Source organism: Labeo rohita, chromosome 12 (genome assembly GCF_022985175.1).
Source record: "Labeo rohita strain BAU-BD-2019 chromosome 12, IGBB_LRoh.1.0, whole genome shotgun sequence".
In the NCBI taxonomy this organism is placed as follows: domain Eukaryota; kingdom Metazoa; phylum Chordata; class Actinopteri; order Cypriniformes; family Cyprinidae; genus Labeo; species Labeo rohita.
Window position 1 is genome coordinate 8,137,153 of NC_066880.1, and position 121,896 is coordinate 8,259,048.

Below are 121,896 nucleotides of genomic sequence, written 5' to 3' on the forward strand. Positions count from 1 at the left end.
TAAATGAATAATAAATTACAAAATAGTTATTTTAAATTGTATTAATATTTCACAATACTGCTGATTTTTCTGTATTTTTTTATCAAATAAATGGAGATTTGGTGAGCTTAAGAGACTTAGAAAGCAAAAAATATATATATATATATATATGTATTTTCTTAATATTGTTGAACTATCTAGTAATTTTGATTGCTTTACTTTGGTTTGCCATTTTGATAATACTTAAATATGCATGTGAGTTTAATAAAATCTCTTTTATTATTTTTTAATAAACACTAATCTACCAGTGCAGGCGTGATATTTTAAGAGGCAGTAAATGAAACTAGCAGCTGCAGTCTGTCTCTCACTTTTGTCTCTCTCGTTCTGTTTATGTCTTGTGGACTTGATTAAAAAGGATCTGCTGAGGCACATCAGCTTGAGGGGTATTTTGTTTTCATGTCTCTAACGCTCCTGACATGTGTACTGTCTTTCTCTGCCAGAGTTACATATCAAGGCCATCTAAATTCTTGTGCATGCCTATAAGAATACATTTTCGCAGACAAATATAAGAAACAAAAATATTGGTAACTCCAGATGTTTGTATCTCTAGAAGAACAAACCCTCCCCCAATACTACCTGCCTCTGATTAACATAAGCATGCAGCTGCAAATCATTGTTTGTGGCTGTGCCATAAGCTAAAGGCTATTAGCTGTCCCGTCCATCAAATACATCAAGACTACATCAAGAGATATATGTGTGATTTATTTGATATGAAGTGGAAACTGCTTTCTTTCACCATTCTTTTTTCAGCATCACTTCTGTACTTTTGTTCATTAAAAGATTTTCTTGAACTTCCTGTGTAATAAATCAATATCTGTCAGTGAGTAGTATTATTAGAAAGGGCAGAACAGTCATAGAATGACCTGCAGTATACAGTATATTACATGTGAAAAGTATATTACACTGAAGTTGACTACATGAAGGCGATCAAATAAGAGGCTTACATTATTGTTCATGTTATTAAATTTTCTTGGAATACCATTCATAAAATATCCCTCCTGCCTAACAGATGTCACGCAAATTTGTCCTGACAAATCGCACTGGATTTGGAAATAATAAATAAAATATGTATTTAAAAAAATCTAATATAAAATGTATTAAAACATATGGGTCAATGACGTGACAACTAAATTTTCTGTCCGATTGCATTTTTTTAGTTAAAAGCTGTTTTAAATGCATAAAAAAGATGGCATATATATGAAGTACCTCTGTTATCTGTATTTTTTTGTTATTCAAAGTGTCAAAATGTCATGTGGTGCGACCATCCGGCCATTTAATTTTCATGTTTGATTTCCAAAGTCTTTTGTAATCCTGTATAAAATTGCAAAGCATTTGTATTTATATTTCCTTCATAATATACAAACAAACTTTGTCCGATGATTTCCATTTTATGAAATATCATGTGGTGCGACCATCAAGAAACTACCATTTTGGGACTTTTATGTTGAAATCCATTCAAAGATAGGACTTTGCATGATATACCAATTTGCCAATGACCCATGGAAGCATCAAGCAGGTTTGTAACTCTCTTTCAATTTTGGAAAGAAATAACCTTTTTAACAGCTGGTATGTACTTACCAAATTTAGATATCATGTGGTATAACCTCAAAAAAAAACAAAAAAAAACAAAAAACACTATGAATATTAAGCATTTATTTTGACCTTTTGTGGGAAGCTGTCTTGTTTTGTTTAGTTGACCAATTCTGTGCTTATAAATTTGGACTGAATCATGTGGTGCGACCAAATATCATGTGGTGTGACCAATAATAAGTATAACCGTATTAAATGAAAGATAAAATATCTCATTTCTGTGGCTGAAATGTGAATCACTGCTACAGTATGCTTAAGTGAATGGTATTTTAAAAACATTTTTATCAGTTTTATGCAATTTACAGGAAAAATAAATCTGCTAACTACATTTAAAATTGTAAAACAAAAACAAGAGATTGCTATTTACAAATAATCAAAATAAATGCAAATACTTTGTTTCTAAACACTAATTACTGAGAACATCTAAAAAATGTTAAGCATGTTAAAGAAATGAATTAATTTTAATATAAATTATGGTCGCACCACATGACATTTTGTAAGGTGATGGTCAATAAAAAATGAAAAAACACTAGTCACTTCATTTTGAATTTGAATATGAATTTATGTGTAAAAAGCATTCTTAATGTTTGAACAATTACAACATATATATATATATATATATATATATATATATATATTTTTTTTTTTAAATAGGCCTGTCGAAAATCCTTATATGTCAATGACCCATTTATATGTATATTATATTATTATAATTTCTATATAATTTCTAATTTTATACATTTTGTGTACAAAAAAAAATTGTTTGGAATACAACCACTTTTTATGTATCACGCATATATCACATGCACAACTTGTGGGTTGTATATTGTATGTTCTGTCCAGTGATGTGCTGCTGCCTCTGTGACGTAATGGAGAGTGAACCCATGGAGACTGGGGCTCATGGAGACTTCCCTGTTTGTGTGCAGCAAATCAGGCCTTTGACACCTGCTGTGAGATCAGTCGCAACCCACATCAGACATTTAGCATTAACAAGGCCCCTGCCACCCTCATCTCTCTCTCACACACACTCACCTCACGTTCTGCTTTGAAGCCTGCCTCTCTAAGTCCGAAGCAGAAGTGATTAGCTCCTGTCCCAGGGGACTGATGTTTAGCTGGCCTGCTGAAGGGACTGTGTGACTGCTGTATTATCTCAGCTATCTGCTCATTGATCCTGCTACTAATGCTGCAACCAATCCTGAACAGCTCTTCCTCAGGTTTTAATACATATGTAGCCTATTTACAACCCTAAATATTAAAATGATATCTTAAATCATATGGCTTGCTGGGAAGAGATATGCTCGTACAGTTTTAATTAAATAAACAGTGTTATGACAGAACCCAATTCTGGTATGATTTTGTGTGGTGAAAAAATAAAATATACAAACTCTGTATTTTCATACAATTTATATATTTTTATATAAATAAATAAAATAATAATTAAAATTACAAAAGTACTGACATAATAATTTTCAATTGTCATTTTCAATTTTAACATGCAGTAAAAATGATATAGTCTATATATAGTCTAATAAAATTATTGTGTAAACATTATATATAGCATAAACAAAAGTACACACACACACACACACACACACACACATATATATATATAAAAGATTTGTATTTTGTTTACACTATATATATATATATTTTTTTATAATAATTTTATTTGATTTTTATTTTTTGTTTTATTTTTTATAAAAGTTTGGGATCAGTATGATTTCTGAAGTTTTTTAAATGAGTCTTTTCTGCTAATCAAGGCTGCATTTATTTGATTAAAAATACAGAAACAGTAATACTGTAAAATATTATTGCAATTTAAAATAGTGGTTTTCTAATTTAATATAGTCTTTTCTGATTTTCAATTCATAGATTAGTAATTGTTATCTTTTTATATATATATATATATATATATATATATTTTATTGTATTTTACGATTGTTTTGTACAGCGCTTTCATCATTTTAAATGTGCTAAATAAAATTTACTTACTTTCCTACTACATACTTTAAATTATAATTTATTCCTGTGATGCAAAGCTGAATTTTCAGCATCAGACTGGTGTAATTGCTGATGAAAATTCAGCTTTGCATCACAAAAATAAATTATATTATAAAGTATTTTAAAATAGAAAACCACTATTTAAATTGCAATAATATTTCAAAATATATTCACAATATTACTGTTTCTGTATATTTAATCAAATAAAAGCAGCCTTGATGAGCAGAAAAGACTTCTTTAAAAACATTACTAATCTTACTGATTTTTAAAAAACTTTTAAACTTTATATATCAAACAAAAGTAATTTCATAATTTAAAACTGACAGTACAGGCCTGGAAAGACGGCTAAATAAAAAAGAAAAAAAAAACATTTTAAAAGTAACAAAAATAAATGAAGAATGAAATAAGTAAATGATGTTTCAAAACAGGAAATAAATTCTGAGATTTAATTAAAATCACAGGGTCATAAAAACACCCAAAACGAAAAAGAAAAAAACCCTACAAAACAAAATGCAAAGACTGACTAAAAAAATCAAGAAACTGTATGAATATAAGCCTACGCCTTAATAAAAACAAGCCTGTTTTTCCTATAAGAAAAAATTTGCACAGTTTGTCCAGCAGGTGTTGCTGCTGGTGTCGGTGTGTGTTTAAGGACAGTAAACACACACAAGCTCTTGTTCTGTCCTCCTGTAGCCTCTTTCTGTCATAACACATTCAAATAAGTGAGCGTTCACACGGAAGCGTCAGATCTGCGTGTCCTCGATTAAGACCTGCAGATGAACTTTAAGTTTCTTCTTAAGGAGACAGAATGAAGGCAGAGTTCCCACGCCATCTGCACGTGTCCGCCTGTCAGGACAGCTTTCTCCACCCACCAAGATGACCACCTGCCTACCCGAGCATCATCACCTGTCAGCTATATGGGTCACAGCTGTGCATATGCTATCCAAAATAAGCCAGAATATATAGTTCCGCGTCTATTTTCATTTCCAACTAGAGAAAGAAACGAAGCTCCGTTTCAGCGGTTCTCAACCTTTTTGATTCGAAGTTATAGTTACTAAACTTTCACTGACAAAATAGGACTGTGGTTATTAAATATTTGTTTGGTTATGACTAAACCTCATTTAAATTTGTTTTAGATGATTATAATGTTATGCTTACCTGATGCTTCGAGTTTCTTACGACGCGTCATTGGTCGGCCATATTGGCGGCACTGAATGTAAACAATGCCACTGAACCAAACTAAACTCGCATATTTTGCTGATTATTGCTGGTGATGATGATCAGTTATGGTCAGTTTTTTTGGGCTGTACTAATTGGTCAGACCAGGAAAAACATTTGGAGTTCTTTAGACTGACGAAAGTAATAACAAATCAAAGAGAAGAGTTCAAAAAACTGTCTAAGGAACAAAAGGCGTTTGTGGTTGGCCAAACTGAACCAGGACATCCAGGGTAGGAATCTTGACAGGATTCACGTATATGAGTACGTATCTCTACAACGTATTAACTGCACCCTTTCCTGCTTGCTAAGTCCTTCTCTATATGATTTAGCAGCTTCCACACATTTTTTCCATGGTTTAGACAGCATAAATTAGCACAACATATTCAGTACTACATTAACCATGCAAATACTGTTGTTTACATACTAATATCTCCAGTATGGCCGTACATCTGGGTAACTGACCAAGTCGTGACGTAAGTCCAAACCCTCTATACCTGCATACGCAACATGCATGAACACAACCATTGGCTCATTGCTAATTTGGGGCGGGATCATCAACAGACGGTCTGAAAACCGCACTAGTACTATTCACAATTGTTGATGCTGATGGAGCAGAAATAACCCACTTCCCCTGCTTATTTTAGTTTGGGAACAGACAAAGGAGTAAGTTTGTGATCCTGCAAAAACAATACAGATGCAGTTTGTTGCTGAGGCATTGCAGGTGTGTGCATTTCAAACCGGTAAGGTCAGAGAGCTGCGATATAGATAGTTAACAACAGAGGAGGAGAGAAAGGGAAAGAAACGAAGGAGTGAGGAAAGAAGGCAGGCATGCTGCACTCCTCTGCACTCCCTCGGTCCCTTGGCTCGTCTATCACTGCGTTCAGCCCCCGCCGAGGACTTGCCAAGGAGAACCCTGGAGCGAGCCTCCCAGCACCTGACCTCAGATCAGTCCTAATGCGCTGGCTGCAATAAGCCACAGTGTGGAAGCGAAAACAAGAAACTAATCCGGAGTCAGCTATTAAAGGGACGTTTCTGCCCTAGAGCAGACGTGCTCGGGCTTGACCCACATTGTCATCAGGCCGTTCGTGTTGCCACTCCGGATGCTGGCTTTGCTCTCAGCCGCTCCCTATCAAGGGCACCAAACAGCTCACGGTTTCACACTTTGCTTCGTAATCTGCGTGCATTTTTAACATGTGAGACTGTGTTTCTCACGTAGTATGGTAGAATGGTATCCATAACAAAACTCTGGAACAGATCCATTAGTATGACTTACTTTCATGCTTCTTTAAAATAACAATGTCAGTAATTACAATAAATTGTGGCAATTCAGGGAACAAACTATTTTAAAATGGTGTTAGGACACAATAAAAATTCTGTCATTAATTACTCACCCTCATGTCGTTCCAAACCCGTAAGACCTTTGTTCATCTTCAGAACACAAATGAAGATATTTTGGATGAAATCCAAGAGCTTTCTGACCCTGCCTTGATTGCAGACTATTAATGACAGAATCTAATTAATAACAGAATTTAATTTTTGGGTGAACTATCCCTTTAATGTAACTCACATAGCATTAAATACACTACTGTTCAAATGTTTGGGGTAAGTAAGGTTTGTTTGTGAAAGAAATTTATATTTTTATTCGGCTAGGTTGAATTAAATTGATCAAAAATGACAGTAAATCTTTTGAACAGGATGAAAATGTCCACATTTTTGAAATTTTGTTGAAATATTTTTTTTCTCCATTTAGTACTGCCCTTCAGAAGCAACAGAAGATACTTGCATGCTTCCCTGAAGACAAATTAAGTACAATTTACCTTGATCTTCGAATTTAAAAAGTTTTCACCCCCCAGCTCTTAATGCATCGTGTTTCCATCTGGAGCATCAGTGAATGTTTGAACCTTTTTTTTTGTTGTGTCCCTCAGTTGTCCTCAGTGTGAAAAGATGGATCTCAAAAACATAGTCACTGCTGGAAAGGGTTCAAATATGCAAAAGATGCTGGAAAACTGAAGAATCTGCAGGAGCCGGAGGATTTTTCTGAAGAACAGTGCTCAGTTTAACTGTTCAGAACAAACAAGGGGCTCATGAACAACCATCATAAAAAAAAAAAAAAAAAAAAAAAAAAAAAAAACAGTCATAGATCATCTAATTAACCACACACAGTTTTAAGAACCAAGGGTTCCCAAAATTTTGAAGGGGGTTATTTTAATAATTTCAGCTATTTTTCTGTCTTGCGGACTATATGTAAACATCTTTTATGTAAAATATCTACCTTAGGACAGTATTAAATCAAAAAAATAACATGCATTTTGTATGATCTCTCTTATTTTGTTAAAATTATTCACATTTTCACAGATTCTGCAAGGGGTTCCCAAACTTTTGCATAACTTTTGCATACATTTACTCTATTACGGTATTGCAGCCTTGGTGAACTTCTTAAAAAATGTTAAAAATTTGTTTATTTATGACACTGGACAGATGCAGCAGATGTGCTCTTTATTCATCTCACTTTCAAAACAGAAACCGACATCTCAGTTAATGAAGTTATAACTTGTGAAAGACAAAAAAACTGAAGATGGAGGAAGCTTGGTGAGTCAGTTTTGCACCCACGGTTGTTTTTAGTTTGAAAGTGAGTCATTATAAAAATGAATAACTTTTTTGGTTAGTCATAATAGTGATAAATGATATCCAGTGTAATACGAGCTAAGAATCAGGTTTAATGTCAATAAAGCAGTGCTTTAAAGGGTTAGCTCATCCAGACCTGTTGTTCCAAACCTGTAAGACCTTTGTTCATATTCGGAACAGAAATTAAGATATTTTTGATGAAATTAAGGTTGAACCACTGATCCCTTGGAGTATTTTAGCAATGTCCTTACTGCCTTTCTGGGCCTTGAATGTGTTAGTTGCATTGCTGTCTATGCAAGGTCAGAAAGCTCTCAGATTTTATTAGAAATATCTAAATTTGTGTTCTGAAGATGAACGAAGTGCATAGAAATTTGGAACGACTTAAGGGTGAGTAGTTAATGACAGGATTTTCATTTTTGGGTGAACTATCCTAACTGTAACAATGGTGCTTTTGGGATACATCAGACAAAAAAAGGTTGGGAAACACTTACTTGATGATATCATGTGTTGTGTCCTTGATCCAGATGGTTATTCCTGAGATGTCATCATCAGCCACCTTCCCCCAGAACAAACACAAGCTCCACCTGAGTCATCCATCTAGTGACGTCTGCTGGTGTACGGCATGGACTACAGCTGTAGGATAACTTCATATTGGGTCTGTATTTCCCTCTCAGCATGGGTGCAAATTAAAAAAAAAAGTGTCCTCTGTGGTTTTGTTCTATGTGTTGATCAGTCCAATGTGTCTTTCTGTCAGTCTATTCTGATGCTCTAATAGTCCGTCTGTCTGTTTCACAGCCTGTCATGTCAGAGTGGATGAGAAGTCGACTTCACACTGTTACTCAAGGTGACTTTCCTGGGGTTTTTTTGTTCCTCAGGTTGTTTTTTGTGGTTTAATCATGAAACTGATGGCTAAATAAAGAGTCTGCTATTCACTAGAAGACTCTCGCCTCTTAGTTCCATTATGATTATGCGAGGATTCTGAATATAAAAGCATCATCTCATCAAAACATACAATAGAGGATCCACAAATATAAATCCGTTGCCTATGAGGATGGCAGTTTCATAGAAACAGAATATTTTGCTGCTTTTTGCTCAGTTACAAGTTTTAAGTATTTTGAACTTAAGATGCAGAATGTTGTTTTCCTGTGGTTACAGAGCAATTAGTCCCATGGAATTTACAGCTCAAGTGGCCATTAGCAATAATGGCAGTATGTAGGTCACGTACTTGAACCAGCCGAGATCTTGCAATTAAGATGAATTTGATTAGTTATTTGTATTAATATTATTGGCCTGACCTTGGTTATAAAAGCAGAAAATGTGTTTTAGAGATGGAGAAAATTACAGTTTATTAAAAGACTGAAACCAAACATTTTATATTTCTTCAGAAAAACTCAAACTGAATTGTACTCTATTAGACCAGGGATACTTATTAAGAATATATTAAGAAAGGTAGTAGAGTTGATTTTGAGTTCATGTTTACTTTAAAACAAGTGAATTGCAATTGCGAGTTATAAAGTCAGAATTGTGTGATATAAACTCACAATTGCGAGTTATAAAGTCAGAACTGTGAGATATGAACTGGTCATTTTGAGAGTCACAATTCTGCGAAATAAAATTAGAATTGCAGGATATAATCTTTTTTGTGACTTTTTTTCTCACAGTTGTGATTTATTAATTCATAAACATAACATAAACTCACTATTCTTAGAACATATCAGTCTATCACATCTCACAATTTTGAGAAAACAAGTTTGAGTTTTTCTCGCAATTCTGACTTTGTAACTTGCATTTGTGAGTTTATAGCATGCAATTCTGACAAATTAAGTTAAGAATTGCAAGATATAAACTTTGTTGTGACTTCTTTCTCACAATTGTTATTTATTAAGTCAGAAATGTGAGCTGTAAACTCACAGTTCTCAGAACAAAAAAAGTCAGAATTACGAGGTTCAAACTCGTATTTTGAGTTTATATCTTGCAATTCTGACTTTATTTCTTGCCATTCTGAGAGAAAAAAACAGAATTGCAAGAAAAAGTCAGAATTACGAGGTACAAACTTATATTTGTGAGAAAAAACAACAGAATTTTGAGTCATATCTTGCAATTCCGACTTTATTTCATGCAATTCTGAGGAAAAAAAAGTCAGAATTGTATGTTTATATCTCGCAATTCTGACTTTATAACTCACAACTGCGAGTTTATATCACATAATTCTGACTTTATTTCTCACAGTTGTGAGTTTATAGCACACAGTCCTGAGAAATAAAATCTTAATTGTGAGATAAAAAGTCGCAATAACCTTTATTTATTTTCAGTCGTGGAAACAGGCTTCCATAGTCTTTAGTGTCTTATGATCCTTCAGAAATCATTCTTATATGGCAATTTACTGCTAAAAAAAAATAAAAGTAAAACCTTTTGCTGCTTTCTGGGGAAGTTGATACATTTTTCTTTAATATTTAAAAAAAAAGTTTAGAGAAATCTTTTGCAACAATATAAATATCTTTCTGACCCCACATTTTTGAACTGTAGTGTACACTATGTGCACATACTTTTTCAAAAAATTTAAAAAATCCGAAATACCTTCTTAGTTCAAAATGTTAGTGAAAACATGACTCCGAAATCTGTCTTTTTGATATCATACGGGTGAATATATGAAGACATTGACCCGGCAACTACTTGGTATTCAGAAGCTTGGCTCGCCCACTCATAAAATAAGAAGGATGAAGTAGATTCATGCAATACAGCCAAAGAAGAACTGTTATTCAGGTGGGTATATAACTGTAAGTAAGTGCTAGATGTTCACAAGATGTTTGTGTCAGCATAAGATGCCTTCGAAGTCAACGTGAAAATCAAAATGCACCCTGTTTGCTTCCTTAATTAGACGTTTCTGATTCGGATTTTGGATTTATAAAGGCCCATTCATGTGGTCACACTACAGTTCTGCCTCGTGAAGATTCGTCACATTGCAGAAGTAAACGTGTTTGAATGTCATTTCAGTTTTAAAGGTACATTAATAAAAATACAGCCTGTTTAATTCTAAGAGCCAGAAAGAGGATGTAAAACACTCATGTAAAACTAAATTATGACTGTTGTTAACCTTACAAATGGCTTCCAGGTGGAAAAAAAATGATAAAAAGATTATGATGTGACCTGTTTAATATCTCCATTCAAAGGTAGATCCAAAGGTAGATAGGAGTATTAACAGGATGCTCAGTTGTTCAAGCCACTGGATTTTCCTCTAAACTCCTCGGTGAAGCAGCGAGAGGAGAGAAGATATGCTGACTGGGTCTGATCTCCAAAGCACTTCGGAGTCTGATTAGACTGCAGGATTACAACATGGAAGAGCTGATGTGAGAGAACACATTGTGTGCACCATCACAGTTATAGTGTGCGTTTCATTTAGTATGTACCATGGGCTCCAAACGTCAGGTACAATGAGTGAAAACAGTTTGATTTGACATTTTATATGATAAATACAAATTTTTGATGCCAGATGTAAGCTTGTTTGATTTAAAATGCCAAAACTTTATTTCCAGATCTAAATTAAATTTTGAATACGAGTGCAGGCTGAAGGACCAATCCATCACATCTAAAAGTAAATTAAAAATATTTAAGCTCACTGGTGAAATTTCATTATATAAAAAGTTCCACAACCTTTTCCAACAATGATAATAATGAGAAATATTTCTTGAGCACCAAATCAGCATATCATAATGATTTCCGAAGGATCATGTGACACTGAACGCTGGAGTAATAGCTGCTGAAAATTCAGCTTTGCATTACAGGAATAAATTAATTTTGAAATATGTTCAGATAGAAAACGATTGTTTTAAATTAAATAATTTGTTAATAATATTACTGTATTTTGATTACATAAACGCAGACTTGGTCTTCTTTCAAAAAATTTAAAAATCTTACCAAACCCAGACTTTTGATAGTGTAGGCCTATACACAATGTATAAAATATGAAATGTAAATCAAATAAACAGTTAATTTGAGCCTGACCAATTAATCTATGATTAATTTTCAAGTTTAACTATTTACCTTAATTTTCAACGTGGAAGTACGCCTATGGGTGAGACTTCCGGTTCATTAGCCGCTATAGGGAAATAACCAAAAGAATAACAACAGTAAAACAGTTTGCACTACAAACTAGTGTGTTCATAATTAAGATAATATATATTAAAATAATATGGTAAGACATACCAATTTGCAATATCAAGCACTGAAACGAGCTGTTTTGTTAGTTAAAAACCGCTGGACGCGGATCAGACTGGAAGCCAGACCAATAAATGCTACAAATGGCTGCTCACACTCTTACGGGAAAAATAAGGTGAATACAAAAAATGATTAAACTAATTTGTGTAATATTGTTGATTTGTGCATGTATAATATATTAGAATTTGCTATGGATGTGCAGAGAGATGGGGAATGTCTCTTTGGTTTCTCTGTGGGTGTAAGGAAGAAATTTGAACTGTCATGTACCATCAGTACTGCAGCCTATCTCAGAGCAATGCAGCGACCCACGCAGCTCACACACACACACACACAACAAATAACACAACCGACTTTTTCTTTGTGCCGCTGATGACCTCTCTCTGTCTGCATTCATGCAAAAAGCACAAACACGCACACAATGAGTAATGAGGACGCCGGAGATGCAGTTAAGTGTACATCACTGTTTATGTCTTCATGCATTATTCACATGTACAGTCAAAACGTCTGTCAACGTCTGTTCTACTCATTTGCACGGCCTTCTTCAATCTACTTAAAAAACATGCTGTTAGCCTTTTACATTTCCATTCATTTGCACACACACTTATACTGTATACTGTTGCTTCAAAAGCCTCCTCAAAGGAAAAAATTGAGAGAGATTGATATCGACAATCAGAAGAGAGAACAATGTCAAATTTACCCTCCCTCCCATAGACGCGACATTAGAAACACCCTCGCATAGCGTTAACTAGATTTTTGGTAATTTGATGAAAAGGTGGTATAATACAAAATACAGTGTTGTAAATGTACATACATATTTTTAAAAATCAAAATATAAAAAGTTTAAAGGATTTATGATGATGATGACCGTTAAAACGCGTCATCACAGGCTTGTGAAAAGGGTCCATTAAGATAACACATTGAAGTAATATGGTAAGACACACCAGTTCGCAATATCAAGCAGCAAAACAAGCAGTTTTTTACACGGTAAAAATAGCCGGAAGCGGAGGAGAAGATTTTACAAATCTACAGGCCCGCTCTTATGGCAAAAAAGGTGGATACGTTTACTATTCTGTTGATGTTACATAGGCTGCTCCGGTAGGAAAATAATGTTAATAACTAGTTAAATATGTTTTTATACATTAATGTGGGCTTCTGTTTGTTAATTTAGCTTTTCTATGTGACCCTGGACCACAAAACCAGTTATAAGGGTAAATTTTTCAGATTTATACATTATCTGAAAGCTGTATAAATAATATTTTATTGATGTATGATTTGTTAGGACAATATTTAGGCAAGATACAACTATTTGAAAATCTGGAATCTAAGGATGCAAAAAAATCAAAATATTGAGAAAATCGCCTTTTAAAGCTGTTCAAATGAAGCAGTGCATATTACTAATCAAAAATTAGGTTTTGATATATTCACGGTAGGAAATTTACAACATATCTTGGAACATGATCTTTAATATAACATCCTATTGATTTTTGGCATAATAGAAAAATCGATTATTTTGACCCATACAGTGTATTTTTGGTTATTGCTACAAATATACCCGTGCTACTTATGACTGGTTTTGTGGTCCAGGGTCACATACTGTGAGAAAAAGAGACTTCTTTTTTAAAAAATGTTACAAAATCTGACCCCAAATATTTGAACATTAATATACATGTAAATACTGGTCAATTAAACTGTATAGCAATAGATTATAAGTGTTAGCACTGGGTTACCATATGTCAAGTTGGTACACCAATGGTCTTATTTAATATTATATTCTTTGAACAACATGATTTCTGGTAATGTAACTATTGCTTTGCTTGTTGTTTTGACTCCAGTTTACATCAAAATACCTTCTTTTGTGTTCCACAGAAGAAAGAAATGCATGCGGGCTTGGAACTACATGAGGGTGAGTAAATGATAACAGGATTTCCATTTTTGGATAAAACTCCCTCTAAGACTCACATTACCAAATGAAGATGCACAGTCTGTGTCAGAGAAGCACTGTACACTCACATCTCATCACACCAACCAAAACGGTGAAATAACAATACAGGAATCACAGCCCAGTATGCACTGCAACAGAGGGAAAGCTCTCCAGAGAGAACATAAAAAATGGCATTCATTTTGTTTTTCAGCATCTATCCACTTATATCTGGTTTCATCTCTCCACCCAGCATGTCTTTCTCCTTCCATCTCATATAATATCTCAACACATTTTCCTTCTGTCCAGCAAGGCTCTTTCCATTTCTCTTTAATAATTCAGAGCATGGTGCTACAGTGGCCATATCTTCATCAGAGAGCATGATCCCACCCGTTTACTCCTCTAGCCACTGAGTGTGGTCAAAATAGTACCGCCACACTTTATTCAAAAAATATTTTTTTGAATAAAGTCGTTATTTTTGTTTTCTTTGTGCATAAAATGTATTCTAATAGCTTCATAAAATTAAGGTTGAACCACTGATGTCACACTGACTATTTTAACAATGTCCTTTCTACCCTTTTGGGTGTTCAACATAGTAGTTGCGTTGCGGTCTATGCAGGGTCAGAAAGCTCTCAGATTTCATCAAAAATATCCTAATTTGTGTCCTAAAGATGAACGAAGGTCTTATTTGGGGTTTGGAACAACATGAGAGATTTTTCATTTTGAGTGAACTGTCCCTTTAACCCAATGTAGTGTAAAATGTCATATTTCTTGGCTGTTTAATGAAGTAATGAGTCAAGAAAGATATTTAAAATTACAGTGGATTTTTCAGTGCATTTGTCACATGGAAATAGAAGGTAAAGTCAAGCGCATTGCATTGTGGGATAGAGTATTCCACACAGTGCCTGAATTCAAGATAGTGTCCCAATTAGCATACTATTCATCCTAAATAGTATTCGAAAATAGAATTAGCATGTCCCAAATCTGTTAGATTTCGAAGCACACTTTAACACTGTTGCCTAAAATGCTAATTTACCAGAGGAACCCTGACAAAAAACGTGTATTTTATCTCCCAGAATGCAATTTTTAATGGGAACCCCCCACCCAGAAATGCGATTGGGCTAGTTTTGAGTAGCAATTGGGAAGGATTTGTTGTGAAAACTTGGCAACCCTGGGACGAGGAGTTGATTAGAACTACAAACACACGAAAAAAGTGTTTAAAAACTACAAACATGGCGGATATGTGCGAATGATAAATAGTCAATGTCAAACCTGATGAAAAAAATATTTATTTAATGTTATCCATGTTATATCTCATTTGCAGCAACATTGTTGACTTTTATAATGATACGTTTGGTCATTAACTTTTAAATGCGTCATTATGCAAACACATGAGCAGAGTTCTCGGCATAAAAGACCTGTGACTGACAGATCAACATGCCTCTTTATTTCTCTTCTGTACGCTTGTCTACTATTCGGCTACATATTCAAAAGTATGTACTTTTTCTTCAAAAAAAGACTACATACTTTTAGGGCATAGTATAAGTAGGCGAGCTGGCATGTTTTGATACTGCAGTTATATACTATCTGCCATTTTCTTTGCGTTCAAGCAGCTGTAGCGACAACAATGTCTGGTAAGCGATGGCAGGTGTTTTGTATTTGGATGTACACAAGAGTCTTCATTTTCTCCCAACATCAGAGCCACTGAGGATGCAGTGGATTAGTTTTGTTTTTGATGGTAAAGCGCCACCGAATACACAGAAAACAGAAGAAGGGGGCGGAGTGAGCAGCAGCTCATTAGCATTTAAAGAGACATGCACGTAAATGTGTCACTGTGAACAGAGCTGTTTTTGACAAGGTAAAAAGGTGTTGTTTTACACGACCACTGAGGAATTTTAAACAAAGTATTTTGCAGACATTTCATGAAGACCCTAAAGAATCATACCATCTTGTGAAAAATGGTTATCCAATGTACTTGATCTTCCATTTGAAGACTGATGAATGAATTAGAAGTTATATAATTTTTGATTTCTAACACCTTTCTTGACTCATCATTCAGTTAGATGGTTACAGTTTAATTAGTAGTAGTAGTAGTAGCAGCAGTATATGCTAGTAAACTTCATCAGACCGGCATCCATAATATCCCTGTTCATTGCATTCTTCTCTTCTCACTCTCTCGTTCTCTCTGTTTGTAGCTAGTCTTATCTCTGCTGAGTTCAGGCTCGGTATACAGCGTAATCTTTCTCGCCCCCCTCCACCGCTCGCTTTATTTCACCTCTCTCATCGTCTCTCGGCGGTTCGCTGTGTAAAGCAGGTCAGTTGAGAACGGGCGTTGAGGGGGAAGATGCTAACACAAGCTGAAGTGTGCTGCACTCTGTTACATAAACACTGTGGGAGAACCTCCGGACACCTTCCCACAGGCCTCTGCTCACTAGCGCTGAAGCTAACATTATCATGTAGCGCTCTGTCCTCATACAGCCCCTCCACGGCCCGTCGGCCCGCTTAATTCAACTGATACACACAAGCCCTGTCACTCAAGGGCTCCGCTCAATAACATGTGAAAGAACACCACTTACAGCACATTGAGTCACTTTAAGTCACTTCTGGGGCATGTCTGAACTATAAAGAAAGCTTAAGAAATGATAGCAAAGAATAAAACGCATTCATGCAAGCAAATCCAAACACAAACTCCTCGAAGGGGCTGTTCTGGGGTAACACATGAATTATACTGAGAGAATTTAGGATACAGGAAAGGAAAATAGAAACATAATACATAGATGTCTCTACTAAAGATCAATGACATTAATTGGAGAGGAAATAGACTTCAGCTTTTTCTAGAAAAATAAATATATATGATTTCTTATTTATTATTATATTATATTAAAGGGTAAATTTAGGTCAATTGGGATATTTTCTGGAAACTGGGAAAAATGTCCCAATTATCCAAAATTAACCCTATATTATATTATATTATATTATATTATAAAAATAACAAGAAAAATATTAGGTGCATATATGTAATTATTGAAAAATACCATGAAAATAGTAATATTACAAAGTTTTGCTTCAGTTTAAAATATAATTCAATATGTCTGACACTTATCAGATTTTCTTTTTCATAAAAAAGACTATGTATGAATAGAAAAATATATTTCAAATGTATTATATTAGGGTGAATTTAGGTAAATTGGGAAAATTTTTCCATTAAGATGACTGGGAAAAGTGTCCCAGTTATCCAAAATTAACCCTGTATATTATATCATATTATATTATATTATATTTTAAACAAGAAAAATATATAATAGACAATATTTTTTTAGTTTCTTGAAAAAACATTTATGAATAGAAAAATATTATATTATATTATATTATATTATATTATATTAGGTCCATTTGGGTGGATTTTTTTCCATTTGGATGACTTTTCCTTTGGGATGAAACTGGGAAAATGGTATTTATTATTGTAAAAAATAAAAAAATGATAATAAATATAAAATGTATAAATGTTATAATAAATGCTATTCTTTGAACATTCGACTTGATATAGAAAGAAATAATAAGAAATGTTTCTTGAGCAGCAAATTAGCATATGGTAACACTTTAGTTTAGAGACCAATTCTTCCTTTTAACTAGTTGCTTATTAGCATGCATATTGGTATATTGGCTGTATATACCAATATTGTAGCATGCATGGCTGTTTGTTAGTACTTAGAAAGCACATATTAATACCTAATTTTGCATGACCATATACTAAATCCCTTAATCCCACCCATACCTAAACTTAACCACTACCTTACTAATTTTAATAGTTTATCGGGACAAAAGTCGTAGCTAATAGCATTGCAGTGTAGTTGATAGCTACTGATAGAAGATCAGTCACAACAGTTGGGACTTGTGACACACTGAGCATATGATAAGGGCCAGCACTTCATGCTACATGTGATAATGTGCTGCACTTGTGAGCGAAGGTGCAAGAGTGACAGTGAATCTGCAGGGAGCATATGGAGACTCAGAATGACTGATGAGTTGAGCGTCTGCCCCAGTGGCATGTCAGAAAATTAGAGACAGTGACATTAACAGCTGAGAAAAGCTCACTCTTCTGTTGTTGCAACCTGTTAGCATCTCTTTCTCTCTTACTGTCACTTTCAATCTCTTTTACACTCTTTCTCTCTCACTCACTTGGCTCTCACGCTGACAACATGTAGAAGTCACATACTAAGTATCCTTGACATTTAGGTTAAGAAGAAGCTACATGTGCCAACATGTTTGCAACACTACCTGATGCAGTGTTAAAATGCTTAGGCCTGAGCGACTGCTCACGTGACCTTAATTCAGGCACTCTAGTGTGAATATAATATATATATATATATATATATATATATATATCATAATTTTATGTAAAGAAAATTATAAAAATTAATTCAAATAATACAATAATTCCAATAAAAAAATATATATAAATAAATATATATAGACTTAAAATTGTTTATTTAATTGTAAATAATGAAAATTTTGTTTAATGTGTACTTTAAAACCATGTTTTACCAAGAATTTTAAAAAATAACAGAAATCAAGAATACAGAGAATCAAGAATTTTGAAGATTTAGAGAAACATTATGACATTAAATGAATAAGAAATATTAAATATTTCTAAAGCTGTTTCAGAAACATTTCTCAAATTGTTGTCATATATATATATATATATATATATATATTTAGTTGGCTGCATTTTAGATTTAGTTATTTTAATAATTAAAAAATAAAAAAGTAAATAAATAAATTTTCAAAACTGAAAATATTGTGATTAATCGCATCCAAAATAAATGTTTGTGTTTACATAATAAATATGCATGTATTGTGTGTGTATATATATATATATATATATATATATGTGATGCGATTTAGGAAAACCCAACAACCCAACTCTTTTAGGTTTTAAAATTGAAAATACTTTACTATTTGCAGTTATTTATTTAATTCATATTTAAAATGCAATTAAATATAATAAATAAAATACAGTAAAAACCCATGAAGAATTCAGTTTTTAGTAGCGTTGTCGAATCGCTTATTTGCGATTAATCACATCCAAAATAAAAGTTTGTGTTCACATAGTATATGTGTGTGTATTGTTTATATGTATATATAAATGCACACATACATATATTTAAGTTATATATGAAGAGTTAATTTGAAAAAAGAGATAACTCCTTTTTTATTAATTTTCATAAATCATGTTTTTATTGTATTGTCTTTTATTGTGTTTTACTGTGTTTGTCAACTGTTGAATGCTTCATAGAGTTTATAAATGAATGTATGGAATGGCATGTGTGTTTCTGAGTGTTTCAAGCTCTTTCTCCATCTCCCAGGGAAGAGCTGAACTCTGTGCTCCTAATTCCAGCCTGGTGAAAATAAGCCCATTGATCTCTATTGATTGATGACTAATTTATGTTCCTCCATCCAGAGTGTTATGTCTTGCAGCATGAGTTGCAATGTGGGGAGTTTACTTCATTTGGCTGCCATTGTAGAGTCTCTGCAAACAAGTCAACTGCAGTGAATTCAGATCAACATCAGAACCGCAAACACTTGCTGTAAATCTCTCTGAATATAGAGTGTGGTTATTTCATCAAGATGGCATATGGATGGTGGTTAATTCTTGATAAAACCTCATTTCATGTGTTCATTCATCTGATTTGCTACTGAGTTCTGCCTCAGATATCATTGGCTAAATGTCCTCAATGATGTCTTTTGCATACCTGAACATGTATAAAGATATTAGATAATCAAATGATTTGCATGTTTAGGATGTTCAGTTCAAGCTTGTCATTTTATTGGTTGGATGTTTTCCGTGTGTGATATCTCTGCATATATTTTAATAAGGCAATGTGGGTAGGTGTCAACAGAGAGGTAGAGAAGGAGGAGACAGACCACATACAGTTTAGTTCAGATTTGAGGGAAAAATAGCTATAATAGAACAGGTGGTAGAAAAAAACCACATGCTGCAATAAACATTCATTTAAAGGGATAGTTCACCCAAAACTAAAACATTATGTCATTAAGTACTCACCCTCATGTTGTTCCAAACCCGAAAGACCTTCGTCCTTCTTCAAAACACAAATTAAGATATTTTTATCCGAGAGCTTTCTGATTCTTCAAAGCAAACCGACACATTCAAGGCCCAGAAAGGTAGTAAAGACATTGATAAAATAGTCCATGTGACATCAGTGGTTCAACCGTAATGTTATAAAGCTATGAGAATACTTTTTATGTGCAAAGAAAACCAAAATAATGATTTTATTCAACCATTTCTTCACTGATATCACATGGACTATTTAAACCATGTCCTTACTATCTTTTTGGGCCTTGAACGTGTCAGATGCATTGCTGTCTAATTTGTGTCCTGAAGATGATCGAAGGTTTAATAGGTTTGCAACGACATGAGGATGAGTAACTAATAAGAAAATTTTCATTTTTTGTTATCCCGTTGGAAGATGTAATTGTAGTCATTGTAGTTTTTGCTAATATTTTGAATCAGCATTTATTTATTTATATATTTTAGTTTTAAGTTTTAGTAATTTTGCTGTGTTTTTGTAATTATTTAGTAGTTTTTGTCTATATATAGTTTTTATTATTTTATTTCAGTTTTAGTTTTTGTTGTTTTAGTACATCAAACTAAATTAAAATGAAAAATGTTGCTTTGGCATCTAGCTGAAGTTAATTTTATTTTATTTCAGTTAACATCAATTTAATTTAAATGAATGTAATGAAGTAATGAAATAGTTTTGTCTTTTTTATGGTTTTAGTTTTAGTTTCAGTTTTAGTTTTAGTTATCTATAATAACCATGTCTTGGAGAAACAGTTAGTTAAATGAAAAAACATCGATTTACACTTTTTCATTGTAAATTATAAGATAACATTCTTTTTACTTCCAAAAACTGTGCATTAAACAATACTGTAAAATTACATTAAACATCCTAATTAACATAAAAAATAACATTTTTTTTAATATGCTGTTTTTATGATCCAGCATGAAGTACAATATATGATAGTATTGTTGTCAGATTTTATTGTTGATTTGAAATATATTATTGATATAAAATCATAACCAACAGTTTTGGAATTGAATGAGCTGAAGGCATTCTTATGGACCACGTCGGATTTATGTTTATGACGGACTAATGGATGAAAGTGCTGAATATTTCAGATGAACAGTAAAACTCCATCAATTATGAATGCCGCTTGTATTTAGTGATTACACAGGCCAATAATTGTGAGCTCACTGAGGAACATCGACAATATAACGACACATTTCTCATAGAACTGTTTTTGGAAAATAATCTTCATTTAGAAAGCTGTAACTACTCAATGTACTATGCAAACTGCTAAATGCTAATCATGACACGGGCTCAATGAAGTGACTTCATCATTGTGGGAATCAATCACAAGAACGGATATTCGTCAGCAATAACAAACTTTATTACTTAGATGTAATGGTCTTCTCTCATTTGTTTTCATGATGAAACTCCAAACCTGACGCTTTAAATGGAGAGCAGACTTCATCTTTGCAATCTGGCTTGAGAGTGAGAGAACACACCGTCCCCTGAGCAAAGGAATTGAAGCACTTATAAGGTGAGATAACCTGACAAGCAAAGTCTTTTTGAAAGTGAGTTTGGAGCGTGCAGTGGGGTTTATAAGAGCATTATGGCCAGATGATGATGTGAAGTATTCTGATGTTTAAATGGAAGCTAAAGCAATGCATACTGAGAGACCTGTGCTCTGATATTATTCATCTAAAATTGTTTAAACAAAATCTTTCTGATTGCAATATGCTGTTTTTATGGCCTCGTGTTCATTGACAGACCAATAGGAAAGAAGCAAAAGGCAAAAAGCTGATTCAAATAATAAATTAAAAAACGTAATAATGAAAAAATAAGAATTCACCATTACCAGTTACAAGACTTGTGTACATTTTTAATATCTGTATGCATGTTCTTATGATGCCAAAATGATTGGTGAACTATTAAACTTTTTTATGAGATCCAGCGGGATAACACGACAGAAAGTCCTGCCAGAAAGAAGTGAAATGAAAGTCATTTCTGTCATGATATCCAAAGGACACACATCTCTTTAGAAATACATTAAAGCTGAAACTAGCTAAATGTTTTTAGATTGATAATAAAAAATAAACACAACAAAGTGCATAACCAAAAATAGAAAATAAACTTCAGAGAGAGAGAAAAAGAGAGCAGGGACTTTGCATACTTCCAGCTATTTTAACTCTCATACGTAATTCAGTCTGTTGGTCTTTTGTTATCATAATGCAAAACTACAGATGCTCTGTTACAAAATTTCTAAGCATTCAGGAATTTGTGAATTGTAATGGAAAAAATACCAAATGATGATTTAATATCATTTTTTCTATACTATCATTTTTGGATCAATTTGTTGAATAAAAGTATTCATTTCATTCAAGGAAAGAAAGAAAAAAACATTCTGACTGCCAAACTGTTGTATATATGGTTACAAAAGAATTCCATTTGAAATAAATGCTGTTCTTTTTTGACATTTTATTAACCAAAGTATCACAGGTTCAAAAAAATTACGCAGCAGAACTGTTTTTAAAATTGATAATATATCAGCATAATAGAATGATTTATGAAGGATCATGTGACATTGAAGACTGGAGTAATGATACTGAAAATTAAGCTTTGCCATCACAGGAATAAATTACTTTTTGAAATATATTAAAATAGACAACCTTTATTTTGTTCATAATATTTCACAGTATTCCTGTTTTTACTGAATGCAGCCTCAATGAGCATAAGAGACTTACTAAAAAAAAAAAAACCATTAAAAATGTTTATGATCCCAAATGTTTAAAGAGTAATATAGATAGCCAATATTTTTCTGTTTTAGATCGTTTTAATGTTTTATAATGACCATACTGTAATGTAATACAAAAAAAAAAAAAAAAAAAAAAAACTGCGGCTGTTTTTTTGTATTATTATTAAATATATTACAGATAGAAAAGTGAATTGAAATTATTTATTTAATATTGTGTTGTGTTGCTTTATTGTACTCTATAGTACTACTTAGTATTATATTCTGGTACGTTTTTATTTGTTCCTGTACCGTTTACAGAACTGAATGCTTTTCGTTGTAGTTTCTGAATGAAAATGAGTCTTGCCATCGTTAATATGCATACGTGACCCTGGACCACAAAACCAGTCTTAAGTCGCTGGGGTATATTTGTAGCAATAGCCAAAAATACATTGTATGGGTCAAAATGATAGATTTTTCTTTTGTGCCAAAAATCATTAGGATATTAAGTAAAGATCATGTTCCATGAAGATACTTTGTAAATTTCCTACTGTAAATATATCAAAACTTAATTTTTGATTAGTAATATGCATTGCAAAGAACTTAATTTGGACAACTTTAAAGGTGATTTTTTTGCACCCTCAGATTGCATATACTGAAATATTTGTATCTCGGCCAAACATTGCCCTATCCTAACAAACCATACATCGATGGAAAGCTTATGTATTCCGCTTTCAGATGATGTATATAGCTCAATTTTGAAAAACTGACACTTATGACTGGTTTTGTGGTCCAGGGTCACATCACAAAACCAGTCTTAATTCGCTGGGGTATATTTGTAGCAATAGCCAAAAATACATTGTATGGGTCAAAATTATAGATTTTTCTTTTGTGCCAAAAATCATTAGGAAATTTAGTAAAGATCATGTTCCATGAAGATACTTTGTAAATTTCCTACTGTAAATATATCAAAACTTAATTTTTGATTAGTAATATGCATTGCAAAGAACTTAATTTGGACAACTTTAAAGGTGATTTTTTTGCACCCTCAGATTGCATATACTGAAATATTTGTATCTCGGCCAAATATTGCCCTATCCTAACAAACCATACATCGATGGAAAGCTTATGTATTCCGCTTTCAGATGATGTATATAGCTCAATTTTGGAAAAACTGACACTTATGACTGGTTTTGTGGTCCAGGGTCACATCTATTAATGAAAAAGATCAGTCAGTCTGTCACCCTACCCGTGACTTTGCTGATTGCAGGGAAGTCTCGCGTCGTCTCGCGTGATTTTCTCTCCACCCCCACCACCATCCAGCCCCTCCCCTCCGCTCTTTCCGTCTGTATCTCCCTTCTTTCTCTCTCTGGAACACATGAGATTCTCCTCCCGAAACCTGAACCGCAGCAGCAGAGGCATCGACCCCCCTCCCCACACGCACGCACAACATGGCTACAATTGTAACCTCGACCAGGTTTACGGACGAGTATCAGCTTTACGAAGAGCTGGGAAAGTAAGTGCGCGCAACATTGTAGCGGTGTGACGTCATCGGCGCAAGTTACTCTTGTTTGTTTCGTTCCATTCTTTTATTTGGATGTTGACAGCAGGGGAAATGACTTGCAAAGAGACTCGTAAACCTCTCCGAGAGCCACGCACAGGGGGGCTTGATCGGATCAAGACCAGAACTGAGTACAGCACTCAGTTCTGGACTTGATCCGATCAAGCCCCCTGTGCGGATCTAAGCTTGAAACGTTTTTAACATCAGGTTTAAAGGGCTGTAGTGGCTTCGAGTAACGTATCTGTAGTGTAGAATGTTGCATAGGGTACACACTGTGTTTTGTGTTCACGCCTTGTTTTATTTTAAGGGCTTGCTGATGGCCAGGAAGGTTTTCTCGGTTACTTTGGCTATTTGGCTGCCACTTTTCCTGACATGAACAACGTGCTTTGTTTTATGCTCGTAAGCAGAGGTTAAATCATATCGTTCTGCAGCTGCTTGAAATTATTGCAGCGTAGTGCACTATGTAGCGCACTAAAGAATATGTAGCCGTGTACTTGATATTACAATGAAATATTGAGTGTGTCGCACACACAGTTAATCACACTTTAATATCTTAGGAGGGGAGCGATAAAGAGGGATTATAAAATCAATAAATGAGCAGTGACGCCTTTCTGAGAATTCAATCTCACTTTTGGGAAGAGCATTACAGCCTTCTGACATGCAGATGCGAAGTGCTGTGCAGCCGCCCATTTTTTGAGGCAAATGTCAGAATTGTAGTAGACTGTGTTGAGTCTCATTTTGTGATTCACACTTCTTTTTGTCATGCTTAAACGTTTAGTCACGAAACGTTTTGTCTTTGTGTCGAATCTCGCCAATGAATCGGTTGAACCAGTTCGCAAAATTGCTCGGAATGATTCGTTCACAAATCGGACTGAATCGGTCCATTGATTCCTGAATTATTGTTGATGTAGAAACATGTAAACGTGACACGTATTCGAGTTGTAGGCAATGAAATTGCAATACACATCTTTACTTATAACTCTAAATAAACAGCGTTTTAAAACATGAAAATGAATCATTTTTGAAATGGTTCTTTGAAGCAAACTGCTCATTGCTAATTTATAGTGGAACTGCTGTTACGTCACTAATGACTGACAGCTCTTTCCAGTTTGTGAGAGTCAGGTGCATCTTTTACTTTTGTGGGGAATTAAGCTCTGTGTGTCCTTCGTTCGCAGGGGTGCCTTCTCCGTGGTGCGGAGATGTGTGAAAAAATCCACTGGCCAGGAATATGCTGCTAAAATTATTAACACAAAGAAACTGTCAGCAAGAGGTAAGGCGTTTGATTCAGCACTCTTTCAGAAGCGCACAATGCAGTGGGATAAAGGTGCTTTGTGTTTTATTTCGCTCAGCGTTTGCTGAAAAGACATTGTCTCCTGAAATTGTTCAGTTTTGTTGTTTTTGGACCTTGTCTGTCTGTATGGTTGCATACTTGTAAAAGTTAAGTGACTAACTTATAGCAGATGAACTCATTTAAGTCATTTGGGGAAACAGACCAAAACTATTGATGATTCATCTTGCACTTACAGGCGTATTTATATATTTGTCCAATAAAATGGTCTCTAGAATGAGAAAATCCCCTCCCCATAATTCCACCTAATTGTGAATATCACTAGACACATATAGTGATTAGGCCAATTAATCAGCTTATATTAATAAATTTTTTAATTATCAAATGGTCAACAGAAGTAGTTATTTTACCAAGTGTCAGGTCCAGCATCTACTGTCAGTGGACAGTTTTTGAGTAAATATTTAGTAAAATATAAAATTTTGTGTATATTTTTTTTGCTTTGTGTTATATATGTGTTATATTTCACTCCATTAAATTGTTCATCAGGTGTCAGTATCATCGTCGATCACTACTTCTGACTAGCAACACAGTATTTTAGTGTGTGTGCGTATATGTATGTGTGTGTGTGTATAAATATATATATATATATATATATATATATATAATCAGATTTATTATCTAGTATCATATATATATTCATATTTTTATATTTTCTCTTTATTTTAGTATTTTAGTATCTTTTTTATTTTTTTTAAGTTTTCATTTAATATTTATATTTTATTAATATTTTTACTTTTTTATTTGTATATTTTCTCTTTTTATTTTAGTATTTTATATTTTAATTTTATGTGCTTTTTATTTATTTATTTTTTTACATTTTTTGTTATATTTTGTATGTAGGTTAATTTTATTTTTTTTAAGCTTTAGCTTCAGTAATTTTTGTACTTTAACACAAACTTATTAGTGAACTTATTAGCATTTTATTTTATTTATTTGTTTATTTGTTTTTTAAGTTTTCATGTTTCATGTTTATATTTTATTTGTGACCCTGGACCACAAAACTAGTCATAAGGGTCGATTTTTTTTTGGAAATTGAGATTTATACATTACCTAAAAGCTGAGTAAATAAGCTTTCCATTGATGTATGGTTTGTTAGATTATATATCAGATTTATTATCTAGTTTCATATATTTATTAATATTTTTACATTTTCTTTCTTTATTTTAGTTTTTTATATGTTCATTTTGTGTGCTTTTTCATTTTTTTTTATTCATATATATATATATGGCTTTAGTTTCTGAAATTTCAGTAATTTTAATACTTTAAGGCAAAATCATTCCAGTTAGTTACCATAGCATTTAATTACAATTTTTTAAGGTTTTATGTAATATTTATATTTTATTTGTGACCCTGGACCACAAAACCAGTCATAAGGGTCATTTTTTTTTTTATTGAGATTTGTACATTACCTGAAAGCTGAATAAATAAGCTTTCCATTTATGTATGGTTTGTTAGGATAGGACAATATTGGCCTAGATACAACTGTTTGAAAATCTGGAATCTGAAAAAAAAAATCTTTAAAGTTGTCCAAATGAAGTTCTTAGAAATGCATATCACTAATCAAAAAATATATCAAGTTTTAATATATTTACGGTAGGAAATTTACAGAATATCTTAATGAAACATGATCTTTACCTAATACCCTAATGATTTTTTTTAAAAAATAAATAATTTTGATCCATACAATGTATTGTTGGCTACTGTTACAAATATACTTGTGCTACTTACTGCTTTTGTGGTCCAGGCTCACATTTCAGCTTTATTTCAGTTATCAAAAATGATTTTGAATAGTTTTGGTTTTAGCAATAACTACACAGTCACAAATCCAAGGAGTAAACCAGAATTCATAGCTGTGACTTGGACTAAAAGCTGTTGCCTATTAAATATAAAGGCACAAGTCCTTTGATGCGCATGTCTCCAGCTTCCTTTTTCAATAGGAAATGCATCAACCTGGGAAAGGAAACTGAACTCCCCCTTATGGCCGTTCTGTACAAACCTGTTTAGCTCGGTAGCTGTGTGTCATAACCTGGCCTGCTGGGATGGTTGCGGTCCTTCAGATAGAGCCCAGTACGTTCATGCTCTTCTAGAGGGAAAATCGTGCAAATCTGTTTGCCTCTGCCTCTGTCCAGCCCTGTTTTTCCTCAGAACTTGAAGAGACGCATGAGAATACGTGCCGTGCCCTGCAGCCCAAATCTGGCAAATAGTCCCACCTGCAGTTTTGCAATAATTGTGTGAACCTTTTTGCGCAAGCATGTGTTTATCAGTACCATGTGGTGTCGCAGAACTTACATGCTTTGTTGTGCAGCTCCTGAAGACGAAAGCTGCTTTTGATTAGAGAAAAAAAAAAGAGATGGTGCTTAAAAAGGGAAAAAAAGGAGCTTTTTTTGAGTCATTTCAGTTGAAGAATGAAAAATGGATTTTCCAGGAACAGACAGATTTTTAAGGTGTGTTCAGAGGCCCTGCGGTGCTTGCTGTAGGTTGGACGTATTCTTTGGCATGTGTTCATTTCTCTCATATTTGAATGTTCAGTTGCTGCTCCGATAAACGGGAAAATATGCGGTATTGTGGGAATGTCAGAAAGGCCTTTAAGCTGAGTCACACACCGAGGAGGCTTCTGGGTCAATTGAGTTGATAGTAAACTTTTTTTATTGCCAGGTGAAAACTGTTCTGAGCCACTGATGATCGGTTGACTTGGAAGTGAATCATGTTGATAAGATGAAATGAGCGTTATTCTGCTGTAGCTTGTTGTAGTTTTGGTCTTCTGCGTTATATATCTAATTGTACCTGCCTCAGCAGGTTGGAGAAGCTCGTTTGTCATAACGGCAGAAGGTTAGCAAGTGATGTGTCTGGTGCAGTACGTCTTTCTGCCTTCCTCGATTTGCTGATTTGCAGTTTTCCATGCAGCTAATGTGAAATTAAGTGGGGCGCATGGACAGTGAGGGTCTTGTTTATGGCACAGCCATTTTCTTTGTTGAGTGCTCGTCTCCAGCAGCCCGGCCAATTAAGAGACTGGACAGCGCTTCAGCCGTCCTGTTAGCGGAGCAAGAGGGGCGTGACGGAGACCCTTTAAGTGCTAATACGGAGATTCTGGAAGGAAAGGTGTGGTTCTTGTCATCCCGGTGTAACTCTATATTCAATTCATCCATGTCTTGTTTGAGATGGATGTTCGGTTTAATGTTCCCTCAACTTTCGCTGATGTGCGGCCATTTAATTCTACTTCAACTCAAATAGATTAGTTCGCAGGGGATGAGATCTAGCGATTCAATTTAATGCAATGATTTAGATTCCGCTTAATGAATTTTGTTCCTTAATGATTCTGTTAATGATTCTTAGTGCTTCTGAGGATGTAATTGATCCTAAATAAATTATACCAGTTACCATATTTTGTTTATACGTTTATGGACAAAAATATAAAGTATACAGTGTCTTTATTTATTCCTGGTTTGCCATCACTGGAATAAATATATATAAATATTATAATATAATATAATATAATATAATATCAATTTTTCCTTTATTTATAGCTTCCATCTATAATACTAATAAAGAGACATCATATTTGGGGAAAAAATAAAGAGACATCTTATTTTATTAAAAACTTTGTATATTAAGATAAATACTGTTCAAAGGTATATTTGATCCAGAAATCAAATATACCTTTTTAAAATTATAAATGTCACTTCTAATCAATTTAATTCATCCTTGCTAAAAAAAAAAAAAAGTATTAATTTCTTTAAAATAAAATGACACCTTTTTAACTTCAAACCTCAACTTTTGAATATAATGATGTATATTATTTATATGAATTATGGAAAATAAATTAATTTTCCAATAACCAGGTAAAGTTGTATGTATTTCCCCTAGCATTTATGAAAATACAGTATAAAATACAGTAAAAACTGTACTACTATTTTTTTCAAGAAGTAAAAAAATCAAATATACATTTTTAAAATTATAAATAAAAATATTTACAATTTTTTTAATTGTAAATTTATTTTCTGTCACTTTTAGTCAATTTAATGCATCCTTGCTGAGAAAAAGTATTAATTAAAATTATTATTATTATTATTATTTAAATGAATTATGGAAAATAAAATTAATTTAGCAGGTTCAAAATTACCATAAATCAGGTGAAGATCAGTGTATTTCCCCTAGCATTTCTGAAAATACTAAATACTATAAATATTATATATATATATATATATATATATATATATATATATATATATATTACAACAACTCTATTAAATATTAATAATAAAATATATTAGTAATATTAAATCATGGCGGTTTTTACTCTATTTTCGATCAAATAAATGCAGCCTTGATGAGAAAAAGTATAAATTTTTTTTTAAATAAATTTTTACAGACTTTTGAATGGTTGTGTATATTATTTATATAAATTATGGAGAATAAAATTAATTTAGCAGGTTCAAAATAACCATAAATCAGGTGAAGATCAATGATTTTTTCTAAAGTCAAATGGTTAAAGTATTTGATTAATAAAATTATAAAAATACAAAAATGTATAGCGTTTATAAAGTTTTATATATATATATATATATATATATATATATATATATATATATATATATATATATATATAAAATATATATAAAATATATATATATATATATATATATATATATATTTTAAACCAAAAAATTCCTATATCCATAGGCTGGCCTAATTACCATAACATTATAAAGCAGTTTTATTTATTTGCTTGCAGCCAGTCTGTCTTTCTCAACACGTTTCATTCAGACTGTAAGCTTACAACTACAGTTTCATTCACATTGATAAAAGAATACAATGTGTACCAAACATCATTAAATTATTTGACTCATTTTTTAAGCCTTTTGTTTAAAAATGAAATGGGTAGATTAAAGTGGTGTTGCTGAAATGCTTCATCATTGGTGGTTTTGACCAAGAGCTTGTTGCAGTAGCTAGGCAACCGCTTTACTTGGGCTGCATTTGATTGGTTGCCGCAAACGAGGAGACTTGAGTTGATAGACTGAGTTGTGGATGAGAACGGACAAAAATCTCCCATAATCCCTTACTGCCTGGTGCCCTGACGTGCACCACACGTCTGCAGAGAAGCAACACGTGAGTCTGACAGGGGCTTAGAGTAGATGAGTCTCACTCCGCACACCTACTGCCCAGATCTGTCAAACAACCCCAAAATCTGGGGTCATTTCATTGATAGCAACCTTAGAGCACACAGAGCCTGCGCCATATGCAGGAATCCCTTTATGTATTCACCCAGATAAATATTTGTGTGATTAGAGGTCTGGCCAGGTCACATGACGGCCTTATTAGCGGGTGGGGGAGGGGTTTTCTGAGCCAAGGAAATGTATGGCGTAATGACAGCAGCTGTGTGCATAACGCTTGGAGCTTGGCTTATATTCTGTCGTTTGGAAACACAAAGGTTGAATGGTTGTAGAAATAGCAGCAGAAGTCTGGTAGACACGTGTCCCCCCCACTGGGGTGCAAAAGCTTTCCAAAGGGTCTTCGCTGACTCATGTTCTATAAAGAGGCGGCGTCACAGTGCACAAATTAATAAGGCCAAATTACATGTGTTCATTTGAGAGTCGTGGGGGAAAATGTGGGCTTTTCTGCTGTTTTTTTTTTTTTCTGGTTTTGTTTGTGAAATGCATTTATTTAAAAAAAACTATTTTATACATAAGTATTAAATTATTTATTTAGAATAATAATAATAAGAAGAATAATAATAATAATAGTAGTAGTTATTATCATTATTATAGATGAAACAAATATAAGTGACCCTTGGAAAGAGACATCTTTATATATTTTATTAAAATCTTTATATTAAGATAAATGCCATTCAAAGGTTTATTTGATCAAAAAAATACAAAAATAACATCTGTTCATTGGGGAAAAAAATGTGGGAATTTCTGCTGTTTTTTTTTTTTCTTGTTGTCTAAGAAAAAAAATAATAAATGTTTCTTTTTTTATAAATTATTATTTATTATTATTATAGATAAAACATGTAAATAAAATGTCCCTTGGGGAAAAAATAAAGAGACATCTTTATATACTGTATCAAAAACTTTCAAATATATCAAGATAAATACTATTCAAAGGTTTATTGGATTAAAAAAAAAAAAGTAAAATAACCCCCCCCATTTGATTATATTTTAAAATGTAATTTATTCCTGTAACAGCCACATGATACTTTGAAGATTATTCTAATGTGCTGATTTAAAACAGAAATTGTGAAACTTGATTCATTTTTAATTAATAAAATGTTTTTAAAAATGTTAAAGGTATCAAAAATTAGATTGAAATGAAAATCTTTAATTATATTTTTTCCTGTCACTCAGAATTAATTTTTTCTTTTTCTTTTTTAACTGACAGGAGCAGGTTCAAAATAATTTCCCTAGAATTTATGAAATTATACTAAGTGCTTTAGGGATTTTAAGTTTGTTTTCAATTTTCCATAATAAGAAATCCTGAGAAATTTCCTGAGAAAAAAAAACAAAAAACAAAGAGAAGAAATAAAAAGAGAAAAAATGTACTATATATATATATTTTTTTTTTTATATACATTTTGTTTTTGCATATTCAGAAGTATTTCTCAAAAACATTTCTAATTATCATAATCATTTAAAACACAAATTGTGGAAATAGATTAATTTTTGATAAATTAATTTTAAAAAATGTAAAAAAAAAAATCGTCACTTCTAATCAATTTAATGCGTCCTTGCTGATAAAAAGTGTTAATCTCTATAAAAAAACTTTTGAAAGGTAGTGTAAATTATTTGTATGATTAAAATTAAAATAAAATTAATTTAGGAGGTTCAAAATAGCCATAAATTGGATGAAGATCAATGTAGCTTTTATGAAAGTATACAAAGTGCTTTAGGGATTTCAGTTTGTGGTGTTATAGCCTGTGTGCTTTCTGTTGCTGAATTTCATTGAAACATAATAGAAATATTGTTTTAAAAAAAATTCTTTTTGTTCCCCTGTTGCAGTGTTTGGCTTTCGCATCTATGTATCTGTCCTCTTCTCTCTTACCTTGCGAGGGGGGATTGCTTTTGTATTGAGGTTAATCCACTTATTTAATTGCATTTCACAAGCTCAGACCAGAGGGGGATGCCATAACCATCTCTTACACTGCACTTGTTTTTTTGGCCATGTGGTCATAATTTCTCTGTCTTTGCAGACATATGTTGTTTAAACTTCACCTTAAACGGTTACGAAAGCAGCACAGAAGATTCAGACGGCTCCTCGAGTGGATTCAGTTTAAGCCGCTATTGAGAGGACTTAACCTCCCTAAGGCCGACTTGAGCTCCAGTCCCCTAAATGACTAGATGCTTGTTTTGTTTGACAAAAACCAGCGCGGAGACTGAATTACCTCAGAATTTTGTTGTGATACTCTGGGATCGTAAGTTGGCAGATGTCCAAAGAGTTGTACGATTCTTACGCTGCTGTTTGAACACACAAACATACACCCACAATGCATATATGTTGTGTGTGCACTTGCATTATTCCTTTGGAATGGTCTAAAAGGGTGTGACCCCTGCAGTAAAATGATCAAATAGTGCTGTCTGAAGACTTGTCCTCTACTATGCGAATTGCTTTGCCTGCCCTACAACATCATACTCTCCCTCTGACTGATTTGACCAGAAGCGTTATAACGCATTTTCATGTCGTGGGCCATTAAGATCACTGTCAGTTATCCGGCATGCATCTTCCCGACTGCTCGCTCCCCAGCGCTTCATCATTGGCGTAGTCATTTCCAGCTGCCCTGTTCACATTTTTGCCATGCCGCTAGTTCCCCTGGATGAGATTGCAAAAAACACAAAGGAAGCTTGTGATGCCACATGTGCATTGCAGATAAAGTGTCTTTGTCAACATGTAATTCTCAAGTGTTTTTGGTGTCAATTTCAATAATTAGTAAAAACATACCAGTGACAATTCTCACTATTAACTAGTTGCTTATTAGCATGACTGTTCATAACATACTGGCTATTTATTAGTACTTCTAAAGCATATATTCTGCATCACCATATTCTACATTTCTAATCCTACCCAATACTTAAACTTAACAACTACCTTACTAACTACTTGTAATAAGCAGCAAATTGGTAGTTTATTGAGGCAAAAGTCATAGTTAATGGTTTGTTAACAGTGAGAATTGGACCTTGGTTGATGTTTTTGACATTTTGTTAAACCATTTTTAATTATAATGTGAAAAAAATTATTTCAGTGCTTTAGTCATTGTATTTTTGTTGGATTAGGAACCAAGAACTTTTCTTTTTTACAAAAGATTGCAATTAAAAAAAAAATACTGTTTAAAATCTTATGAGCCAGTCTTTTCAGCGAATCAGAAACCTGAAGTTTTTAATGGCTTAGTTCTTTTTAGTGAATCACTAGTTGTTTATACAACTTGTAGTTAAAGGAGAAGTCCACTTCTAAAACAAAGATTCACATATAATGTAATCACCCCCTTGTCATCCAAGATGTTCATGTCTTTCTTTCTTCAGTCATAAAGAAATAGTTTTTTGAGGAAAACATTTCAGCATTTTTCTCCATATAATGGACTGATATGGTGCCCCGAGATTGAACTTCCAAAATGCAGTTTAAATGCAGCTTCAAACGATCCCAGCCAAGGAAGAAGGGTCTTATCTAGCTAAACGATTGGTTGTTTTAATAAAAATAATACAATTTATATACTTTTTAATGCCAAATGCTCGTCTTGTCTTACCCCATCATGAACTGGAAAAAAACGTCCAGGCAGTTAGGGAATGTCAGAAAACTCCCATCTCATGTTCTCCTTCAACTTTGAAATCATCCTGTATCGCTGTTTTACCTTTTTTGTTAAGCGTGTTTGATCTTCTTTGCATGTTCATTTTACAAAGACTGTGTCGGTACTTCTGCAGCGATGTAAGATGATTTTGAAATGATTTTTGAAGTTGAGGCAGAAAATATTTTTGGAGTTTTTCGACATACCCTAACTGTCTTGAGTCAGTATACGCAGAGTTCAGGGAGAGAAAGGCAAGACGAGCGTTTGAGATTAAAATTTTTATTTTTATTTTTTTTTTTTAATGAAAATAACCGAAATTTTTATTTTTTTTTTTTTTTTTAATGAAAATAACCGAACGCTTCACTAGATAAGACCCTTCTTTCTCGGCTGGGATCGTTTACAACCACATTTGGGATCGTTTGAAGCCGCATTTAAACTGCATTTTGAAAGTTCAAACTCGGGGCACCATATCAGTCCATTATAAGGAGAAAAATGATGAAATGTTTTTCTCAAAAAACATAATTTCTTTATGACTGAAGAAAAAAAGTCATGAACATCTTGGATAACAAGGGGGTGAGTACATTATATGTGAATCTTTGTTTTAGAAGTGGACTTCTCCTTTAAAACAATTTCATAAATATTTGTAAAATTAAATGCACTACTGTTCAAAAAAGTTTGGGGTCAGTTAGCATTGATAAACAATTTTTTTTTTTTTATATATATAATTCTACTGACCCCAAACTTTCAAACTTTTGAATTATGGTATATGTTACTTTTTTGTTAGTTTACTATTTTTAATAGGTGATTTATTGGATCGTATGGATGTTGTGTTTAGAAAATCTGTGTAAATGCATTTTTGCAATAATTGTTTTAAATGTGTTAATTTTTAAATCACATTTGACAATGAAATTGCATTTAATTTTTTTCAGGTATTGAATCCTTAAAGGTATAGTTCACCCAAAAATGAAAATTACCCCATGATTTACTCACCCTCAAGCTATTCTAGGTGAATATGACTGTGAATTCACCGGAGCTTAAGTTATGCATACGTCCTACATCTTACATCAGCCGCTGGAATGCCACATTCTCAGGAATGCTCGTATGACAGTTAGTGGAAGCTAGAGATTCAGGTTTTTGCATCAGTTCACTTCAAAAGGTCTTTATTAACCCCCTAGAGCTGTTTGGATTACTTTTTATGATGGATCGATGCACTTTATTGGACTTCAAATTCTCAACACCCATTCACTGCCATTATAAAGCATGGAAGAGCCAGGACATTTTGTAATGTAACTCCAATTGTATTTGAGGCTTGAGGGTGAGTAAATTGTCCCTTTAAGAGCACTATCAGAATCAATAATGGAACTGGAATTGGAATGACACCCAGAAATAAATTCTTTATGAAACCCATCCCTTATTGTTTATACTAACATTATATCAGCCATCTGCCTCGCTGCTCTCTAGATATCGGCATCAGCCATAGAAAAACCCATGTTGGTGCTCTCCACTAGTGCAAGAAGCACACAAAGCATATTCAACAATTGGTTGTTATCAGGCAGTGTAGTACATGATAGCAGTGATTCAGAGAAACACACCACGTGTTTGAATTCAATTTTCCTAGTGTGTCGAGCATGTATAGGACAGCCCAAATCTTAATCCTCCTTCCTCTGGGATCATCCACCCCTTTGTTCTGCCTCATTCTGAACTCCATTGTGAAAGTAGAGGTGCTAGAAGGACTGATAGAAAGACGTCCTCGCTACAGGGAACGGAGTGGCATTGTTCAACTCTTCTCTTCCATCCCTCTCTCTCTGTAATGGGAGCCGCGAGTGTTCCAGCCGCACTCGTTTTGCACTCTTTGTTCTGAGCTGCTGCGTACTGTGTGCCTTTAGTAGAACTTCCATCGATTGCTCCCCCTCACGCTCCTTTCTGCTTTCTTTCCCATTTTGCTTCGCTCTGCATCCCTTCTGTTCCTCATTTCTTCAGCTGTGATGGCCTTATTAAAATCAGGTTATTGTGCAATCGCTTCACTGTTTTCCAGACAAAATGAGGTCTGCTCAGTTTTCACGCACTTCGTTTATGAAAAAGATGCGAGTCTTTAGGAGGTAGAGCTGGAAAAATGTGATTACTCACCTGTTGGATGTGGAATGGTTCTTTCTGGTTCCTAGTTGTGTTAGAAATTAACTTTATTAAGGAGCACTTTGCACTTCCTGGAATTGATTTCCAGAGTCATTTTTTACTTTTTATGAGGGTACTTTTCATTTAATAACCATATTAAAATGTACAATCCATTTATATCAGTGTTTTTCAACCCTTTTGAATCCAAGGCCCCACTTTGTCCAAAACAATATTGAATGGACCTTTTTAAATGTATAATTTTTTTTTTTTGTGCTGTCAAATCGATTAATCTGCATCCAAAATAAAAGTTTTTGTTTACATAATATATGTGTGTGTGCTGTGTATATTTATATAAATATACACAATAAATTTATATATAAATTGATGTGTGTGTGTATATATATATATATATATATATATATATATATATATATATATATATATATATATATAAAAAATACATATGTAAAACTTGTATATAACATATTTCTCAAGTGTATATATATATATATATATATATATATATATATTATATATATTATATTATATTATATTATATTATATTATATTATATTATATTATATTATACACAGCACACACACATTATGTAAACAAATCTTTTATTTTGGATGTGATTAATCACAATTAATCAATTTGACAGCACTAGTTATTTAAACTAATAATCGATAAGTAATTTATTATTATTTAATTTTTAATGTAACATTTTTTAAACTAAGTATTTATTATTTTAAAACTTGTACCCCACTTAAAATTTCCTGGTTGAGAACCACTGATTTTAATCATAGCTCTGTTGAATTGTTTAAATAAGTAAATTAATTAATTACATTTCTCAGTCTGAATGTTTGTGGTTGCTGCTTGCTAATTATTCTAATTAAATAATTATTTTAAATATTTATTTATAATTTTACTTATTGTGTTTCATTTTTATTTATTGTATTTATTTTTTATTAAATAGCAGCTTTGATCATAATGCACAAGATATCCTGAGGAGAGTGTTTAGGAATTTTGTCATTATTTTTGCACTTTGCATTATTGCACGTTGCACTTTTAAGCATTAAAAACAACCAGGTTGTTTTTCGCTTTCAGAGTGCAAATATTTTAGGGCATTTTTGTTGTTTTTGGTAGTGTTTGTGCCCTGGGCGCTAGTTAACCCTCGTCTGGTACCTACTGCATAAATCCTTTTAGGGAGAGAGACAGGAAAGGGGGAACGAGACGGAAAGAGCAAGGGAGTGATTACAGGCCGAAACCTTTGCCAAGTTGTGCTGAAAGTGAATGGAACCTGCTAGAATGACTCAGGAAACTAAAAGTGAGTCAATTTATCTTTTGAAATGTTGACTGCCATGCAAATGGCCCTTTCTAATCAGGTGAAGATGTGGGCTGTAATAAAATGTTAATGGACGGTGTAGCTGCCAAGCTGATTGCATGCGATTGTTGCTAAGTGTGATATGATTCCGCTCTAATGAGAAGTGTTCAATTCACAATTAATGGATGACGTGCTCTCACCCACAGCCATGAGGAACCAAAACCGAGAAGGTTACTTCCTGTCCAGATAGTGGTCGGAATAGTTAAATTACCTAAAGATGATCACGTACACACTAGCGTATTGTGTGTTCTTTTACGTTTCTTACAGTTTGGGAAATGTGTGCGAGCCTGCATTCAGAGGTGAGGCTGGGATAGGAGTGGGTGGCATGGCAGAATATTACATCACCGTATTAGTAATGTTACATTCCAGTGTTGGTATTTATGATACAAGTTGTTTTTGATGAAAGTTCAACCCTCAGATGTGCTACATAACTATGTCTATATTTCGTTAATGTAATAAAAAATACTTTTAAATTGTTGTGGTTTTTTGGATCCAAAATATAAAATTAAGGAAATGTCTAATGTCTTTGGACTTGTTAAATAACCACATATCAGTTGGATTATCATAGTAATTTTATATTATTATGCTGTTTGTCACGATATAGTTATTTTTGCCGAAAGCCCAACACCAAGATACTTTATGTGCTACATAACTATATCTATTTCTTAATAATTTAATGAAAAATACTTTAAAAATAGGTTCGGTTTTTGTAAATTTTGGAATCAAAATGTAAGATTATTTATAAGTAAGAAACAATATGTTCGTAAAACATTACAAATATGACTATGAACACTTAACTATGACGCATATCAGTAATGTTATATTATAATGTTATTTATCTCAATATAGTTATTTTTGCTGAAAACTCAACACCACGATATTTCATATGCTACATAACTATATTTATTTTTCTATAATTGAATGGTAAATATTTTTAAAATATTTTTGGTTTTTGTAACTTTCAGAACCAAAATGGAAGAGTAATTATTTATAATTAATTAACAATATATTTCTAAAACATTACCGATATGACTATTTATGGAAAATTACTGCTGTACGTACAGACCACATATCAGTTTTATATTATAATGTTATTTATCATGATATAGTTATATTTGCTGAAGACTTAACACCAAGAAATTGTACATGCTACACCAATATGTCTACTTTTTAATAAATGAATGAAAAATACTTTAAAAATATGTTTAGTTTTTGTAACTTTGGAAATAAAATGTAAGATTTGTAATGAATAGTATGTAAAATGTTTGGTATGTTTGGTTTTTGTAACTTTTGAAATGAAAATGTAAAATTTTATTTATAAGTACTGAACAATATGTTTGTAAAACATTACACATATGACTAGATATGTAGCTTCTGTATATGCAGTGACCACATATCAGTTGAATTATCATGTCAGTAATTTTATATTAGGATGATGTTTATCACAATGTAGTTATTTTTGCTGAAAACCTAACACCAAGATTATATTTTATATGCTACATACCTATATATCTTTTTCAATAACTGAATGAAAAATACTTTAAAATTATGTTTGGTTTTTGTAACACTTGGAAACCAAAATGTACGATTATTTATAAGAAATGAACAATATGTTTATAAAACAGCAAAAATGGCTAGATATATAAAATAACCTCTATATGTGCAGTGACCACATAACAGTTGAATGAAGTTTATATTATGATGTTGTTTATCATGATAGTCATTCTTCTATAAAAAAAAACAAAAACAAAAATACTTAAAGGAGAAGTCCACTTTGAAAAGAAAGATTCACATATAATGTACTCACCCCCTTGTCATCCAAGATGTTCATGTCTTTCTTTCTTCAGTTGTAAAGAAATTATGTTTTTGGAAGAAAACATTTCAGCATTTTTTTCCATATAATGGACTGATATGGTCCCCCGATTTTGAACTTCCAAAATGCGGCTTCAAACAACCTCAAATGCGGTTGTAAATGATCCCAGTCAAGAAAGAAGAGTCTTATCTAGCGAAACGATTGGTAATTTTCATAAAAATAATAGTTTATATACTTGTTAATGTCAAACGCTCATCTTGTCTTGCTCTGCCTGGACTGGACTTTTTTTTTTGTTTTTTTTTCCGGTTTCATGGCAGTTAGGGTATGTCGAAACAATCCATCTCATGTCCTCCCTCAACTTCAAAATTGTCCTATGTTGCTGTTTTACCTTTTTTGTTAAGGTTGTTTGATCTTCTTTGCATGTTCACGTTGCAAAGACTGGGTTGGTACTTCTGCAGCGATGTAGGATGATTTACAATTTTTACAATTTTTACAATTTTTGAAGTTGAGGGAGAAAATACGATTGGAGTTTTTCGACATACCCTAACTGTCTTGAGTCAGAATACACAGAGTTTAGGGAGAGAAAGACATGACGGGCGTTTGAGATTAAAAAGTATTTAAATTGTATTTTTTTAATGAAAAATAACCGATCGATTCGCTAGATAAGACCCTTCTTCCTCAACTGGGATCGTTTACAACTGCATTTGGGATTGTTTGAAGCCGCATTTAAACTGCATTTTGGAAGTTCAAAACTGGGGCACCATATCAGTCCATTATATGGAGAAAAATGCTGAATGTTTTCCTCAAAAAACATAATTTCTTTACGACTGAAGAAAGAAAAAACATGAACATCTTGGATAACAAGGGGGTGAGTACATTATATGTGAATCTTTGTTTTGGGAGTGGACTTCTTTAAATATGTTTAGTTTTTATAAATTTTGTAATCAAAATGTAAGATTATTATAAGAAATGAACAATATGTTTGTAAAATATTAAGCCTAGATATGTAAAATAACCTCTGTATATGCAGTAACCACATTATCATATTAGTAATTTTATTTTCCCATCATGATGTAATTTATTTTTGCTGAAAATTCAACCTTCAGATATTTTACATTACATAACTGTGTCTATTTTCAATGTTGTAATCAAAAAACATACTTGGTTTTGGACGTTTTGGAACCAAAATGTTTATTAGAAGATTATTCATAACAAATGAACTATGTGTCTATAAAACATTACAAATATGATTAGTTCTGTAAAAATATATCCGCAGTGACCACAAATCAGTTGAATTCCATATGAATGTAATTCCATCAAATCTCGCTTGCTTTATAAGCAGTATATTGTTTTGCAATTTGCTGATAGTTGCGTTCAAGACCTTGGCTGCGTTTCACGTTATCCGGCTAAAACTGTAGCTAGTGAGTTGGCGCTCTGGGTGGCATTGAGTCATTGATCTTTTCTTACAGCGTGGTTGAGTTAAGCCAGGGTCCTCTGAGATCTGCACAGGCCCTGGCACGCCGCATCGGAGAGCTCTGCCTACCCACACACTCAGACGCAATGGAAATGCTAAATTAGTCAGCTTGCTAGTTCAGCAGAGAGTGATGGACCCAGCAGAGAATGACTTGTGACACTTTTTAGCTGTTTGAAACCAACTTGGAATAACACAGATGACACCGACGCTGAGGGAATTTGTGAATCCATCTTATAAAGTTGAATCTGGAGTGTGATCCACTGCCTCCAGCCTTTCGGGACTGTGAAGTAAAGACAGTTGTTGCACTGTCCCAGACTTATGTTAGGTTTATTTCTCACTCTCAAGTGTTTGTAAAGTAATCCTCACATACTCCTCTGACACTCCAACCTCCTGTGGATAAATATTTGCCTACTGCTCTGTTGTATTTACTTGTAATGGGGCCCTTACTTTTTACTGTGTGTGTACTGAAGTGTGTGTCATGTGAGCTAACTTACTGTGCCTCTCTTGTTGCTTTAACACTGTTTGGCCTTTGTCTGTCTTTGTCCTTCTCTCTTTGTCTTGTAGATGTTTAAAACCGTTGATCTGGGTGGTATTGCGGTATATATCATGTGATGGTAGAAATTTGGTTTGCATCCAAAAAGTTCCAGAAAAGTTACTCTCTTTTTTTTTTTTTTTTTTTTTTTTTCTGTAAGATTTTTTTGGTTTTGAACATAATACATACAAAGGCATTTATTTTGGCATTTACTCAAAAATGCAGTAAAACAGTAATAATGTTAAACATTTTTACAATTTAAAATTGTGTTGTATTTACAGTAGTGCTGCTTAATATGCTTAATATTTTAGGGGAAACCATAATCCATTTTTGAAAAAAAATCAAAAGAACTTTGTAAAACATTTTTGTAACATTTTGAACTTCTTTACTGTCACTTTCGATCAAAAAATTCAAAAACTTTTATTGTTTATAATTTTTTATAATTATAAATAATTTCAAAAATGCTTATTTCTGAATAATATAATTTATGATTTTTATACACTGTTAAATATATTTTACGTCAAAGTGTTAAAATTTATTAATTTTTTTACAATATCTTTTTTTTTACCAGCTTTACCATGATATAAAATTGCTATATTTGGTCATACTGCCCACACCAACATAAATCATTTTAATATGTTGATTTTGTAGCTAAAAAAAAAAAAAACATTATCAATGTTGAAAATAGCTATAATATGCTTTAAAATAGTTGTGCTTACATCTATTTTAGTGACATCTAAAACTCTCTGTTTTTACTAGGGCTGTCAGCCAATTAAAGTTTTTAATCGAATTAATTACATGATGTTTCGATTAATTATTTAATAGCAAAATTATTTGACTGTGAAAATACCCACAAAAGTTGATTTTAAAGCTATATTTGTGTTAACTGAGAAAGTATCAAGTGGACATTTACAAATTGTAGCTTTAATTATATTCAACACAAAATTTATTAAACATAAACCAATGTTCCACAAACGTAAGGTTTGAAATGACATGAGGGTGAGTAAATGATGGCAGAATTAAAAACTTTTGGGTAAACTACCTTTTTAATGTTTTTATTTTTATTATTATTTCTTTTGTTGAAATGATACTCTAAATAAGAAACTAAATCTGCCAGCAGGTGGAGGTAAATGTCTTTGAGTCATTCATTCACTCAGTTCGTTCAAACAGCTGATTCATTCAGGAATGAAGTAAATGACTCTCTTTATGAATGGACCTTTGAATCATTGATTCACACGATTCGTTCAAAACGTGGATTCATTCATAAACTAAACACTGCTGTGTTGCTCGGAGATGCGAAACAATTCTGCAGTGGCTTCAAAGGTAATATGTTCTCTGCAAAATTGAGCAAAAATGCATAATATTGTGTTTAAAATATAACACAATATCAACTTCTTATTTACTGAGTTATTGTATACAATCACATTTAAGCTTGTGATTGATCAGGACAAAATCAACACTCGTGTGATGTTGCTCGTGCTGCCCATGTGATATCGTGTGATAAGTAATATATAAATATAAGACAAAACACAGACAGGGGCATTTTTTGCACCAATATCTTGAATTTTAGGGCATAACTGCATTTATATATTCATATTTGTCAACAGTCACCTATATGAAATATAAGATGACGTACAGGTCTGGGGGCGGGGCTAGCGCGTTAACCGTCTTAAAATATTGTAATCACGTTATTTTTTTATAACTAATTAAGTTAACGCGTTAAACTGACAGCCCTAGTTTTTACACATCTGCATTTTTTTTCTTTCCTATCATCCCCATTTCTCTCTTTTGTTTGTGTGTGTTGGTTGTGTTGTTGATCTGCTGTGGGTTTTGCTAGCCACCATGTTTGTGTGCACACACACTTTTCTGAGACATGCAGTGTCATTGAGTGTTCCTCTTTCTCTGGATTGAACTGCTGACCTAAAACACACACATTTCCCTCACTCTCTTTTTCGTATCCTGTGAAGCCGTCCTCTATCTGTCCCTTAATCACTCTATCTGAGTCCTTCACAGTTCACACAGCACAAAGCTCAAGATCCATCCTGCCTCCAGAGACACAGAACTGCCTCAGCTCCCAGAACATAGAGTCCCATTTCTAGCCAGAGCTGTTATCATTCAGAATTGAAATAAGAAGGTTATTAAAAAAAAATCTAGTTCTCTCTTCTGAGTTGCAGTAAAGTTTCAGACAGTATGGAGTTGCAGTTTAAATTTAAGGAAGTGTAATTAAAATAAATGAAATACAAAGAAATTCATGTAACAGTAAGTGTCTTTTAACTAGAAAAGGAAAGTTTATCAAGACAAATCTGGATGAAAGTTGTCTGAAAGTCTGAAATGATTGAGTCGAAGGCCATACATACAGATGTTAAAAAAAAAAAAAGTACAGTAAGAATCTGAAGGAAAAAAAAAGAAAAATATATTTTAAAATTTATTCCAGTCATATTATTATTACTCCAGTCTTCAGTGTCACTCACATGATCCTTCAGAAAAAGTCTTATTATTGTCAATGTTGAAAATAGTTGTGCTGCTTAATATTTGGGGGGAAACCATCATTTCTTAAAAAAAAAAGTATATTTCAAGAAATAAAAAAACAAAAGCTTATATATATATATATATATATATATATATATATATATATATATATATATATATATATATATAAAAACATTTATATATTTGGTAAAATAAATATATATATATATAAAAACATTTATATATATTATTTTATTTAACCAAAATATTTCTATAAATATTTATATATATATATAGTATTTTATTTACCAAAATAATTTCTATAAATATTTTTATATATATATATATATATATATATATATATATATATATATATATATATATATATATATATATAGCCACCATATATAAATATTTTTTTTAAATATTATATATATTATATATTATATAATTTTATATATTTGCATCAAACAAATGCTGATTTGTTGCTCAAAAAACGTTTCTTATTATCAATGTTGGAAATAATTTTGCTTGTTATAGAAACCATTTTAGTCAGAATTCTTTGGTGAACAAAGTTCAAAACAGCCTTTTTTTGAAATAGAAATCATCTGTAACATTATAAATGTCTTCACTATAATTTTTGATGTATTTAATCTGTCCTTGCTGAATAGAAGTATAATTAAAAAAAAAAAATTAGCTGAATTCAGCTTCCAATGCAAACCATCCCACAACAGTCATAAAGAATACTGCATTCTCGACTCTGATTACCATGTATTACCGCAAGACTTAAGGGCATTGGATACTTAATAGCAGTGAGTCTTATACTGATTGATAAGCTGAAATCTGTATTGATCTCTTTCAGCAGAGCGGTTTTAATGGCTTCATTTGTGTAGTGTGCTGGTTAGAGAAAAGCCATGCTCCAAACTCCTCCTTCAAGTACAGCCAAAGTCTTCTTGTACTGTTTTGTGCTATATAAGGAAGGAGGGGCGTCCTCAAGTAATTAAACAAGCTGCTGTTTCTCACCCCTTTGCCTGTGAAAGTGGAGTATGTTAGGATGTAATGTAATTTTTCCCAGCCAATGCAAGCTTTGTTGCATTAGCAGTAAAGGCCATTCTTTGCTTATACAGTAATGTGCATTAATGAATCAGGAATGGACTCCCAGGAATAAAATGCAATGTAAATCATTTTTGCCAAGTGCATAAATGTGATGTCAATGAATCATGCACAGTAAGTCCAGGAACATTTATTGAAATAAATGGGGTCAGTTTAATTGAACCGGTTTGTTGGACAGGTAATCCATCAATAACAAGACTCCCTGTCCTGTCTTGTATTGAAAGGGTTAGTTAAAACTCGTGCTTGTGTAAGTCGTTGTTAGGCTGTTATCGCTCCCCCGCACAGTCTCTGAGGGTTTCAGAGGAGAAAACCTGCCGTCGGCTGTTTTAATGAGATGTATCTGTGGACATCTCTGCTTCTGCCTTCAGAGGAATGTCAGAGGAAAGGAGTGGAGCCAATTGTTTCTTGCTGAGTGTCATTTGTGGTATCCATTTCAGTCATTCTTGTGAATTCCTCTTTCAACTTTATCTTGCTAATCTCTACCTGAATCTGGAAGAACCAAGAGCTGACATATCTATGAAAGAGTGTTTGTTTGATTAGATGTGGTTGTTGCACTTGTGCTGGTGTGTTTGTGTGTTCTCCTGAGCAGTGTTACAGCGGCTCTGCAGAGAATGGTCCTGCAGGATTGTGGGATTCAGTGGTACTGTACTCTATATACTTACGTAATTGCATCATTACCTGTCTTGGCCATATATTTTATTTAATTTTAATTTTAATTTGATTTATTTTAAGTATTATTTTATTTTATTTTACTTTACTTTATTTTATGTTTATTTAATTCTTTTTTTTCTTTTTTTTCTTTTTTCTTAAGGCTTGTTCTCCTTTTATTTTATTTTATTTTATTTTACTTTACTTTACTTTACCTTACTTTACTATTTTTTTTTTTTACTTTGCTTTACTAATTTTTTTTTTTCTTTTTTTTCTATTGAATCATTACCTGTCTTGGCCAGGATACTTGTTCTCCTTTTTTATTTTATTTTATTTTATTTTATTTTATTTTATTTTATTTTATTTTATTTTATTTTATTTTATTTTTAATGATTGTTTTGTATTTTATTTTATTTTATTTTATTTTTTCCTTATTATATTATTTTATTTTATTTTATAATTTTTTTTTTTTTGTTACTTTACTTTACTTTACTTTACATATTTATTTAATTTTTCATTACCTGTCTTGGCCAGGATAGTCTTGTTTTTTTTTTCTCTCTCCTCAGTGGGGCTTGTCATTTTATTTTATTTATGTTAATTTATTTTAGTTTAGTTTAGTTTATTTGGAAGGGGTCCGACCTAAGGGTGACAATTAATGGGTCATAAAAAATATAATAATAATAATAATAATAATAATAATAATAATAATAATAATAATAATAATAATAAATTATTATTATTATTATTATTATTATTATTATTATTATTATTACTTCTGAATAATAATATAATGAATTTTAGTTTAGTTTAGTTTAGTTGACTGATGTTTAGTTATTATGTACATATACTGTACCTTTTAGTTTTAGTTTGTTTTTTTTTGGTTTTTTTTATATTTGCTTTTGTAAGTCCAAAAGTTTGGATTGTGGTTGAATAATTAAGTGTTCACTGACCTTATGCCATGAATTTGTTTGTTGTAAATATTCATAAAATCAACAGAAAATATCAGTTTTCGGTGTGAGAATATCAGTCGTGGGGTGGAATAACGCAATACTTTGAAACATTGTCTCTCTTGCACCTCACGCACAGCAGTACGAGGGCTGGGGTGGAGTATTATTAACAGAGCTGGATTATTCAAAATCAAAACCAAGAGTCACGAGTAAAACAAAGGACTTCATCTTTAACAAACAAGATAAGGTGCTCTCTCATGGAGATTTTAACATTTTTGCTGTCACACCTGATAGGACTCGGTATGTGTTTGCATTCTGACTGGCCTATTAGCGGTGATCTTACCTCATATGTAGTTATTTGTCAGAAGAAAGTGTGTGTGAAGTATAGCAAGCAAGCTTTCAGCAGGAGAGAGTGTTCACAGACTCTTTGAAATTTGTTTTGAAATGAACATTTTGCCTTAAGATATGGAAAACAGCGAAAAGTGTTGCAGATCTCTTAAGGATTTAGTAAAGCAAAATTGTCAGCCTGCATATATGTGCAGCTCTGCCAGGTTACATCACTTTTTTTGTGTGTATTGCAAAAGACAAAATTGTTGATGCGCTATTTAATGAAAAACTCTCTTTTTTGTTTCCTAAATTGCCCAAGACAAAACATCATGGGATTCAGTTGTAGTGAACAGTGGGTATTTTCCTCTGGTGTTTATATTATGTAATCCCTCTGATTTAATGAACACGCGGGTTGCTGTTCTTCGGCGTGGGGCGTTCGCCTTGCTTTTGTTGTGCTGCCTCATTAAACACGGAGTGAGCTTTTCCTCTACGCTTCTCCTGCACAGTCATGATTCTTCAAATATGGCTCTGCTGGTTACTGTGAACAGCTGTTCAGCGGTTCCTGATGGAACATCTAATTTGCTGAAGATCAGAAAGCCCATATGCTGCACTCCAACAGACTTGTGTTGTTGCCCTGTCTGGATTTATTCAAAAAGCAATTTTCCCCCCATAGGAAAGCTTGCTGCAGGTATGAATGACCGCGTAGGAGGGAAAAGTAGTGGACTAAACAGTTTGTGTGTGTGAGCTTGTCTGTGTTTGTGCTTTAGGTCACTCCCAGAGGCCCTCATCTCTCCAAATATATCTACGCTCACGTCTGAGGGGACGCACACCTTCTCCCTGGGCTATTCTTAGGCCTTCTCTCTCTCTCTCTCTCTCTCTCTCTCTCTCTCTCTCTCTCTCTCTCTCTCTCTCTCTCTCTCTCTCTCTCTCTCTATATATATATATATATATATATATATATATATATATGTATATGTATATATAATATTATTCAATTTATTTTTCTATTTGTGTGTGTGTTTTTTATTTTGTCAGCGCATATATGTATTTTAAAAAATATTTTTAAAGTATTTTTATTTTTTATTTTTTTTTTATTAAAATGTATTATTGTATATAAATAAAATTATAAAAAAATTTAATTATTTTACGATTATTAAATTAATTAATTATGAAAATTTCTTAAATATAAAAAAATTATTTAAAAGTTTTATTATTGTTTATATTATTATATTTTCTTAGTGTATATAAATATTTTAGTAATTTCAGTTATTTAACTTTATTTATTAATATCACACACATACATATATATTTTTTTCCATTTAGTCTGAACAAATATGTGTACATGTATATTTTTTAAATATAAAAATATTATGTATTATTATGTATTAATTATATTATTCATTATATTTGATAATAATATTTTACTTTCAGTTTTAACGGTTTTGTTGTTTGGATGCATGTATATATTAGATTTTTCATTTAGTCTTAACAAATATGTATACATCTATATATTTACATATAAAAATATTATTTCATATTTTATTATTTTTATGTTACTTATTAATTTTATTATTATTAATGAATATAATAATATTTTAGTATTTTCATTTTAAATTTTTTGAGATATATATTTTAGTCTGAACAAATGTATACATGTATATATTTTAAATATAAAAATTTGTATTATTATATATTGATTATTATATTACTCATTGTATTCAACATTATTGTATGTAAATAATATTTTAGTAATTTCAGTTATTTAGCATTTTTCTTGTTTAGACACACACACACATACATACATACATACATACATACATACATACATACATACATACATACATACACACACACATAATTACATTTTTTATTTTTTTAGTCTGAACAAATATTTATGCGTGTATATATTTTAAATCTAAATATTATTTTATATTTTGTATTATTTTATTTTGTATTAATTATTATATTATTCATTATATTTTATATTATTATTGTATATAAATAATATTTTAGTAATTTCTGTTATTTTAAATTTATTTTAATATATATAGAAGCAGCAGTGTGTTCAGAGTCTTGATCCCTTTTTCTTTTTCACTTTCTCTCCCATCTTAAAAATAATTATTTCAAAAGGCTGTTTTTACAACAATGCCATAGAAGAACCACTTTGGCTTCCCAGAAGAACCGTGAAGCTGGAATAGTTCCTAAAAGAAACATTTTTGTCATGGTTTTAATAATCTACAGAACATTTTACCAATACAAAGAAGCTTTTGTGAAGTGGAAATGTTCATGGATGCCAATAATTTATTTTTTAAGAGTGTGCAAACAAAGTATAAAAACCATATTTTAAACCAACTGCTCCAAAGGTTTGTCTCACCTTGAGAGTTCCTCGCAGCCCTGATGGCACCTCTTCCTGTTCTTCGAGCTTGACACTCCCATTCTTCTTCCTGCATGTCCCACTTTCTCTCTGTCCTGCATCTCACTCCTCTCTACTCTTTCTTCCTCCAGAGGGCTGCATGTGAATAATTCAGTCTTGTTACATTACAGGACGGGTCGGCTTTTTCTTGCGAAGGGAGAGTGACTCGCTCCGTCTCTTTTATTACAGCGTGAACAAACAATCGCTGTGCCTCATTCACAGGCGCGCTGCTGGAGCCAGCCGTTTAGGTGTAATCAGATGCTACGGGACGCGTCTCTGCATGCCTCCCTGATGCAGTTAAAATGCAGATGAAATGAGCTGAATTGGATTAAGCGCATTTGAAACATGATACAAGTTATGTTTGGTGATGTGTTCAGCAGCTCGGTGCGCCTTTCAGATTGTTTGAGGAAAGATGATGCACTCGGGTTATAAAAAGGCGATATATCATACGCAGATTTGCATGCGTCTCTGTGAAGACATTACAGTTGTTGGCTCAAGTCATTAGATTGCTTGCAAGGCAGTTTTGTACTCGTATTTCTCACACATTCTGAATTACCCACAGTATTAAACTTCTGCAGTTCATATTTATCTCCTTCAGACTTTGTTTTTTAAATATTTAAAAAATTCTAATTCAAAATGTATGTAATATTTGCCTACCGAATTATGATTGTTATTCTTTCTCTGTATCTATTTGTATACTGACTTGTGATTGGTCTTTTTTTTTTTTTTTTTTTTGCTACATTTAACCCCTTTAGCTATTTATAATCAGCTTTACCTCACATCGACCAGAAAATGCCATGCGTCAGAAAATGTACATTTTCCTACTATACAACAAGTGAGTAGGATGTCCAATATTCAATATTCATGATAAAAGTAGGCAAGCACCCAGATAAAGTATGCTGAAATTCTGAAGTGGACACTTTACCATCCCATGAAGCTAAAGGAGTTAAGAAACTGTCATTGTTGAGCCAGCAGATCTGTATGTACCAAGAAAGTGTTTCCTTGTGGTTGAATTATACATTTGGCTGTGCTTATGTTTTTGCAGTTGCTTGAACTTATGGATCAAGCAATGCATCAGTGGCTGATGTAGTATGTACAGTTGAAGTCCAAAGTGTACATACACCTTGCAGAATCTGCTAAATGTTAATTATTTTACAAAAATAAGAAGAAAGGAAACACAAAGCATTAAGAGCTAGGGGGTGAAAACTTTTGGAATTTGAAGATTATGGTAAATGTAACTTATTTTGTCTTCTGGGGAACATGTAAATATCTTCTGTAGCCTCTGAAAGGCAGCACTAAATAAAAAAAAAAAAAGCTAAATTTAGGCAAAATAAGAAAAAAAAATTGCACATCTTCATTCTGTTCAAAAGTTTTCACCCCCGGCTCTTAATGCATCTTTTTTTTTTTTTTTTTTTTTTTCTTTCTCCCTGGAGCATCATTGAAAACTTTTGAACAGAATAGAGATGTGTACATTTTTCTTATTTTGCCTAAATATCATATTTTTTCATTTAGTACTGCCCTTCAGAGGCTGCAGAATATACTTACATGCTTCCCAGAAGACAAAATAAGTTACATTTACCCTGATCTTCAAATTCCAATGCATTCTTAATGCATTGTTCTTCCTTCTGGAGCATCAGTGAGCGTTTGAACCTCAACTGAGTTCCTCAGTTGTCCTCAGTGTGAAAAGATGGATCTCAGAATCATACAGTCATTGTTGGAAAGGGTTCAAATACACAAAAATGCTGAAAAACAAACAATTTGTGAGACCTGAAGGATTTTTTTTAGGTCAGTACTATATTAAAAATAGCATGATTTACTCAACCTCAAAGCCATTCTAGGTGTATATGACTTTCTTCTTTCAGACAAATATAATCGGAGTTATATTATAAAAAAAAAAAAGGCCTGGTTCTTTCAAGCTTTATAATGGCAGTGAATGGGTGTTGAGATTTTGAACTCCAATAAAGTGCATCTATCCATCACCTATTCACTTCTATTTCAAAGCTTGAAAGAGCCAGGATATTTTTTTTTTATATAACTCTGATTGTATTCGTCTGAAATAATAGTGTCATATACACCTAGGATGGCTTGAGGGTGAACAAATCATGAGGTAATTTTAATTTTTGGGTGAACTTTCCCTTCAAGACTGTTCTTCTGCTGCCATACTGGTATTTCCTTTAGGAACTGCTAATCTAGTTATCAGTGTGTTTCGTTCTTTATGACTACTGGGTGTTCCTGAGGACAAATGAGTTTTCAGAAATCTAATTGGCTTGCATATTGTAATGAAATGTTAAAATTAATTTCATAATAGGTCAGGAGCTAGGCTGACTCCATTAGCTATAGCTTCGCCAAGTTTGTTGTCGAGGCTTGGATTTTATCTTTCTGTCTCTGTGTTCTTTCAGATCTTGTGTCGTTGTGTGTTAGTATGATGTTCTTTGGATCCCTTTCTCCTTGACCCATTTAACGCCCGTGGTCGTGTCTGCCTCTGGGCTCTACTCTTTCCTACGGTTCCCTCTTTCTATCACTCACTCCTGCGTGTGGACATGAGTGGGGTTTTGTCTTTTATCTGACACTGTGTGCATTCATCCGTTGTTATAGTTGGGATGTGTGTGACGTGTGTCCCTCAGCTTCACACCTAAACATTTTTTTCCCTCTAGAACTTATGTGAACTAAAAAAAATGTACGCTACACTACCAGTCAAAAGTTTTTGAACAGTAAGATTTTTATTTATTTTTTTTTTTTTAAAAGAAAGATGTTTTTCTCTTCTGCTCACCAGGCCTGTATTTATTTGATCCAAAGTACAGCAAAAACAGTAACATTTTAAAATGTTTTTACTATTTAAAATAACTGTTTTCTATTTGAATATATTTTAAAATATTGTATTCTTGTGATTTCGAAGCAGAATTTTTAGCGTCATTACTCCAGTCACATGATCCTTCAGAAATTGTTGTAATATTCTGATTTGCTGTTCCAAAAACATTTATTATTAATGTTGAAAACAGCAAAGTAATTTTTTTTCAGGTTTCTTTGATAAATAGAGAGTTCAGAAGAACAGCATTTATCTAAAATGGAAATCTTTTGTAGCATTATAAATGTATTTATCATCACTTTTGATCAATTTAAAGCATCCTTGCTAAATAAAAGTATTAGTTTCTATAATTTATTTTCCAAAAAAAAACCTGACACCAAGCTTATAAATGCTTTCTATTTATCAAAGAATCCTGAAAGAAATAATTAAATTAAATTTAATTATTCAAAAGTTAATTACATTTAATTATTGATCATAATAATAATAATAATAATAATAATAATAATAATAATAATAATAATAAAAAATGTTTCTTGGACAGCAAATCAGCATATTAGAATGATTTCTAAGGGATTGTGACATAAAAAATATTTCAAAATGTTACTGTTTTTCCTGTACTTTGGATCAAATAAATGCAGGCTTTTGACTAGTAGTGTATTTTGAAAAAAATAAATTCATCTTGCACAATAGTGTATGTATGGCAGCATTGACAAAAAGTTAATTTAGCGATGTTGCGTCCAGCTCTGTTCCCCAGGTTGAAGTCATCAGTGTGTAATGATATTTATCTGTATAGTGCACTACTTGCACAATTGAACATTTAGATGCATACAAATATCTGGTTTTCTAATGAAGTGCATGCACATTTACTCATGCAGCTCTAAAACGTGGAACCACTAAGTGGTTTTGTTGCATCGATGGCCTTTGCTATCACATTAAAAGAGCACGACCAGATACATCTTTTCAGTCAATCGCTGGTTTAATTACTGTTGTGGCGAGTGTTTGGTTTGTGACGTCTTGCATGGCCCGCCCTGTTTCACTGAGACTCTAACAACAGCAGCATTTGGAAAAGAGAAGATCTGTCATAAACGTCAGAGAGAAAAGCTTAAATGGCCTGTGAGAGATGACCGGGGTTATAGAACGTCACGCGGAGGGGAGGGCGACGCGCAGCTAAAAGCTATTACATGACGCACGCCACCTTTGCCCGCTGCTCTGAAACATTCGTTGAGAGGCTCTTTCTGATGAGCCGTAGCTTTCAGTTTTTCTATCTGAAGGGAATAATCTGCTCTAATTTGCCCCCTCAGGCAACGGCAGGGGCTGAGGTGTATGTTGGGAATGCATTGTTTACGTCCGTACCTCCTGCGGCTTGGTTACCGTTGTTTTGCACCACAGGTGCAGTGAGCATTGGGCTCAGTTCCGCATTACCCAGAATCCCCTTCTCTGATGATTTCGCTAGCCCTTGTGGAAAGTATGAATGCAGCGCTGCTGTCTGGAGATTCAGATTCCTGTTGGGTATGGCGTAATTGTCCAAATGCTGTTTCTAGGGAAACACTTCCGAACCATTTCCACTAACTGCTGAATCATTTAGACTGGTGATGTAATGTTTTTGATGTTAAAATACTTTTTCTTATTTAGCTCAATGTGCAAAAACAACAATATTGGGGCTGACATTTTAAAAATAGCTTTCATTTGGTGACATTACTGACAAGAAGTAGATCATAAAACACCTAAGATCCTGTAAACACCTGCTAACTCATGTGAAAGAATTCTTACAGTTAAAGGTCAAAAGTTTACATCCCCCTTTCAGAATCTGCAAAATGTTAATTATTTGACTAAAATTAAGAGGAGCATACAAAATGCATGTTATTGTTTATTTAGTACTGACTTGAATAAGATATTTCACATAAAAGATGTTTACATATAGTCCACAAGAGAAAATTGTAATAGTTTACATCCCTTTGATTCTTAATACTGTTACTGGAATTATCCATTTTTTTTTATCCGTTTTATTTAGTGATAGTTGTTTATGAGTCCCTTGTTTGTCATGAACAGTTAAAACAAATTCTTTGGTTTTCCAGCATTTTTGTGTATTTGAACCCTTTCCAACAATGACCGTATGATTTTGAGATCCATCTTTTTGCACTGAAGACAACTGAGGGACTCATATTCAACTATTACAAAAGGTTCAAACGCTCACTGATGCTTCAGAAGGAAAAACCGTGCGTTAAGAGCTGGAGGGTGAAAACTTTTGCACATTGTACATTTTTCTTATTTTGCCTAAATATCATTTTTTTTTTTTATTTATTACTGCCCTTCAGAGGCTACAGAAGATGGTTACACGCTTCCTAGAAGACAAAATAAGTTTTTATAAATTTTCCCTGATCTTCAAATTCAAAAAGTTTTCACCCCCTGACTCTTAATGCATGGTTTTTCCTTCTTGAGCATCAGCGAGCCTTTGAACCTTCTGTAATAGTTGCATATGAGTCCCTCAGTTGTCCTCAGTGTGAATAGATGGATCTCAAAATCATACAGTCATTGTTGGAAAAAGGTTTAAATACACAAAAATGCTGGAAAACCAAAGAATTTGTTGGACCTGAAGGATTTTTCTGGAGAACAGCAGGCAGTTTAACTGTTCAGGACAAACAAGGGACTCATGAACAACTATCACTAAACAAAAAACACAGCTGTGGATCATTCAGGTAACACAGTATTAAGAATCAAGGGGTTGTAAACTTTTGAATGGGGTATTTTTTATAAATTCAACTATTATTTTCTCTTGTGGACTGTATATAAACATCTTTTATGTGAAGTATCTTATTCAGGTCAGTACTAAATAAACATTATCATGCATTTTGTATGATCCCACTTATTTGGTCCATTTTGAAGGGGGGGGGGAGGACTTTTGACCTCAACTGTAACACCACTGGGAGTGTTATTTTAGATAGTTCACCAAAAAATAAAAATTGTGTCATTAATTACTCACCCTCATGTCTTTCCAATCCCGTAAGACCTTGTTCATCTTCAAAACACAAATTAATATATTTTTGATTAAATCCAAGCGCTTTCTGACCCTGCATAGACAGCAACACAGCTAAAATCTTCAAGGTCAGAAAGGTAGTAAGGACATTAAAATAGTCCACGTTTAACCTTAATGTTATGAAGCTACAAGAATACTTTTTGTGTGCATAGAAAGCAAATATAACGACTTTTTCCAACAACTTTATTCACGTTCACGAGAGTCCCACGTAGAACGTCCATCTCTCTAAAAACTCTAGTCTATTTCTCACAGCCTTGTTTTCATCTTCATAAAATTTAATACGACATCTACCCTGAGGTCTATAACAACACTGACCACAAATAAAGGTGGATTCGATGTTCTATCTATTTATACTCATTCAGTGTGTGCATCTTTGTCTATCCCTCGAGGTGGCATCTGTTGCTTCTCATGTAAATTTGGCTGAATCAAGCTTATTTACAAGCTTTGCCGTGACGCCAACTGTAACGTATTTCAGGCCTGCAGACCTGGAGCGGATCAGAACATTGTCAGTTGTCTTGGCCTATCGTATCAGGGCTAATTCAACAATACCGCAGCGAATCGTATTCCCACAGCAATTACGCCACGAGTCTAATACAGTTAGAGTAATGGGAAGAGATCAGGAAATTCTTTGTAACTAGCCATTTTTGTTATTGTGGTGCCGGCGCTAGACTTCTGGAAAGAAATCACTCTGAATTGCAGCAATCTTGTCTTGCTTGGAGACGTATTTTGTCCTCATATTTTAATTCTTAAGGGTCAGAGAATTAGAAAGAGTTTAATTGCAGATCCATTCTGATTTTTAAATAATAAATGTTAATTGAGTAATTTCTTGCTCCTTAGCTTTTCTTTTACCTCAGGTTCGATATGATTTTCCATGTTTGTCTGTATAATCACAGGTTTGATTTGGTCTTTGATTTGAAGGTTTTCTGTATGTATTCATGCTGAATGTTTGACATTCTGTTGATGTGCACTCTCACTTTTTTTTTTTTTTTTTAAATACCATTTTAACTTTATATTTCCCTCAGGATAGCAGTATTGTGGTGGTGTTATCATGGACAGATGAGAAGAAGTGCGCTGAGGGGGCATCTGTTGAAAATATCAGTTCAGAATAGTCAAAAAGGGCATTTTGCAGAGAAGCGGAGGAGGACGTAGCAATGGAGATTTGAGATGCAGACGCTGTGGCCTTGCCGGCCAGTGCCTAGGGACAGCTCTGTCTGGGTCAGATACATTCTGATAGCCTGCTGCTCATGACGTTTTTTGTGACGTCACGTCGCTAAAAAGATGGCTTTACCTCATGAATGTCAATTAGGGAATACTGATGTTACTAGCTATCATTCAATTTATGGACAAGCTTTTCTTTTAAAGGTGCACCCAACTGAGTCTGAATTTAATCCAATCCATTATATGGATCTACTGTTTGTAGGACCAGATAATGAAGAAGAGCACAGACAAAAAAGAAGAAAAAAAAAACAATTAAGTTTCGTAGATAAAGTCCGTTGGCAATCTTACTGAGTGCTGCTTTGTGTTTCTGTTTGATGCATTGTTAATAAATCTCATCCAGCCCTTTTCCATATGCCGTCATTTAGCATTTGACTTCGTATGTATTCTTTTTTATACTCAAACTATTTATGCATAATAAAATCATCTGATAAACACATACATCATGTCATGTTGTGTGGCACTTACTTGCTCACTCACTCAGTCTGGAGACTTGGCGTGAGTCTGTGTGGTTGTGGTTGGTATGGTGAGTGTTGTGATGACTGGCAGTTTGCCCAGCATGGATTTGGCCTGGATTTTTTTTTTTTTTTTTTTTTTTAAGTAAACCCATCTGACCTCAGCCTCACCCTCTGCCAGTGAAGAAAGCCTTTCTCAGAGCACAGAGTTGGTTGACACATCCTTCTTTGCTCTAGCATCCAGGTGCAGCTTCATCTCATTGCATTACCTAATTGATAGATAAATCTATCTATCTATCTATCTAGCTAGCTAGCTAGCTATTGTTCTGTCGTTCTTTCATTCTATCGTTCTCTCCTTCTTTCAGTTGTTCTATCTATTGATCTATCATTCTATCTGTCGTTCTGTTGTTATATCGTACTATTTGTCCTTCTGTCTATTAGTCTGTTTGTCTGTCTGTCTATCTATCTATCGTTCTATCTATCATTCTATCGTTCTGTCTATCGTACTGTTGTTCTATCGTTCTTTCGTCCTATCTGTCGTTCTATCGTTCTATCTATTGTTCTGTTGTTCTATCGTACTATTTGTCCTGTCTGTCTATCTGTTGTTCTATCTATCGTTCTATCGTACTATTTGTCGTTCTGTCTATCGTTCTTTCATTCTGTCTATCGATCTATCATTCTGTCATTCTGTCGTTCTTTCATTCTATCTATCGTTCTATCTATTGTTCTATAATTCTATCGTTCTGTTGTTATATCGTACTATTTGTCCTGTCTATCTATCTATCTATCTATCTATCTGTTGTTCTTTCATTCTATCTATCGTTCTATCATACTATTTGTTCTGTCTGTTGTTCTATTTGTCTATCTATCATCTATCTATCATCTGTTGTTTATCTATCGTTCTATCCATCTATCGTTCTGTCATGCTATCTATCTATATCTATCTATCGTTCTGTTGTACAATTTATCTATCTATCTATCTGTTGTTCTATCTATCTATCTTTCTATTGTTCTATCAGTCTATCATACTATTTGTCGTTCTGTCTATTGTTCTATTTGTCTATCTATCTCTCTATCGTTCTCTCTCGATCTCTCTGTCGTTCTATTGTACAATTTATCTATCTAATCTATCTATCTGTCTCTATATCACTCTATCGTTCTCTCTATCGTTCTGTTGTACAATTTGTCTATATCTGTCTATCATCTATCTATCTATCTCTATCATTCTTTCTCGTTCTCTATTGTTCTGTTGTACAATTTGTCTATATCTATCTATCGTTCTCTTTGTCGTTCTCTCTATCGTTCTATTGTACAATTTGTGTATATCTATCTGTCTATCTATCTATCTATTGTTCTATCTATCTATTGTTCTATCTGTCGATCTGTCTCAGTGGTGTTCTGAAATGAGGAGACAAAGTCCTCAAGTTTTTTTTTTTTCACATCAATGTAAATTCATGTCCCAGTCACATTACACTTACATACACTTTTTACTGTTATGTTTTGTAATATTTGCATTGTTTTATTTTTGTATCAAATACTTTGAGGAGGCATTGCCTTCCTTGCCTTCTTGGAGGAAACGCCCCTGAGAGATATATATATATATATATATATATATATATATATATTTGTGAGATACAGAGTTCTTTGTAAGCTCAAATGTTACAGTAAATAAATACCCCCCAATTTAATATTATAATGCAATGTTTCCTGGAGCTCTAAACTCTAAACCTGCATGATGTTATTTGCTTGGAGCTGCTCCTTCAACATAATAGCCTCTTGTCTTATTTAACGTTAGCCATTGGAAATATTTGGTCATTTTATCATTTGGAAAATGGAAGAGCCTTGGTGACCAGCTGCTTCTAGCAGATATTGACAGACTATTAATTGTCCAGGCTCATACTGATTTGCGCTCTGGGTCCAGACCCGTGTCCCTGCGGGTCTGCGCTCCTCTGCGCCTGCTCTTTTCTGTCGGCCACTGCAGTTTTGTTGATTGCGACAAACACAGGAGTGCCTGTGGGCCGGTAATTGAGCCCACGGATCTCTGAGCTTCAGCACAATAAAGCAAAACACTGACACCGACACTAAAACACACACACACACTCTGTCTCTAAATGGCACGGGTGATGAAGCAATTAAACACTGCACCATCCGTATCCATATTAGGACTGAGCATTTTCTTTTTGGGGATGGGTTACCTGTGTGTGTGTTTGTGTGTTGCGGTCGCTTTAGTCGGCTGCCTCTCAGCTCCTCCTCCTTCCCTCTGGCATCCTAATGAAGGCATTATCTCGACAAGTCACGGAACATGAAACTGCTGTAATTTAGCTTTTATCAATGTGTTTGCTGGTTGGGAAACGTCCTTGCCAGCTTAAATCAAAGCAGAACGCTTTTTGATGCTTTTTTTTAGATTATTCTTTTTCTGAGATTGATTGGAAAGGGCATTATGACATTAGGGCCTGATTTGTCTCACATAATCAGACCTTTGACTAGACTGCATGAGATCAAGTCCACATTGCATTTAAAGGGGTAGTTCAAACAAAAATAAAAAACTATCTTTTGCTCACCCTCATGTCGTTCCTAACCTGTATGAGTTTCTTTCTTCTGCTGAAAACAATATTTATTTATTTATTTATATAGTTTGAAACCTAAGAGTTTGGTGTATGTTATACATAAGGGCGGTTAGGGAACGGTCATGTTGTCTGAAGTTGTGACTAGGGGTTTTTGGATAAGAGTGTGTGTGTGTGTAAGATCCACTGAGTCCTCAGCACAGAATGTACAAATCAATGTATTTCACAGGAAAACACTCCATTGTAATGGAGCAGGTGTGCACGTCTGTGCTTGGACACTGAACGTGCGTGTGCATAAGTGATTCTCTGATGAACTGGTGGCTCAGTTGGGCCGTGAGGATTTCAGCAATTATTCAGCAAGTTTTACTTTTTGAATTTCCTGTTTATTTAAATACATTGCGTTTTGGAAGTAGTGGGTTTTATGTTGACTAAGTCTGTGGATGACATCAACAGGAAATGATGTCATCCACAGAAATGTTGATTAGAAATGTTGGTTAGAGGAGATTTCTGTGCTGCCCAGGAATATTCATAGAGTAAATGAATGAGTGAAGGAAGAAAGAAAGGAAGAAAGAAAGACATCCTGCCATCTGAGCTGATGAGGTGATGCACATGCAGAGGCTTATAGTGCAGATGCTCATGCAAGGGAGTGCTTGCTTCATCAAGTACATGTCTCATGTAATCCTTTCTCATACACACACACACACACACACACACACACACTGCCTCTGCTGATTAGTGGCGCTTTTGCGTCACTGTTCTAATTCACAGTCTTTATATCCCATTCCATCCAATTCATTTTCAATTCCAGTTCCAGTTAATTCACTTCCAATCCAGTTTTAGTACTAACTTGAATTTTAATTCCAATTAAAATTTTCAGAGGAATACTGTCAGACAATATTAAAAAAAATGTCCTGGTTCTTCCAAGCTTTATAATGGCAGTGAATGGGTGGTAAAATTTTGAAGTCCAATGAAGTGCATCCAATTGCGAGTTTAAATCATGGAACTCTGAGGGAAAAAAAAAGTCAGAATTGTGCGTTTATATCATGGAATTCTGAGAAAAAAAGTCTGAATTGCAAGTTTATATCTTGGAATTGTGAGAAAGAAATCGGAATTGTGACTTTATATCACAGAATTCTTAGAGAAGTCAGAATTGAGTTCATATCACAGAATTCTTAGAAAAGTCAGAACTGCGAGTGTATGTCACAGAATTTTTTTTTTTTTTTTTTAAAGTCAGAATTATGAGTTTATATCATGGAATTCAGATAATATAAGTCTGAATTGTGACTATATCACAGAATTTTTAGAAGTCAGAATTTTGAGTTCATATCACGGAATTCTAAGAAAAGTCTGAATTGTGAGTTTATATCATGGAATTCTGATTTTAAAAAGTCAGAATTACAAGTTTGTCACAGAATTCTGATTTTAAAAAAAGGCAGAATTGTGACTTTATATTACGGAATTCTGAGAATAAAAGTCTGAATTGTGAGTTTATATCCTGGAATTCTGTTTTTTTTATTATTTTTTTCCTTTAAGTCAGAACTGTGAGTTTATATCACTGAATTTTGAGAACAGTCCAAATTGCGAGTTTATATCATGGAATTCTGATCAAAAACAAAAAGTCTGAATTGCGAGTTTATATCACGGAATTCTGAAAAAAGTCAGAATTGCAAGTTTATATCTTAGAATTCTGAGAAAAAAAAATCTGAATTGCGAGTTTATGTCATGGAATTCTGATTTAAAAAAAAAAGTCTGTGGGTGTTAAGATTTTGAAGTCCGATAAAGTACATCCATTCATGTCAATATAGAGCCAGGACATTTTTTAATACAACTCCGATTGTATTCATCTGAAAGAAGAGAGTCATATACACCCTGGGATGGCTTGAAGGTGAGTAAATCATGACGTAATTTTCATTTTTGAGTGAACTATCCCGTTAAAGCTGTTTTGAATGTATCTATCTATGAACATCATAATAAAAGATCTGTTTCTCATTCAGCGCAGGTTCTGTGTTTTTGTTCCAGTGTTTGCTCTCCTCTCTGTAACTTTTCTGTGGCTCCCTTTTCTCCTATTGTCTTCCTGTCTGTCCTGCTCTTATTCACCCTTCACACAGAATGTCGGACAGAGGGCCCTTCCTATCTCTAGCCTGCGTTTAATTATGCATCAGATTAGAGGGCTGTGTGTGTCTGTAATACAATTACTGCAGCATGAGAGTGTGTTATCTTCCATACTGAAACTGAAGTAGTTTTGATAGCAGCACGCAGATGTGTCTCTCTGTAATATAGAAGGGACTTTCCTCTCCAGTTACTTTTGGGACCGTGGAACTTATGAGATACAGTCAAATATCTTAAAACGTATTTGTCGTTAATGTATTCAGCTTTTGCCTTAGTGGACCTTAATCAGTCGCCATGTAAATGAGGCTGTGATGAATAGAGTATCAGTCCATTTAGCGGATTGCACTTTCAGCCATTGTGAAACTTTTAACAGTTTTTACATTCACACATCACTTCTATTTAAAGGTATATAGATTATCAGTTCATACATTCCCCTGGATTCCGATGAGTTTTGTCTTACTAGTATAGGAATTTGCAACTCATTTTACTTTATAGGATGTTTAGCAAGAGAATGTAGAGCAAAATTTGAATTTATCCATCTGGAATTGATTGGATTGTGAAAAATGGGAACAGAGCCAGATGGTTGAAGGAGACGGGTTGAAAAGTAAGGGCTTTTCTTGTACTCTGATAATGAAAAGATTGCAAATGGAATTGATGCTGTATTAGCACTTTAAAGTTTCATCTTGATACACATCTTTTGCTACTACTTGAAGTAGTATTTTCAATACAGTGTATCATCTTGTATAATTTTATGTATGGAGCATAAATGTAGGCTGTGAACGTAAACATATAAAAAATATCATGAGGAAGGATCTAGAGTTTAAAGCTTCCATTTTAATGCTAAACCAGCTCATTCTGGCAGACAGAATAATACATTTTGCTAGTGTAAGTGTGATGATATAGTTATTCTGAAATATCCTCACTTTATGGCTGTCTTTTGAGATAAGCAGAAATGAAGAACTGAAATGAGGAACATCAACATGTTTGTTTTATGTTATATATGTGTGTGTGTGTGTGTGTATATATATATATATATTCACACACACTTATATTTTATACTTGTATTACACTTTTATTTTACATTGATAAAGTGTATTTATTTATTTTTATTATTATTATTATTTTTTTTTTTAATCAAATAGGTATTTGTGCCCCAGGTAAAATAATATTACTTAACACTATCAGAAAATAATAATAAAAACAAATCTACTTTATATTTTTACATTAACAATGTAGTCAATATTCTATTTATTATAGCTAATTTATAGCTCAAGGCAGTAACAATATAAAAAATATTTTATATATATCATTTTAACATAATTTTTTGTGGACTTATGTTCTGCTGTTCTTTTTAATAGTTAACCTTTAACTATTTTTGATCATCAGTCATCAAAACTCTGTAAATATTGGTTACATTAATATTGGTTACTTTCAGTTTCACCAAGCTGATTACTCACTAAAAATTCCAACAGATCATGTTTTTAGGCCATTTTAGGTCTTATTATGATGTGGTGATATCTAGGTATGTGAGTTGTTTACTTACTTTTTAGAATTAGTGTCCCCTTTAACGTCATTAACGCACACACGCACACAAAACATATCAGTTCCATGCTTTAAGTATAGCTAACTTCACAGCGCAGTTGGTATTTTATCAAAATAAAATACAATTAACCGAACGCGCCCGCCTCATTGTTTCAACGTTGGAACACGACTAAAGTACAAAGCCTATCATTTACATACTAAATAGTTTAGCATTTGGATACATCGCAAATATGGAAATATTATGGAATATTTGGATTTGTGCCGAATGAGATGGGTAGGATACAAGCCTTTAAAGTAAGGTTAGGGGCCGTTCCCATGTCGCACCTAAAAACGTGTGGAAAACGCTAGGCGCGCTACTTTCTCCTTTCCAAAGCGCTCCCGTGGTGTCTGCTGTTGCTAAGCAACCATGAACTGCACTCTCAATGAAGACGCAGAAGTTTCAGGAAATGGATTTCCAGCACTAAAAATCGCTTGCTGTAGCTCTGCTACTAAATTTATTTAAAAATTGCTATCCCTGTATAGCTATGATCAGCTGTTTCTCCATCTTGGCTGAGCTTTCAATGTTGTTACGGGAAAGGATGAAGCTAATTGGTTGAATCATGTCACATGACCCGTGGTTTGTTTGCGGCATTCTGAAAAGTTGAGATTTTTATTTCGATGCGGCGTGGACATGCCTGGTAAAACTGAGCACGTCACGACTGCGTCGCTTCCATTATGAGTCTACATTTGAAATAACGAACTTGAGCACGCAAAAGACGCGATACGTTCCTTATACTCCTTTGTCAGTGAGAGACGCGTTCAGAATCAGCACATGATCACTGTCTAGTGGGCTTTTTCAAATGCGCAACTCACGGCATTCGCTGTTCCTCTGCTGGCGGTTATCAAACAGCGTTGCATTACTGCGGGCGCCCCCTTCTGGATTGAGGGTGAATTGCCTGTGTTCGTTGCCTCATGCACCGAACCGGTTCGGTACGAATACGTGTATCGTTACCAGTGTTGGGCACGTACCTTTAAAAAAGTAATTAGTTATAGTTACTAGTTACTTCTCACAAATAGTAACTGAGTTAGTAACTGAGTTACATCATTATAAAAGTAAATAATTACCAGGCAAAGTAACTATTACGTTACTTAAAAAAAAAAATCTAATTTAATATAACTATAAAATAAATATAAAACATTGTACACTAATCTACACTATTTTAATGTTGTTGTGGGCAGTGTTGGGAATGTTACTTTGAAAAGTAATTAGTTATAGTTACTAGTTACTTCTCACAAATAGTAACTGAGTTAGTAACAGAGTAACATCATTATGAAAGTAACTAATTACCAGGGAAAGTAACTATTGTGTTGCTTTAAAAAAAAAAAAAAAAAAATTTAAACACATTAAATAACTTGGATGACCCCAATATTAAATATGTTAAATGAATGAAATTTTAATGAAATTAATTACATTTTTAGTTTACTCACCAGACTAAATATCTGATATAATATTATAATTATAATTAGCATTCAACTTTAGCCATTAGAATTTTAGTAATTAGAATAACCATGTATGAATGCATGTTTGTCATGTTGACTGAACTTAGGACTGGTGGTGATATTGTTTGTAATTTAGTGTTTCTATGAACGTCTTGTTACTACCACGAATTCTACTATTAATATATTAAACGCACTAAGCTTTAATGAGCTGCTGGGTTCATGAATATTAATCACGTTGTCTGCGTTCGCTCGAACTGATTTGCTGTAATCAAAACAGGGACGATAATAGGTGAGCGCCAGCCAATGAGATTGCTGTTTGCACATTAGTTCCGCCTACTACCGGAGAAACCAGCAGTTCTTAAAAGCTGAAGTATTCCAAAGGAGCTCCGTTGTTTTGAGAGGAAAATACAACAAAGAATATAGTTTACACGTAGCGGGTCAATTCTGCATGGTATAAGACTCTGTCGCTCTGTATCTTTCTTTGGGTGTGTGAGACAGTGACGGCTAGTCGTGTGCCTTCACACTAGAGTTTACAGCTCGTCAAATACAGGTACGCTGCGCATCCATTCAGATGAACTGAAAAATAAAATTCTAATAATATTATAATAAATGATAGTAACGCCGTATTTTATTGGCAGTAATGGTAACGGCGTTGTAACGTGGAAACAGTAATTTGTTTGATTACGTTACTGAAAAAAAACAGTAATTTATTTTGATTATTCCCATCACTGATTGTTACAAGTTCATACATATATATTATATAACGCCGTATATATTTATAATGTGTATGTTATTCCCATCACTGATTGTTACACCCCTAGTTATATATATATATATATATGTGTATATGTATGTATGTATGTATGTATGTGTATATATATATATATATATATATACATACATATAGCTATATTGTCCTGCCATATACATCTTTGTTTTCCTAATTTTCTCTTTGCTGAAGCTGCTAATTCATAGGATGACACAGGTTCATTGTGTCTCTGTGCTGATCCAGTAACAGGGATTTGGTGACATCTTGGCACTCTTCTGTTTCTGCGGTTGGAGTGTGTGTGGTCAGTGTTGGCCAGCAGTGAAAGGGCTGGGAAGGGAAACAGTATTTGTGCCAGCAGCATGCTAAGGGTTAATCTTCCACTGGGTCACAGGGCAAGATGGGAGAGGATGTAATCCTGTTAGCTTGGAGCATGTCTGCTGTGTGTGTGTGTGTGTATGTGTGTACTTGTTTTTGCTACATTGTGGGGACCAAATGTCCCCACAAGGATAGTAAAACCTGAAATTTTTGACATTGTGGGGACCGGCTTGTGGTCCCCATGGGTACAAAAGCTTATAAATCATACAGAATGAGATTTTTTGAGAAAGTAAAAATGCAGAAAGTTTTCTGTAAGGGTTAGGTTTAAGGGTAGGGTTAGGGTAAGGGGATAGAAAATACAGTGTGGACAGTATACAAACCATTGCGCCTATGGAGAGTCCCCACAAAGATAATAAACCAGACGTGTGTGTGTGTGTGTGTGTGTGTGTGTGTGTGTCTTTACAAAAGCACAACATTTACATAAAAAACCTTTCTATACTTCTGTTCCCATAACTTTACCTAGTGCCTACCTAGACAGCCTTCTTGACTGAATCTTGTCTGAAATGGAACCTGTGTGTCTGTGTTTGTGTGTGTGGTTGCATGTGTGAAAGGCTAACACCTAATCTAGATCAGAGAGAAAGAAAGTCAAGAAGACAGAACGGGGTAGTGATAAAAATAAAAAAAAGCGGAACTTCTGGACCACAGACAGCACAATATGTGGAAAATTATAATGGATGCATGCGTGCACAATCAAATAACACATTCAATCAAACCGACGACCGAATCAAAAAGGGCATTTAGTTTCCAGTTGATGTGCTTGTTAAGTTGATTAGATTGGGTGTTTCGTATTACATGTCCTTTCAAAAGTGCCATTTTATAAAATACAATAATTGGACAGAATCATGGTTTCATTGTGTTTTTACGAAAGCACAACATTTACATAAAAAAACCTTTCTATACTTCTGTTCCCATAACTTTACCTAGTGCCTACCTAGACAGCCTTCTTGACTGAATCTTGTCTGAAATGGAACCTCATAAGTGAAATGTATTATTATTAACTGAGCTTTTTGTTTTTAACTAAGCACTGTGTGCTGGTATTGACCTTTTGTGTGAATGATACATGCGACGCACCCTTTGAGAGTTTAACAGAAAGAAGGCGTCTTTTATGCTGCCTACATTTTGGAACGGTCTTCATGTCAAGAGCACACCTTAAAATGCTGCCTACGTAGGCAACCCACTAGGTTTTGGCCCAGAGCCAGTTAGGAGGTCAGCTAGACTCCATCTCCCAAACTCCCATCTTGCTTAAGCATGTCGGATTAGGCAGCATTAATATTTGCAGACTGACTCAAGCTGATGTGTTCATTGCGGAGGACGGATGAGCACTAACACTATTTTGACGCTCCACTGACACTCCATGCCGTTGCACAACATACATGTTGTGATGTTGCAATGTTCGTCTTACTCTTCACTTTATATTGGCTGTGTACATAGTACAGTTGTCACTCCACTTTTGATCACTTAATCGCTACATTCTAGGGACAAAGTTCAGAATTTGGATGCAATGATGTTTCATGTGTATAATTTCTGCAAAGCAGGATGACACAGTCGTTTCAGCTGATGCAAGGTAACTTAAGGACATGACTTGTTTGAGACCTTTGAGATGGCCTTGATATTTACTTGATATTTAACCGATTACGTTTGCCAACTTAGCAAAGGTGTTTTTTTTTATCTTGTTGGTAAGATCAGTTTAAAGCAGATTAGTGTACACTTATAGATAATTCACATTTTTTACAATGCATAGTTTCAAAGCAGCTTTACTGGATGCATGTTTCTACATTACAAGTGTTAAATTAACTGTATTTTTTAACGTTATTTATTAAAAGTGTTACATTTATCACAAAGCTGTTTGCCAATGGGGAAATTTTTAATTTTAAAAGAATTAAATTTTAAGGATGTTTTAGCACTGGAAACCCAGATAAGATTACAGATTAGAAATAAGTATTATTTCAAGCAGTTAATTTTAAAGCAGGTGTACTATTTGATCAGCAAGATCTTGTAAGCCTTGCATAGCCTGTCTGAATATAATCTATCAAAACATTGTTCATTTGACATTAAAGCCTATTATTTTCTTCTAAAATATGAATCACAGCCAGTTTCACTGGCCTGCAGCAGTGCATGGTGGGTTATTTTTACATTGAGAAGATGAATAAACCCCAGTCAAGACATTGAGCTGCTATTTAGACTCTTGTGTGTGTGTTGCAAGTGTGAGGAAATGAGCCCTTGGGCTTGTTTGTTTAATTTTACACAACATTCATCCTTCGAGCTCACGCAACCGTATTACATGTTTCAGTAATAAGCCCTAGATTAGCTTGAACCTCACCCCCACTCTTACAAACATGCGCACACATACACACACACACACACAGTTTACAGTATCTTATCATAACAGGACCAAAGTCACATACCTTAGTTAGCTTGGGATATATTTCTGCAGTATTTTTAGGCCTTTGCCAATATGAGCATATGTGACCCTGGACCACAAAACCAGTCTTAAAGGAGAAGTCCACTTCCAGAACAACAATTTAGAAATAGTTTACTCACCCCCTTGTCATCCAAGATGTTCATGTCTTTCTATCCATATTTTTCCATATGATGGACTTCAGTGGTGCCCCGATTTTGAACTTGCAAAATGCAAATCCCATCCGGGTCTTATCTAGCAAATGATCCGTCATTTTTGTCTAAAAATAAAAATTTGTATACTTTTTAAGCACAAAAGCTTGTGTAGCACTACCTCTGGGTTGCGCGTCCATGACACTACAAAGCAAATGTGCAAAGACAAAGTAAGTGGAAGTAAAAAGTCAAACGCTGTTTACAAACAAAAAAGTACAACGTCAGATGATTCTGAAGTTGTAGGAGAAAATGAGATGGAGTTTTTTGCCATATCGTACCTTTTTGAGCCAGAGTACACAGACGATGAACTTAGACGTGATTCCACAGTACGTAACGTTAGCGTCGTGGACGCGCATCCCAGAGCTAGTGCTACACAAGCTTTTGTGCTTAATGTATACCCATTTTTATTTTTCGAAAAAAAGGACGGATTGTTTCGCTAGATAAGACCCTTCTTCTGCGGATGGGATCATTTAGAGCCCTTTGAAGTTGCATTTAAACTGCATTTTGCAAGTTCAAAATCAGGGCACCATTGAAGTCCATTATATGGAAAAAGAAATCCTGAAATGCTTACCTCAAAAACCATAATTTCTTTATGACTGAAGACAGAAAGACATGGACATCTTGGATGACAAGGGGTGAGTAAATTATTTGTAAATTGTTGTTCTGGAAGTGGACTTCTCCTTTAAGTAGCACAAGTATATTTTTAGCAATAGCCAAAAATACATTGTATGGGTCAAAATTATCAATGTTTCTTTTATGCCAAAATAATGTTCCATGAAGATATTTTGTAAATTTCCTAAAGTAAAAAAAAATAATTTTTGATTAGTAATATGCATTGCTAAGAAGTTCATTTGAACAACTTTAAAGGTGATTTTCTCAGTATTTTAATTTTTTTTAAATTTTTTTTGCATCCTCAGATTTCAGATTTTCAAATAGTTGTATCTCGGTCAAATATTGTCCTATGCTAACAATGAAAGTCAATGAAAGCCTATTTATTCAGCCTTCAGATGATGTATAAATCTTAGGATTATTTTTTTCTGTATGTAGATTTATATTTTACTGCATTTATATTTTATTGTTAATTCATATTATGTTACTCGCTCTCTGAATTGTTTATTCCCACGTACCTCTCCAGCACTGTAGTTCACATGTATGACACCTGTGGAAAAATGTTCTCTCTTCTCGGAGGAGAGGACAGAGCTGCTCGCACCTCAACTGAGGTGTCCTTTTTATTTTATAGCTGTGAGAACAAGCCATCAGCCACCTCAAATATCTAACCTGCTTTTCTCCCTCTCTCTCTCCTCTGCAGATCATCAGAAACTGGAACGTGAGGCCCGAATCTGTCGTCTACTCAAACACCCCAATATTGGTGAGTTTAATCTTCATTATGTTCTCTTTTTTTATTTTAGAGTAACAGTAAAGCAGTCAAAACTATTAAACGAGAATATTTGAAGTATGGGATTTATGAGTTCTAAAAATATTTAACAATTTCATCTTAAAGCTTCAAGATCATGACTGTTTGTCTAGATTGTAGCTCTGCTTATTCTAGGGCTGGACGATTAATCGAAAAGTAATCGAAACCGAAATTCAGAAGCTCTAACCAACATAATTTTAGTTTTTTAAATCTTGTTAATACTTTCTGACTAAAAACATGCTACCACATGTGTAGTCTGTGCTATATGGACGTGTATGACTGTTGCGCTTGCATCTTTAGCAAAAAAAAACATTCCTGTGTGCTGCGTCTTAGATGCAAAAACTTGTTCTGAGTGAATGACCAGTAAGAACCTAGAGTAAATACTTGCGCATATAGAGTGAAAGGACAAGATTGCTGGAAGGATGATCACATGCAACAGCGAACTTGATTCAATTAATCGATTTTAGGTCATATCATCAGTCCCTAGCTGGTAATTCTTTCATTAACTTAACAATTTCATCAACAAACTAACAAATGAGGTGCTTTAATAGATGTTTTTCTAGTCCATCTCGGCCATTAAAAAATTGAATTTTTTTAAAGATAAATTTATACACAATGTATGTACAGTTGAAATCAAAAGTTTACATACATCTTGCAGAATCTGCAGAATGTTATTTTACCAAAATAAGAGAGATCATACAAAATGCATGTTTTTTTTTTTTTTTATCTAGTACTGACCTGAATAAGATATTTAACATAAAAGATGTTTACATATAGTCCAAAAATAACAGCTGAATAGTTAACTCATATGCAACAATTACAGAAGGTTCAAGTGCTCACTGATGCTTCAGAAGGAAAAACGATGAATTAAGAGTCAGGGGGTGAACAACAACAAAGGGACTCATGAACAACTATCACTAAACAAAAAAAACAGCTGTGGATCATTCAGGTAACAACACAGTATTAAAAATCAAGTGTATGGAAACTTTTGAACGGGATCATTTTTATAAATTCAACTATTATTTATTCTTGTGGACTATATGTAAACAGCTTTTATGTGAAATATCTTATTCAGGTCAGTACTAAATAAAAAATAACCTAACATTCATTTTGTAAGATCCCTCTTATTTTAGTAAATTGACATTTTGCAGATTCTGCAAGGTGTTTGTAAACTTTTGACTTCAACTGTATATCTACAAACTTAATTTGAAATCTATTCATAAGTTACAAAATGTACAGTATCATTCAAAAGTTTGATGTCAGTAAGTTTTTGAAAGAAATTAAATCTTTTATTTGGCAAGGATGCAATAAATTAATCAAAAGTGACAGTAAACACTCTTGCAACTTATGTTGTTACAAAAAAACTCTATCTAAAACTCTAAAAAGGTATCATGGCTTCAACAAAAATATTAAGCAGCATAACTGTTTTCAACATTAATAATACAAAATGTTGATTTCTGAAGGATCATGTGACACTGAAGACTGGAGTAATTCAGTTTTGCATCACAGGATCAAATTACATTTTGAAATGTATTAAAATATAAAATAGCTATTTTAAATTGTAATCATATTTCACAATATTACTGTTTTTTACTGCATTTTTGATTAAATTAATGCAGCCTTGGAGTTCATAAGACACAATTAAAATACATAAAAAAAATCTTACTGAACCTAAACTTTTAAATGAGATTTTAAAGTGAGTCCAAACTTTCAGATGGTGGTGTACATGTGAGTTTGTCGCAGCGAGCATCTGCAGCTTTGTGAGTGTTTATAAATGTGTGTGTGTGTGTGTGTGTGTGAGCTGGTGCCAGTGATGACTAGGACTGAATTAGGTTGAAGTATTTTTGCAGCAAAACATACCGTGTCCTGCGGAACAGCCTCTCCCAAAAGCCATTGTCTCAAAGAACGTATGAACAATAGAACAAAATAAGGATTATGAGGGGGAAAAAGAGCTAATAAAGAGCAGAATTTAGTAGGGAGCAGTAGGAGAATGAATAAGAAAGCAAAGAGGGAATTAGAAGGAGGAGTGGAGACAGAAAGTGGGAGAGACTGATCGATAGAATGAGGAGAAGACCTGAGAGGGCGAAACAGCTGAAAAAAACCGAGCAGAGCCATCGAGATGGGGGCGATGGCGACAAAGAAAGAGGTGAAGGTAGAGGGATGGAGAGAGCGGCAGAGAGGGATAGAAGAGGAGTGGAGCTCTATAAATAACTGTGCTGAGGTGGGAGATGCTGGTGGGCAGCAGTTCAGCCCAAATACCGTCATTATCACCAATGAGCTCAGGAGCACGGCAATAGAAGAGGCGAGAGAGAGAAAGAAAACCACGAAGATGAAGAAAGACATAACTGCTTGAGAATAGGGTGTATTAGGTGTTTGTTAATAATAAAGTAATCTTATCCCTTTGTGTTCATCAAGTATCAAATAATAAGAGGGAATAATTTAATGGAAGGATCTCAGTGGAATATTTACTTATTAAAATACAAGGCATTTTTCTTTATTACATTTTTAATGAAAATAACTATATTGTGATGTATTCTGTTTTGTTACAGTGATAAATACTCATGCCGTCTTATACGTTTACACCCCTGAGGCCGTATTAAAGAAACATCCAACGCTAGAATCCTGTCTTATCTGTTTGGTAACCATGGTGATTTCAGTGAGGATCTCATTTAGGACAGAAGACTTGAGACCGGAAGTTTCTGTAACACAATCCCTGATATATATTTTGAGATTATTGCTTATGTTCACCAAGGCTGCATTTATTTGATTAGAAATACAGTAATATTGTTAGAAATTAGATCATTTTTGTTGTTATTATTATTATTATTATTATTATAATTATTATACAAATTAAAAAATGATATAAAACTACAGGTGTAATGTGTAATTTCTTCACATACAAAATTGCAAAAATAATGACTGGTTAATATAATAGTAATAATAATAATAATAATAATAATAATGGTTAATAAATAATAACACTTTTCCTGTCTTCCATTGGTTGGAAAAATAATTTATTATTATTATTATTATTATTATTATTATTATTATTATTAAATAGTAATATGTTTTTCTTTTGATTAAAAAAAAAAAAATAGACCTCAAATAATAATAATACTAGTAATAATAATAATACTAATTATTATTATTATTATTATTATTATTGCTGTTGTTGTTGTATTAATTATAGCTTATGTTCACCAAGGCTGTATTTATTTGGTCAGAAATACAGTAAAACAGCAATATTCTGAGAAGTTATATTGTAAAATAACAATAATAATAATAATAATAATAATAATAATAATAATAATAATAATGTTTTGTATTTTAATATATGAAAAAACGTTACTCCAGTTTCTTTTTCTTAATATTATAATTGTTTATTATTATTATAATTTTTATTATTATTAATATGATGATTATTATACAAATAAAAAAATAAAATAAAACTACAGATGAAATGTGAAATTTCTTGACAAACAAAATTGCAAAAATAACTATTCTCTAACAGGTTTCCTAAATACTTTTCCTGTCTTCCACAGATTGAAAAAAAATCATATATTATTATTATTATTATTATTATTAGTAGTAGTAGTAGTAGTAGTAGTATAGTAGTAGTATTTGAAAGCTGTAATTTTATTTATAAGTCTGTAATTTTATATTAAATATTGCTTATGTTCACCAAGGTTGTATTCATTTGATCAGAAATAAAGTAAAAACAGTAATATTGTGTGAAGTTATATTGTAAAATAACTGTTTTGTATTTTAATATATGAGAAGCAGTTACTCCAGTTTCTTCATGTTACTAGTGTTGAAAATAGTTTTCCACAGTTGGGAAACTTTAGGGTCTTTATGAAATTTCTGCAACATATTTTGATTAAAATATCTCAAAATAATTTATTATTATTTTTATTATTATTATTATTAATTGTAATATTATGTTATTAATATAAATTGTATTTTTCTTTTGATTAAAAAATACAGACTTCAGATAATAATAACAATAATAGTAATAGCAACAAAATAATAATTATTATTATTGTTGTTGTGTAAAAATGGACTTTGTACCTTGTTAAAAATAGCTCTGTTCACAGCGAGCCGCTTCGGTGCATGACTCTTTAAATGCTAATGAGCTGCTGCTCGCCCTGCCCCTTCTCTTCTGTTTTTTTGTGTATTCGGTGGCGCGTTACCTTCAAAAACAAAACTAATCCACTGCGTCCTCATTGGCGCTGATGTCGGGAGAAAATAAAGACTCTTATTTTCACTTTTACATCCAAATAGAAAACACCTGCATTGCTTACGAGATCGCGGAGAAAATGGCGGACAGCATACAACTGGCTAAGGGTGGAAATATGCTAATACGGGACAGTCTGTATGGGGTCGTGGGCGGGGCCTGGGCAGTATGACCTCATACTGCTCAGAAAATCAAAACGGTTTGATAATTGAGACTGTTTAGGATTTTTGGGGATTTCAGTTTTCTTTGATGAATAGAAAATTCAAAAGAATAGTTTTTTAATTTGAATCATTCATTTATGGTTATATAACTCAACTAAGTTACATCCGCTGTTGTTTACTTCTATGTAGTTCTATTGTAATATCCCACACTGATCTTACTTTCACACTCTATCCAGTGTCTTTCTCCTCAATTCTCTGTCTCACTCCTTCCTCTTTTTTTTCCCGGCTATCGCACTGTCCGCACATCCGACGTGTTTTCTTATTCTCATCTCTGTTCCCCCTCAGGCAATGCCGTCCCCTTTCTCCTGCTCCATCACCTGTATCGGTCTCTCTCTCCTTCACTTTCCCTTCTGTCGTCTCTCCTCAAGTGGACAGCTTGTCATGTTTTCTGCTTGGCCTGCACATAAGTGCTGAACAATAGAGCCAATGAAGGAAGAGGGATGGAGAGAGAGAGACAGTCTGAAAGGTTAAAGAGGAGAGAGGAGAGAGTGCTTGTTGCTACTGGCGCAGTTGGCACACACTAATGTGTATCTCCCTTTCACTCGAGTCAGTTTTTTTTTTAAGTTTGTAGAATGTTCTCTCTCAGCAAGACAACACAGTAATAATAATATAAATAATAATAATGATGATAATAATAATAATAATAATAATTTGTATTAGCATTTATTTAGTTTTTATTATAATGATTATATCATCATTAGTGCAGTTTTAAGTGCAAAAATGAAACACTTTAAATAATAGTAATTATTATTATTATTATTATTATTATTATTATTATTAAATTCAAAATATATAAAGAAGGTGACATGTTTAATGATGATGCTGATCATTATAATAATAACAATTATTAATAATATTATTATAGATATTTGAAAAAATACAAATAGGGGTGAAATGTCTAAATTATGCCCAAACAAAATTGCAACCATTGGTTGAAAAAAAAAATAAATAAATACATGAAATCATATATTATTATAATATATTAGATTTATTATAATTAGTTTTTTTTTTCATTTGATGCAAAAAAAAAAAAAATCTCACTTAAAATAATAATAATAATAATTAATAATAATAATAATTTGAAATTGGTCTTTTTTTGCTTCAAAAGAAAAAAAATACTATTTATTAATAATAATAATAATAAATTAATTTTTTTCAACCAATGGAAGAAAAAGGGGAAAGTGTTCAAGAAACCTGTTTAATAAGTCATTTTTTTTTTGCAATTAGTTGTTGATGATGATGATGATGATGATGATGATGATAATAATAATAATAATATTATATTATTATAATTAATATATATTATTTATTATTATTATTATTATTATTATTATATTAAATTAGCCATTATTTTTCATTTTTATTATTATTGTTATATTTTCTATATTTTCTAACACTTTTTTTCTGTCCTCCATTGGTTGAAAAACATTCAGTTATTGTTGTTGTTGTTGTTATATTAAATAGTAATATTTTTTTTCTTTTGAAGCAAAAAAAACAAAAACAAAACAGTTTCTTCTTGTTCTTTTTCTTCTTGCGTTAGTTATAATAATTATTATTATATCATCATCTTATTAAATTGTCATTATTTTTATTTTCAGTTTTGTAGGTACAGAAATTGAATTTATAATTTATGATTATTATTATTACTACATTCAAAATATATTAAGAAGATGACATTTGTAATGATGATGCTGATGATGATAATAATAATGATAATGATAATGATAATGATGATGATAATAATAATAATAATAATAATAATAATAATAATAATAATAATATTGTTGTTGAGGTGAAATGAGTAATTTCTGCCCAAGCAAAATTGCAAAAATAATGACTACTTTCAAACAGGTTTCCTAAACTCTTCCATTGGTTTAAAAAATAATATATTATTATAATTATCATAATTATTAAATAATATATTTTTTCTTTTGATGCAAAAAAAAAAAACACACTTCAAATAATAATAACAACAATAATAATCGTAGTGTTGTTGTTATTACTATATTATTATGTTATATAAATCACCTTAAAAATAACGTTCACCTTAAATATAGCCAATAGTATTATAGCCAAACCTGATTCTGCGCTCTCAAATCGTAGTGACGTCCAGTCCTGCCATACATTGTTTCTTGCTAAATATTGGTGCAGATGTCAATTTACATTGCGTTTAATCTCTCTCTAAATGTTTAGGAGTTTATTAAACTCGAGCTTCTGTAATTAATGGCGTGATGGCGGCTCGTGTTTGCAGTGCCAGTGTCAACATGCTAGGGCCTTGCTTGTCAAACAATCACTCTGAGGACTATTGACTCACAGCATTACTCTAATAATGTAGAAGTCATTTATCTAATATATGTATTTTCCAGCATCAGATTTGCCTCCGTCCCTTTGTTATTTATCCTCCGTCTTTTTCCCTCCCTCCTCCAACTAGTTGCTATGTTGCTCTTTCTCTCGGCGCTCTCATAAGGCTCCTGCTATTCTGGGCAGTGTTTACTCAACTCTCTCTCCTTATTTCTCTCTCACTCTCTCTTTCTCCATCCAACCCCCAACCCAATACACTCGGTGTGTGTCACTGTCTACGTGACACAGTGCTTGTGTACATAAGTGAGCTTGTCATCCATCCTCTCCCTCTCTCTTCTCGACGAATACTCTTTTTGTTATTTCACTTGGCCTTGTGCTCATTATGGTTATCCTAAGTTGGTAAACGTGCTTCGTAATTGTAAGCGTCACTATAATAGCGTGTAATTGGACGTATGTTGCATGTTCTCATCAGATGTTGTTATGAACGCTGTGTGATGAATGCTCAAGATTGCCCTCTCATTAAGAACAGTTGCTTTTATAATGCATTATATCTTAACGCTGATTCTCCTGTTGTGTCTTTTCAACCCCAGTTCGGCTCCATGACAGTATCCCAGAAGAAGGTTTCCATTACCTGGTCTTTGACCTGTGAGTATGACCGAAACACACACACACACATCTGTGCCGTGTGACTCAGCAATACATGCTGTACTGTAACCTGAAGCGTGATGATAATATAGGTTCTGTTTCAAAACCTAGCGAGTTATCTCACTGCCTACATAGGTAGCTGTCTTCTAAGACAGCATCCTAACTGAAATGAAACCTCACAAGTAAACAATTTGAAACATTCGATATAAGCGGCAACACAACACTATAATGCAAGAGTAAATGTAATTTCAGAAAAAGTGTTGGCTTTAATGTTGATAATTTATGATGTTGTATAAGTAATTATGAAACATAAAAGTAAAAATACTGAAAATAATAAATAACAGCTAATTAATACTATGATAGCACATAAAAATTGTTTTTTATTTTTTTAATTCAGCAAAAAGAAAGCATCTTTTTGCTTTTGGTTTTTGTCAAAAATTACTAAACGTAAATAATATTTAATTAAAGGTATATATATACTAAAAATGATAAATAACAGCTAATTACAATATTAATAAATACTATAATACCACAAATAATATTTTATATATATATATATATATATATATATATATAATTTTTTTTAAATTACTAAATGTAAATATTTAATTAAAGCTCTCTCTCTCTCTCTCTCTCTCTCTCTCTCTCTCTCTCTCTCTCTCTATACACTGAAAATAACAAATGCCAGCTAATTACAATATCAATAAATACTATAATAGCAAATAATATTGTTTTTTTTTTATTATTATAATTTCTTTTTTATTAAGAAAAAAAAGAAAGCATATTGTTTTTTTGGCTTGGAGATTACTAAACCTAAATAATAATTAATTAAAGCTATATATTATATATATATATATATATATATATATATATATATATATATATATATATATATAATATATAATTTTTTTTTATATTTATATATAAATGAAAACAACAGACAAATACAATATTAATAAATGCTATAATAACACAAATAATATTATTTCTTTAATTTATTAAATTTTTTTAATTAAGGAAAGAGAAAGCATCTTTTATTTTCTTGCCTACAGTTTCTAAAATTACTATTCATATATTACTATTCATATATTCATATTACATATATTCATTATATAATATATAATTTGCATTATATATTAATATAATATAAATATATGTATAATATAAATATGTTTTCTATATATATATATATATATATATATATATGTATGTATGTATGAAAATAAAAAATAACAGCCAAGTACAATATTATTAAATGCTACAATTTACAATAAATAATATCATTATTTATTTATTTTTTTTAATTCAGCAAAGCATCTTTTTGTTTTTGGTAATTAAAATAACTTATGGAATATTACAATAAAATTTTAAACTTAAAAATTGTAAAAATATAAATACCGTCTTGGCAAGTAACTGAAATAAGTTCGTTGAAGTACAAAATATAAATAGCATATAAATAATAGCATATAAATAATAGCATATAAACAGCATATAAATAATATTAAAATAACTGTTTAGAACCGCTAGTTTCCATATTTTTGGTGAGTTTGTAACTCTGAGTGGCTATAAGGTGCTTCCCACTTTTTGAATCAGAATGGACAAGTTATCAAACCCAAGACATTTAGTTGTAGTGAATCATGTCAGAAGCCCCATTCCTGCAGGCAGATAAATGCAGCTGAAATATGTACGACAAAAAACGCCTTGTACACACCTTCCCGGGTGTCAGAAATATATCCTTCAATTTGATGGGATCTGCCAGCAGAATTGATGGGTAGACATTTTCGGGTGGCCCTATAAATGCGATTTAGTGCTGTCAAGATTGTTGTTTCTGTGATTGTGTCCTGGTTTTTAGCCAGTCCAGTGCACTTTGATTTTTCCAGGCGTCACTGCGGAACTCAATTTATGTGGAACGAAGGCTGGGTTACTAATGTTCCTGTTGTGTGTCTCGTGCACACCTCAGTGCCAACTGCACTCCACCCTCAAAATATATTGTGCAGTATTACTATGATTTAAAAAAAACATTTTCTATTTTAGTGTATTTGTAATTTATTCCTGTAATGGCAAAGAGTTTTCAGCAGCAATTACTAGAGTCTTCAGGGTCACATGATACTTTTGAAATAATTTTTATATACTTATTTGATGTTTATTACATTTTTATTATTATTATGTTTTAGCAGTTGTGCTGCTGTGTGTGTTTATATGTCTGATATTTTATTTCTTTAATCAAAAAAAATGTGTGTGTGTATGTGTATATATATATATATATATATATATATATATATATATATATATAAGATACATATCAAATTATGAATTTGCATTATACAATTAACTAGTAGAATTGCAGATCAAAATAATTTTATTTCTTTAACATTTTCTTTAATATTTAATTTTTATTTTCTGAAAAAAATTGTAAAACGATATACAATATATATATAAAATTATGAAATTATATAATTATAGAATGCATTTTTTTAAACATTTTTATTAAAAAATATATATATAAAATGATATACAATATATATAAAATTAATTAATAAATTTATAGAATGAAAATTAAATTTCTTGAACATTTTCTTTAATATTTTCTTTTTTATTATAGAATGAAATAATTTATTTCTTTAACATTTTCTTTTAAACAATATATAAAATCATATACAATATATATAAAATTATGAAAAATGAAATTATTTAATTCTATAAATGAAAAATAAAATTATTTCACTGTATAAATAAATGAAATAATTTTCGTTTTCTTTAATATTTAGTTTTTTATTTTATGAAAAAAAATTGTTAAAAAAAGGTATATGGTATATTTAAAATTATGAAAAAATAGAATTATAGAATGAAATCTTTAACATTTTCTTTAATATTTAAAATTTTATATATATATATATATATATATATAATTATACACAATATAGATACAATTATGAAAAATAGAATTATAGAATAAAATCATTTTATTTCTTTTTTATTTTATAAACATTTTTTACATTTTTTTTTTAATTTGTTGTATTGCAATGTAAAAGACTATAACAGTTATATAATGAAAATCAAATTAAAATATTTATTATCATTTTTATGATTAAGTTTGTTGTTCAGTAATTATAATTATTATTACTGTAATTTTTGTTAATTATTATTACCATAATTTTTGTTGTTTTTAGCAATTTGTATTTTTTTTTCCTTACAAGTGCTGTGTTTTAAATAAGCAAAATTTTGGCTAAAATACCACAGGTTACTACAGTCAAACTCTGGTAACTTTGTAAGAGCTGCCACTGTCTTGCCACTTGTATTTTGTGTCAAACGGTGGTTACTGTGGTAAAATTTTAACCGTATCCCTGCATCCGACAATATACCTCTGTACAAAAAAGCATAATCAGCCCATGCATGTTTTACTGCAGCATAACGTACATTTGCACTCATGTTTACATAAATATAAAATGTCGGCTCTGCGTCTTGCTGCTGATCAAATTAGCCCAAAACCCAGCACACTCTCCACTCTCTCATCCCTTGTTTAATTTTTCCCCCCTCTCTTTCCGCAGTGTGACTGGGGGGGAGTTGTTTGAGGACATCGTCGCCAGAGAGTATTACAGTGAAGCTGACGCAAGGTGGGCTCTCCAATTTACTGTTGCTGTGGTTACTGTGCTGCAGCCTGCAGTGAGCAGGTCACACTTACACGCGCGCACACACTTACATCTGATTCAAAAGCACAGAGAGAGGACGATCCTTTGTGCAGAAAAACTGAGAGCCTTTAATGATGGTGGAGTTGCAGAACTGGCAATCAACAGGTGCCACACAAAAACGCATCCATTTGGCCTCTGCTGGCCCCTCCTTTTGAGTGCATCACTTCTGCAGCATTGACAGCACCAGCACTGAACAGGTTTCTAAAAGTGGAAAATCTGGTAACACAGAAATTACACACTTTGAGCATTGTCTTCAGGAACCAGCAGCGAGTGTGTAAGTCTCTAAGGAGCTCTGACTCTTAAGTTAAAGCCCCAGGCATCCAACACAAACACCCTCCAGCAGTTAGCTGTGTTTTAATGCGCTCATACGGGAGTTCATGGTAAATTTGGTTTACAAGAGTTGCGAGATGCCAGTTGAGCGTCTAAGCTTTGATATCACACAGGTAAAGACACGTAAAAAGAGCGTGAGTGGGGAAAAGAGGCGTTTTATGAAGAGATCAGCTGTCTTTATTTGTGTGTGAGAAAGAGAGAGACAGGTCTTTTGTGTCCAGTGGGATTTGTGCTGTCCTGAAAATGGAATGCTGGGCTTAAAATGTGACCAAATTTGGGCAAATAGCTTCTGTGTTCTTTTGTAACATTAATATTTTCAACAATGTTTTTCAGTCTACTTTCTTATCTTATGTACTCTGTTTTCACTCGCTGTTTTCACTTGCCTTCACGCTTGTTTCTTGCTAAGTTAGGACAGTATGTGTATATATTATATTATATTATATTATATTATATTATATTATATTATATTGTAACAAAACAGATAGATAGCTTAGTAATACAATATTTAAATAGCAATTTAAATCTTGTGTATGAGTTAGCAATATATTATACATTATTTTCATAATTCATATATATTATGTTATATATTAAATTACAAATATAATATTATAATAAAATATAATATATGAATTATTATTTTAAAATTGTTATTATAAGATAAACTTGTCTCCAAATTTCTGTAATATAAAAACTGTAATATATAATATAATATAATATAATATAATATAATATAATATAATATAATTTAAATTACTATTTGAAATTATTATTATATTATATTATATTATATTATATTATATTATATTATATTATATTACTAATATAATATAATAAAATATATGTATTTTTTTTTTTTTAATTGTTAATATTGGGTAAAGGGACAAGTTGCTTGTCACTGGAAACTTGTTGCTAAATTAGGACACTGTAATATATAATATAATATAATATGAATGACTTTTAAAATTATATTACATTATATTACTATATTATATTCTATTACATACTACATATATTATTTGATATTATATTATAATAGTAGCAAAACAGATGGATAGCTTAGTCATACAATAATTTAAATAGCAGTTTAAATATACAGTATGAGTCAGCAATTATTATTTTAAAATGTTATATTATGATGTTATATAGTAGCATAACATGGATAGCGTAATACAATAATTTAATTAACACTTTACAATATAATATATACATTATTTTTTTAAATTCATGTATTCTATTTCTCTCTCTCTCTCTATATATATATAATATAATATAATATAATATATGAATTATTATTTTTAAATGTTATTATATGTTATATTATATTATATTATATTATATATGATTGTTATATTATTGTAGCAAAACGTGGATATCTTAATAATACACTAATATTAAATAGCAATTTAAATATACAGTATATATACAGTTAGCAATATAATGCAAAAGAACTTATACATTTTATAAATTCACGCATTATATTTCTTCTATAATATATTTGAATAATTATTTTAAAATGTTATAATAAATTATTATTTAATATAGTAACAAAACATTGATAGCAATTTAAATATACAGTATGAGTCAGCAATATAATGCAATATATATATATATATATATATATATATATATATATATATATATATATATATATATATATATATATAAATTTATATATTATATTATATAGTAGCAAAACAGATGGATAGCTTAGTAATATAATAATTTAAATAGCAAGTTAAATATACAGTATAAAACAATGCAATTTGATATATACATTAATTTTTTTAAGAGTCATATGTTATTATATTATATAACTTATATTATTAATATAATATATGAAGTATTTTAAAACTATTATATTGTATTATATTTTATTATATTATATTATATTATGTTATATAGTTGCAAAATGGATGGATAGCTTAATACAGTAATTTAAATATACAATATGAGTCAGCAATATAATGCAATAGAATATAATTTTTTTTTTTAATTTATGTATTATATTATATTATATTATATTATATTATATTATATTATATTATTATAAGCTATCCATCTGTTTTGCCAAAGCCTATATGTGACCTATGTATTAAGGTCTGTTGTACACAATCATGTCCTAACCACCATCTGTGCCATTTCCTTAGAACAAATTCAATAAGCATCTAAAGAAAGTCATGCATAATTTCACATTAATACGAAGTATCTATAAAGCAGCATGAAATCACAGCAATACACACACGTGCACACACACACACACACACACACGTACATTCATTCTGGTTCATCTGTCCTGGTTAGGCCTCTATAACATTCTGTTATAGGATTACAGCTTTAAGAGGGATGAGATAACGCATGTGTGCATGTGTGTGTACCTGTCTGAGAGCGACGTGCTTTTCCAAGAGTAACACCCACTCCAGCTATCCCACAATCCCCTGCTCAGCTCACCTTGTGTGCTTCAGTCACATTACACTCGACCCCAGCTCAGTGTGTTAAACTAGCATTGGTACTTTCATATGTAGCGTTAATCATCCAGTCATGGTGTTTAATTTAATTGCTTAATTGAATTGTCCAGCCACGGCTATGTTGATTAACTTTACTGTGATCAATTTATTTTAATTAAACCTTTATTTTAATTACGCCATTAAAATTACAGACTTTATTTCTTTACAGAATGATGGTATAACAGATTTTCAGTAATATGCTTTAATATGATTTATTTTTGTGGAAGCACTTCTCATTTAGCAATTTTATGAATGACTATTTTAATATCACCGTATTATATCTGGTATCACCTACAGAATACTCTTTAAATGTAGTGTATTTTGTAAATATGAGGGAACTGACTTTTGTATACAGTAAAACGAAAAGGTTATGGTCAATATTTAGGCTTATCTCACTTATGATGTTTCTCTGCCACTGATTGATTTATTATTCTGTTTTTCAGCCAATGCATCAGTCAGATCCTGGAGAGTGTCAATCATATTCACCAGCATGACATCGTGCACAGAGACCTTAAGGTGAGCAAGAGCCTGTCGCCACGACAACCACACACGGCAACCGGCCCGCCTCTGAGGGTTTCCGCGTCGATGCCCTGCCCTGTCGCACACAAACACACAGATATACACGTACAGCAATATTCCCTCAGTTTGATTTCAGTCCTTCAAGACTGCATGCTAAAACACATGCTAGTATGCAGTTCTGGTATTTCTTTACTGTTGATATGCTTTTGGATTTTATCAATATTTTTTTCTGAAAAAAAAAACAGACATAAATAGTATTATAAAGTTGACTTTTTCCAGATTTAAGTCCTATAATTGTGTCCCCCGGTGCATCTACCAACCCAGAAAACGTGAAAAAGGAAAAAGGAAAACCCAGTAACTTCTGCAAGCATGTAATACAATGAGCATCAGATTTCGCTCCCCCCTTGGCATGGTAAGGGGATTTTATTGTAATATTACCGCCCCTTAATCTTCACGTTTCCACCCATGGTACCACCATTTTGTTTTCACAAGCGACAACGGTGTACCAGTTCTAACGCCAAGGCAAAGGTTTGAGGAAAGCATGCTAACTCTTCTGTCATTGGCTGAACAGATGAGCACAAAACACTATTTAGAGCCCCAGCCTTAGAAGAGACGAGAGCAGTGGATTTATTGATTTATTTACTGTATATTATGCTGCTGCCACACAGATCTAATATAGACATGAGATTTCCTTCCCAGCTGTTTACCTTCACAGACATAACCGACTGTAATTCATTTGTGTTTTTAACATAAACTTGTGTGTATCTGACAGTTTAAGCGCAATAAGACATGATGCTGTGTGGCACGCTTTCTGTGCGCATGCTTCGGAAGTGTGCGTCAAAAGTTTAAACTAATATAGTTTAAAACGCACTATTTCAGTGCGATAGACATGATAATCAAAACCAAACAGTTTTGGCAGAATATGAGAGGTACTACTTTTTTTATCACTGAAAATGTAAACAATTTGTTGAAGGAGCCACGCTAATATTGCTGTAACCTCTGGAAATTATGGCCTTAAAATGAAGATATCAAAATAAAAGTTTAAGAAATCAGATGTAAAAGGACTTTAAGATATCTTTAAAACTTCTTAAGTTACAAGCATGTAAACTTCGGGAAAAAGTAAACAAGTAAAACAAGTGCTTTTTCCCGCTTTTGAACCGTCACCATTGGCATATAATAGGGCTGGGTTTTGACACAAATTTCACAATTCGATTCAATTGAATTCTGATTCACAAGTTTTCAATTATATTTCTATTTTGATTCAATCATTTTGGATTTATATCAGTTACAGTACATGCCACATTTTCTCAAGGGAAAAAGAAATATTTCAACTAATCCTGTAAAATATACAGAGTCAGTTGGTACTAGATTCAATTCTGATTCACAAGGTTTCGATTCGATTTCCAAATTGATTTGATTATTTTGGATATATATCAGGTACAGTACATGCAAAATTTTCTCAAGGAAACAAAAAAAAACTCAACTAATGCTGTGAAATGTACATAATAGTCAGATGCACTACTGTAATATTGAAGCTTATAATTAACTGATTTGTATACAAATGCTTAAATTACACAAAATTAAGTTTTTATAGTAAGAAAGTTACAATTACATAATTATATTTCTACTCCAGTTCTTAAAATATATGCATTTAAATGGTGGCTGTCATAAAAACTTGACGGATTTATTCAAACATAAATTAAACACTGAAGAACAGTAAACAATTATAATGAAAATATATTTAGCAAAATGCTACTTTATAGAGTTCATTTCTCTAGCTGACTATCGAGTTTATGGTAACTGAATATGTTTTTTCTGAGGTAAATATGACGTAACGTGACATTGTTTACAAGCTGTTATACATTGACGTCTTTGCGCGGTTGAAACACTGACTGAGCGATTACATGAGGATACGATTTCAGTAAATTATAATCTTTGTTTTATCATACCTTGAGACGTTTTTTCATGTTTATTTCATCCTAATACTGGTATTGAAGCGGAGGAGATGATCAGTTCTCGTACGATTCGCGCTTCAACTTCATTTTGTTACAGCAGTCTGTCACTCCACATTAAACAGCCCCAAAACGCCATCTATTGTTTAAAATTGAGAAATCAATACCTTTTTAATACAGCCCTAGCATATAACGCAACAAAGATTTCTAAAACAGCAGATTTTACAAAAAATTGCCAGCAGATTGTTGCTAAAAGTAACATCATGATGCTGCAGCTCCGAATCTCAGGTGAAAATAAATATGCATCCATGACATTTAACATTTTGGCTTTCTTTATCATATATGCATTTCTTGCCTCAGAAAAAATAAATATATTAACAGTTGGCACAGAATGACCCTTTTTGTACAGAGGATTGTCTTTGTTTAAAGTAATACTCTCTTTATTAACAGTAGTAGTTAAGCAATTCATTATATTACCATATGAATCAATTACATGCATAAACATCACACACTTTGCCATTCTGTCTCAGTGCGTGTGAATATATGAAACGAATGTACGTGTCATCTTGACAGTGGCATGCTTTGATAACGCATACAGACACAGTTTTAACATGTCCTCCTATTGTGCGTTAGTCACATCCACTGCCCTCCCCCATGTGTATGTGAGCCCAATGCTGAGCAGCAGAGATGTGCCCAGGCTGGTTGCCATAGCGAAGAACGTGATACGACAACTGTTGCTGGTATTGCCTGAGAGATGGAGGGATGTGGGAGGGGTCACGGCGAGTCTCACCATTCTTCATTTGTAGTCTGTGCGTTTAATGAGGGAGAGCGAGAGATTCACACCTATGGGCATAAATTTCCCAGCGTCCTCATAACGGATGCGTTTAAATTCTGTGCTTGAATGTAGAAGTCGAGGATGAACTCTGTGCATTGAGAAGATATATGCACGACAGCTAATAAATCAAGCCTATTGAGTTGTGTATTCGAGAAAGGGAGGAGAAATCGACTTTTCCAGCCTATATTTTAGTGAAAGTCCTCCATTGTGCCTAATATATCTTTCTGGGCGTCTTCGCTCGGTTGTGTACTTGAAGCTCTTGGATATTATTGCGTGTTTGTATTTGATTTCAAATTTGGAGCTCTGACAAAACCGCAGGAAATCCACCCTTACATTTGCTCAGCGTAAATGTGGTAGTAAAGCAAACACAATTTAGTCGTGCTTAACCTTTAAGCCATCTATAAACTCAATTACCTGTGGAGAGATCTTTGACCCCCAAAAATCTGTCATATCCTACTGAGCTGGTTTGGCTGGTGTTGAGAAACAATGTGTTCATCTGGTGGTGATGTGCTTTTTTTTAAATGGGTGTTGCAGGTTGCGAAGTGGCTATATTGTTGGTCTTGTAGATGTTAATTCTGATGCATGTTTTAATGTACACTGCCATTCAAAAGTTCTTTTAAAGAAGTCTCTTAGGCTTACCAAGGCTGTGTTTATTTGATCAAAATACAGAAAAAAAAAACAGTAATACTGTAAAAAAAATTACAATTTAAGATAACGGTTTTCTCTTTTTAAATATTATTTTAAATATAATTTGTTTCTTTCATGCAAAGCTGAATTTTATTCTGAATATTGCTTAATATTTTTGAACCTGTGATACTTTTATCAGGATTTTTTGATGAATAAAAAGTTAAGAACAGCATTTATTCAAAATAGCAATCTTTTTCTAACAATGTAAGTATTTACAATCACTTTTTATCAATTTAACACACCTTATTGACTAAAAGTATTATTTTTATTTCTATTAGTATTATTTTTTTTTAAATGTACTGACCTCAAACTTTTGAATGGTCGTGTATATTGTTACAAAGAATTTCTATTTTAAATAAATGTTGTTCTTTTTGACTTTTTATTTATTAAAATATCTTAAAAAAAAAAAAAAAGTATCAGAGGTTCCAAAAAATCAATGTATTAGAATGTTTTCTAAAGGATCATGTGACACTAAAGGCTGGAGTAATGGCTAATGAAAAGCTTTGATCACAGGAATTAATTATATTTTTAAAGTAGATTAAAATAAAACACTGTTGTTTTAAACTTTAAAAATATTTCACAATATTACTGTTTTTTCTGTTTTTTTTTTGTTTTTTTTTGGTAACGTAAATGCAGCTTCGATGAGTATAAGAGGCTTATTTAAAAACATTAAAAATCCCAAAATTTTGAACAACAGTGTAACTGGTGAACTTATATTCATTATTTTATACTTACTTATATTCATATATTCATTATTTTTTAAAATAATGACACAAACATAAATATCTTTTAGGCTCCCCAGGGCTGCATTTATTTGATCAAAAATACAGAAAAAAACAGTAATACTGTAAAATATTACAATTTAAGATAATGGTTTTCTATTTCAATGTTATGTAAAATGTAATTTGTTCCTTTCATGCAAAGCTGAATTTTATTTTGAATATTGCTTAATATTTTTTTGGAACCTGTGGTACTTTTATCAGGATTTTTTGATGAATAAAAAGTTAAAAAGAACAGCATTTATTCAAAATAGCAATATTTTTCTAACAATATAAGTATTTAAGATCATTTTATTAATTAATTTAACACATCCTTGTTGAACTGGTGAACTTATATTCATGTCTCAGTAATATTTCACTAAAATGTAAAAAAACAACAACAACAACTTATTTTTAAGATAATATGTCATCATTATTTTTTAAAACAATTAATTGAACAATTTTTTTTAAAGAAATTAATTCTTTAATTCAGCAAGGATGTATTAAATTGATTGATAGTGACAGTAAAGATTTTTATAATTATATTTTAAATCAATTATTTAGCTTTTTCTCTTCGCAGAAGAATGTATTATGGTTTGTACAAAAATATTAAGCAGCGTGACAGTTTTCAACATTTTTCTTGAGCACCAAATCAGGATATTTCAATGATTTCTGAAGGATCATGTGAAATTGTGATAATATTTCACTGGATTACTGTTTTTTACTGTTTTGCTGATCACAAATGCAGCAAAAACAAAAAAATTGTACCAATGTAAAACTTTTGAGCAGTTGTATATATTATTTTAATTAGAATGTCTTTATTGGAGTACATAAAAAGTGTGTATAAAAGTAAATTGGTAGTCGCCACAACGCATAGCTACATATTTATGTAGTTTTTAAATTCTCAGTTGATTCCTTTGATGCAACAAATTGCTGTCAGTGCGAACGCTCCATTAGATTTAACATTCACCACCAATAAAATGTCCAGTTTGCACCACACGCTGGGCACTGTCAATCCTAAAGGATCTTTTTAACCTCTTGTTACGATTTATTTGAAATGTTTGTGAGCGTTTAATGTGTTAAAGACTTCCTCTGCTTTCTTCCTCAGCCCGAAAACTTGCTGTTGGCGAGTAAGATGAAAGGAGCGGCAGTGAAGCTGGCTGATTTTGGGCTGGCCATCGAGGTGCAGGGTGATCAGCAGGCCTGGTTTGGTAAATAACACTCACTTCAGCTCTAATTCTACATCTACACAAACTTAGACTAGTGAGGAATTCAAGAGCTGTTGTTAATTTAGCTAATTGTAATTACTACATTTATTCAAACCATTTTCTTACCACTTACAGACACTTTTGAGTATTTTTAGATTTAAATGTAGTGATTGACCATTTACTTTCCATACATTTATGCATTTTACTACTGTTGCTTTAGATTTGACAGGATTTCCTATATAAATGAGGATTTTCCCCCACGCAACTGTGCTGATTCCCTCTTGTAATGTTCTTTCAGTTTATCTTAAAAGGATGTTGCAAGATTTCTCGCTCCATTACCTCCGGTCTAAAATGGATTGGAATGGCCGTAAAGGCTTATTTTCAGGCTGTGCCAAATGCCAATCTTAGCCCATTTCATGTTTAGCTTTCACACATCATTCCTGTCTGTGTGTGAAAGACCCTTTAGCTATGAAAATGCCCTTCCACAGCTGTCTCTACTGGATAAAACCATCAGGCAGGGTTCTGTCGGGCCTTGTGGCCCCCTACTGGCGGCTGGTTATTTCTGCTGCCATGAGATAGCTGTTGCTTTAGTGCTAATCAAGTATCAGTACAGCTTTCTTTATATTTAAATAGATAATCATCTAGTTTTGACTGAAGTATGCAAAGCCTTGTGGGTGGAATAATTGTTATATACTAGCTATATGATTGGACAGGACTAAATTATGTTACCACAGCTGTTTAAAACCCACCATTTTCCAGTCTGCTTCAGTTTTGCCAGTGCTGGAGGGAGGCTGCCATCTTGGCACATCACCGTTTTGGCTCCAAACGGTTCTGGCGTATGGAAAAATCCATCTATCAAACTATCCACACACACCTGCTTGGAATTATTAGCATTTCAGTGAATATTAATTGGCTGGGCTACATTGCCTACAGGCGCCTGCAGATTGAATCCTCTTTATCTTATTCTCAGAGTGCAGAATGGTCACTTTTCAACCTGTTTTTGTCACAGGTTTTGCTGGCACACCTGGCTATCTGTCTCCAGAGGTGTTGAGGAAGGATCCCTACGGCAAACCTGTGGACATCTGGGCCTGTGGTGAGTTTTCAACAGGGTCCTTAATCATTAGACCTCTTGCATATTCATTCTGCTTGGTATAATAACAGGTTGCAGTATTCACACTGCATAGTACGCAGTGCAGTGGTATGTAGCACTGCAAATAGAGTTTCGGCACCAGGCCTATTTTTGCTGCATGTTGCATGCTGAACTCAGCAGAAAATATGGTTTAAATGCATGGTAGACCTGTTTGTCAACACAATATTTTGCAATATGTGACCTTGGATCGAAAAAAAACAGTCGTAAGGGTCAATTTTTCAATTGATGTATGATTTATTAGAATAGGATAATATTTGGCTGAGATACAATTATTTGAAAACCTGGAATCTGAGGGTGCAAAAAAATCTAAATATTGAGACAATATTTAACAATGTACATTACTAATCAAAAATTAGTAAAATATCTTATATTTACAGTAGGAATTTTGCAAAATATCTTCATGGAACATAATCTTTACTTCATTTCCATTTTTGGCATAAAAGAAAAATCAATAATTTTGACCCATACAATGTATTTTTGGCTATTGCGACTTAAGACTGGTTTTGTGGTCCAGGGTCACATATGTGCTTTTTGAAGCAATATTGGGTGAAGTACGTAGCCATCGCTTGAAACTAGGATGTCAGTCAGGATGAGTATGCAAGTTACATGAAGTAACAAAGGTGACGATTAGGTACTAGTTAACAGGGTTGGGCTTTTATGTAAAACATTATTACAAAACAAATTATCATTTGGACTTAAATATGTGCTTCTATTTATTTATATATATAAGTTTTAAATGAAGCAACTCTGCGTTCCTTCGAAGTTCTAAAGTGGCATTTTCAAATTAGTAAGAGAGGCTTGGGCTCAGCTGTTAAACTGTCAAACTGAGATTTTAATCTTTGGTGGAAGGAAGTAGTTCTGCACAACAGAGGGTTTTTAAAGACATTCTGTTGTTGTTTCTTGTGTGTAAATGCACACTCGTGCCATCGAACTGTTGTATAAAAGCAATATCTCACTCGTAGACAGATAGGGATATGGCTGTATATCGGCACGCTGTGATTACCTACAGCTGATTACCTCACGTTTACGAGTGTGGTATTGCTCATATGTCTATACAGATATCTATATATCTCATATATCTCTACAGATATCTCTCTAACAACAAACACCTTGTAAAACACAGCCAACAAATGCACTGAGTAGCACTGTCATCGGAAATCACCCTTAACAGATGAAAGGGTAGTACAACAAAGATATCACTTTCCTCAGCGGACATTCAAACTAATGTTTTATTGTGAATATGAGATTGAGCTGAAGAATGAATGCTCTATCAAATGTCAAAAGTCCATCTCTCTCTCATAATACTATACATAATACAGTGAGCTTTTAATATAGTAATACAATAAGCTGTTAATGAAGCAATTTAACGTTCCTTCATTACTAGTTCTAAAGTGATGTTTTCGAAGTAGTAATGGAGGCTTGGGCTCAGCTGTTAAACTGTCAGACTGAGATTTGAATCTGTGGCGGAAGGAAGCAGTTCTGCACAACTATTGTATGAACGCAATATGGCACTGCTACTCATGTGATATTGCTCATATATACAACTCACAGTGATATTTTATTGTAATGCTATCAATCCAAATCTAATATTCTTTCCGTCAGCCAATCAAAATATTTTTCTCTTTCTGTCTTTCTTTCACAGGTGTAATCTTGTACATTCTGTTAGTGGGCTATCCTCCATTTTGGGATGAAGATCAACACAAGTTATACCAGCAGATCAAGGCCGGAGCTTATGATGTAAGTACAGCTGTCCTCCGATGGAGCCTCTCTCTCTAACTGTCTCCGTCTGCGGGAGTTCAGTCCAGCTACTCTAAAATGATTGGTCTTTGAATGCGCCATCAAGTCTTTCAGCTGAGGCATTTACTAGGAGTGTAAAAACTCTTCGCCTTCCACATTTCCTCTGGCCACATTTCTGTCAAATTTGCATAGAAGTGACATTTTACTTAAAATCACATTTTTGTGTTTTTCTAATTAGTCCAGTCTATGTGAACTCATCAAGCCATTTCATAAATCAGTCTGGTGAGGCTTGTTTAATTTTAGACTGCACATCACAAGGCCTCTATATCCTTTCAGAAAATCACTGGAATTTCCCAGCAGGATACTGTTAACATTTCCTGTGAATAAAATTCAAGGCAGAGCTGTTCAAAAAATGTTTAAACTGATGGCAGTAATAGGTCAAGGGGGGTGAAAGACACAAATAAAATAAAATAAAATTATGTAATCATATGCTGGAACAATTCATCAGTGAGCTGGAATTTTTTTGAGTCAGTCAACCTTTAATGCATGATCATATTTCCCTAGTTATTTAGCTTAATAAAATAAAATAAATAAAATTCCAGCTTATTGCTCAGTTGTTCCTGCATTATTTGATTACACCAGATGTCGCAAGGTCTCTGCAACACACACTGTGGTCCAACTGCCTGTTTAATTTCTGATTGGGTGCGATTTAGAGCTACTGGTACTGTTATTGATTATGTCAGGCCCTTCCTGACGCATTGCAGAGAGATGAGCTTTGCTTAGAAACAACTGCCTCTTGTCCCAGAGTGTCTGTGCTAGTTTGTTTACGTCTGTGTGAGTGGACTTTTGAATTGTCCATGTATTGCATCACTGTCTCACACCCTGAGACATATGTGGTAGGACATGGAGTGAGTGACTGCCCCAGAGAGACCTTCGTTCCATTAAAATTTATGTGACAAATAAAAGCGAGGAGATGATGTAACTGTGACCTTATTGTGAAAATGGAGTGAATGCATGTTACGCTGTTAGATGGTTTTGATGGTCACAGTGTTGGGCAGGCCAGGTCACTTCACCTCACCTCTGGGATGGACAATATGACAAATCCTTTATCACAATGTAGTTATTTTTGCTGAAAAACCAACCATAAAGTGGTTTATAGGTGAAAGGACCCCTCGGTGGATGGAGTGACCAAACAGGGACCATTGAAAACATGTGTATAGTTGCATGTTGATGTATTTTCATACTTTTTTTTTGATACAAAGCCATTAAAATTATCGATACTGATGGTCAGAGTCATATAGTTTATAGTTTAGGACGTTATATTTTAATTATAGTTAATATGCTTTAATTTGGGAATGAAAGCTGTTAAGTGAACAACGAACTGTTGAAAACCCCTGGTTTATACAGTATATTAATTATGGTTAAGATCAAGAATTATATGATTTGATTATTTTCTTAGTACACTACCAGTCAAAGTTTTTGAACAGTAAGATTTTTAACTTTTTTTTTAAAGAATTCTCTTCTGCTCACCAAGCCTGCATTTATTTGATCTAAAATACAGCAAAAGCAGTAATATTGTAAAATATTTGTTCTGTTTAAAATAACTGCTTTCTGTTTGAATATATTTTAAAATGTAGTTCATACCTGTGATCAAAGCTACATTTTCAGCATCATTACTTCAGTCCTCAGCGTCACATGATCCTTCAAAAATCATTCTAATATGCTGATTTTAAAGCATCCTTGCTAAATAAATTGATCAAAAGTGATGATCAGGACATTTATAATGTAATAAATGCTGTTCTGAACTTTCTATTTATCAAAGAAACCTGAAAAATTCTACTCAGCTGTTTTCAACATAATTATAATATAAAAAAAAAATGAGCAGCAAATCAGAATATTAAAATGATTTCTGAAGAATCATGTGACTGCAGTAATGATGCAAAAAAATCAGCTTTGAAATCACAGGAATAAATTATGTTTTAAAATATATTTAAATAGAAAACAGTTATTTTAAATAGTAAAAATATTTCAAAATTTGACTGCTTTTCTGTACTTTGGATCAAATAAATGCAGGCTTGGTGAGCAGAAGAGACATTAAAAATCTTACTGTTCAATAACTGGTAGTGTATTTAAAAAATGTAAAAAAAATATATATATATGATGAATCATGATGAATAAGCAGTGCAAAAAATGTCATAATATACACTACCGTTTAAAAGTTTGGTGTCAGTACAGTTTTTTTTATTCTTGTTTTTTAAAAGAAGTTTCTAAATAATGCTCACCAAAGCTGATCAAAAATACAGTTAAAAAAAACAGTAATATTAAAAAATATATTATTACAATTTAAAATAGCTGCTTTCCATTTTATATTTAATTTTTAATTGTTTCTGTGATGCAAAACTGAATTTTTAGCAGCCATTATATTACAGTCTTCATTGTCACATGATCCCTCAGAAATCATTCTAACATGCTTATTTGTTGATTGAGAAATATTGTTATTATTATCAGTGTTGTAAACAGTTGTGCTGCTTAATATTATTGTGAAAACCATGACATATTTTTTTTACATTTTTTATTATCAGCTTTGAAAACAGTTGTTCTGCTTAATAATTTCTTTGATTCTTTGATCAATAGAAAGTTTTAAAAAAAACATCATTTATTAAAAATGGAAATCTTTTGTAACCTTGATTTTAATGTACTGAATAGAAGTATCAGTTACTTATGAATGTAATATTGTAAAGGTAGTTCTGGCTCTAAATTGTGATTGCATGATTCCTTCTGTCATTCTCATATTTTTTTATATGTAAAAAATGTAAAGGAGTCCCTGCCTAATAGTAGTGGTAATATATTTCAAATCTCTACAGGCTGACACATTGCTGTTGACGCACAGTATATACTGTAAGAATCAACTTGGGAAACCTCACAATGAACGGACTTCTTTGTTTTGTACCCTTGTAACCTTTAGTCACGTGACCACAATCAGTGATGTGTAGTTGTGCCTCATCACCCGTTACCACTGCGCCTTCTGGCCATGTGTTCACGTCTGGATGCGCCATCCGCAATCCTGTGTGGCCGCCTTTGCTGAAGCAGCGCACAGCGGTGCAAAAACGCCCCACCCATGACATGTATTAACAGTGCCCTGAGCCAAAAGCGCAGCTGAATCAGTGTGTGTAAGGACTTATGAGCACCTGCAGTGTTTCTAAGTACAATCCACACGCTCGTTTTAGCTGATGCAACACAGCTTGATGCGCAAAACAAATTATACTTCCTGGAACCTGCCCAAGGTTTTCTTGGAACAGACAAAGGATTTGTAACGGCCACATTAAGATCTCCTGGTACGAAAGAGGAGGTGTGACACACATTCAACACGGCTACAGACACGGCTTTTTATTGGCTAATTACAACTGCAATTTTCTCTAGTTATGGGCTGCAATGAAGCCATGAGGTGTGAAATGCGCAAGCAACACGTTATAAGCACCAGCCGTGCCGCCGAATAGGCCAACAATAGGAGGACTGACTGCCGTGACTCATTGGATCCTGTACGCTACCTTGTGATACGTTTAATTTCATTAGGCCCCGGTGCAGACCGCTCTGTATGTGTGTCAGTACATCTTGTGGTGTGAAAAGCTCTCTAGGCATCCTCCTGCATTTAGATTTCATATCTAACGCTCACTTATGATGCTTTCCCCCACAGTTTCCTTCTCCGGAGTGGGACACGGTCACCCCCGAGGCCAAGAACCTCATCAACCAAATGCTGACCATCAACCCAGCAAAGAGAATCACCGCAGAGCAGGCCCTCAAGCACCCATGGGTCTGCGTAAGTTATATCTGCTCAAGACTACGTTTATCACAAGCTCCGAGCAAGAAAGACCTATTGGGGAATCTATGCTCTTTTAGAGTTTAATATGAAATACAGCTTTCACATTCACATATTTAGTGCTCCCAGAATAGGTTGAAGTGTTTGTTTTGATGCTTAAAGCTTTGCTTTGACTGTACCAAAGCATAAAAACACCATTAAACATTCACAGGTATTTAGGAAATATAATAAGTTTGCATACTAGTTTCTCCTAAAAACAACACTACAGCCTTTGAAAATGTGCATTCCGTGTCGGAATGGTTGTTGTTGTTTTGGTCTGTGTGATTCCGCCCACGGCCAGTTCAACCAATAGTATTCCAATACCCTGGGTGTCGAATGAACTGGCCTAAAGATCGCAGATTCTACCCGCCCTTAAAAGCCTAGGCATCCATTTAAAAAGCATATTAAAACTACATACTGCACCTTTAAGGTAGTTAAAGGAGTAGAGCATTCAGTATGAAAATTGCTTGACTTAGTTTTTTTTTTCCATCAAACTTAAAGAGAGAATTTTTAAGTGCTGGTTGCGTCTTGCTTTACTACTACAGTGAATCGGGGTTGGAGCGTTCAGGCTTCAAAAATGGTGCAGAGGCACTAGGGCTTGCAGATTAATCACATTTTAAATCATTATCATTTCTGCTTTTTTCGATTAATTATATAGCAATATTTGCGCAAAGGCTGTTTATCCTAAAACATTTTTTTGTCCTTTTGACATTTCCATCAACTTGCATTGAAAACAAGACTCTAGGGGTTACCAGATTTCAAGAGTTTAAATCCCCCAATCATGGTGAAATGTAAAACGAAAATTCTCAAATGAAAACATTCATGAAAAATTATCATATTTATAACTTATGAGCAAAATAATCATGATTATCAGTAGGGCTGTCACTAACGATTATTTTAGTAATCGAGTACTCGGTCGATTATTCTGACGATTAATCGAGTAATCTCATTTTTGTGTGTGTGTGTGTGTGTATATATATATATATATATATATATATATATATATATATATATGTATGTGTGTGTGTGTATATATATATATATATATATATAGAGAGAGAGAGAGAGAGAGAGAGAGAGAGAGGTATTATTTTTTTGTGTAGTAATAAAAATAGACTTAAGCAAACAGTAGCCTTTAAAATTACTTAAAATACATCTAATAGCAATGAGCCAATAATAATTAGTTCAAATAAAGTATTAAAAGTAAGTAGTCATATGGTTGTGTTGAACAAAACTATTAAAATACATAACGTATTATTACTACATGTATTATGTAATATGTATTATTATTACATAAACAACAGAGCTAATGTAGATTATGCATTATAACAAATATCTGCAGGGGGCGCCAACAGCCTTTTACACATTACTGCGTGATCTAATTCTTGTTTAATATTGATTAAACAACAATTAATTGAAATGTCCACTTAATCTTTAATATTTGGACATTTCTTTGCGACAGAAATGCTACAGCCACTGTAATTTTTTGAACATGTGGACATCAAAATGTGTAAACTCAATCTGATGAAATGGTGCACATTGCATTCCCAGAAAAATGCTATAATAAACCCAAACTCTCAACAATATGCAGAGATTAAGTTTGAGATGCTCATGGATTCTCTGGCTACTTGACACAGGCAAAATGTAATGTAAAAAACAAGTATTTTTTAAAACTGAGTACTTGAATTGAAACGAGGAATCGTGACAGCCCTAAAAGATGCCGTAATTGTGGTCCATACGGCTTTGTCTCTATTTTCTGAATTTTAGAGAATAGCACTACCTGATTTGCGAGTGAATCATACTTTTGAGTCAGATCTTTTGAATGCACTGGTTGACTGATTTATTCATGAATCTGACTTGGTCTTATTCTTGAGAACTTGATGGGTAAATTTTTAATGAATTACTTAAATATCTCTTTCAGCTTTTTCTCATCATATAAGAGTATTGTAAACTTGGAGTAAGTTTTTTAAAGCTCATTTAATGATAAAAAGCAACAAGTATATTATTAAGACATCCGCTTTTGTGTTCCATGCAAGAATGGGACCACAAAGTCATATGGGACCACATGAGGAGGGATAAATAATAAAAAAAATGTTCATTTTTGGATGAACTATTCCTTTAATTGGTTCAAACACCTTGATAATGCTGATGTGCAATATTTTTCTCTGTCTTGCGTTTGCTCGTTTCAGCAACGGTCCACAGTGGCATCCATGATGCATCGCCAAGAGACCGTGGAGTGCTTGCGCAAGTTCAACGCCCGTCGAAAACTCAAGGTACGGCATGAGTTTGAATGGCCCTTAGACTAACTTCAGTCTTCCTCCCTTGGGTAATTAGTGCTGAAAGTCCTGTTGCCATGGACTAAACACTCTGTTTTTCTCTGTCTTTGTTAAGGGAGCCATTCTCACTACTATGCTGGTTTCTAGAAACTTCTCAGGTGAGTTCCCTCATTCTCCTGGGATCAGGTAGGAAAATGCAAAGTCATGGATGAACTTTGCTCACCTCTTGAAGTCTTGCTCCAGTTTTCACTGTAAAAAAGATGTCGAACAGCTGGCTCAGTAATTAAATGGAGGGAAAAACCACTCGGGATCTAGAGCTTTGGATTACAGGAGTATAAAGTTTTGGATTTCTCTGCTTCAAATCTCAATTTCTTTGAGCTGTTAAGGTTTTCTATGAGGATTGAGGATAACAGTAAAGGAATATCAGTAACTTCCTTTTCAGTTTAAAATCAGAACAGCAGATGTTTATGGTTTGTGCAGGTGACTCCGCAGGTTTGAGAGCTTTAGATTGTCTTGATTGCTTATAATAAACAAAGGTGATTTGTTCAATAGAGGGTTTGAAAACAGTTCCATAGCTTCTCCCAACTCAACGCCTCTCTGTCCAATAGTGGGCCGGCAGCATACCAGCCCTGCTGCTCCCACCACAAGCACTGCCGCGCTTGCACAGGAAGGTATGTGAGAGTGCATCTCCTCACCTCGCCACCAGGGGGACCAGCGAGCCCCCTCCACAATGCCTCTAAACCCTGCCCTCTCCCTCTGCTCTACCCAATCAGCATGCAGCCAATGAGAAGCTTGCCTCTCTTGCCATCACTTGCATAAATTATTTAGCCTTCACTCTCATGAACGACGTCTGCTATTATAGTCTTGGAGAACCTTTCACATTTAAAAGGATAGTGGCCTGCTGAATTTCCATATCTCACATATACGTCATGCATTTGGGCGATGAGTTTATGGAATAGCATGACTTTTTTTCGGCCATGTTTTTATACTGCTTTGCTTTTACATGACCATATAACTTTAACATTCATCTAGCTAGCTTTTAACCCTAAAAGTAGTAAGAAGTATTAGAACAGGTTCAGTTGTCTAATATGGGTCTAGTAAATGAAATATTTGTAAATGCTACAGGACAGTTATGGGTCATTCTCAAAAATGTTGTATTTTTATATATTATATTATATTATATTATATTATATTGTATTGTATTATATTATATTATATTATGTTATATTATATTATATTATATTATATTACATTACATTACATTACATTACTATATTTTAACATTACTTTACTTTACTTTACTTTTTTTAAATAAAACATCTCAACTCCTACTGATCTGCCTAAAATCAGTATATCATTTAAATACTCCAACCCAGTTTAAATTATACTTGTGAAATGTTTAATTAAAAATGAAAAAATAAAAATATAATAAAAATGTATACAGTGTATATATATATGTATTTTATATTTTAATAACATTTTGCAATATTACTGTTTTTTTCTGTATTTTTGATCAAGTAAATCAAATGCCTGGATGAGCATAAGAGACTAATTTAAAAAAACATTACAAGTCTTACTGATCCCAAACTTTTGAGCGTTAGTGTATTTATTTATTTATTTAAGAAAACTACTCAAAAGTGAAACTATTTGACTGATCAGTGTTTGTTACCACATTTTGAGAATGACTCTTATAGGGACATTTGAAGTATTATACCTTTTGTTCTGCTTTCAAAAGGTCTATTTATTTATCCGTCTGCATAGATTGGCTCTTTTTATATGCGTGAACAAACAATGTCTTGTTTCATCTCGCAACTGTCCCCAGTTCAATTTACACACAGCGGCTCTAGGCAAAACAATGCAATCAATACCGTAGCCCTGCATTCATGTTAACGATTGCCACTACGAGACCCACCATCGGCCGGCATGCATTATCGTCTGCATGGAGTAAAAAATGCAAATGTCGCTGCTCCTCCTTTGATTAGATTTTCTCTTTTTTTCCTCTCTCTCTCACTCTGTCCCTCTCTGTTAAATTGCTTCAGCCCTTTTTGGCTCCCTCCTTCCCTGCTGATCAGCTTACCGGTGTTTTGTGCTATTGGGTTAAATAGCATTTGAGTGAAGTCTGCTTTAGCTGCAGATATAGGACCCCGGTCATGTGTCTGTGCTCAGCACACCTCAGTGCTCTCCACCTCAGACAGAATAAAGAGGTTTGGAGGGGATGGAGGTTTTTAGGTCCTGTGTCGTCAACTAAAGCAGACTCGTGCAGCCTAGCCAAGCCACCATTGCCCTACCATTCTCCTTTCAACTCTTCCTTCTTCCCTCGCCCAGAGCGCAGGGGCTTAACCACACGGACGGGCAGGAGCGGGGTTGGCTTGCTGCCAGTCGTCAGACCCGATGTAGCCGGCGCAAGGGTGAGCGCTGAGTGCCAGGTGGTCTGCGGGGAAGGAGGCCCTCTGGAGGGCAGATGGACAACACTGTTGACAGTGTCTCTGAGTCAGGAGAAAGTGGAGAGGAGATCTTTGGTTCCAGTTGTGTTGTCTGATCAAATTGAATTGCCCCAAAGTCTGGGACAGCTGTCTGTCAGTTTTAGTAAATGTCAGCCAGCTGCCATCTTCAACAAGCTGTGTCTGAGCAGCTGTCAGCGTGGTGAGAATACTTCATATGTGTGTAATGGTCAAAAGAGAACAATTAAGAAAAATTGCAGCATCTGTTCAGATCCTCCAGGATTATGGAAACCAAACAAGAGCTTTTTGCTGTCTTGTTGAAACTGCTTAAATATACTGTTTCCGTTGTTTTAGTTGTTGGTTATAGGTTAGAGTCTTCTCTTATTATTTCCACAGTATGAATACTATACATGGTATAGGAGCACAAAGAAGTATGCAACTTTCTGGGAAAATGCAGTTTGCCAAAGTTTTTGATGCTCTGATACAATATTGTAGAGCTGGGTACAAATATTGCATTCTCAATTTTAATCATTTCTCATTTTTTACGAAGCGATATTGATTCTTAAATCCTAAGAACTGGTTAGTCTAGTCCAGGGGTGGTGAACGTCAGTCCTGGAGAGTCGCAGCCCTGCAGAGTTTTGCTTTAATCCAAATCAAACTCACCTGAACAAGCTAATCAAGGTCTGACGGGTTACTAGGAAGCTACAGGCAGGTGAGTTTTAATTAGGGTTGGAGCTGAACTCTGCAGGGCTGCGGCTCTCAAGGACCGGAGTTCGCCACCCCGGTCTAGTCTATTTTCATTTAATAAATGGAACATTGTAGCGCACCACAATAAGCTTTGTGCTTTGTTACTTTTGATATGAAATAAGGCTCCGCTTTCAAATTCTGTCTATTTTATTATAGTATTAAAAAATAAATACCATTTTTTTGTTTAATATGGTGTGACGGAATACTGCACAGCCTCAGTTTTAAAGAAGTGGCAGCGTGTATTGCACGTGAACTGATTGACTCTTCGAAATAAACAAGAATGAACATCAGAGGTATGTTAAAAGAAAGAGTACAACTTACTGAAATCCATATCCTGTCTCGGAATCGTTCAGTGTTTTAACCATGGAAGTACGTCAATATAACAACTTGCAAACAAAGTCACTAAACGTCACATTTACCTTAGAAAAAAATATATTCAGTGCCTCTAGAGGAGCATTTTGCTAAATATATGTACCATATGACATATTCATTATAATTTTTCCTGTTCTTCAGTATTTAATTTATTTTAGAATAAATCAGTCATTTTTTATGACAGCCACCATTTAATTGTTTATATTTAAAAAACAAATTGGAATAGACATGTAATTATATAATTGTAGCTTTATTATTATAAAAACTTAATTGTGCAATTTAAGCATTTGTATACAAATCAATTAATTACCAACGGAGAAAATTTGCCATGTACTGTACCTGTTATATATCCAAAATAATCAATATTGAATAGAATTCAAATCGTGCAATTTATGTCAATACCCAGCCCTACAAAATGTAACAAAAAAATGAACTATTTCTTGATTTTTAGCTCTTTGGAATGCGTATGTGGCCTCAATTACTGCATTGGAAGGGCATTGCTGTAGACAATCTCTTTTTTTATTTATTTTTTTTTATTCAAATCAGAGTTTAAAGTTGTATTTAACCTGGAATATTCCTTCAATGTTCTTTTGAGCCGTCCAATCAATGCTCTCCATCAGTTCTTGGCTTCAACTAGTACTGTAAGTGTTTATAACTCTTTGTATTCTGTTATTGTTAAAGCCAGTCCTCCAGTTGATGTAAGATGTTAACCAATAACCTATAATGACATTTCATCAATGTTTCTTCATTCTCTGTTTAAGAGCTTGTCACTGTATGACCAAGATAAGATATACTGACCAATAGGTTATGAAGATAAGGCATGTTAGTATGTCGGCTGTGTTGCCTGTAAATCTCCAATATATGATTTGTTGCTTGCACACGTCTGATTTAAAGATGTATTGAATCTTTTAATGGCTGTTGTAATGGATTTTACTAGCGCAATATGCTGTCTCAAAGACCTTTTCACCTTCTGAAGCCTGAAGCATTATTTAATAGGGGTGTGAGTATTTGATCCAACTATCAGTTGTTATTCTTTAATTATTGATTCGGTATATAATAACTTTTGAAATTTAGTCAAGATTGAATTATATATATATAAAGATTAATCTTTTCACCCCTGTTATTTAAACTGCAATAGGATGCCACGTTATCTTTTTGAACATTTTTGCAAAATATGATGTAATCTTTAAATCAAGGAAGGTTACTGCACTGTATTGCGCTTGTTTGAAAATGATTTCTTCCTCCCTCTATATTTTATTTCCACTCAGCACTAATGGTAGTATGACTGCAGTGTGGCCATCCCGGGGTCCCATATCCATCCGATTATTGCGCAGTATAACGGAAGACTGCTGGCTCAGCTTTCTCAGTCACAGTCTGTGAATCCTATGAGACATAGTTAGATATGTGAGAGACAGTGGAATGGTAATGAGTCGAGGTCTAGCTTTATGACTCCTTCATCAGTGCATTGCATTATGGGACTTGCGGTTTAATCCAGTTGGCACTGCATGGCTGACCGTAATGGTGAATTGCATCCACCACCAGCACCTTTCACCTCATAAATAGTGAAGCATGAAAGCAGGCCTGCAATGCAAACAATGCCTTCGAACGTCCAGCTTGTTCTCTATGCTACTAAATGGTTTTTGTTTTCTTCTTAACCTTGCCATCTTTTCTTCTCAATTGTTTATGGAAGGTAAGACGCTTAACAGGAATACCGAATGAGTTTTTAGCTTTTTTCTGTTTTGTAGGCAAGTTATTTGATTGTTCTCTGAGGGATTCTGAAGTGTATCAGGGGCCATTTCCCTTACACTGACTCAAGACCTCTCAAACATGTCCTCTGGGAAATAACAGTTGCAGTTAAAGGAAAAATCAATTGCATACATTAGGCATGATTTTCCCTCATTACATCTGCAGCCGCAAATGGAGAATAAATTCATTCTCTTTATCTGCTCTCAGATTGGTGAAAAATGGAATAAAATGGGCTATTTATTCCATGTCTGTGCAATTAGTTCATTTTAAAGGGGTTATATCATGCATTTTTATCTTTTTTTCTCCACTGGAGATACTTTATAATGTTAGTGAAATGTTAGCAAAGCTTTCTTTCTTTTGACACCAAAACTATCATCATTTAGGTAATTTGGATCATTTCATACCCACCCACCAACACTCTCATTATTAAAATCAGACAGGAATTGTTTTTTTCTGTTGTTGCTTTAAGAAACACCTCCTTAAATATGAAATGAAAAACAGCACTTCACTGCAACTACTTGCAACTATTTGCATTTATAATACACTACTAAAAAGTTTGAGTTGGAGTAAGTTGAGGTAAAACTAAAACTAAGGGTTTTTTTTTAAACATTTAACTTTTATGCACACCAAGGCTGCATTTATTTGATAAAAATATAATAAAACAGTAATATTGTGAAATATTATTGTGATTTAAAATAACATTAAAAAAATAATATTTTTTGCATGTTATTTATTCACAATCTTCTGCGTTTGGAAGCCTGTTTCCGCCACTGAATAAAAAAAAAAAGTTATTGCTACTTTTTAATCTCACAATAAAGATTTTTTTTCCTCAGAATTGCTAGATTAAAACTCACAATTCTGACATTTTTCTCAGAATTGTGAGAGATAAACTCACAATTGCAAGTTTTAAAGTCCAATTTTCAGGGGTTAAAAATTTGATGTTTTCCGAATCCTGACTTAATAGCACTGTTTTAAAAAGTCAGAATTGCGAGATATAAACTCACAATCTCAGACTCAGAGTTGTGAGTTTTTCTCAGAATTGAGTTTTTCTTAAAATTGAGTTTTTTCTCAAAATTGTAAGTTTATTTCTCAGAATTGCTAATTTACTTTTTAGAATTGTGAGGTTTTTTTTTCTCAGAATTGAGTTTTTTTTTCCCTCAGAATTACGAGTTTATTTCTCAGAATTGCAAGTATTTTTCTCAGAATTGAGTTTTTCTCGGAATTGCGAGTTTGTTTTATCAGAATTGTGAGCTTATTTCTCAGAACTGCAAGTTTTTTTCTCAGAATTTAGTTTTTCTCAGAATTGTGAGATTATTTCTCTGAATTGTGAGTTTATTTCTCAGAATTGCATGTTTTTTTTCTAAGAATTCCGAGTTTATTTCTCAGAATTCCAGGTTTATGTCTCAGAATTCCGAGTTCCGTTTGTCTCGGAATTCTAACTTTGTAATTCGCAATTGCAAGTTTAAATTACGCAATTCTGAGGGGAAAAAAGTCAGATTTGCGAGTTTATATCTCGCCATTTTGACTTTATAACTTGCGGTTGCAAATTTGCCACTTCAAGTTCTGACTTAATTTCTCTGAATTGCGAGTTAATATCACATTTCTGAGAAAAAAAGTCAGAATTGTGAGATTAAAAAGTTGCAATTACCTTTTTTATTTAGTGGTGAAAATGGGCTTCTGTATCGAAGTCACATGATCCTTCAGAAATCATTCTCATATGCTGATTTGGTGCTCAACTGCTTGTTTCTAAGGTTGTGTTTTAATAAATGATCTTTTTTCTCAGTGCTAACAGGTCTGAGTTTGAGGTTACAATACGTTTTCATACAATATAGTAGTTCAATGATCTCTCTTAAAGAACAAGGAAAATTTTATTCAAGATGTAACCCCTTTAAAGTAAATTTCAGCAAAATGATTTTTTGAAAATATGATTTTTTTTTTTTGCAGTAAAAAAGCTTCATGTCTTTGGATTAGATATATGATATATATATATATATATATATATATATATATATATATATATATAGATCTTTAAGAAATGTCTCCTGTGGTGAAAAATGATGCCAAGTCAGCATTACTTCCCAAACCCTGTATGCTAATGAATGACGGAATGCAAGCCAGCAGTTTGTTAATTGTTTTATGTGGGGATTTATTTGAAATATGTGCAGATGTGAGCACTCTTGTCAGTTTTGTCACTCACGCTGTATGTAATAATTTACTCCTTTTCTGTTCCCAACAGCATGCAAAAGTTTACTCAACAAAAAGGCAGATGGAGTCAAGGTAAGCCCACAGATGCTCCTTATATACCTACTTTCTCTTTGAGTTGTTAAATCTTTCCAGCAGCCATATGAGCTTCCCATCTCTCCCAGAGCTTTCCATTAATGGGTTTTAAATTAAACACCACTTGTTAAAAAAAATATATTGCTACGCTTAGGCAGTACTTTGTGCTTTGCTACAGAAGTCTTGCGCTCTGAGGTTATTTTACAAAGTAGTAATAGTACAACGCATGTGTTCCCCAAACAGATCTAGTTATAAGACTATATTAAAATAATTTTGACACGTCGCCTTCTGACTGAATAATGGATAACTTTACTGTATACACCCATCTTCCTGACGTGTGCTATTCATCTGTTGTGTGATTTCTAACTACAATGACTGGCATAGGAGGATCAACTCCGATCATGTCCCTAGTGATGTCTTCTCTCTGAAAAGGAAGTTGTATCTGTCCTCTCTATTTCAGCCCCAGACAAACAACACTAAAAACAGTGTAGTGAGCGCTGTAGTGAACGCCATGAAAGAAAGCAACACGGCCTCTTCTACACCGATGGTACTTCATCTACAATCAACACTCTTTGTAACCCATCTACACATCTGACCGTTTCCCATAGTACATCATCAAGTGTTTGCAGTAGTGTTTGACGCATGTCAGAAGTGTTTGAAATCATTGTGCATGTACTAAAAATAGCTCAAACCTGTAGTTTGCTGTGCACTAGATGTCACTAGTCGTTTATCCCCTTACGTGTGTTTTTTTGGGGCGCTCGTGTCCTTTCGAAGCACATCTGGTACACATAATTGTGGTGTTTTATAAACGTGTCATTAGGAATGATTTGTTCTTGACTGTGAGCTGCTGGTTTATGTCCTTCTGCACTCTTCTTGTCCTTAGTTTGCCTTTGTAGGCGTATTCGCACCGCTATTACAAGTACAAACAAAATATAGTCATTGAACGAGACTGTTTGTGACATTTAACAGTTAGCTGTATATACATAGTGCTTAAGAATCATTAATGCTACTATACAGAGTAGCATAAATGTATGGATTTTGGCAAATAACAAGGTAATTTGTGTCGGAGTGCATAAACTAGTCAGAGTAAAGATGCAGTGTCCCATACAGAAAGCTGTCAGCCGTTTGGCCGTGTCGGAAACTAGAAGTGTCCCCTGGAGGTTTAAGAAAAGGGAAGTGGATTGACACTTCAGATGGGCCTTGTTTGCTCGACTGCCCAAATAGCTGAGCAAAGAGCATCCTGGGACCTCCAAAACAATCCATTAAGAGCACAAGTTAACCCCAACCCCTCCTGAGGCCTCAAATGCCTCCACAGTGCTGATGGACAGCTAGCAACCACTAGGCTATCAGACACATACAAGGCAACAGAAGCGGCAATTGGAATAATATGTGTAATATTCACTTTTTTGAGGGTTCAGTTGGGTCGCATTTAAAAAAACAAACAAACAAACAAACAAACAAACAAACTAGAGGTTAATTTGAGGGAAAATATAGTGCACATAATCCAGAAATTGCTTGACTTTTTGTACTTATTTATAATTATTCAATTTCTGTTGAATTTGAGAAACTGCATCTTTAAATTTTTGTGACGCATGACATTTATTTATTCATTTATTTATAAAGTGTACATGTGTGGTGTTTTCAGTAGTGAACTGTAAATGTTCGTCAAGCTCATCATGAGCCCCAACCTTGTGTCCATTTCCACATAAAGATCATTATTTCTTTATTTAATCTCAAAGTCCTCCTGTCTTGGCCAAGACAGCAAAGTGTGCGCGTGTATTCCTGGAGAATGTTGTTTAACCAGATTGTTGTGGATGAGTCTTACTGCTTTAATCATGATGTGAAATCTTGTTAAATTTTACAGGAGCCACAAACTACAGTTGTGCACAACCCTGCCGATGGCCCCAAGGTACGTTTTTCAAGAGCATTTGCAATGGGGATGGAGGAACGATTCACGAATTGCACTTTTGCACCGTGTTTTTTTTATTTATTTATTTTTTTTTAGTATTTATTTTATTAACTCACAAAAAGATTTGTGTATTTAAGTTTTTTTTTAGTAACATTAACATACTATTATATTTTTAATTCATATTTTAAATTGGTTTATATTTTTATAGTTCATTTTAAATTTTGTTAGACTAATTTTTATTTATTTTTATTTTTAATATTTTATCTGATTTCAGTCTTTAGGGTTTTTTTTTGGCAAATTCCAATATCAGCATTTACTAATGCATTATTAAAATCACAAGTTGTTTGTGAACAAACAATGAAAAAAGTCTAGTTTTATTAACTAACATTAATAAAGATTAATAAATAGTGTAATAAATGTATTGTTCATTGTTCGTTCATGTTAGTTAATACATTAGTTATTGTTAACAAATGACACCTTATTGTGTGTTACCGAATAATTTTGTAATTCATTTCTCTAAATGTAAAAAAAAAATGGAATTGTTGGGTTTATTGTTGTTGTTATAATTTAATATATGTGACACTGGACCACAAAACCAGTCACAAGGGTCAATTTTTTTAAACTGAGATTTATACCAAAAAAAAAAAAAAAAAAAACAAGCTTTCTATTGATGCTTGGTTTGTTCGGATAGGACAATATTTGGTCAAGATACAATTATTTGAAAATCTGGAATCTGAGGGTGCAAAAAAATTAAAATGTTGAGAAAATCGCCTTTAAAGTTGTCCAAATTAAATTTTTAGCAATGCATATTACTTGTCAAACATTACGTTTTGATATATTTATGGTAGGAAATATACTAAATGTCTTCATGGAACATGATCTTTACACAATATAATTTCTGGCATAAAAGAAAAATCTATAATTTTGACCCATGCAATGTATTTTTGGCTATTGCTACAAATAAACACATGCTACTTAAGACTGGTTTTGGGGTCCAGGGTCACATACTGATTTTAAATATTTTGGTAACACTTTACAATAAGGTTTCATTGGTTAATGTTAGTTAATATATAAACTAACATGAACAATACATTTATTACAGTATTTATTCGAAAATACAGTCATTCATTGTTAGTTCATGTTCATTCACAGTGCATTAACTAATGTTAACAAGCACAACTTTTGATTTTAATAATGCTGAAATGAACTAAGATTAATAAACACTATGGAAGCATTGTTCATTCTTAGTTTGTGTTAACTAATAATATTTTTTAATTGAATGTTTACCTTAAGATTATCAAAACTCATTCTCAGAATCAAAAACATGTTGGTGCGATTTCTAATTCTGGATGTAGAGACCATAACCTAATGCTGTTCATTACTTTTCCTTCACATCTCATGTTTCGTTTGTCTTGTACGTTCGTTGTCTATCTCTTTTCTGTCCCCAGGGTTCCACAGAGAGCTGTAACACCAATGAGGAAGAGGATATGAAAGGTAGGAAAGGTACACAGATCTTCTCTCCTCTTCTCTGCATGCCTCCAGCACTGTGGCGTGGCAGCTCCCAGTGCTTGTGTCAAAAGAATAATCCCTCTCCTGTCTGAACAAAGTACCAAAAACACACCAAAAAGCCTTTGATTAAACAACGTACATGTCACGTCAGTCAGTATCTGTTTGAGATATAAAACATGAAGCTGCAGTGACACCTGAGGCTGTAGTGATTTGAAAGCAGGCGGACAGGAGGGGAATTACAGTAGAGGGCATTGAGACGGGGTTAGATGGATTGTGCTTTACACACGTTAAACATGCATGCCCTTTGTTTGCAGCTAAATTGCTAGCTTAGAGTTAGCAAAGGTTTATAGTGAAGGTGCATCAGAGAGATTTAAAGAAGTAAATGATGGCCAGCTCTCATAAGTTCCTATTTGGATGGGAGTAGATTTCTTTGAGTTTCAAGGTAGCGATAGGTGTGTGAGAGGGAAAAATAGACCTGATCAGTTCAATTCAGTATAAAATCTTACCTGATGCCCTCAGGGAAAGCTAGTCCCATCTAAATAGGGCTTTAGTAAGCATCTCTATGTCAGATCACTCACACAATTTGTCATTGGTTTGATATATACATATATATATATATACACACGCACACACACACACACATCTGTCTTAAAGCTGTTGGTGTCTCAGTAGGTTTCCTTGTAGATTTTGTGCGTGTTTGCGTGTGTGTCCTGTGTTTTTCACCCCACTTATTTAGATGTTTGTCGATGTGCCGTGTCTTGTAAATTCATCAGCATGTTGCGAACTGGACTGTTTTTCCCGAGGGACTCTCGCCAATCCAGTTTTCTGTCACGAAAAAGGGCCAGGCTCGAATTCATTTCCTCTCCTTATTCACTAGGAGGCTGGACGGACAATAGCGGCTTAAAGAGCCTTATCATTAGCTCCGTCACGTCTGAGGTTAGGTGATGAGGACAGGAAATTGGCGCGGAGCCTGGAGAAACAATCTTCGTGCGCGCTGTTGTCCAAGCACAACAAACAAGACTCGGCTTCACCGCACCCATAAATACAGACCTGCGTCACAGCATCACTCATAACTGGACTGGAAAATCCAGGATCATCACCTGTACTCCCGCTCCCATAAACACAGTGCTTCTTTTATTGAGAACAAACAGCTCATCTTAAGCATCCCATCCAGCGTCTTCGTGACCGTTAAGCTATTTAGTCGTGATGAAGTGCCAGCATTGGTGTGGTGTTTGTTAGTGTGTTTGGGCTGGTGAAGGACATGAGAGATGTGTGTGTTTTTCCTCCTGGTGGCGTGTGGTTTTGGGGCTGTGCCAGCCGAGAGTGCGCAGGGAGCGAGCAGTGACAGTGCCGTGATGAGTCAGTGCAGTGCCGGGGAAGAGCTGCCCGCTCTGGTGGCTTCGCCACAGGGCTCTCCTGCCAGTAAGTCAAGATCCCTTCGTACCACCTGGGCACCTTCAATCCCTCCTCAAACCTTCAAGTCGAGATCTTTTTGTCCCCCCACAACTCCAGCCTTTCTGCCCTTTAGCGTACTACCATGTGGGTCACTTCCGTGTAGAACATCGCCTTTGATCCCCTTTTCTGCTCACAAATGTATTCACCCCCGATGCATGCTATTTACACGTCTGTTTTGTTGTAAAATGGCCCTTTAGTAACTAGATTGACCTTTTAGATCTTTTACTCCTGATTTTTCCTACATTCTCCTCCTCAGAAGTTGTAATTAATATGCCTGTTTGCACATGCACACGTTTTAATATTCTACGTCTGAGCTACATATTTGTGTTTAATTTCTTGTGGTTAACAACACTCCATATAGTCTCTGTGTTGCTGACCTTAGGAAAAAACAGAAATAGGCCTTCTGAGTGTCTAGTGAAATTGTGCTTATATTTGTCCTATTGTCATTCGTAGTCTGGTGAATTCAGTTTGTAATTTTAAGTAATTCTATTATATGTATGCAACTGGGTTTTAATATACATGCACTACCAGTCAGAAGTTTTTTGAAAGTAAGGTTTTTGATGCTTTTTTTTTAAAGTCTTTTCTGCTCACCAAGCCTGGATTTGTTTGATTCAAAGCACAGCAAAAATGATACAACTCTGAAAAATGTTTACTATTTCAAATAACCATTTTCTATTTAAATATATTTTAAAACGTAACTTATTCATGTGATTTTAAAAGCTGAATTTTTAGCATCATTACTCCAGTCACATGGTCCTTCAGAAATCATTCTAATGTTCTGATTTGCTGCTCAAAAAAACATTTATTATTATTACGTTGAAAAAAAACAGCTGAGTAGAATTTTTTCTGGTTTCTTTGATTTAATAGAAAGTTCAGACAAACAGCATTTTTCTGAAATAGTAATCTTTTGTAACATTATAAATGTCTTTATTGTCACTTTTGATCAATTTAAAGCATCCTTGCTAAATAAAAAAAAAATACTCCAAGCTTTTGAATGATATAATATAATAATAATAATAATAATAATAATAAATGTTTCTTGAACAGCAAATCAGCATATTAGAATGATTTCTGAAGGATCATGTGACACTGAAGACTGGAGTAATGATGCTGAAAATGTAACTTTGATCACAGGAATAGATTACAATTTAAAATATAATTAAATAGAAAACAGTTCTTTTAAATGGTAAAAATATTTCAGCATTTTAGTGTGTTTGCTGTACTTCGGATCAAATAAATGCAGGCTTGGTGAGCAGAGGAGACTTCTTTAACAACATTAAAAATCTTACTGTTCAAAAACTTTTGACTTGTAGTGTATATTTTTGTTTATTAATTTATTTTTTGAAAGACATTAATACTTATTAATACTTACTCAGCAAGGAGCATTAAATTGATCAAAAGTGTAGTGAAGAACATTGTTATAAAAGATTTCAATTTCAATATTATATTTATCAAAGAATTCTGAAAAATATCACCATTAAGTAGCATAACTGTTGTCAACATGAAGAAATGTTTGTTGAGCACCAAATTAGCATATTGCAAGGATATTAGTTTTATAATAAACAAAAAATTTTAGTCAAATTAAAAGTTAAATAAAAAAATTATAATTTTATACTCATACGAGACTTATTAGACCATTAAAAATTAAACACCCCATTTTTAATGGTACTTAGAAATAATGGTTTTGTTAATTTTTTTTATTTATTTTTTTGAACCCCCAGTTGAAGAAATATAAAGTCTGCAGAGCATGTTGGTAGATATAATACATAATAGTATATGCATAATACAAATTAGTGTCAGCAAATAAATGTAACATTATTTTTAACTTGAAGTCATAACTGACACAAATGAGGCTTTTGTTGGCTTTTGGTAATTGGCTGACCACAGTCGTGAATATTAGATAAAATAACATAGCATAGATAGGTATAACACAAAAACTGACTTGATTCTGTGTCCAAGCCAGTAAACGCTGCAGCTGCAACATCTCATATAGGACCTCATCCACACCTGTTCTCCTTTCGTTTAACATCTGTCAGCATCTGTCTTTAACCATTTCCTCCGCCATCCAGCCTGTTCCCTACTTCATATATTCTGATAAATTCATTGTCTTTCTATAGTTTGACTTGTTTTGAACATCAGATTTCCATTTTAATCTTTTCTTTATCATTTCCAGTCTTTTTAATTAATCTCTTTATGTACATGGTAACACTGTTTACGAAGTACAACAAAAGGACTATTTTGTTTTATTGAATCATTTACCCAAAAATCTAAATTCTATCATTTACTTTATCTCATGTAGTTCCAATCCATAGGAACGCTTAAGGAGACATTTAGCCAAATGTTCACACTGCTCTTTTTCAAAAAGTGACCACTCTAAGAATCCAAAAAGAATTTAAAAAGCTGTTGAATAAACTATATTAGTCAAATACTTTTGGAGCTTAACATAAATAGAATTTCATGGTATGAAAAAGAGCTGCATAAATATTCTCCATTCGTCTTCTGTGGATGGAAAAATGTTGGAACATGAGGTTGAGCACATGACAGAATTTTCATTTTGGGTTCTAATGTTGTACTTCATACTCAGTGTGTTCATGCGTTCCTCTGTCTTTTTTGCATGCGTCATCATTTGTGTTGCGTGTGCTGCGTTGTGTGTTGCAGCCGTCCCCGTGCATGACGTTAAACGCTTGGCATGGAACAGTTCAGAACATGCCTCATGTCCAGAGTTAGAGCGAACTCATTCTGGCCCATGTGCCTCAGCCCATGGGGTCGGCGGTATCACGGCGAGCGGGTTCGCAGCTCAGTGTAAGTGTGTGGGGTGTAGACCAGGACACACACAGACGATGTCAACAGGAAATCAAATTCTTCATTCTAATAGATTTAGGTACTGACATCATATCTGATGTCACAGTGGGCAGTTGATATTGTGTTAGTCAAGGTTGTGACTTGTCGGGTAATTCAAATGCATATTTACACACACATTTTTAAAGGCCTATTCACATTGAGCTCAAACTTTCACTATGAACATTCAAATTGATCATGTATTGATCCCATCATGCAGTGTGAGAAAATTCACTCACTTTTTGGTCAAATATTTTAATTTCGTCCGTGGAAAAAAAGGTGCTCAGAATAGAAAGTCCTATTTGTAATCTAGTAATTACAGTAAATACTATGTGGTGTGAATGCATCAAAACTCACCAACCAGTAAGATGTAAGTTTTGGGGTCAATGGCAAATTTTGTTATTATTCAGGCATGCGTTCAGTTTCACAGACTGACAAATTTTCATTATGCACTGTTTGTGCCAATTTTTTGTCACTTTTACTCTTGTCAGTGTCAGTAGGCCTTAATATGACTCACAGGTATCTGCTCTATAAGCAGTTTATGTTATGCTTATTAACTTTCCTTTTCTTTTTTTATCATTTCATTTCCATTCCCTCCATCATCTCTCATCTTTCACACGTCCTGTTCGAGTAGCTCGTAAGCAGGAGATTATAAAGATCACGGAGCAGTTGATCGAGGCTGTCAACAATGGAGACTTTGAAGCATACACGTAAGTACAGCCCACATGCACATGCTTCAGCTTGTTTGTAATAAAGACACTACGAAAATTGTAGGTTATTGTGTGAATATTGTGTGTTGTATTCACACAATAACCTACAATTTTCGTCAAAAGATTTTAAATGTTTTTTTAAAGTAGTCTCTTCTGTTCTCCAAGCCTGCATTTATTTGATCCAAAGTGCAGCAAAAATAGTAAAATGTTTACATTTTTATACTATTAAAAAAAAAAAAACATTTCTGTTTGAATATATTTTAAAATGTAATTTATTCCTGTGATTTCAAAGCTATTTTTTTAGCATCATTACTTCAGTCACGTGATCCTTCAGAAATGATTCTAATATTCTGATTTGCTGCTCAAATAAACTTTTATGATTATTATTATGTTGAAAACAGCTGAGTAGAATTTTTCAGGTTTCTTTGATGCATAGAAAGTTTAGAAGAACAACAATTTATCTGAAATAGAAATCTCTTGTAATATTGTAAATGTATTTAGAATCAATTTATAGCGTACTTGCTAAATAAAAGTATTAATTTCTATAATTTCTTTCACAAAAAATAAATAAGTAAATAAATAAATAAAAAATTATACAGACTCTAAGCTTTTAAAAGTTATGTGTATAATGTTACAAAAGGTTTTTATTTCAGATATGTACTAAAAAAATAAAAAAAATACACTCAATTGTTTTAAATATTGATAATTTTAAAAAATGTTTCTTGAACAGATCTGGAGTAATGATGCTGAAAATTTAGCTTTGATCACAGGAATAAATTACATTTTATAATATACTCAAATAGGAAGCAGTTATTTGGATCAGTTATTATATGGATCACATAAATGCAGGCTTGGTGAGCAAAAGAGAATTTGTTAAAAAACATTACAAATCTTACTGTTCAAAAAACTTTTGACTGGTAGTGTATGTAGGGCTCTAAGTGGATTTTGTATTTAAATGAACAGACCTATAAAATGTTGGTGTAAACAAACTGAAGTCCCAGGCTGACCAATAGTCTGTGAAACAATACTCCTATTATTTTGAGAGAACATTGCATCTAGCCACGAAATGCTGGTGATATCCAGTCGCATCTGGACCACAGCATATGTTCACTCTGAAATTAAATTGTCATCACTTTTATGCTACAGTATTTGAACTCTGTTATCATATTCTTGTGTACCACAGAAGAATCTGTGACCCTGGTCTGACCTCTTTTGAGCCTGAAGCTCTGGGGAACCTGGTTGAGGGCATGGACTTCCACAAGTTCTACTTTGAGCACTGTGAGTCATGTTTAACTATGAATATAGTTGTTTTACCTTACATAAATATTCTTGTAAGTTATATCTTTTGACCTCATGTATTCAGACGCAATCCATGTGTTTGACTTTTTCAGTGTTGAGTAAGAACAACAAGCCTGTGCACACCACTATCCTGAACCCTCATGTTCATCTCATCGGGGAGGATGCCGCCTGCATTGCGTATATCCGGCTGACGCAGTACATCGACAGCCAGGGGCGCCCACGCAGCTGCCAATCCGAGGAGACGCGTGTGTGGCACCGCCGTGATGCCAAGTGGCTTAACGTCCACTTCCACTGCTCAGGGGCACCAGCCGCCCCATTACAGTGAACCGCACAGGACAGGTAAAAAAAATAAAATAAAAATAAAAAATAAATAATAAAAAAAAAAACCACTCCATTTGCATACCTACATTTTTCCCCGCCATGGCTTCAGCTTCTCAGTGACAACGTAGTGATGCCGCTCTCATCATTCACAGTTGGGTAATTAGCAGAGAACTCAGAGCAGAACTTGAATTTTAGCGCAGGTTTTAATAAAACAATAAGCCCCAAGAAGCTGTGGTTTACGGTGAATTTATAACAGCTTTTTATCATGATTCAGTGATAAAATCAGTGATTTGCCGCCACCTGCTGGCATTTCTACTGTTGTTTTTAACGTATAATTTCAGTTAAGTAGTTTAATATTTTTATATTCAAAATTTTATATTTAAAACATTAATCTCAACATGAATTTATGAATATGAATCACCACCTCTGAGCCTCATTAAATGTCTGAAAATGTACCTACAAGCCACTTTTGTGTTCTTCTGTGCCACCTCTGTAGTACAAATACATTTTTTATTAATATTAATTTCATATGATTAGTAGCTTATTTCTTATTCTACTTATTATATTGTTTTAATTAGAAATTTTAATAAGCATATAAACATAATTTTTTTAATTTGACAGATGATGACATACTTTTAATAAAATTTGAAACATGCCATTACCAAAGGTAAAAAGAAAATGCCCCATAAATCACTTTGCTTCACTCAAATATCACCTCGTATTAGGAAGGCTAATTTTTTATCAGAATTTGATTATTAATCAGAAGGTGCTCCTAAATAAACTGCTCTTAAACTGGGTGTGTGAACAGGTATGACTGTCAAAAGATTTTTTTTTTTGCAGTTATGAGTGTTGAGATTTTGAAGTCCAATAAAGTGCATCCATCCATCATAAAAAGTGCTCTGCACAGCTCCAGGAGGTTAATAAAGGCTTTCTAAAGCAAATCGATGTGTTTGTGTTTTAAATATAGATATCTTTTTACTCATACACATCGCTTTACTTTAAAAGGCCTTTATTAACCCTCCAGAGCCATGTGGAGTACTTTTTATGATGGATGGATGCACTTTATTGGTTTTCAAACTCTCAACACCCATTCACTGCCATTATAAAGCTTGGGAAAGCCAGGACATTCTTAATGTAACTCCAGTTGTATTTGTCTAAAAGAAGAAAGTCATATACACCTAAAATAGCTTGAGGGTGAGTAAATCATGGGGGAATTTTCATTTTTGGATGAACTGTCCTTTTAAAGTTGACTTCTGTTGTAAATGTTTTGAATAGACCTAGTTAAGGGAGTAAAATTTGTTGTGAAACACCAGTTTGTGATGACTGTATGCGGTAAGACGATATTATATTTGCTTTATTTTTCTAGCTTACCTGGATTCTCAAGATAATGGGAATGTTTCTTCTTTGTGGCTGGACGGGCACGTGAAGGCCAGCTGGATGACAGCTCTTAAAAGTTACAGACACACCAGTGAGGAACTCTGACAACATCCAGTTCAACTGTCAACACCACTTATCCTGTCCAATCTTTGACCAACGGGAGCTGGCCGCGGCTGTGGCCCCGCCCAAGGGACGGTGCATGTATCTGACGCCCACATGGGGGTGCTGTTTTGTCCTTTTCCCACGGAAACCATCTTTTTTTGCCCGTTAAAGATGTTCAGAAGGTGTTGTAAGTACTGATCTATGAATTCATAAATATACTGTATATTGTAAAAATCACTAGCTGAACCAGAAGCTACAATCAAGTTTGAAAAGCATTTATGTACGTAAAAACCAAGGTCGGGAGTTAGGAGGGAGGGGTGGGGGGGGTTGTTAAACTTTAAAAAAAAAACAAAAAAAAAACAAAAACTAGCGCCCAAAAAAATGCTGAAGTTTACAAGTTCACAGTCCTTCTTGTATACTTTGCAACTTTTTGGACACAAAATCGATTTGGGAACTGGGGGTCGATTAATCCGAGAGCAAGGCAGTGAAAACGTGCAGAAGTTCTTCATATCAAAAAAAGAACCAAAGTGTAGTTTTTAGTCTTTTATTAAGGAGTGTTTCTGTTTGGTGTTGGCTTTTTATGTAACCCGGGTCTAAAAGAAGGTTTGTACGGCCCAGGTTTCAGTAATCTCCCGTGTTAATGTGGAACTCTTTATTTTTCCTCTTTTTTTTTTTTCTTGGACTGACATAACACAAGCATTTTGTGTTCAGTTTGAATTTTTAAGACTATTTTATTTTTTAAGTTAATCTAAATAAACATGTAAAGATATACAGAGATATTTAAAGGAGATATATAAACTCTCGCCATCCAGGTTTAGGGGAGGATGCCGTTCTTGACCGCGCTCGTGTTTGCGATCGGAACTTGTATAAATCGTATCCCCCATATAGATTTAATATAACGAAAGCCCGGGTGAACAGCACACAACTGAACACCGACCAGTAGATTCGCTTTTACTGTTTTGTTAGGTCACGTTAGCATCATAGACAAACCACCGCAGGACGTACTGTGATAGTCAAACATGAACGTCATTTTGTGAAGTAAATCTTCAGATCTGAGCTCAAATTACACCATAGCTTCAGTAGTCAAGTACGTTGTGATTAATCTCCTTTAAAACTTGCCGTCCGTTTTAGTAACGTTGGACGTGTCTAACTCACCCTGTCCTCAGTGTTGTCGTAGTCGTGGTTCATGTCGGTGACGGGGGTGAACATGCCGTACGTGCTCTGTAAATACATGTCGTTCAGTTCAAGCGATCGCAAGGAACGTCTGGGGAAAAATCGAAACGGTTGCCATAGTTTAAAAAATCACAGTTTTAATGTTTGTACGATTACAATTCACATCGGTTTGTTAGATTTCACCATTAACTATATTAAACAGGTTTTATGGCACTGACTATTTAAACTCAGTTTAACGTTATTTAGAAGTGAGGGTTTGATTGTCACGAGTGATTAATCTCTTAAGTTCGTCTGTAGTTGCACAAATGCTTTTCATCACTGCTACGGTTTTGTCTTTAGTAGATTTTAGTATAGTTACGTTTGAGGCAATATATTGCGTGTGGAAAAACTAGGAGTTCACCCCGTCTCCTTGATACACATCAGTCTTTTGTATGGATCTGTAAATACATGTAGTGTTGGCACACCCTCATCGTGTGCTGGGCTTCGTGACATATCAGGACTACACCTCCGCACGTGTGTAAGTGTGTGCGTGTGTTTATCACCTTTACAACAATGGTAGTGATGCTGTCAGATTATATGTGACGATGCTGTTTTCACGTCCGTTTCGTGTCTCGTGCTTATTTCTCGCATTTTCTTTTTTGTTGTTTTCCTTCGTTTGTGCTATGGGGAACTGCTGCCTTGCCTGGCCAAACTAGATTACACTTTTTATTTTTTTTTTTTTTTTTTTACTTCAATACATCCTTTGACATCTTCAGCTCCATGTAATTGAAAAGGATTGAGATGGCTATGAGGAGTCACTAGCTGGTAGATTTAGGTTTAGCGAAATAAATATCCAACCCCTGAAAGCTCGGTCTGAATTCTGGGCCAGACAACGACGTACGAGTCTTCTGGCCCACCCGTCCAATGACAGGAGAAATCGAATACACAGTTTAAAAAATACCGGCGAATATGCATGTGTACTTTTCTTGGTAAATATCGTTCCTTTTATTTTCCACTGTCTGTGTTTACTTAATAAAAAAGGGAAAGAAATCTCATAGTATTTGCATCTCGACATGAAAATCACTCCATTGGGAACTATAAGTGATGTACCATATTAAAACTGAAAAAAAAAAGTAGAAAATAGTGAAAAAAAAGTATATATAAAACAAAAGCCTCTGCTTGGTATGCTCCCCTCATTCTAAGTAAATCTATTGCATTGTAATGGTATACTATTGGGCTTCGTATATATTCGGAGTTTAAACATGGATGCTGGATTTTTGCATGATCATACATTTAATAAAACCATGAAATGACAACTATCAAGTGTTTGTCTGAATGTTAGTAGGTCTTCATCATAGCTTTGTTATTATTGAAACTTGATCTGGAAAGTATTTAATAAAAAGAGCATTTCTGCAGCCGATTCTGTGTTTTCTTTGTGCAAATGTAAAATTTTAACATGAAATCACTTATTTGCTGTATGTGTTTGATACATGTCCCTGATCTTATTGATCCATGCACATTATTACTATGGAAAATGCAACCTCTTTGTAATTTTGATCACATCTGAAATGAATTTCCTTTTTTGGTTAGAATGAGTAGGTTAGATTCATAAAGTTGTGTGCCTATATATACATATACATTTTTTTGAACAATTTTTTACTTCACTGGAATGGTATGAAATGCTATGAAGGTGTTGACAGAGAAAAACAATCCATGGATCTGATGCAAAAAGTTAAATAGTCCTGGAAGAAAAAAATACTCCTCAAAAATGAAGGCACTGGCAACATGGAAAATGAATTTCATCTAGTGGAAATATTTGGTACTGCACCCAAACTAAATCTTTATAAAAGTTAATGTGAGAAATCAGCCTCAAATTTACATGCCCAACTTTACAGCAGAAAAAAAAAAAAAGTTGTACATCCTGATACAAAAAGTGGTTTTGGTCTATATAGCCAATTTTGCCCTTCATGTCAACTGTGAGGTGTGTGAATTTTTTTTATAACTCATCCGTTTAAATTATATGAAGCTAAAGTTCTGCATAATTTAAGAGGATTATTGGTGCTCCCAATAATTTAGATTATTGGTGATTATTGGTGCTTCCCTGCCCACCCTTCAAGAACTGTATACATCCAGAGTGAGGAAAAGGGCTCAGAAAATCACTCTGGATCCCTCATACCCATGTCATCCCCTTTTCGAACTTTTGCCATCTGGTCGGCGCTACAGAGCCACAAATACCAGGACAGCCAGACATAAGAACAGTTTCTTCCCTCGGGCAATATAACTAATGAACAGTTAAATGTTCCAGACATAATTGTGCAATAAAAATATGTGCAATAACCTTTATTTGTTACCAATACATCCTGACATCTCATTCTATTCTATTCTACTCTACTCTATTCTATTCTGTTCTTTTTCTATCAACTGTAGCACAACTGTATATACAATTTATTTATTTTCTTAAATCTTATACTGCAATTTTTGTCTATTTATATTTACATATGTGTATTTTTTTATTCTCAACTTACATTATTTTCTCTGTGTTGTTGTCGTCTCTGTGCACGGGAAGCCTGTGACACCAAAACAAATTCCTTGTATGCGTGAGCATACTTGGCAATAAAGCTGTTCTGATTCTGATTCTGAATTTAGGGCGTGGCCACTTGAGTGACAGGTGGATTGCCGCTGCTGTCACCACCATCATGCTAGGTGGGCGTGCTTTCAGCAACCAGCCCCACCCACATCCCGGCTCTTTGCCCATTTTCGATTATCCGGGAGTGACGTGCAGTGACGCAATTCCAAGATGGCGACGGCCGACTCCCGCCCTCTAAGAGCTCAAAAATGCTCTTCAGAAACTTTAGAGTGACGCTACGTCCATATTTTTTTTTTACAGTCTATGGGCGCGACAGACACAGTGAGTGTGACGTCAGGCCTCGGAGAGCCTTTTATTGAACATAATATAAACAAAAGTGTCCAAAAGGGGCAATAAAGGTGTCCAAAATAAACAGGGGATCTGGTGTCCTCGTCGTGCTGGGGGTT

At 33.5% G+C, this 121,896-nt stretch overlaps 1 protein-coding gene across 14 annotated transcripts; it reads left to right on the forward strand.

Moving 5' to 3' along the window:
- Nucleotides 1-23,739: 23,739 nt before the first annotated feature.
- On the forward strand, nucleotides 23,740-120,281 carry camk2g1 (calcium/calmodulin-dependent protein kinase (CaM kinase) II gamma 1). Of its 14 annotated transcripts, XM_051124176.1 has the most exons (23): nucleotides 23,740-23,939; nucleotides 25,160-25,254; nucleotides 69,602-69,661; nucleotides 77,053-77,107; nucleotides 80,656-80,721; nucleotides 84,074-84,146; nucleotides 89,490-89,592; nucleotides 90,599-90,682; nucleotides 92,382-92,476; nucleotides 96,171-96,293; nucleotides 98,522-98,605; nucleotides 98,724-98,766; nucleotides 99,217-99,279; nucleotides 106,151-106,191; nucleotides 106,652-106,738; nucleotides 108,056-108,100; nucleotides 109,549-109,603; nucleotides 110,927-111,031; nucleotides 113,723-113,866; nucleotides 114,537-114,612; nucleotides 115,796-115,890; nucleotides 116,004-116,250; nucleotides 117,599-120,281. In XM_051124176.1, the coding sequence occupies exons 1-22, from the start codon at nucleotides 23,875-23,877 to the stop codon at nucleotides 116,234-116,236; spliced, it is 1,890 nt and encodes a 629-aa protein (XP_050980133.1). In that variant the 5' UTR covers nucleotides 23,740-23,874; the 3' UTR covers nucleotides 116,237-116,250; nucleotides 117,599-120,281. The 14 variants fall into 14 exon arrangements, with proteins under 14 accessions (XP_050980133.1, XP_050980118.1, XP_050980121.1 ...); XM_051124161.1 differs by lacking the exon at nucleotides 113,723-113,866; XM_051124164.1 differs by lacking the exon at nucleotides 113,723-113,866 and having other exon boundaries at nucleotides 109,549-109,594.
- Nucleotides 120,282-121,896: the final 1,615 nt, after the last annotated feature.

What these genes read in the sequence shown, in the direction of transcription:
- camk2g1 (XM_051124176.1), top strand. Translation starts at nt 23,875, where the DNA reads ATGGCTACAATTGTAACCTCGACCAGGTTTACGGACGAGTATCAGCTT. An exon ending in CATTACCTGGTCTTTGACCT is followed by an intron (nt 77,108 to 80,655) that starts GTGAGTATGACC and finishes CTCTTTCCGCAG; the next exon opens with TGTGACTGGGGGGGAGTTGT. An exon ending in ACGCCCGTCGAAAACTCAAG is followed by an intron (nt 98,606 to 98,723) that starts GTACGGCATGAG and finishes GTCTTTGTTAAG; the next exon opens with GGAGCCATTCTCACTACTAT.